General features: G+C 40.0%; 2 protein-coding genes and 1 long non-coding RNA gene across 9 annotated transcripts; 1 reads left to right on the forward strand and 2 right to left on the reverse strand.

Annotated features, from left to right (window-relative positions):
* Positions 1-7873: 7873 nt before the first annotated feature.
* TMEM64 (transmembrane protein 64) lies at positions 7874-19868 on the reverse strand. The gene is made up of 3 exons (XM_064391163.1): positions 18990-19868; positions 13303-13458; positions 7874-10532 (listed from the first exon to the last, which is right to left on the reverse strand). Exons 1-3 carry the CDS (start codon positions 19755-19757, stop codon positions 10338-10340), a joined length of 1119 nt encoding a protein of 372 aa, XP_064247233.1. The 5' UTR covers positions 19758-19868; the 3' UTR covers positions 7874-10337.
* Positions 19869-33846: 13978 nt separating this feature from the next.
* On the reverse strand, positions 33847-52343 carry LOC135281932 (uncharacterized). Of its 3 annotated transcripts, XR_010348345.1 has the most exons (5): positions 51309-52343; positions 51112-51159; positions 50599-50699; positions 37830-37942; positions 33847-36382 (listed from the first exon to the last, which is right to left on the reverse strand). It is a non-coding gene; the product is annotated as an uncharacterized LOC135281932 (long non-coding RNA). The 3 variants fall into 3 exon arrangements; XR_010348343.1 differs by having other exon boundaries at positions 33847-37942; XR_010348341.1 differs by lacking the exon at positions 50599-50699 and having other exon boundaries at positions 33847-37942.
* NECAB1 (N-terminal EF-hand calcium binding protein 1) lies at positions 52208-105342 on the forward strand. 5 transcript variants are annotated; one of them, XM_064391191.1, is made up of 13 exons: positions 52378-52562; positions 55912-55936; positions 65164-65272; positions 77493-77518; positions 79866-79963; positions 89262-89398; positions 90634-90746; positions 93183-93259; positions 97347-97400; positions 98824-98936; positions 100918-100995; positions 102039-102130; positions 104971-105342. In XM_064391191.1, the coding sequence occupies exons 1-13, from the start codon at positions 52521-52523 to the stop codon at positions 104997-104999; spliced, it is 993 nt and encodes a 330-aa protein (XP_064247261.1). In that variant the 5' UTR covers positions 52378-52520; the 3' UTR covers positions 105000-105342. The 5 variants fall into 5 exon arrangements, with proteins under 5 accessions (XP_064247253.1, XP_064247245.1, XP_064247261.1 ...); XM_064391175.1 differs by lacking the exon at positions 55912-55936 and having other exon boundaries at positions 52209-52562; XM_064391201.1 differs by lacking the exon at positions 77493-77518 and having other exon boundaries at positions 52448-52562.
* The last annotated feature ends 2566 nt before the right edge of the window (positions 105343-107908 follow it).

The following is a 107908-nucleotide window of genomic DNA, read 5'->3' on the forward strand; positions in this document are numbered from 1 at the left end:
TTTGAAATATTTAGCATAGTGATTTTTCAATCTAAGCATATTCTTAAGCCTTTAAGAAAGTTGGAGATTACTTAAGTAAGAGCTAGAGATTTAATGCATATGGTTATGCATATTTAATGCATACATATGAACATACGGATATAAAACCTTAAATTTATATTAAATTAAATTATACGGAAATTATAAAATACAACTCGTTTTGCTTTTATCTTCTCCAGTTCCAGTATCTTACAATGAGATAATCCATCTAGTTCCATAGTGGGTGCCATCTGTATTTTAACTTATTATTAAATCCTGAAACTGTTAAGCGTACGTCAGAGGACACATATCTAAATATAACACAGAGTTCTTGGAATCAATGTGAAGTTAATATTGTAATAATATTGACACAAGATAATAAATCTTTCTTATTTATACTAATTTTTATTGCAATATTTCAGCCTTTACAAATGACAGCTGAAGAATATTCATGCAAGCTGCATACTTCTGAATTAGCAGCATGGCTTCTTGGTGCTCCTCCCTACAATGAACTAGTGCAGCATCTCAGTCAGTTTCACAAAATGACTCTCAGAGACCAGACTTTCAGGCTGGTTTTGCAAGGACAAGATTTTGAGAAATGTTTTTTGACCTGCAAGCACACAGACACAGCGTCCCACAAAACCCCGTGTGCAAAATTGTTTTATAGATTGAAACTGCACTGTTGCTGAAGGTCTTTGTTCAGATTAAGAAAAAATGGACTCTGAAGTCCAGAATGTCTGTGTGCCTGAGATTGCAAAGCTGTGAGCCTATTTAATCTGCAGTCATACATATATATATATATATATATATATTCATGTATATATGTGTATATATATTAATGAATATAAGTATATATATATATATATAAGCAACCAGTTTCCTGACCTCTTTGTTCCACGCCTCCTCTCTCTTCCTGTACGTAGTACAAAGAGTTCAAGCAAAATGTGTCAGCACTACTTTCTTCAGGATCATCTCAGACATATGCTAAGGGATCTCTAGAGCAAAGTGAAACCATATATAGCAAGCAGTGCTCCTGCTTTGAACTGCATTGCAGCTCCAGCTAACAACCTCCACATGATTTAGGGAGTATTTAAGATGATGGTAGGGAGCAGGTCTGGTTCACTGTCCAATATTTCAATACAGTCACAGCCTTCATTTGTGATTTATTTTAGTGTACTTCTGAGCTTGTTCTGCAGTCTGCATTTAGATTACAACATCTAGGTAGATTAGGGTTCAGCAAGATTTCAAGAAAAGTACATAAAATTCTAATTCTTCTGTTCCAAAGTAGAGGGAAGCATGCCTGAGGCAACTTAACAAGAGATTGTACCTCTCCAAGAGGCATGACACATTAATCACAGTATCTTGATTTATCACAAGCAAAGATCCCCAAAAGCTGACGAGATCAAAGATCAGTGGGAATTGGGATCAGGGAATCTTGTCTTTGCAGAAGATACCACAGCACTCTCATTCTGATCCTCTTGTGCCTCTCAAAACACTGGACTGAGTAATACAGGTACAGCAGGTCACAAGTGGCCCCCTTAAAAACACTGGGAAACATCAGAAGTGTTCAGTGGAATTAGGTGCTGAAATGCTTTGGAGACCCTTAGCACATGGCTTCAGGCATCTTTTAGGCACAAAGCTCTTTAGAGAAACTGCTTTGTGGGTATCTAATATGTATACATAACAGGACTTCGAGAAGTTCAGACAAATTATTTCCTTCTCTTGTGCTGACAGCATTTACTGTTGCCCTGCTACTGTTAAATACCCACTATGGTTACAAAATAGGAAAAATAAAACAGTTGCCAAGGCAGCATAAATCTGAAAATGACTCACAGTAATTTCACTGTGCTTAAAACATTTATTTGCAAGTATTTAGATATTTGTCTTAATTGTCATTATTGTAGATATCTCTAGGAAGAAAAACACTCTGCTCTGAATAGCTGATATTCTGGTATCATTTTTACCAATATTACTTTAAGCTGACACTTTGAAAAGTACACTTTAATAGTTACCATGGCATTTAAGAGAAAATCTTGGAATCAAACCATATACGATATAGGTACTTAATTTAAGCATTTAAACAATCAAAAATACAATTTTTGGGGAGGTGTCTAAGAAGCTACTGCATGAAATGGCAAAAATGCATATTCAGCAGCATCATAAAAACAAAATTAGTCTGAGATGTCACTTGGGATTTAATATTCTCTTTGTTCTCCAGGTATAACTTAGCCAGGTCAGCGTTTGGAGATGCCTTTCTCCTCATATCCATGATCTTCATGCACAAATAACTCTTTTGCAACATAAATATTCAAGTGCATGCATATCATTACAATCACAGAGAAACAACAAATCCAAGGAATTGTGCATTTCTTCAGCCTGCAGGGCTGAATGTAAGAACATGACCTTTTGCACCTCTTCTCTCTTTCCTCGTTGCTGTACCCAAGCCCCCAGCACCAGCCTCCCACCAGCATCTCCTGCTCGTTCCTGCCGGGCTCCTACACAGCAGAAGTGCCTCCAAGGGAGTGGTGGCCTCCAACTTCCACTCAGCTGCTGTCTTTGACTACCTAATGGGCAGGAAGAGAAGACAGAGCCAGAATCTTCCCAGAGGTGTTCAGTAACAGAAGCAATGGACAAAACTGCAACACAAGAAATTCCAACCAAGTATGAGGAAAAATTATTTCACCGTAAGGTTGGTCAAAGATTGCACCAGGTCACCCAGGTCTCTGGATCCTCCACCCTTGGAGACATTTAAGCCTCAACCATATATTGCCCTCAGGAGAGCAGATCTAATTCAGCAAGAGCTAGACTAGATATCCTTTCCAATCTTCATTACTCTGTAATGCTAAAACCTGGAGGCAAACTGCTCTTCTGGAGCTTCAGCTGGTCAAACTGATCTCATGTATTCAAGGCAGAAGTTCCCAACTTGGTTATGTTAATTCTTAAATATAGGGGAAAATAAGAGGTAGATTTGTTTTGGTTTGGTTTTTGGTTTTGTTGGGGTTTTTTTTGGTTTTTTGGTTTTGTTTTTTTCTGTTTGGTTGGTTGTTTGTTTGGTTGGTTTTTTTAGGAGAAAACTCATCTCTTATTTAGGTAAATATAATCACACAGTACACCTGTAAAGGGCTTCGATCAGAGGTACCTCAAACATTGTAAATATCACTATGATAATGGCCAATGATATCCATTACCAGAAAGCGCAGGTGCATCTCCCAGCTTTCCTCTATCAAGTTCTGAGCTGGTTAGAGCTGCTGCTAAGCGGAGGGATTATTTGCTCAGTCTTATACCACGTTATCACAGCTACACATTTGGCCAATTCTGAGACACTGAAGTGGCTCATACACAACATGGAGCATAGGAAGAGAACACCAGATTCTTCTGCTCTACGCATAATTCCAAACACTGAATACTCAAGGACTTTTGCCCAAGAGAATATAACTCATGTGATACAAATCTACCCATGCTTCACTACGTGACTTTTTAACCTCTGTTTATCAGAGCAGATATAATGAAGAAAAGTAGATTTGTACTAACATACCTGCCACTTAAAAAAGCAAATTTCTGCCTTGTCTCAAGGTTAATATTCAGTAATCTGTACAAGTCTGCATTTTCTGCATTGCTAATACATTCTTCTGTGACTCCCTTTCCTTTCCTATTCGGGTTTTAACAAGTAAAAAGAATTTAAAAAATACATTTAATCCATTCTTTATGGAATGACTCACTGAAAAGGAGAGAATAAAGTCCTCTAATTATAGCTGCCAGGGTTTTTACCACTTGCTAAGTATACTAATATTATTTCACTAATTGCAACTTTCCCCTTCCTCCTCTAAATTTTAAATTCTCAAACTGATTCTTTATGGAAACATTTTTGAAACTCATTACTACAATACTTTTCTGCATTGCAAATGCCAGGGCTCTGAGGAGCCCAGCCAGAGTTATTTCTCCAGACTCTGCCATTTTCCCACCTCTAAGCTTGTTTGAAAGAACACTACTATACCCAACTCAATTAAAGGAAGCATCCTTTGCAAGAAGAATGTCTGTTATTAGACTGAGCGAAGTGGGTGGAAAAAAGACGGATAGATTCCTCAGCTGAAAGGAGACAACCACTGAAAAAGATCTGCTCAATGATGGACCAGCATGTACACATAGCAGAGTCCTCTATTTGCCTGCAAACCAAATGATAACCATACAACATCTGAGAAACTGCTGTGGCTGCTGCGGGGCAGGGGGAAAGAGGCATGCTGTAGTCAGAGAAATACATTTCAACTCACTGCACAAAAATCAACTGTGCTCTGGCTAAAACCTGGAAAGACACACATCATATTACAACCACTGCAGCATTCCCACAGAACACAACACAAAATGCTTGTAAAGCACCAGTCTATATGACCTTGGAGCTGCACATGTGCACATGGCTATGGTTTCTACAACTGTGAAACCCTAAAATTCAGTGCCACATGAAAATGGTTGGAAATCAGTCATTCTGTCCAATGTCAGCTGCAAGGAAATCTCTGCACAGCTACCACAGCACTGGTCCCTCACAAGCTCACTGACTGCAGAACCTCACAGGAGTTGCTGAAAGTGGAAGAGATTACTACAGCTGTCTGAACAGAAAAAAACCCATCATTTTGTACCTCAATTTACATCTATGGAAAAATATATAGAATATTAATTAACTGGTATGAATTTTACCAGTTCTGAAACTTTCTTGGGTGGCAGTGTTTGGGGGCTTTTTATTAATTATCATATATTTTGGGTTGGTTTTGTCATTTCTTTTTTTTTTTTTTTTTTAGATCACAGGGAAAGGAAGTTACTCGTAGTGATTTGGGGATGAAAGACAGAGCAACTTCTGGCTTCAGCTCAGCAATCTCTGCCTCCTCAGCTGGTGGAAAAGCAAATGACAAGTGCACAGCTCTTCTTCCCCCAGCCACCACCTGTGCCAGGCAAAGCAGAGCAAGGCAAAAAGGAAGCCTTTCAGGCAGGCAAACCATCTGCCATGTGCTGCTGCTGCATAAGACATCAAAAGGGCAGCAACAAACGTTCCACTTTTGATGAGATCTAGCCATTACTTCTGGTTTGCACCTCTCTAGCTCAAATTAAAAAAGCGGGTCCTGGAGGCAGAGGTGTGCATCCAGCAGCTCTACAGAATCCAAGAAACACTCTCTGAGTGTTTACTCCAGATTCTTCTGAGGCATTATCACCCATAGCTGTAAAAGACACCTGGAACAGTCATAAAAAGTCAAGGTTTAAAGCTTCATAGTGTTGCCATTTCAGTGTTATTTACTTCCAGTAGTACCACCCCCACCCCTCTCCACCCCCAAAAGTCCAACCAAAACCAACCCTCTATCATCTGGGTACTTCATAATCTATTCAAGCAAATTCTTACTCCCTCACAAAAATCAGAGAATTCATTAGTCTATTCCCCTCACCACCTACCATTTCTCACATTACATGGAGAATATTTGTGATCTTAAGCAATCAAGTTTCTAAAGCACAGTGAAAATTTGTTATTAGAACAGTTCATCACCGCAGGCCTTTCCGTCCTTCCTCCCACCCAGCCACCTACCTGCAAACTTTAAGGGAAACAGCTGCAGCTTACAGGGAACAGAGGGAAACACCCCACATTCAGCAAAGGGAGCTCACGCACACACAGGAACACCACTCGGCACACAGATTTGTATCCCAGGTGATCTTACCCTGTTATTAGGACAAACTAAACCTTTCTAATTTACAGAAAAGTCAGCAGAAGATTATTTCAGAAGTTAAGAGGTCTAAAAGTCAAAGCATGCTAGAATTCTCTAGAAGAGAAAATGCTGCCTTGCCTCTAGGCAAGGCTACCCAGCTGCCCTGCCCTGGTAAGATGCAGAAGGTGCCACAGGATGTGGCAATTACAGAACCAAGGCACTTAGGTGTATTCAAATGTCTGGCAACACGGTCAATTTAACTCTTCAAACTGTGTCCACTGTGCCCAGATGACTATTTCTTTCCCTTCAGCTTGAACAACTTGCAGCTCTCTAAATTCCTCCTCCTGCAGAGGAGGATGGGAAGCAATGCACTGCAGTCACCAATGACAAACTGCGCGGGCTGGAGATTGCATGACGTAAACAGACTTGTCACACTAACTGAATGATCCAAGTTTTGCACCCTCTGCACCAAAGCCAGTCCTTTATTACCTCGACTGACATAAGCTTATGTGAGCTACATCTTTGGAAACGCCGTCTTCCTAAAAGGATGGCACCTAATATTCAAGTCTCAGGATCAGGCAGAAGAAACCCTTCTGCTACCTTGCTAATGACTTCTGTTCTAAAACAAAGCAAAACCCCCAGTACATTAACCCTGTTCTGCTAATTTCTTTAGCAATGCATCTGAAGCTCTAAACAATTAGAAGGAAAGTTAGAGGACTTTTCATCTCACAACAGCAAATCTGGCCCAGCTAATTTCCCAAATGAATTGAGAATCCAGAGCCAACCAACTGCACATTAGTCACTTGGCTAGCAAGGTGGACTTAACTTACACTAATGAACTTAGGACTTCATTAAAATGTAATTTTAAGTTTAGCAATACACCAGGATAATATATTGTAGTAGGAAAGGGACAGGATTGACACCGCAGATTCAGCTTCTTGCTACTTATCACTAATAAATTAATATAGATTTAAAATCAATACAGCAGGGTAGTGCAGGACAAATGCTAATGTCCATGAAGAGAGAATTTGTTAGACTCATTACCCCTGTGCTGCTAGGCACATCACTAATTCTCCAGGACTGGAGAGGACAGAGACAAGCTGCTTTGCACAGCACAGCCAGAATTTGCATCAGCTTTCCTTCTGCAATCGATTCATATCCCCTCATGCCCAAACCATCATCTTACACAGACAGGACTAGTACCAGATTTGAATTATTGTGAGAAAGCCTGTCACAGAGCTACCCAAGTTCTTTACTTGGGCTATTAAAAACTGCCACAGTGTGAATGGGAACATTTCTATTTCATCTTACACATCGTATCCTAGATTATTCGCAAGACAACTGATGACTCCAGTTATCTCAATGAGTCAAAATCCAAATTTTATCAGTCTCAGGTGGAAAGCTGAAAATGAATGCAAAGGATCCGGTATGGGACAAAAGCCACACACAATCTAAGAGCAGCTTTCCATTCTTCAAACTTGGCCTCAGCAATGCTTGACCAAGTTATTGTGCAAAAATAAGTATGAAAAGAGTATATAAAGCTCTGGGATTAAAAAAAGGATTTTCTCAGAGATGTTTAGTCTAAAGTTAAATTTTGACAAATTTACTGCACAGTTGCACTTACCACACGGCAGAAGAAAAACCGGTGCCACGCAGCTGAGAGTCTTTCTTTATGACCTACCCTTTAGGTATCTTTCATATACAAAAAGCAGAACTGCCACTATCATGACAACCCAGAAAATATTCTTGCCACATTCTGTTTAAACTAGATTCATATCTTTGTGGGTTTTAACTAGACTAGGTAGGGAGCCTATCTTAACAAAATAGTAATTACATCAATTTTGCTACTGTTATGCTCAGAAATATCAATCCTCTTGCAGTTTTGTAGCATGTTTCTCATAAGCACATGTATGCTTATTCTTCTATCAAAAAGGCAGCTGCAAATACCAAACTTTTGAAGCACCTAATAGAATTAAGCATATATTTAGTTAAACAAAAGTAAAAATCAAGTCTATTTCCCTTGTCAGTAACTCCCCACCCAGGGAATTCATCCTTAAAGTCTAACTTGTTTCTCCTTTGATGCAGACAATTATCTTTGTATGGCTGCATAAAGATGAGAATCCACTGCACCTTCTTTCCAACTACATCATAGCAACTTAAACATTTAATACATATTCCTTTAAAGAAATTTGAGTGAATTTATTGTATAAAATTATGATTGGCATGGTACAGAAAAGTTCCTTTTAATGCACATTTCCCATTAACTTGTACACAAATATTACAAGTATCAAGCAAAATGCAAAAGTCTTAAGAACTAATTCCATACTACAAAAGTGTTCACATAGTGAAGTTACTCTGGTTACAAAATGTCATGGAAATAAAAGCACTTCAAAATACATATTTGGGAAATGTTTCAAATAATCAACACAACCTTAAGTTAGTTAAAAAATGCAAAGAAAGAGCTACCCTCTTCAAAACACTATTGTTCATTTGGCAAGATAGAGCAAAGTTCAGATCAGTTCACTGAAGGACTGTTCTTCACAAGAAACAAACAAAAAAAACCCTTTAGTTAAGAAAGGACTCAATTATTCAATTATACTATGATGACAAATAACGCCATCAAGAAGTTATCTGGCTCTCTTGTTTTCACACAGGAGCTGTCAGAGGCAGAGATGTGTAAATGAACACTTCCAGGTAGATACAGATTGCCTTTTCAAAAACCAACCAACCAATCAAAACTGAACCCAAAACCAAATGAAACCAAACCAGACAAAAACCAAAACAAAAACCCCAAAACACAACCCAACCAAAAAAAAAAAAAAAACCCACAACAAAACAAACCAAGCCCCTAAACAACAGAAAGGAGACAATCTGAACTTTGTTGCTTTCATTGACCTAGCTCAGTTCTTTAGGGCACAGGACCCAAGAACACCATTCTGCAAAGGATAGGCATTTGAGGAACAAAATGGAACTCCGCAGGAAGGAACGCGCAGATGTTTGGTTACGCGAGTGCTGCGCGTCCTCTCAGTAAGGCTGCCAGAGGCTGTCACATCTCTGCTTCCCAAAGGCCTTGAAGACCCACTAGTCTCACAAAAATGCATCGACTCTGCAACCTTACAAAAAGGAGGCACAATCATACTGTTAGAAAACAACATAAAATTTTGAAGACTGAAAGCATCCTTAAAAAGTCACATAAAATAACTACAAAAGAAGCTATACTTTACATTATTTTTTGTACCAGATGACTTGCGTGTGTTTGAGCCACTGAACATTGGTATGTATATCTACATGAAACTCACACATACAGAACATTGTGTTCAGGAATTATTGTTTTCTTTTAGACACACACATAAGTTACCGCCAGGTTATCCAGTCTATTTAATGCAGTGAAAAACAGTCCACAGCAGGCGTAAAAGGAGCAGTATCCAATATAGTTTGTCTTGCAAAAATGGAGTCAGAATTCCTGAGTCTCAGAGACATTGCTGTCCTCTCCATTACTGGATTATTTCTTTTTCCAAGGAGAACCTCTAGTTTTCGTTTCTTCACTCTAATGAAATTTGTAATAGATTGCATCTTTTAAAAAATGTAAAACTAGTACAAAAAATGTGCCAACCAAAGTGAATTTTTAAAGCTTTTTAAGGGGAGAGGGGATTCATTTACAAAATAAAGGCCACCTTCTTGTAAAATTAGTACTGCTAATGTCCCATCATTCTGTTTAGAGCAGAGACTTAGCTCCCTGTTCTAGAAGCCTTACCATATGCAGTCATGTGAGCTGAAAAACTTCATCCTTTTAACAATTAAAAATATCATATATAGGACTAATGTGGAACAGCCCTTTGTTACAATCACCAAGGTGGCAAAACCAATTAAGTGTCATTCAAATAGTCATTGTAATCTAACTTCTGCATTTTCCCTTGTACTTTGCATATTACACAGTGTAACTTAAAATGTAATTTAAGAGCACTTCAGTCCCACAATGTAGGATTTAAGCTTGTGTGAATACATTTGCATGGCTCTGCAACATTTGTAATGACTTAGAAAAATACATTCAACCAAAACTTTATATAGGGTTCTATTTTTTTTTTAAATCAAAAATGAAGAAAAAGCCAAATGGTCCCATCATTAGCTAAATAATACACTTCAAGTTCTGGAAGCAATTCCAAAGCAAAAGCACATTCAAGAATAACATACACTGAATTGTATACTTTCTCATTCACCTTTATCAGTAATAAAATTCTACTGTATATAATTATTTAGCTTTATAAATAATGCTAAGCAGAAAAATATTTACCTCTGTGCTACTTTTTTGTTTATAGAAGCATTTCTCAGTTTATAGGAGCAAAGGAAAAAAACCTACTTAAAGTGCAGATTACAGGCCATGACAGGCATAATAAATGACCAAAGGTGCAGCCAAATTTGCATTTACATCTTAAGTTACTTTGCCATCTTCCTTGTCTTGCAAGAAGTCACCCCATGTGCAATTAAAGAGCTGGTCGGTTGGTTTGTGCCACAGTACAACCTGTAATCACTTGTAATTTTTTTAAGTCCATTTCAATTGTCCATAGATACTTCTAGGCAAGGTTCAAGATATTTCTAGCTCAGGTTCACAAAACCTTACTTAGTCATTAATACTTGACATCAGACAATATTGACACCCCCTCCAGAGAATGCTACTGTCCTCTTGCTGCAGTATGTGGTTGAGCCATTGATGCTTGGCTGAGTGTCTTTAACAAGCGATGTCTTCATTTCCATCTCACACGCTACAATCGCTGCATTGAGTTCCACTTGAGCCCGGTGAACGACATAAAACGAGAGTCCTATGCTTATGACAATCTGCAAATAAAACAAGAGTGTTGTAGGCTCCACAGGCTCTGGGAATGAATACAAAGCAACTGATCTGAATGAAACAAAAAGTTGTCAATGTAAAGATTCATGAAGGCATCTGTAGACTCAAAGCTTCACAGGCAAGACACTGGAAGGGAGATGAACTTAGCCCCTGAGTAGCTCTCAATCTATATATGCTAACAATGTAACCAGCATATCAGATAATAAACATCACACAGAACTTAAAATATTTATATACATTGAAAAGATAAGTTTCTTTCTTTCTGTTGAACTCCATATACTTGTTATAAAACAATTGTTTCACCTTCTCTCTTCAATAAAACCCCAGTCAAGTTTTTAGCTGAGATCCTCCTTAGGAAAAAAAAAATAAACACAAAATCTTCAAATAAAAATCGAGGTGTCTCATAGTGAGAGTCCCTTTGAAAGAAGCAAGCTCCTCTGCCTTTTTAAAAGATCTAGCTGGAATCTGCAGCTTCCTTTCAAAAAGGCAAAGGAGTTATATTATTTAAAGCAGAACCTAGAGTTCTGAGTCTAAAACCTGAACTTCATTACTAACTGTACGGCTATTTTCTTTAACATTGAGGACTATTGCTTAAAACACCTGTCAGCATGGCAGACAGTGCTGGAAATATCACTAAGACAACTGACAAGTATGACAAGTATGAGCACAGGCCAACTGCAGCTGGAAGGCACCCTGGCAGTCTCTAGCCCAACCAGCTGCTCAGAGCAGGGCTGGCTGTAAGATCAGAACAGAACTTTTGTCCAGTCAGGTCCTGACAGCTGTAAAAGGATAGAGATTTCACCATTTGTGCACTCTGCTCCAGTGCTTGACTGTTGTTGTGGTGAAAATGATGCTCCTCACCAATTTACGTTACACATTTTAAAAGCTGGCTAATGTAAGATTCACAATGATATTATAGACACTTATTTTTGAATAGATAGGAAACTTTCTATTCTAGAAGCTTACCCAAATATTTAAATTTGTTTTGGTTTAGAAATATCACTACCAGTAACCCAGTTCCCTAGATAAATAACTTTTTAAACATACATATATATATACATACATACATAGACAACCATGAAATGTGAAGGATTTTCAAAGCTATTTACTAAATCAAAGTCCCATCAAAGCTCATCCAGGCAAAGCACTCAGCAAACGCTGGAGAGACAGTGGGAGAATGCAAATAATTTCTCCACTAAAGGCCTCCCCTTCAGTTATTCAGTCACGTCCCAAGGACTGCACTCAAGAAGGTTAGTACTCCTTTTAAAATATTCAGGCTATCCAGCTACCACTCACCTGAGCAACACTTATGTTACAACCTATATAATCTGCAAAGGAGAGTCAAGGTCAATTTAAAAAAACTAAATATATAAATGGGGGAAAAAAAAGGAAAAGGCCACTAAAAACTACTACCCTGGAAATAACATTTCATGACTAAAATAATAGTTGATCAAGAAACCATTTATTTTCTCTTTGATCTATCAAAACTATCTACGCCACACTTATGAAGCCATGTTTCATGAAAGCTACAAATTATATAGCTTCTATTTGCATTCAGTAGAAATAGTTCTATTAAAGAGCACACAAATTTCAGGGCAAGGGAGGAAGGTGTGTTTAAAATGGTCCTAGTCTTAGTTTTCTGTGTTAGCATTGTTAAACATCAGCTTTATGACTGTAAAAACTGAGGAACAGAAATTACTGCAGTACCGACTGAAAGTCTGCAAACCATGGTAATTGTTAGTCAAACACAGCTTGAAGTACTATCACTGTCAGAGAAGGTTTTAATATATAATATAATGCAGAAATACCCATAACCTCTCTGCTCATAATGGTCTCACACTTAAGGCTTACACCCAAAATTTACTGATGAATTATCTCAAGAGCTAAGGTCATGTAAAAGTACTTGATATACCTCTCTCATTAATTTACTCACTTGTAAAATTAGAATATTCTAATTTAGCCATTAGGGAAATAGTACTCTACAGCATTTTTAGTATCCTGAATACCTATGCAAAATGGGTATGCTGAGTGCTAACAGTGAACAGCACACATGTCCTGGGCCTACACACACACAAGCTTTTGTGTAGGCGTGGTTTAACAAGTCTAAAATTTAGCAGATTACCCTTGAAGGCAAGTGTTTTTCTGGATTTTTAGTCCAGAGCAGGGCCAATCAGTTCCAAGAAAAAGAAAAGCCATAATCTGGGGAACTTCTCTGCCTCAGCTAGCTAAAAAAAAACCTAAGTAAAAGCTCTAAGGAGAGCTCTTCCGCTGTCCATGCTGCAGACAACACAATCCATAAGAGAGAATTCTGGGGAGCAAGTGCAGTTTCTAAACACAAACTGCATGCTTCTTTCCCCTCCTTTGCTCTCAGAACCAGTCTTGAATGTGCCAAACTTAATATTCAGCATAAAACGAGCAGTCCAACAAATCTTCCAGATAATTCAGTTGATAGTAACAGAGATCTAATTAAGAACAGCTCTAACACTGAGAGCCTTAAAATTCAGCATAAAGTCATCCTAGGACAGCAAGAGAAGAAAACTTACTGAAAACTGTATCAGAAAAAGAGAACACTGAGTAAGTTCTGCTTCATGTTATGATGAGGTGTGAGAGAATTACACTTTTGTCAGAGCATAAAACAAAATCTAAAGAAATCAGTACACTCGGAGGCCATTTTTCTGGGTATCTAGCAGTCAGCAGAAATCACAGAGACAGACAGTGCCGTTACCAAGGTCTATGAAAGCAGTTATTTTAACTGACCTGTAAACCGAATACAAAATAGCCACTAACACTTTGTTCTGCAATCACGTCCTCCATGGTGCGCAAGGTGGTGCCCAAGTACGAGTTCAGGAGCTGAGTAGGAAGCAGCCCGAGTGAAGAAGCCATCAGGTAGTTGGGTAGTGATAAATCTGTAATCTGAGTAAAAAGAGTAAGAAATCAAAAGCAGGTCCAAACACAATCTATGTGTACAAACAACCAGACTACCACTTCCTACAACCATCCCTGCAAAATCATGAAAGAATATCCTACATTCCTTCAGTGAAACTTTGATTCATGCACAGGGGGACCACAGTAGAATGATACAGTATGTATATAGTTTTCATCTGACCTTTTTAAAGTTACTAGGTTTGATTTCTTTTCACCTCATATTACACAACATCTCTGTGCAACAGTCATTAACTAGGGATGCAATTACACCGTTCACTGAAGATATTTTTTTTTACCCGGTGAACAGAGTCCTTGGATTTATGAGAATTTAGTTGTGAGAAGAAATTATGTTATCAAATGTGAAAGTCTAACATAAAAATCTATCTGTTTTGCATTTTACGTATATGGCAAATAATACAAGGGGTATGTTCAAAATGTCACCGTTTTAAATAGGACCCAGGTAAACAGAATAGCAGATACAAATTGTCTGTGCTGGGCAAGTTATGAGCTTATTAAGAGACACATGTCTTTCAGTGATCCCTATGAGCAACATCCATCTATACCTATACTGATATATAAGAGTATCATTAAGATTGTCTACTAAAGGTATTTTGCATCTCACTTCAATTAGTGAATGAAATAGTACACACAGCTATAGGTTTTATTAATTTCTCTGGAGAAAACACTAAGTACACTTTGGTATTTTCTTCTCTTTGCTGGGAAGTTTCTGTTCTGCGTCAATAGGTGCACGTACAAGCTTACATGGGAAAAAAGTACACAGTACCAGCTAAATTAGTATCAGCAGCCACTGGGAAATATTAAAGGCAAGCATCATGAGATCAAATGATATTTACACAAGAAAAAAGAAAACAAGAGGAAACTGGATTAAAAATGAGTATAAAAACAATGATTTTGAAAACGAGCAGTCCAACAAATCTTCCAGATAATTCAGTTGATAGTAACAGAGATCTAATTAAGAACAGCTCTAACACTGAGAGCCTGCATGGAAATTATTGACCTTGCCAGTTTTGTACAATGTTGAAGACCAAAGAATAGCAGCAATGTTACTCATTTCATCATGCTATTCTTAAAATAAACTTTAGTTACTGTGAAAGTCACAGTGCTGAATTCTCAGAGCTCTAACCACCATCAGTGGAAAGTTTTTGGGAGGAAGGGCAATGGAGGAGCAGAATGCAATGAAGCATAAAGATTAAAAATAATTCACTGGAACAAGATCCAATAAGCCATTTCCAAACTTCACACTGCATATTATACTTCCCACAGACTGAAATATATACCAGCACCACAAATATTATATTTCCTTCTCTAGACAAGATTAATTTAGATTTATAATGAAAAAGGATTACATAATGATGTCAGAACTTCACATCTGACCAGTACTTTCAAAATACTTTTCTAAGCATTGTTGTAATCTGGGCCATGTAACAAGAATGCATAGTGCAAAGTTCCCATATTGCCAAGGGAATGAAGGAGCTGCTATTAAAAGTTTCTGAAATACTAACGCAGAGGCAAGATTTGCTAAGTAGGACACTATCATTACATCTAATGGAGCTGGGAAACTTCCCAAAGATTGCTTTAACACTCCTGGCACCTCTCTCATTTCTGTAGATCTATTAAGGACACTTCAGTTGCAGAGCAACATGTCTGCAGACCTGGATGAGTCCGGAAACAACTGGACCTCCTGGGTCAGGAGAGAGATTGTTTCCAAGGGAAGGGGAGACTGCCCCAGTGGATACACTTAATTGCAGCTTGTGCTTCCCACTGCAATGAAAGCTAAGGAGAGGGTCAAAAAAAAATTGTGATGTCCTTTTTAACTGAACTGTAGGTTTAGAGCTACAGTTGTATCCCTTTCCGCAGAATGCACAGGAAGTGGACAGCATCCCTGCCTAAGAAACTTCAGAAATCATCAATAAAACTTACAGCTTTCCATATTCTTCTTTCTAGGAACTTTACCTGTTCTATGAACCTGACAAACTTGTATGCCAGGCTGCCTAACAGAGCCTACCAGGGCTCTGTTTCTCATGAAAGCTCAAGCCAGCAAAAATTAACCCTGAAATCCCAAACCAAGCACAGATGCAATTGTGTTATGGGCCATAACAGAAATGCATTTAAATTGGATTCAAATACAATTAAGAACTACATAATTGCACTGATAAAAATAGCCAGAAACCCTCCTCTCCCATTAAGCCTTGGATGGGCTTTGTCCTGTGGAACTTTTGAGCATTCTTTGCAGCTGACACCTTTGGTTCAGCACTGTCAAGGAATAAAAGCTTCTGTGAAATCTTTGCTGGGGGCTCCCATGCCTTTAAGGACTGCAGCACAATTTCTCTTCCCTCTGTGTTTCATATTAGGTAGGCTTAGTGACCAAGGATAACTCTGGTGTTTTTTTCCTCAAAAAAAAGCCCAAAATTCAAATCCCCCAGAAGCACCTCTTCCCACCCCCCAAAAAAAGCCAACACTACTCCCTAAAAAAAATCCCAGTAATACAAAAAACCAAACCAGCTGCCAACTTTCCAACAAGCAGAGGAAGCAGTGTGCATGTTCTTGCAAAGCAGGTACCATTTCTTCAACTCTGACTTCATTCTATGCATTTCTGAACCCAGAAGTGCACACTTGAACACTCAGATTTTTAATCAGATTCTTTCATGTAATATTCCTGTTAAAGAGAGTATGAAATCCCATCTAACCTACATCTGGCACTACAAATAACCAGGCTGCACAAATCTCACTCCAAGAACAAACTCGTGGGAAGGAGATGATAACCTGCATACCAGGCCTCCTTACAGACCTGCCTTCAAAACACTCCAGAGCTGGCAAGGTGAGAGAGCTGTGAGTGGGCAAACACATCAGTAAGAGCTATCAACCCCAGCAGCCCAGGCCACTCTGGCATCGGGAGTGACAATTAAGCAAAACTTAAAAGGGAAATACAAACATACTTTCAGTTAGCAAGTGCTATATTCCAGAAAGGCAAGCAAATGCTTTACCTCGCCCCTCTACTACCAGCAGAACAACCGCTCAAGAAGCAAGATCTTCAAATCTCGCTAATGAGACACTAAGGAATTTGTGTTAATTTTCTTCTTGTGCTGTTTCAATTGATATGATTCCCTCACTAATCAAAACCTAAGAAGCTCTTCCATCTTTCTCTACACCCATTACAAGTCAACCTCCCGAAAGCCCTCAGCAGATGGTACATGCCACCGAACGAGTGCTTGTAGAGATCATTTAATCCCAGCCCTGCTCACATCAAGGTTATGCCTCTCCCTGAACCTCATATGTCACTTCCTTCCTTCTCTCTCATTTAAGTATTCTCAGTATCTCCAGTTTACTTTAAAATACCCACATAGAAAACATGCATAGACCAGACCACTGGAAAGATAAAGATGTGTACTTTTTCTTAAGTTCACTCTTGTTTAAAAATTAATCCTTTTAAAATTCATTGCTGAAGTTGCTAGCATGTGGAAGCTTAAGCTTAAAATGAGTGAGATTTCAAGGAAATGACAGCTCGGTCTGTGGAGGCAGAAAACTGTATTTTTTACGTAACTTAAATTTGACTCAAAATGAGAAAATGTCTTGAATTCCTAGATTTGTATGCATCCCTTTTTGGTGATCTAGTAGCTCATATTAAATGTTCGCAGTGAAAAACTGAGTATACACTGCTTTATTTGACTATGCTATACGATAGTAAACCAGGAGTAATAAACATAACCAAACTAAAATTAGCAAAAAAATCCAAGTTACTTGGCATAACTCAAGCATCTGGTTTCATCTCATTTCCTATCTATTATTTTAACACTGAAACCATCCACTTGGAAATAAAATTATTTAGCCTGCAGAATACGGAGAACACAAACCACAATGATTTACAGCATCATTTTAATATTGAACTGGCCCGAATACTCTGCTGAGTTGTGTTTCCAACAGAAGGGCTATGCCAAGAAGGAAATAATTTTAACTTGGTAATTCTCTGGTCTGTTGTTCAGATCCAATACTACTCTGTATCATCTGCTGACTACTTCAAGTGACTTCCCAAAACTGTGAACAACCAGAGCACAACAGCTCTCCCCACTTTAGGAGGGTCACAACACAGCAGAAGCTTCATCTGCAACACTGGACCTTGGGCACCAGGAGGGACTCAGCTCTCCCAGCTGGACAGGTCAAGCTTCTTCAGTAATATAAGTAATATAAGTCTGCAGTAATATGGGTTAACAAATAAAATAGCAAAGGTTCAGCTGTTCAGTTTCTCATTCTTAACAAGAAAATTGTTAAAGCATTTCTTCAAAAGAAATTACAAGTTACTACAGTTCTTATGGGTAGAAATTACTGCTCCGGAGATGAATGCTCCAGTACACACAGTTTATACACATAAATTTAAAATATTTGGTGTGGAAGTTACACCCCAAAATTGCATGGATTAAATTTTACTTAAAAAACAAATTTGGTATTTGGTAACCTACTAATTGCAGCCAGATGACTGTCAAAATTAAGAAAATGCTTTGGAAGGGTACAGGATCAGGACTGTAGACAGAGTGGGCTATAAGAAAGTGGCAGACTAAAACATGTGTTTAGATAGCCACTTATGTTAAAGAACATACAAGTTACTGATAACATTTATTTAAAGTATTTCACTATCCAGTTCGCTTTGTTTTGACTTCACCGAGCTAGTACATACAACTGAGGCATAACACAGCCAAAACTAGATCCTTCAGACAAAGTACTCAGGAAGAAACGAGGGTCTGAAATTGTCATCAGCAGCACAACAACACTCAAACAAACCATCCTCCGTGTTCTTCTTTACTTTTTTCCTTTAAGATGATCAGAGACCAAATGAATGTGCCAATCTTCACCTAAGAGTAAAAAGAAAAGCAAGACTAACCCTTTTCCAGACTCAAGTTTACACTAACTTTCAGTGCCACTCCAGAGTACAGTCCCTTTCCAGGTCTAAGGCTACACGCTGCTCTGCCCAAAACCTGCAACCTGTCTTGTGTGCATGGACTTAACATCCCGTACGGATTTGCCAGATGCATGGTACAAACACCAGCCACATCGAGAAAGAATTTTAATCTGTCCACTTCTTTCTTTCCAATATGATTACTTATATTAAGTAGTTTAGGAATATGTGGCAAGAGCTTTCCTCAGCTCTTGCCATATTTTAAAGTGGACCACTTTAAAAGCACAGACACATCATAACTGTTGAGTTCTCCAGATTTCGCTATGCAGCACTTGGTCATTCTAGCACCAGAATATAGTTTTGAAAGACAAGAGAGCAACTCTAACACAATGCCAGTGAGCAAGGCATCTCAAACATCTGCCTGCTGTCCCTCTGCATGCACAGAAGAGCGGGGAGAGAGGGTTGTTTTACTGTTGCAAAAAGAGAGAGAAACCATGGCTTGCTCCCAGGAAAGGAGGCAACCTCCACCTATAGTACCGGCAGCCACTGTGCCGAAAGACATCCTTCCAGCACTTGTCTTCCTGGCCGCACAGCCCAGGCAGGGACTCACCGCGAACACGGCGTTCTGCAGCCCGAAGGGGATCAGCGTCAGCCGCGACAGAAACACCACCTTGAGGCCGCTGCCGCCCTCCACGACACGGACGATGGCACTGAGCGTCCCGCTGCCCTGGATCCTGGCCCGTGCCCAGCGGGACAGCAGCCGCTTGCAGGCCACGTGGGCGACAAAGGTGCCGACGAGGACGCCGAACACCATCAGCCCCATGCCCAGCACGAAGCCGTAGAGGTAGCCGGCAGCCACGTTGAGCAGGATGTAGCCCCAGCCGCACGGGAAGGACACGACGATGAAGCCCACGGTGAAGAGCAGCACGCCTGCCAGGCTGTCCAGGCTCTCGGCCCAGAGCAGCAGGTCCCGCAGGTACTGCCGCACCAGGGCCAGCGAGGCGAAGCAGACGGCGGCCAGGACGCACAGGCTGAAGCAGCTCTTGCACCAGCAGGTGCTCAGGAGGCAGCAGGAGCAGCGCCAGCCCCGGGCCTCGGCCAGCCCATGCCCGCCGCCGCCCGGCTCGGGCAGCTGGCAGAGCAGCAGCTCCGCGGGCGGCAGCCCGTCCTGGTCCGCGCAGGGCCCCAGCAGCAGCCCGCCGGCCCCCGCCGCCTCCGCCGGGACGAAGCCGATGGTGTCTCCGCTGCCGCCGCCTCCCGCCGCCGTCCCGGCGGCTCGGGACAGCCAGCGGCCCAGGTCCTGCCGAGCGCCCTGCGCCGCCGCCTGCTTCACGGCCCGGGAGAGGAGCTGCAGCGCCGCGGCCCCCGCGCCCAGCATCCCCCCGCCCCGCCGCCCGGCTCCAGCGCCGCCGAGCCGCGCAGCCCCTTCGCTCCCCGCCTCCCCACGCAGCCTGCGGGCAGGGGCGGCCGTTCCCTCATCGCCCCGCCATGGCCCGGCTGCCGAGCCCGGCCAAGGGCCGGGCGGGGGCGGGGAAGCGGCGGCGGGGAGGGCGGGGAGGAGGGGGCCGCGCTTCGCCGCCGCCCGGCGGGCGGAGGGGCCGGGGCGGCCTCCGCGCCGCCTCCCGCCTCGGCCGCGCCGCCGGGGCTGCGGCGTTAGACGGCGGCGGAGCCGCTCTCTCCGTCCCGGCAGTGGCAGCAGCGGCCCTGGCGGAGCGCGAGTCCCGGGGGGCGGCGGCGGCGGCAGCACCGGGGCTCCATCTCCCCGCGCTGGGCTCCCGCTCCGCTCCGGCAAGCGCCTTCTCGGAACGGCGGTGCCGATGTGGCAAGCCCAGGAGGGAGGAGGCCAGGCGAGGCTCCGGCGGCAGCAGCGCCCGGCCCCGCTGCGGGGCTCGGCGGCGGCGCCAAGGCTCCGCCTCCCGCCCCGCCCCGGGAGCGCCGCGCCGGCCGGGTGTGCCCCAGCGCGGCCCCGCCGCCAGCCCCGCCCGGGCCGCACGCCCCGTGGGCCCCGGTGCCCGCAGCCCGCATTCCCGGCGGAGCCTGACCCGCAGGGTTTGGAGAGAGGGAGCCGTGCTGGAAAGCGGGTTGTTTTCCGTCAGGGGAGCGCGGGGTTCAGGCATCGCTGACTGTACTGTGGTACCCTTGCGCTCCCTTGACCCGTCTCCTTCTCTTACGTGGGGGCTTTGTACCGCAAACACCCCGGCTTGCCCGTCTCTACCAGTGAAACGAGTCTTCCCCGACCGGTGGCCGGGGTTTCAGCCGATGCGCCCGGGCTCCGCGGCTCCTCCTCGCCAGGTCAGCGTGGCTCACATGCCTGAGGGCTCAGACCCACTTTGGGACAGTTGAGGCTGAACTCTTGAGTCATTGCCAGAAAGAAAAACTTTATATGCAGTGAGGGCTCCATTTAGAAGGGTGTTTTTTCGGGAGCTTCGCCGAGGCTCGATGGCTTCGTAGGTCGCTTTTGCTCTGGTGTTATTAATGGCAAGGTGCAGAAAGGGTTTGTTTTCTTTACAACGCTTCTGCATACAACGTGCTCCAGTGGAGTTATATTCCCCTGCTGGGGAATTTTCAAGTGTATATTAAACGAGAATACGTGTAGGTTGTTAAGGTTAAAGGGTGATTGGAAACAAACAGATATCAAAATTAAGAACATATCTTTAAGTACTGCAATTATGCACTTGCAAAATACAGTGGTAGAAACAATATAATCTGGGCAATCCAGCAAATCAGCCTAAGAAAATGACCGATATCATTGACAACCAACAGCAGAATAAAAACTGTGTACAGCAGGGAAATTGCAGATAAATGTCTCCAGCATAACCTGCTTTCTTGCTGTTACCTGTATCTGAATAAGAGCATTTGATTTTGTATGCACTGTTTGCTTGCATGCAAACACAGGCAGGGCATACATCCGGAATTATAACAGTAATAATAATGTCAACAAAACCCTGCATTAGAACTTGTAAAGGACGATGGGCATGCTTGTACGTTCATTAAGGCATTTCAGCAAACGGGGCAGCTGGAAGTTCATTAGAACAACAAGACAAAATACTAATTTCTGGTTTTATACTAAAAGCACATATGTCTTTGATGTGGATTCAGCTTGTATGTATTCTTGTTCAATGCAGTTACTTTCGTAAAACAGGAAAAAGTCTGGGTGGAAATGTCTAACAGTTACATGCTTTACACTGCCCCTCTGTTGCTCTATTTAAAGTGCAGAACCTTGTACTGTGAGCTGGAATGAATTTCTGGCTGTCAGTCTAAAAGCTGCAGGCTTCTGTATTTATAATCACAGAAAATGTACTTGAAAAGTGACCACAAGAGAGTATGAAGAACATAATGGTCTATCTAAGAGACAGTTTTGATATTACACTCTAACCTATTAAAAAAAAAAAATTAGTTCGTGGACATGCTTTTCCAGCCCCTAGCAATATACAAGCTGAAACTCCTTGACCTTATCCATCACCTGGGCTCCCAAAAATAGCTAATCCTGGTATTCTTCTGTCCCCTGGAGCAACAGCTCAGGAAGGAAAGACAACAAATAGTCCAATTTTGAGTGACACAGACCATGGTCATGGAGCATCTTTGGATAAACATCCAAGTGAGGCCACAGGAATTCAGCAAGACTTGGGTGGAGCTGGTAGCTGCTCCCTCGTGCACAGCGGATACAGCTACAGAGATGAGAGGCAGTGTCAGCTGGCTCCTTCGAGCCTTCCCAGCACGCTCTTGCCATCTGAAGGGAAAAGAAACAGCCGCACACACCCTTGAAAATGTGCCAAATTGGCACATTGCTAGACAAAATGCCGGACTAAATGGTCTGCCTTGCAGACTTACTAGTGAATCAGGATGTTCCTGTACCATGGATGATGCAGTTGCAATGATACAAGCAAGACAAGATCTGTAGGGAAAAGCAGTTATCTTTCCAATCACTACACTTAGAAAAAACTAGGCAAGCTCTTGAGCCCACAGCTCCTGGACAAACACTTTGTTCTCCAAAAAAGATAGCGCTTTTTGTTTGTTTTTCCTTTTTCCCCAGGGAGATAGTTTATTTAGTGAATAATTTGCAGCAAATACTGTCTAACCTGTTCTTTTAAAAAGCACGACTGTTACTGTTTGTTACTTTTGGAACTTATTTGAAGTAATAGGTATAAGAATTACAGGTTTAGTTCATATGGGTTTAAATTATTGCATTATGTCAACTAATACTCCTATACTTCCTATACTTCCTTTGATAGATCAAATTACTCAGATTTTCATTATCTCATCTATCATTTGAGCTGATTTCTTACCTATCTTAATATTTAATTTTGGTCTTTCCCAGTGAATACATGTAAAACCTGAGAGGCACAGCTGGAGTAGTGTTCTGCTTCAAGAAAAGGTGTTTCTGTAGAAAGATGCTCTCACAATTATATAGATGGTAGTGGATATTAAAGAGTTTTTGCCAGAGAGGTGTTTTTTCCAGGCCTGCAATGTAGGCTGAGGATATTTCCTTGTCCTGGCACAAGAAACTGAGAAATGCTATTTTGTATTTTGAAGCTATGATTCTTCTGTCTCATTTTTTATTTGGAGGGCTATTGTCATGCAAACACACCCAACTAAACACGTGAGTCATCTTATTGAAATGAAAGGCATGACTCATTTAGGTCTGTGCAACATGTCCACAGTGCATAGGGACCCTGAAGATGGGGAGTAGGATACATTAAGCCACAAATCAGGACCTAAAATAATTCTGAATCTCCTGAAAACTTGCCATAGTTATTTCTGAATTGCCCTTTGGGAGGGAGAAGCAGGACTTTTTTGAGAAAATTATATTAATATCCGTAATGCCAGTGTACTTCTAAATATCTGTTAGCTCTGCCAGCATTACTGTGAAGATCCTTTGGTGGGAAGTGCAGCATTGATCAATCTATGTCAGGAATAATGATTCTTAGGCCACAGCAGGCTCACTGAAAGTGCCTCCATCTGGCCTGCAGTCCTCTCTGCTATAGATTCCTTTATATCCACTTGAAGGAAGAGGGATGTAAACTCATGCAGGGAATATACTTTTTGCTGTTAAACAGAGTATGAGTTGCAAAGATGTGGGGGATGCAATTAGCAAGGAGCAAGTCATGAGCAGAGAAAATATTCTGGTAGACCAAATTAGGTCTGTAAGCCATAGCTTGGGCCCTACTGATTTGGATTGTTGTATTTCAAATACATGTGCATTCACAGTTTTGTCAAAGTGAATGACAGTTGTGCTGAAGGAAAACAAGTTATCATGTAGCATTTTATGACATTGCTTGAATTCCCCATGAAAAGTGATAGCTCTGAAGTTACTGCATCAGGAACAGGAGGTGTAAGAGGAGAAAGGGCACTATTTGCAACTTGGGATCATCTAATATTTTAATTTTTTGGACCAATATCTATCAAGACATAACAAATTTTGTGTTACTTTCACCAGGAACTACCTAGTTCAGAAAAAGTCTTTATATAAAATATACAAACGTAAAAAATTAAATATGCATAAACCTTATTTAATATATCCCTGAAAGAGATTTTAAGTCCTGGGGTGAGAATCCAGATTGTGTTATTTTGCAGCTTGATTTATTAGGCGTCTACAGAAACTTTATTACTTGATATATAATCCAAATTTCCCAGATAGGTGTCATATAATCATGTTAAAAACACCGAAGGATTTGTTATACTATCATAAACTCATACAATTCGGAAAATGAATCTGTTTATTTTCATACATGCTTCTAGTGAAGAAATATTGTTTATACAATGATTTTACAAGAAACCTTTTAAGCCAATGTGAATACAACTCTATGGAAGGCATGAATAAAAATTCAATACAGTAAGCAATATGCTGAAATATTTACATTGAAAATTCTGAGACATCACTCTAGTATGACTTATTATGTAAATAGTGACACATCAAAAATAAGTCCATTTCAGTAGAAGTGAGGATTTTTGATATTCGTTAGAGTGTCCTAGATCAGAAAGAGGAAATGAGAAACCTTTCCATATATGTAAGGCAAAAATAGAGCTGCATACTTGGTATATCTATAGCTGCCTTCACCTGTTGCAGCAATGGAAAACTTAAGCTAATTAATCTGAAAGACTCACAAGGAATTCTTCCTTGGAAAAGGATATCCTTTGGTTGGCAGAAAAACCTTCTGCCAATTTTTCATTCCCTGAAATGACTGCTTTGTTGCCCAAAAAATGCCTTAGTCAGGGGCTATTGGTGTAATGCAGAATAGCCTGATGTTTGGAAGTTGCAAAATTCCTCTTGAGGACTAGACTAACATTGGTTGCCCTAGGAAATTGCAAGCTATGGAAAAAGTCCAAGTATTAAATTAATTGTGTCCTCCTTAATTGCATAGTGCAATCATTAGATGCACCTCAAAATGTTAGCCAAGTAATTACTTGTTCTACCAGGACCACAAATTAAGAATCTACATTTTCATGCAAGAGAATGCTTGAGGCAATTCTTGGGGGCAGTAAGATCTAGAAAGTGTGTTTTCAAAAGGAATTTTGGGTATCATGAAACAAAATACAGTGAGAAAAACATTTCTGAGGAACAGGAAATTCTCTTGGTGAAGTCGTTTATTGAGGCTGTTTACACCCAGATTCTCCTCCACTTTGAAGTGACTAAAAGAGGAACTGTAGCTAAATATAAACCATGCTCAGGGCACTTTTAAAGGGAGGGGTGTAGGTAAATGGAAATGCCAGCATATCCTTAGTGTCATGTTTTCATCAGTTCCCACACATCTGTGTCTTTTAGCAATGTAGTTTGATATTCTTCAACAAGTTATCACATTCCCTTTGATACATCTGCAATCCCATGTGTAAAAGCTATATTGGTCTCTTTCATATATTTGCTTTTAAAGTATATTTCAGTAAGTTGCAAAGCAGAGAAAAGCAGCCTGCATTTTCACTTTTTCCACAGCAAGGGTACAGTCCTAGCAGGTTAGGGATTGCAGGTCAGTTTCATGTAATATTTTAGGTTCAGTGATTTTGTAAAAATATTTAGCATGAAAGGATAACCCAAAATCCAGAGATTGTTTTAACAGCACAGTAGCATTTGACTGAGTTTTACTATTAAGCTTTATTAAGCAGCTTTAAGGTTAGCTTCAAGTTAGCTCTGAAGCAGACAATCAAGTTTGTGGCTTGGATAAACAAACGTATTTAAGTTTGAGGGTATAAATCAGGCCATCAGTTACAGCAGTCTTAGATCAGGAAAAAAAAAAAAGGACAGCTTTTGGATTAATTTCTTTGTGTTTTCTAGGTTTATAATTGGTTTTTACTTAACAAAGTGTCAGCAGTTCTTCTTCATCTTTGTTGTTATTTCTTTATTTAAGAAACCACAATATGGTAACTGCTGGCAGGCATTGAACATAGCAATACGGGTTTATGCCTCTGTAGAAGCATGAGGATTAAAAAAAATCTCAGCTTCCAAAATCAAAGGCAGACCTCATCTGAGTGTTTCCCTATAAGTGTTTATATCAGTTTGCATGTTTATAATCCTTGTTGTAGCATACCTACTAAATTATTTATTATTTATAGTTTCAAGCTAGACTAACTGGTGAGTTACAAACATCCTCTGAGAGAACATTCACATTTTTTATTAAACACTGGTGAAAACATGATTTTAAGCCTAATTTGCCTCCCATTCTGACTCTTATGACCCTAGCCCCAGGCAAAAGAGCATCTTAACTAGAAGCCCCAAAAATCAGAGTTTAGTAGATAGCCTGGCTCTTCTCTACTATGTAGTTTAAAGGAGATGTAGATTATGACTGGACTTGGAAAAGTCTCTTCTTAATGGTCTCACCTCCCATGTGCCAAGACTGTGAACTGGAAACTCCACTTCTTGTCTGTTTTTCTAGGCTCTGGTGTCTGCACCCCTACTCCAGCAGCTGAGATTGGGGACACAATGTAGTTGCAATAATAGTCATTGATTAAATTTGCAGCAAAGATTTTGCCAAAGGCTTGGAGTGTCCTGTCTTTCTTTTGAAGCATTTCAGTAGTCCTCAGCAGGCTTAGTGGACACACAGGAACTTGTAAGAGGTGCTCAGTGTCAAGCATCTTGGGAGAGAGATGTAGAATACAAATAGGTGAATGATCAGATGAGATGGAGAGGGCTGAAAGGACTTAAAGGATGTTAGTCTTGATAGGGAATCAGATGAAAAAGGTCTGTGTGTTCTGTTGGTCCTGTTCCTCCTCTCCTCCAGTCACAAGAGATGCTGTAAACATAAAAATTCCTTTTGGTCCTAGTTGAGTGGAGTTATACAGAAGAAGGAATGAGAAACAAGGTAGAGGGACTAGGTCTGTGCATGAAGGAGCCTGCTCCCTCTGACCCCAAACCCATTCCATCCATGGCAACCTCCGTGCACCCTTTCCTGCACTTGAGGGCAGCTTTTCCATATCAGGAAGAAGGAACCTGTGATGCTGGAAGAGACAACCTTGCACACAGTAATTAAGATTAGGGTGTTTGCTAAATATAAAGCCTGTGTAGAGAGCAGATCTCTGTTATAGGGCACACAGCTTAAGCAAGTAGGAGTCCAGGTGTGTGGTGTTTTGGACTTTTGAAAACAAATATTTCCAAATGGTACCTCTTACCTCTGTTTAACAGAGACAAAATAGCTGTGTTGAAAAATATTTAGACATGTTGAAACTATTTATTGACTTTTAGACTGATTTAAAATACTCATACATTGATACCCAAAAGCATGTGTTTAAACTGAAGTTATTTAGTAAACCTGGTTCAAATTATAACATTAGATAACATCAGAAAGTGGTTTCCAAACTTGATCTTTCAAAGACTTAGCAGCACACAGCTGTTAGTCATGCAAGTAGATATATTGGTCTGCCCTCTTTGACTGTACTGTGGTCAAAACTGTTCTCTCTACAGCCAATAAAACCCAAAGGAATGATATAAATAGTTGCATATGACATTATTAAACACACGGAAAAGGTAGACATGTCACTGGTAATCATTTTCAGGCAAAGACATTCACAAAACCTGAAGGCATACAGAGATTTCCATGGTTATGCTCTACAGCTCATCGCTTCTTCAGTTCTTTACCTGGATTTAGCATTTGTTTCTGAAGGTGTTTGTTTGGAGGTTTGAGCTACCTATACCATTGCTTCTTAATCTTTATTATAACAATTTCAATTTTGCCAGTTTTCACTGGGCACAATATTTTTTTGCAACTGTCTGGCTCTTGTGCACTTTGCATTCTCAAAACACTGTATAAGCATTTTGTGTTGGATATATTGCTTCCATCTGTCCCTTGAAGCACTTAAAATTGCCTTTATAAAATATGTGTACTGTAAATCAAGCATATAGTTCCTTTGAATGAATATGCTCTCGAGTGCTTTCCAAGTCATCAGGCAAAACAGGCAGTCTGCATACCCAGGTGTTGCCTTAGAAAATAAACACATCGGCAGCATATCAAAGCCCAGGAAGATGTTCTCAGCCTCAAAATGGAGTCCTTCCCCATTATTGCTCCCACAATAACAGAAATGATCATGTGAACCATTGTGTTGTGCTGCTCATTCCCTGATGTGCAGCACCAATTCACACACCAAGTTGAGGTATTTCAATTTTTTATTCTAGTTTGCACACAGTAGGGAGATAACCCACAAAAGGCTGGCTCCCTGATCATCGAGACTATGCATTTTAACAAACAAAGGCATCAGTGCTCACTGGTTGCAGATTACAAATTAATTTTACTAATTAGTACTCAAACTCCTGTTAGTTGTATCTCATGCTCCTCATGCTAATTAGTCTGCATGTGCAGTTCTTCCCTCCAGTTGAGTCTGGGGTCTGCTTTAAGTAGGTGGTCAATGAGTCAATGGTCACAATCTGTCACTACCAGAATTGCCTTTCCCCCAGTTACTGCTGAGTTCTGCTGACTTCACTCCTGGTGGCTCTCATCCAGACAGCCCATTCATCTTGGGATTGTCTTCCTTTTTTCTTAAAACAAGAGATTAGCCAAGCATACAACATTCGCAATGCAATTGCTTAATCATAACTGTCCAGCTAGAGCTACTGGGAAACAACCAAAAAACAAATTGCAAAGTTTGATTCAGATCTTGAGCCACTCAAATCTTGGGGGGCTTGATATCATTTGTCAAAGTCCTGACTTGATCAGAGAACTTCTTCTTCATTGAAAGAGCACCTCTACAACATTGAACGAGCTATCTTTGTAAAACCTCTGAACAATGTTTGCTTTCTTCACACTTCTTGTGGTCACAAATAAAACAAAAAGGTTAAATACAGGGAACTAGTACCAAAACTGGGATAAAAACCAGATTTTTTTTCTTATTATACACATTTCTATTTTTGTGGGTCCTTTTTTTTTCTTTTTAATCTTAAAAGATGTAAAGAGGATTATATAAAGTAAGTTTGTATAATAGGAAGAGTTCCCAAAATTTTCTTCCTGTTTTTCACAATTTTATTAGCATATTCTGAAATCACTTTCAGTGTTGCTTGTGTTCCTTCATGAAACATTTTTGAATATATAAACACCTTATACTGCTCCATGTTTAGCAAACTGTTAGCTTTGTCATTCTGTACAGTCCCAGTGCTAACGTTTATCATCCTTTATTCTGTTTCCAGTCAATAACAGTGGGAGGTTCACCCCTGTTTCCTTTCCTCCTCTGCCTCCTTCCTGGCATTCTGCCTACAGCTATGGACTAGCAGGCGTGTATTATCAAGCAGTTACACCAGTTGCTTCAGGCATGCAGACCTCTTCAAATTACCTTCCTTATGCCCCTCATCAGCTGTTGCTGCTTTATCACTTTACTGTCAGATGGGCACCAGTCCTAATCCATGACCAGATGAGATGCCATTCTGTCCTTACAGCAGCACCACCATAATATTCCTTACTGGAAACTGGATAACCTAATCAGATATTTGTTTTCCAAAAAAATTAGTTTCATTCTTCTTTATATGTGTTATTAATATTTGTTAAATAATGCAGGAATCATTTAAGAGCAAAGGAAATATTGAAGAGCTATTATGCACATTTTTAATGAGTTTTGAATGAAACTCCACATCACTCCAGCAAAAATTTTCCTTAATATGAAGTACTCCTAATTTTCTTCTTGAGCAAGTAGTTGCAGTGTGTGATGCTAATGTTATCCTTCAGTAGAAAGAGCAACCAAGTGCACCCAATGTATGTACTTTGATGATAGTCTCTGACACACTATAGGCTCTGTAGGAAGTAATATGGCTGGAGTAAGATTGTGGCATGACCATGGCACCTCTGTATGAGTCCTTCCATTCCATAATGACTTATTGCAATCATGAGAAAAAGTATATGGTGCCTTTTTCCTTGACCTGTGAAGCTACAGATTTTTCTGTATCACATACCTTGACCTAAGGTGCCAAAAGAGAACTGCTGGATTCCTGGAGAAGCCTTTATGTCCCCACAAAATCAGATGTTAGGAATTTCCTTCTAGATCTCCTTGAAGGATAGACATGCACACCAGTAATGACAGACATAAGTTACCTCTAATCTGAATCCATGGACAAACTGCACCTGCTGTCCCTAAGGACCTGTACTGCCCTGAGGAGCACTGACATCAAATGTGCAGAGCTCCCAAACTGTGAAGACTCGGTTCAGTATAGGTAACTGTCTTGGTTTGAACTGGGATAGAGTTAATTTCTTTTCAGAAGCTGTTACAGTGCTGTGTTTTGTATTTGGAATGAGAATGGTGTTGATAACACACTAATGTTTTGGTTCTTGCTAAATTGTGTTTATCCAAGTCAAGGACTTTGATTTTTTAAATGGGTTTTTGGTTTGAGGTTTGGTGGTTTTTTGTTTGTTTGTTTGGTGGGTTTTTTTGGGGGGGAGGCAGTTAGGGTTGGTTTGTGGTGGGTTTTTTTGGTTGGTTGGGTTGGGATTTTCTGATTTTTGGGTTTTTTTTGTCTCACGCTCTGCCAGAGAGGAGGTATGCAAAAGCAAACGGGAAGGAGCATAGCCAGGTGATCTGAACTGGCCAAAGGGATATTCCACAGAGCATCATGCCCAGTATATAAACTGAGGGAGTTACACAGAATGGGGGGCCAGTTCAGGAAGGGGGATCTGGCATCAGTCAGTGGGTGGTGAGCATTTTATTGCTCATATTGTATTGTGCATAATTTGTTCTTCCCTTTATATTGTCATTATGACTGCAATTTACCATTATTACTGTGTCTTACTTTGGTTTTGATTATTAAACTGTTCTTATTTCAACCTGCAAGTTTTACTTTGATTCTCCTCCCCATTTCACTGGACTGGGGGGTGAGAAGGGGCTTTGAGTGAGCGGCTGCATGGTGCCTAATTTCCAGATGGGCTTAAACTATGAGCAATGTAATTTAATTGGCTAATTCCAGGGAAAATTGTGTTACAAATACAAACTATTTTTCTCACTTATGCATGTTTAATATGCTAACAGAGGCTGGCAAATGTAAAAAAGGATCAGATCTTTCTTCTTTGAATCTATAACATTAAAGTTATTTGCGGTTTTCATGTTTTTGTGGTTGATATGTTTTGCAGTAGCTATTGTTCTTTCTTTCTTTCTTTCTTTCTTTCTTTCTTTCTTTCTTTCTTTCTTTCTTTCTTTCTTTCTTTCTTTCTTTCTTTCTTCTCTAATGAAGCAGTTCCTTAAAGAAATCAGAAAACTGGCAAGGAAACTGCATGCGAGGTGTTGAGTTTCTGTTGAGAGCAAAGATTGTGTATCTTGGGTCTCTGTAACACCTTTAGTCTTTATGGTTTCACCCTATTGTTTCCTAGTTGCCTCTTTCTTTAAAAGTTGTCATGCACTTTAAACTTTCAGCCCTTCAGATGCCTCATGTTACTTCATTGATAACTACTCCTCCACTTGTCCATTTGACCAAAATTTGCTGGGCAGAAGGCAGATTACATTTCTTAGGCAATACCTTTGAAGATTGCTTCAGAATTAAGACAAGTGATGATAAAGTTAGTTTGTAGTGATAAAGTCAATCACAGTAGGGATTGACCTTAACCAGGACACTTCCCAAGAGATATGAGGAAGCTTTTTGCAAACTTACACTTCAAAGACACATCAAATTGAGGAACAATTCATTGCACTGACATTTGGAATCCACAAAGCATTTATTTTTTATTGTCTTGATTTTTAATTACCATTTTACTTATTTAAGTTTAAGCAGCCCTTTCCCATCTTTGTTGTTATTCCTTTATCTCAGAAATTACAAATTGAGTCTATTCAAGATAATTGAGTTGCTCAGGCAGGATTTTCCTTTGGGAAGCCCATGATGTTCTCTCCCATATATATTCTTCATGTTCCCAGAAGACTTTATTTGCAACATGTATCTTTCAGACAACATACAGAAAAATTTATTCAGAATATATTTTTACTTTGAATACATTTCTTACTCATTTCCCTGCTACACATTCCTCACAGTATATTTTCTGGTTCAGTACATATATCATGATCACAGAATGTCATTAGTGGACAGCAAACACAGAACCGGATCCAACCCTTACCTAGATCTGGGGACTGTGTTGTGTGTGGGGCTTCACACACTGTGTCTGAATCCATGTGCATGCTGGAAGTGGCTAAAAAAGGATGGACCAGGAGAAGGTTAAGGGCCATGTTACCTGTCTCCCCTCCCTGCCTCTTCCTTCAGGGTATTGTCCCATCATTAGGAATTATTTCTCTAAACAGGTAACAAACTGGAGGAGCGAGATTAATAGAATTCTATACAACAAGTAGTTACATAGCTGAAAACTTGATCTGATTCAATAGGGCATTACAGTAGCTATAGAAGAGATTATCCTACTTGGCACCAGAGATTTTGCCTGTGCAGAATAGGAGACACAGAAGCAGTCAGGCTTACTTAGCCTTCAGCGTAACAGAAGGCTGCTTCAACAACAGAGGTGACAAAGTAGTTGTAACTCTGCTGCATCCAATTACAATGTTTCTAATAATGAAGAATTATTTAGGATTTCCCCAAGGAGTTAATTTTAGAGAGTACCAGAGATTGTCTCTAAAGACCTCTTCTAACCTGTCACACTTAAAAGCATTCCAGCCTCTCAGATGTGCTGCTCAAGGGAGCTCTTTCTATTTTATTGGTATCCACTAGAGAAAAACAAGCAATAGCCAAGCCATAAAAAGGTTGGGGTTTATTACTTAACATTACAGCAATTTGCTGTTTCTAGCCTCGTTGGGAAATTGCAGGGAGGTGAAGATGAGTGGATGAGCTGATTCACTGGGGAGTATGATTGATTGATGGTGGGAAATAATGACAAGTCCCAAGGAAGCACACAGGAGAGAGAAGCTTCAGCAAAAGGAGAGCTTTAAGGAGGAGTGCTCTATTTTTCCTTTTTTTTTTCTTTTTTTTTTAACAAAAGCACCCAAAATCTTTATGATATGCTTTGATGTGCACAATTTTGATGAGGTTATTTTCAGAGCACAGGAAGCTCTCCTTTCTTTGGGAATGTGAAAAGGCTGTGCTTGCCACCCCTGGAAACAGCTGTGGGATTCACAGTTCACACAGAACTCCTAAAAAAGTAGATTCACATATGTAGCCTGTATTTCCTTTTTTTAACATAAAACCAGGTGGTTTGAAGTAGTTTGCTGAGTCTACACTAGGTCACCTGTGGCTGGTGGTGGATGTATAGCACACCTGAGTGGATGATGAACTCTCTTCATGCCAGCGCTTAGTTCACAGCAAAGTGCACGTAAAAAGCCCCAGAATATTTCCCCATGTTTCCTGCCCTCCCACAGACTGTAACAGTCTCTGTGGTTTGGAAGCAGAGTTGAAGAGGGAAGCTGTGATTTCAAAGCAACACAACAGGGGGAAATGATCAGTGTGGTGACAGGCGACAAGGTCTGCTGTGCCTGCTGTCCTGGGGGAGAGCGATGGAATTGCTCTGCCGGTGTGAATACTCGCGGATGCAGCACACAGATCTGCAAGAGATCTCCACTCTCTAGTCTGCAAAAGTGTCTCTGCTTTACCATGAGGGCAAAAGAAGGAAAAATTGGTCAACTGGGGGGGCAAACTACCCAGCAAGGGAATGGAGAGGAGAGGAGAGGAGAGGAGAGGAGAGGAGAGGAGAGGAGAGGAGAGGAGAGGAGAGGAGAGGAGAGGAGAGGAGAGGAGAGGAGAGGAGAGGAGAGGAGAGGAGAGGAGAGGAGAGGAGAGGAGAGGAGAGGAGAGGAGAGGAGAGGAGAGGAGAGGAGAGGAGAGGAGAGGAGAGGAGAGGAGAGGAGAGGGTGAGCATAAGAAGAAAGCCACACTGAGGGAAGCCAAGCAGCCTGTCTCTAACAGACCTTTGGTTTTAGGGGAACTCAGGATATGGGTAAATTTTCTGGCTCTTCCTCATTGTTGACATATATGGGCAGTACAGCATTAAGTCCTCTCCTTTAAGATACAGATTATCACCTAAACATGATCCTCCGTTTTCATCTTTTATAGAATTAAATTTAAACATACATTGTACTAGCATGGCTAGAGTTGCTACCACAGTGGTTATCTTTTATTTCATACATTTCTACAGCAACACAATTCTAAATTAAAGGAATGAATGTGACTTTAAGACAGAAGAACTCCCTATAAAGGAAATAATCTCATCAGGCTTCTGAACTGAACTCAACAATCCTGTTTAAGTGCAGAGGAGACCAAAATTACTATGTGCAAGAGAGCCTGTACTGCTTATGCAGCTTCAGGACAGGGGAGCTGCCACAAAGGGATTATTCCTGCTTCTTACTTCAGACATCACTTTTCAGCCTAGATAACCAAAAAAATAATAATTAAAAAAAAAAAAAAAAGGAATGTATCATCATTAAGATTTTAATTAAGGAATGAGAAGGGTTAAAAATAAAACAGAAATTTCTTCTTCTTTTTTTACTTCCTGAGAATTTATTAGGCAGCCAACATGGGCCAGCTTCTGGAAAAACATTTGTTTAGCAACTGGACAAAAATCAAAAGATATATTTGAAGGCCATCTCTTTGGCAGCTCTCCTCAGCATGCAGTAAGGCTCCTTTAAAAATGGTACAAGCCAGACAATCTAAAGATGCCATGTATTTTTAGGAGAAATTCAGAGTGAAACTAATCTGCTTAGGGCCATCATGACCCCACAATAATGTATATTGTCTGTCGTTATCTCATGTTCAGAATACCAGCATGACAATCAGATTTTCCTAGAGAGCATGTTATTAATCTTTGCCCTTTGTAATAAACTGTTGGTTTTATCTGTATTGTATACAATATGAGCCCAAGATCCTGTCAAATACTAATCCTTTATGGAACTCCCACAGCCCAGCAACGTGCAAGTGGGAGTCTCTTCTGAGACTGAAAAGATATCCATTGTGATTTCCCTTAGCACAGGAGAAGGAAAATGCAAGTAACTCCAGAGAAAGAAGTGCAAATTGCACAGGTTACAGTACCCTGCATGTGACCAGCTCTGTGCCGGTTTCAGGCAGGGAGTTGGATGGGTGCACACACTGCAGCAGGTGAGACTCCCTCCCACTTGGCTCTGCAGGTGGAGCTCCATCAGTTCCTGAATTAGGCCAGGTTCCCTCTTGGGAAGCCCTCAGGAATTAGCAACTCTAATTGCATTACCCAGAGAGATTTTGGCCATGGTGTGCAGACATAGCCACGAGTGAGACCTTGATGAAAACTTTTTGCCCTTTTCCAGATACTTCTTAGCAAGTTTAGCCACTCTAAGTAGACATAATTTAGCAAATTTATAGCTTTGTATAGCCTGTATAGCTTTATACAGCCAGCTTGAGGACCAGGGACTGAAGGAAAAGGCAATAGGAATCCTTAGAGCTGGAAAGCCTAAGAGAAAGAGCAGTGCAAATACAGCTGTCCAATAAAAGAAGTGCTTGTGTTTTATCTAGATTCTCTTGCTATTTATATTTAAAATAATCTGATTAGTTCAGGTTATTCAGCACCTGGAATGTTCCTTTTGCTGCTTGCCAAAAATAAATTATTAAGCTTTATTCTTTCTGCTGGAGGGCATTGGAAAGGGAAGCCATGGAGAAAAAGAGAAAAGAGTAGGCTTTTCTCTATTGAGAAATACTCTGAATACTCAGAATGTATTTATAATGTGGTTATAATTTCTAAGTACACCTGAAGCCTACAAGAGATCAGAATTTTGGGCCCACAAACATGAGAGAATTCAGGAGCTGCTCAGTCAGAAATGATGGGAAGAACATGTCTCACATGAGTGCCACAAGGTGAGGATTGCTGCACCCTGGTCATATCCTTAGCAAGGGAGAAAATGAATACTTCTGTAATTTTGCCCCCGAGTAAGTATGAAGTCCTAAGGGAAACAGAGTGTCTTAATGCTGTTTCCCTGCTCACAGAAGATATTTCTATGCGTAGTTCTGCTCATATTCACTGCTATGCCAACAAATGTGCATCAAATTCCTTTCCACTGATGTTTTTTTCAGAACCTCTGCTAAGCCATCCAATCCATGGGGGTTTTTTTCAGTTTTGATGGACAGTTTGAGAGACTATAAACTGTAGTTCCTGCAAGATACACATAAAAGCAAAGGGAAGAGAGGAATAAAAATCTCTTGCCTGCTTTGATGGCAAAATTGTCTGTACAACAAGAAAGTATAAATTCTTTTGTTCTTTTCTTTTGAGTTTCTACAGCTGCCAAACTCATCCTCTGCTGATTTTCAGTATTTCAAAAATGCAGTGATTTAACTCCAAGGGGTTTTGCTGATGAATTGAAATCCCATCCCTCTAGTTTGGAAGCTAACTTTTCCAAACCAGCATATGCAGCCATTTCTGTACCTGGGTGTAGAGGTCCTCCCAGTTCCAACCTCAGACCCTGTCTTCTGTATGCAATGATCTTTCTTCATATTCACTTCCTTACCCAATCAAGAACCACTTTCATCCTTCAAGGTAAAGATGGAGCTGTTAATGAGTACTAGTTAGATTAATCTTCTAGTATCTTCTAGTTAGAAAAATCAAATGGTTCTTGAAAAATGGAATGGTTCTTGACAAGAACAATGGTTCTTGTCAGTGGAACCTGGGAAAAGGAAAAGGGAATGAAAAAGAGGAAAGGAGAAGAAAGAGTTTATTTGCAGAACCCACTTCATAAGCACCAAAGATATCTATGATTGCTATTTCTGAAATACAAAACCAAAGCAAATACTTGCATTTAGACCTATAAGTCTGACTGAAACCAGTACAGCTGCCAAATAATTTGGCTGGCTCGGGAAAATTTCATAGGCAATACTCTCCATTATACTGTTGTTTCCTCATGTGACTTACATTCTTAGCAAAATGAGCAGAAGGAAAGGATCACTGAGTTAAAGAGAGAGAAAATCTCCAATAAGAAGGAGAACTCAGTTCCCACTAATACTGTTATTTGATATATAGTGATAATAAATAAAGTTACCATCTTGATAATTAAAAGGTAATTGTCTAAACCTGTGGCTGTAGTGTAAATGGAGATGTGCTAACACAACTGAAATTTGTGCAAGTATCATCAGCAACTAATCATACCCTTCTTCTCTATAGGTTTTCTTGAATTTGCTTATTTTGGAAACAAAGCAAAGCTTTAACCTCATTTGTTAAAACTGTATAGGCAGCAGAACTAGCCAGTGTTTTACTCTGTCCCATGACCTATGACTAAAGTTTCCAGAATCAGCAGATTTCCAGGTGCAGAAGTTTTGACTGGTGGCAATATACATGACAGAAGTGACTAGTAGGGTTGTAAGATTAATAATGAACTACCTAGCTCTGATGTGTGTCCTAGTAATGTATTCCAGTGGTATACATATTTAGCATTTTACACCAGCACATTTCTGTGAGGTGGCCTGAAGGTCACCAGCATTAAACATATGGCAACACAGTCAGGTTCGGTCAGCATTTACAATAATATAGATGTAGACTGACATCAGTATTATGACATCAGCAAGAGAGAGAGATCAAGAACACTTGGCTTTTCTTCTAGAAAGACAAAACATAGCACTACCTTTCCCACAAAATTTTACATGTGCAGAAGTGATGGGAGCATGTAGGTACTAATTCATAATCCTTGGAATTAATTTCTAAATTTTCCTATCATATCCACTGAGACTCAAATTACTTTTGTTGTAACATTATTTCAATTAGAATTTGTAGGGAAGTTCTGACTCCTTGAAAGTTGTGCTCATTCTGAATGATAACAAAATCAACTTTTTATAGTTTCTTAGAAGATAGTTTCTAGAGGAGATGCTGTTTCAGGAAATTTGAAATGCATTCCCTTAAGATAATTAACTAGTAAAGAGGTTTGAGTTTCAATCATGAAACAATTTATTCTGAAAAGAGTCCAAATTAATCACACCGACATTGTTAAAATGCTTTTCAATTCTTATCATCATAGAATTACATGACAAGCAGTGCATTTTTCAGATAGTTCAGTTTTTAATGAAGCTTCATTTCCCAAAGGAGAAATTAAAGTAAATTTCTTACCTTTTAAAATCTCTTACCTTTTAAATTTTATCCTTTGTTTTCTATACTCTGTTCATCTGACACAATTGTACAAATGCTGGACACACTTGCACCACTACCACAGTTTCTAGGCATGAGTCTTTTACTCCATCTGTCAGTACAAAAGTGTATTACAAGACAGACATTACAGCTCAGTGTATTTAAAGATGGGAGGTTGTCTAAGGGTTAAATATTGATACCAAAATATACTGGTAAATGCTATAAACCTACAGCCCAAATGCTGTAAAGCACACCCCAGATTTAATCTAGTTTTTCATATTGGAAGTGAGTGCTGACTAAATGAGGCCCTTCTGCTTTTAAAGAGGTGATCAGAGTGAAATGGGTAGATTAGGAAAAGAAGCTTATCTAAAAAAATTAGGAGGGAGCAGTAAGGCCTGAAGTTGAAAAATACATAGACAGTATCTCAATTAACAAGAGAAAGCTTTCCAAAGAATGGATGTACTTGAAGCATGGTAAAAAAATTAATTGGTTCTCTTGAGGTTAATAGGGAATTAGAGGGAGGATGGAGTCGCATTGCAGACCTGTTGTGTAATTTCCCTGCCTGCTTTTACAATTGAAGTGGATGGAGATTTGCTTTAGCTGGAAGCACATTTTCACGAACACAAAGAAAAGAACTAAGAAATAATGCTCAGCTTGCAAGACAGGCAGGACACAGCAGGGCCAAAGTGAGTTGAAGCAAAAGATTTCTGGGTGGGAAACTGTCAGAGGTAACTATTGACAAATATTTGTCAGGCTGGTTTTGGTAGATTCTAAAAGCAACAAACGTTCTGAAGGACGGGGGTAAAAATGTAAAACAAATACCAATACGAGAATCAAAGCTTCTTTGCCAGAGATTAGCAGACTTTTATTACTGAGCACACATATGAAAATCTGACCTTTGGCAAGGAGATGTAATTAGACAGTGTGCACACGGCAGGCAGTGTGGCTTTCCCCTGAATGACAGCACAAGAAGCAGCAGGGTCTGAGGTGCCCTGGGGTTATAATGAGGAGACCAGCACGTTCTGGGCAGATGTCACCTGTGTAGCAGATATTGCCCATTTGGGAGAAGAAGAGGATGCACACAGTCTGTGCAGCTAGGAATCTCACCAGATCAGTGAGACAAGCCAGATCTGGCTACAGCCTCTCTAGGTCCTTGGTCTTCTGCAGATGTACCTTTGCCCCTACTCCAGATAGTCCAGAGTTGGCTGAGGAGTTATTCCCAGCCTGCAGGGGGCTGTGGTAATATTCCTAAGGGCTGCTTTAGTGTCTTTGACATGTCTTACACATAACTTGCTTCCTTTTCAAGGGAGATCCATCTGATAAATACTTCTGTTTACTGTTTAACTGCCTTGCTTCTCATTGCTGGTAACACAAAGCAAGTAAGGCTGGTAAATCTTAGCTGTTAATTAAGGCTATGTTGAGAGTCAAGGACTGTCATAAATACCCACTCTATTGCCATGTGCAGGAAGCTAGGAGTAGACTGCACACTGTTTGTGTGTGAGCTACAAAACAGAAAGGGAGAATTTATATAATTCATCCACCAGCTATCCTTAAACTCAGCACTGATTTTCCTCTAGTGCATGCCACCTCCCAGGCAGACTCCTGTTCCCCTTTTATGCCTGCTGAGCAGGCAGTCAGGATGGCCAGGACCAGGAGGGACCACCCAGTGCTTTGCAAAGTGCAAAGCAAGAAGGTCTGTGGCAAGGAAGCTGGCATGGGAATAACATGACTGCAGAGGCAACTGAAGGGAGAGACTCCTCTGGACCAAGACCCTGGGGCTATGACAATCTTGTCTCTTAGAGATAAAAGAGACCTCAGCTGGGTTTCTGTGAATATTTACAAAAATAATAATAGAAGGGGAAAAAAACATCTGCTACGCATCTCCACAAACGTTCTTCTCTCTACAAAGGTTTCAGACGTTATATCCTTGCTCAGTCAAGAAACTGGAATTGCCTAAGAATAATCATATTGACAAATCAAAGACAAATGGGGAAATTATTGAATCTGCCATATTTTTAATTTTTTTAATGCATTGTATCCACCACAAGATTTCACCTTATATTCATCTTGTATTCATCAAAATTAAAGCTCCTCCTTGTAACTTCTTCTGAAAATAAATCACTTTCTACCTTAAGAAACAGAATTGGGAGCTAACAGCTTTGAGTTATTAAAGATGCTGCAGTTAAACACAGAGTGCTATTCAGCAGACAGGAGTGTTCAACAGACCGTGCCAGCTTCTGCAAACACTGACCGTGTCTCTCTCTCTCTCTCTCTGTAAGCACTTTCCCTGCTTTAATTTGTGGCTTGCAGAAATTGATAGCCCATTAGGAGGTATCTTTGGTCATCATCCTGTTAATAGCTTCCATGGTTTAATCAAATACACAACAAATACTACTAACCCTTGTTAATTCCCAAATTCTTATCCATGAGAAAGGCTTAGTGTGGGCAATGCTCTTTGTGCAGATGGAGTTTGTACATGTATGCATTTTATTTCTGCTGCTCTCATTTAACCTGTTCACACCCTTTGAATTTTAGGAATTGAAATACAAAATGGAGGGAAAGAAGATAAGATGGGGACCAGATGTGACTGGTAAACCTCTTTCAATGCACTGCAGTTTTCTAAAGACTAAACAAAATTGCTGAATGTCAGGAAATAGGAGACTAGCTTTGCACAGCTTTAAATCTCTTGTCTTAATGACTTGTTAGAAAAGATTCAGAATTTCTGAAGTGTTCCATGTCAGAAAGTCACTGGCAACAACAATGCAAATAAAACAAAGAGGAATGTTATTGAAGAATGTTATTCAAACCACCTTCATGCTGTTTCATCATATTACAATTTTGATTTTTCTCTAAATGTGATAAGTTCAAAATGAGTTAAAATTAATATAGGCAGCATGTTTATTCTCCAAAATATAAATAATACAAACTCTGTTTTCTAAAAAAAGTAACATATATTTTCTGTCCCTTTTACATGTTAAGGTAGAATATTTGTCAATGTAATTTTTATGTTTTAAAACTTCTGTCAAATCATTATTCACAAACACCTCTGGTTTATTTTTTTAGTTCTGAGCAAATACTTTAATGTGGAAAGTTGGAAAGATTATTCAAATATTATTATTCTATTCAACTAATTCTGGTTTATAGCCATCAGAAGGAATGTTTGCTGAAAATACACTGATTTAGCACTTCAGACAGACTGAAGAAAATGACCTAAAGCTTTTGGATATATAGTATTAGGCTGTAGTGTAAAAACTAAAATTTAAAATGAAGGGGGAGTGTTTGTCTCCTGGCAGATTTGTGTTCAAAGGGGAAACCTGCACATTCAAAGAGCATGCCTGCAGCCTGGGTCATTTTGCTAAAAAGTTAAAACCTTTAGGATTTTCTATGCTTTTTACAGCAAAATTGCACCAGATGAGAAGAGAAAAATAGCAGATCCGTGAAAGTTAAGACAAGAGTCAGGTACTGAAAATAAAAACCTTAGAGCCATGTGCTGTTCTGACTCCTTAGCAAGGCCCACAGTGTGCAGGGCATTTGCCCCCGTGGCCAGAGGACAGCCCATGGCTGTGCCCAAGCCATCCAGCTGGGGAGCCCTAGTTCTGGACCCTTTGCATGAGCTATTCCTGTCCTGACTTCTCCAGAGAAGCAGCACTTCTGAAGGCTCTAGCTTGTGCTGCACCTGATCTGTAGATTAATGGAGTTCAGCAATCTCAGCTGTTAATCGCCCGCTTTTCAGGAACATGATATGTATACTTATTTACACTTGCATTGCTACTCATGAATGTATAAATAACTGCAAAGGGAACAAAAATAAAAATAAAAATGAGACTTGTGGGAACTCTGATTTCTGATTAGAAACACTGCACATCTCTTATAATTTTGGCTCACAGAAGTTAATAGAAAGTGACATCAAAGGCAGCTTGTGTTTACCAATGGTAGATCACGCCAGAGCAAGCTTCTTTGATGTGCTGAGAGATCTGAATAGGAAATGCAGATCTCATCTATCTGAACTCCAGGAAAACATTTAATGTGCTGTCACTTGGGACCATATCTGCTAGATAAATGGCAAAGGAGCTCACAAGAGAAATGGAAAAATGCATGAAGTTTGGAACAAGACGGAAGACAAACTGATTTTGTTGAAAAGAAAATTACTATGCCGGAAGGGGGTTAGTAGTAGAGATTCTTGTGGGTTTGGGGTGGGTTACTCATTTTCTGTAACAGCACTTACACTGTTACTCCTCCCTCAACCCAATATGTTCCCGAGGGATTTCCCTACCAGGTGCTCCAGGGCTGCACAGCAAAGGAATGCAGTGCTGCTCTGGACCCCGAGCTGCATTACTCAGCCAGTGTTACAAGGCAGTTCCCTTCCTTCCTCCAGGGCAAATCCTCTCCTGGGCTGCAAGTTTATGCTCCAGGGAGGGCTTCAGTACCCAGCAAGTGCAGGGAAGGGGATGCCTCCCACTTCCCTTCAGCATGGACACTTTCAGAAGAGTTTTCAGGGCTTCACAAACACCACAAAATCTTGTTAGGCAAGATTAAGAATTCAAGTCCAATTGACAGCACTGCCAGGTCATCTGTGATCTCAATAAGAAAACAGGTTCCTGTGCTAAGCAGAAACAAACAACAAACAAAGAAAGAGAGCTTTCATCCCTACTTTTTTACATTTAATTGATATTGGCATGATGTGACAAAGAAGAAAGCTGCAATATCATTCAGGAGGATCTAGGGAACTTTAGGGCATGGAGTCAAAATAGTGTGATGATCTTTCATCAAATATGTTGTAAGATCCTGCCCCTTGGACCTGCAATGAGATTTGTGTTGCAGACTGCAAGTGGATCATTTGAGGAGACAATGAACCAGGGATTTATTTTCAAAGAAACAAAGGTATCTAGAAAGTATTGTCTGAGCTCCTGGAGCAGGCCCAGCAGAGGATGAAGATGATGAGGGGATGGGAGCACCTCACTTATGAGGAAAGACTGAGAGAATTGGGCTTGTTCAGACTTGAGAAGAGACAATGGAGAGGGGACCTCATCAATGTCTATCAGTATCTAAAGGGAGAGTGTCAAGAGGATGGAGCCAGGCTCTTCTCAGTGGTGCCAAGCAAGGGCACAAGAAGCAACAGGCAGAAAATAATACACAGGAAGTTCCACCTGAGTATGAAGAAGAAATTCTATACTGTGCAGGTGACCTTTCTGGAACAGATTGCCCAGAGAGGTGGTGGAGTCTCCCTCACTGGAGATATCCAAGAACCACGTGGACACAATCCTGTGCCATGTGCTCTGGAATGACCCTGCTTGAACAGAGAGGTTGGACCAGGTGACCAACTGTGGTCCCTTCCAAACTGACCCATTCTGTGATTGTGCACTAATTTTAGCAAAGATGCCAGGACATATAATGACATTTTTCTGGTGAGCATAAAGGAAGGTGGCATAAAACCCTTGTCCCTTGCTTTGAAAAAGAGAAGCAAATGAGTACCAGTGCACAGAAGCAGACATGATGTGGGAGCTGACAGCTTCTTTTAATGAGAGAAACATAAAAAAGCTTAACTTAATTAGCTCAGCAGAATCAAAGCTGAAAGAATAAACAATTATCCTCTGTAAAGCTATCAAGACCAAACCTCAGGGAAGGAGAAGGACTTTTAGCTGACAGAGCAAGACATGGAAATAACCTGGCCGTGAATATGTTTAGTCTGGAAAATAGTGGGGAGAATAACTAGCAGGAAGCAGAGTTGTCTCTCAGTAAAGGGAAAAAGAAGCATATGCAATTTTAGGACAGCAGCTATTAAAAATATGGAAGGGCCACCTGGAGCACCACCATCCTGCAGCAGGAAAAAGAAAATATGAATAGTCAAAAGGCAGTTCTTGTTTGCAGCTGGACATATAGAAGCCAAAGGGATACCAAATTACATGGCAGTTCAGTAAAACCACTTCATCTCAATGGGAGAGACTGCTCTCAAAGCAGTAATGATGGGATTAATGCTGGGATTAAAAGGTCAGTCCTACATCAGAGCAAGCAATTCCTCGGCTCTGGGGTCATAAGTGAAACTGGAATCATACCTATCTGGCCCTTTTTGCACTCACCTGCTCCTGTTCCTAAAAGCAAAGAACGAAAAAACTGGCAAGAAGAGCAGCAAGCCCACAATAAAGAACTTCAGCCAACATTCAGATCCACAGCTGAAGCTGACTTGCAATGGCAGAGAGTTGGTTATAAATCCTCTGTGTTGGAAAATGAAGGATCTTATAAAAAATCTTACGTATACATTTACTATGAGTTATTGAAACTCTGTGTAGGAAATTAGCACAATTTGAAGATGAAAAGACCTCTGGACATTACCACAATGACATCCTGACATGCCTTGCCCTTTGTTCCTGCCAACCAGTAGCCTGCAGACCTGAAACACTGTTTTGGGCATGTGTCTGTCTGTGTAACATCCTCTCCTTAGCACAGCAGTTGGACCACTGCTTAGGGGCGTGCCATTTGAGCCATCCTCCCTTGGCTCTGGCTGAGGACAAGCTGCTGCACTTTTGATTAATTCCCAAAGTAAAAATCATTACAAGCTTTGTGCAGACCACAAGATGGCACAGATGTAGTAGCTATATAGAACTGCATGAGGCAGCCCAGCATGAACAGACTAGAAATAAAAATTAAGATAGAGTATAATATCAATTTGGAGTTGGAGTGGAGCAAAAAAATGTCCTATTTTGATTTAAAAAACTCTAATTTATAGATGAAGGACAGTGTTCTCTGAGCCTATAAACAACAACACTGCTGAAATCTTTTATTTACAGTAAATAACTGTCTAGATATTTAGAAGTAAATAACTGAAAGCAGAAATTACTTTTTAGCAAGGTAATCAGTTTTGTTTGAGATCCAACAGAATCTTGTGATTTTAAATTCTTTTCAGTAAAATGGTACAATCATGATAGAATGGCTTTTGATTATCTATTTTCTTAAGCTTAATTTTCTTAAAATTCTTTAATACCAACAAAGCCTGTCTATCCTACAGACAATTCAATTTACAACCATTTTCAATTTTTGAATAGCAAAGGAGTTTGAGAACAATTCCTAATTAGATGTCACATACAGATGACCTTTTGAAAATAGCCTTTTTATGACACAATCACAAGGCAATAAATGCACTCTGTGATACAATAAAGTTAGTGATATGGATTTATAGGTTTCAGATTCACCGCTCTGAAGACATGTCACAAGAGACTGTACAGTACAGGAGTACTGTCTCCAGGATATTTGCTTTCATTATCCCTTAATTACTGAGGACATTATTTGAGGTAAAGAGAAGCAGACGTATATCAAAAACTACGCAGGGAGGAGGAATTTCATTACATGTCTGTCTTTTAAACAAAAATTATGTGATTTATGTTATTCACCAGTCAGTTTTGCTATTTGTCTTGAAGCTGTTAAGCATCAAGCATAACAGACTGATATTCCATGGTTAAGATTTCTAGGAACATCTGCCATAAATATATTTACTTTCAATCTATGTGCTGCCATGTTTGTCAATAGTTTTCACAAATTTCAGGGATTTTGGGAGGTCCCTTTATGGCAGAATAATGGAACTGTAAGCATAAAGTCCTCTAAATCCTGAGATAGATATATATACACACACACACACACACACACACATATATATATATATATATATACATATGTATGTGTGTGTGTGTGCTCCAGAAATATCTAGATCTAGTCATCTAATCTATATCAAAAAAGAAGGAAAATTTATTATTCAGTTCTGTAGTAAATCAGAATTCCTGATTAGCCTTCAAATAAAAAAACTGGCTTTTCTAAATTTGCTACATTGAACTGTTCTCTGACTTGTACAATGAGGAGACTCACAGAAGCCTGTGGTTTTTTTAAGATCTGAAACTTTAATTAACGATTTTTATTTGGTTTGATAGCCTTCCTTATGTAAGTAACTGGGAAATGCCTATGACTGTTCTTGCTATGCCTGGGATAATATTTATAAGGAATATCCTAGAAGTAAGTGATTTGTACAATCAGTTTCTGAAAGTTAAAAAAACGTCTCACAGTGAAACACCTACAATGTCCCTGTGGTTTATCGCATCCTTTGATGATTGTGTTTTGGCTTTTGTAGAGAATACCCACCCTAAAATGTTGTTTATAGTTCCCTGTTTGTGTTGCAGGGAGTGACCATATTCTGAAATCATATGCGTATCTGTAGAGTTTTGTTTTCATGCCCCTGTCTTTATTGGTAAATGCACTTTATAGGTAAATGTCTTCTCCAGGCTGAAGAGTCACAGCCCTTTAGTCTCTCCAGTCCAGTTGGAGGCCAGTCACTGAGGTGGAACAGCACAGGGACTGATACTGGGACCAGTACTGCATAACATCTTCATTAATGACAAGATGATGGGACAGGGTGCACTCTCTGTTTGCAGATAATTTGTGGATCCAGGGACTCCTAGGTGTACCAGTGCTACTAAATTCTTTGTCTAGGACCCTACAGAATATGGCCAGGAATTAACCTAGTTGTCTTTGGGTTGGGCTAGCACTGGGGCATTGAACAAGGACAAGTCTGGCACCAGAATAATGGGATTAGTGGGATATGTCTGTCCAAATCACTTACTGTTACACTCAATCTCAAATCCCATCTGTAAGTAGAAATTCTCTGGGAGTATTTTAGGTAGAATATCTCCAAATAAGCACAATGTTCAGAAGCAAGCCAAAATTTCAACATCCATACCCAGAAATTATTTCTTATACAGTTGTTTCTTATACAGAGTTGCATTTGGATAGAAATTTTTCCAAATATATGCTCTGTTTGGATTAAGGCTTTTGGTTCTGTAAAATAGCAGAAGTGATTCTTTATTTCAAGTAGACATCTATTAATTCTTATATTAAATATTTAACTATTAATTGTATTAATTATTGTTTAAATCAAGGACAGATAAAATCACTTCTCTCCCTTCTTTTTTTTTTACATTTATTTGCATTATTCTCCTTAGCTTAGGACTGATCATGATAACAGCTGGAGAGCAGACAGTACTTGGCACTGAATTCTCTGGCAATATAAATTGCTATAGACTTTTTTTTTAAAATAGATGGTGACGTGTTTGCTCATTCTGCAAGAATTCAGTTCCCCCCAAAGATCCACTGGAAGCAAAACAGAGTCTCATCTACAGTTGTAGCGATATGATTGAAATATCAGTCAAAAAGGCCTTGAAGATCCCTTTGCTTTCCTTGAGGTAAAAAGTAGCAGGAGATGTTCCACTAGGCTTTGAGCACTGCCCAGCTGGGGAGGGGGTTCTGCCTACATATTCTGAGCTGTCAGCATGGCTGCAAGAGATGAAATCACTGAATTGGTGTAAGCCAGAAGGGCATTTCAGACAGCAGAATTTCAATAACTGACAGGGATTTTCAAACTGAAAAGCAAAGGAAAGAGCTGGAATCATCACATGAGGTACTGTTTCATGGGAGATATATATCTGAGGATTAACCTGGGAAAGGTAGGGAGAAAATTCTTCAGTTCAAAAAACCATTGGAGTAATACAGTTTTTCTTTAAAAAAAAATCTCAAATCCAACTACAGAAATGAGTTTGAGACAATCTTATCAGATCCATGATCTTTTTACTGGATTCATTTAATTAAATCCCGCTTGAACAGGAAGGACAGTGGCCTACATGTAGTAAAATATCTGGGCACGTAAAGCAGAGCTCAGGCACGGAGGTTTTGCTGAAGTTAAAACTATGACTCCATGTCACAGGTCCCAGACACTCTCCCAGATTGCTGTACTGTCTATTGTAAGTGTATATGTGCTCATTTCTGGCCCAGGAGTGAGGCACAAGGCTTTTGGCATTTTTCTCAGTGACAGCCACAGTAACAAAATATGTTATATATAGGTTGCCATTTGGCAGGAGGGCACATCCACATGGAAGAAACTGTAGTTATTTACACACTCCAACTAGCCTCAAAACTTTGAATAAATTAAACAGATTCCTAAAATACTCTGTAGTCAGGAGCTCCTTCTGAGCTCTTAAAGACCAGAATCCTTAAGACTGGAATTAACTCTTTGTGGGAACTTCATTCCCGTCTTGAACTATGTGGGAAAGTATTCTTCCAGGCTTGATAAACAATGAGTGACTAAAGCTTTGCAATACAAATAACCTTATGATTCCCCCTCTTAGGAGGAACAGGGATGTATGGACTGCTTATACCTGAGCCTGACAGGCACAGGTACTGTGAACTGAACTTCTTTGGGTTTGGATTAATATCTGTCATGGTTCAGAAACAGTACTTCCAATTCACTGTCCCCTCCAAGACTCTCCAAAGCCACACACCCACTCCCCTTTGCCCTTCCTCCCTTCCCGATTCACTGGGATGGCATTGAGAATTGGAGGCACAAAAGGCAAAGATCATGGGTTACGGTAAGAACAATTTACTGGAAAAAGAAATAAGAAAATGAGCAGTAACAGCAACAATACTAATGACAGAGGTTATAAGAAAAGAAATTACTCACATTGGGGAAAAAAAAATCCAATAATAGAAAACACTGTGTTTTCTGGATTGGAAGGAATCCCTTCTCCCTGAGCAAGTGTCATTTTCCCCTGCCCCCAGCAATGACATGAGATGGTTCAGAATAACCTCAGTGCCCTAGCCATGTCCCCTCCCAGCTGCTGCAAAAAAATTAACCCTGTTCTGGCCAGAAAACGGACATTATGAAATAATTTTAGCTGCAGACTAACAATAGTAGTTTTCTTCTACCTTTTTTTTTTTTTTTGTGGGAATGCTGCAAATTCAAAGAATAAAAGTACAAATTTTTCACTTTACTTCTGACCCTTATGCTTTGAAGCTCTACTTAATTCTTTTTCTTAGATCTGATGAGTGAATATCTGCCTTATCCATCCAGCCTCACAGCAGACTTTTTCTCAATATGAGCCATAGCTGCTGCTGGGTGCCCCTTTACCCACCCTCCTCCCCCTTGGCCAGGGGGTGCAAATCCTGCCTCAGTAAAGCACCCTGCTGTCTCCACAAATGGCCAATGTTTTGAGTCATTAACCTCTAACATATCAGGTTCTCACAACGGATTTACATTATTTATTCTTCTGGTGGTTTAGGAAGGAGCTCCAATCCATGCAGACTGCATTCAGGCTCACCTGCAGCTGTTCATCCCTGTTGTCTGCAGTGGCTTGCCATGGCTCTGCCCTGTGGCTCCAGTACTGCCTTTGTCTGGTTTTCCTTTCCACCACCAAGTGGACATGGCACCAGAGTGTTGCTTAGTTTTTTTGAGTTCTTTTAAGCCTTCTGATGTTTATATTTTTGTTATGAACTTTCTTATGGATTTTATGTAAATTATTAATTGTTTTGCATTCTTTTCTGAAGGAGGAGAAATTTGACCAGTGTCATTGGAGAGGTGGCACTTTCACCCTCCAATCCACTATCACTTTTAGAAATCTATAAATGTTAGAATCAGAATTAAACTTCCCTCTTTTTTACCTTGGAGAATCCAGTGTCTGTGTCTTTCTATTTTGTGTCCTAAAATCACACCAGAGGGGAAGGAGGAAGGGCAGGAAAGCCATGGGAGCAGACTCAGGCCTTGGGAAGGATCACAATGAGGGTAAAGTGAACTCCCAGAGCTGGGAACCTTGAGGTGATTTTCATCTGATGAACTATACCTAGCCACACACTCCTGTATAGGTGGCTGACCTAATGGTTTTCCAGGCACACTAACACTCCTGGGATTTTGTACATCCACCCTTGCTGTCACTGGCACAGTTACCATGTGTTATAGAGGAGGACTTTTTTCATCATTGGAGTCCAATTCCTAGGGACATCGAGCTGTAAAGATACTGGGTTCTCCCTTGGGTCAGATTAGTCCTTGTGGGAGACACAAAAGGAAGGAAAAGAAGGTGGCCTCTTGCTTCCTCTGTTTCTGCCCACAAGCCATGGCAACAAACATACTGAATCTGAATTTTCTCTGTTTTTACTTTATGACCAAGAAAAGTTATGAGGGAGAAACTACAGGGGCAGCATTTGAGTGCCCAAACCAGAGGCTGGTTTGGGGTTGGCCTGCAGAGCACCAGACCAGATGGTCAAACCACAAGAAAACAAGAGGTGTTGAAAGCTGAAGGGAGACTGTGTAAAATACTGACTCAGCCCTTTGCATACGTACCAGTCAGCTCCTGTAATGAGGAAAAAAATCATACAGCAGATCCATTCCCTTAGCCAAGTGCAAATAGTACTGTTCTTCTGCTGGAAAGGTTATATTTTGACATAAGCATTACACAGTGTTTTTCCTGTCAGTTTGAGGCCACACACATAGAGTGTGGAAGATGGAGTGGTTTAGTAACTCAATTAGACACTTGGACAGCTTGCATTTCCTCAGTAAAAAGGAAGTTTGCTGTTTACCTCTCTCAGCACCGATGACTGTTGCACATCACAGTCCACTGCAGAGTAAGTGGAAGGTAGCTCTTGCTGCCAGCTTTGTTTGTTTTTCCCAGATTAAAGGGCAAAATCATTAGACACTGGCTGACCAATTAATTTCACATGAGCAAGGATGCTGGTTAGGTACCTGGTTTCTAAATAAGAGTTTAATGATTTGACACACAGCAAGAAAAAAAACAGGCTCTTTTAGGTTTTATCCTCAGACACACATGGAAGACGTTTTCTTTCTTGCAAAAGATGGTGAGCAGCACAGGTCTGTGGCTGCAGAGGGGAGCACGGCACTGAGTGCTGACCTTTGCTAACCTCACCTGGGCAGGTCACAAAGCCATCATCCTCCCAGTGAGGCAGTACCTGTACTCCCACATCACAGGGCACCACACAGCTCCTCATGTCTTCTTGCTCAGAGACATAGGGACATCATTGGATGAATATGAAACTTCAGATCTCTGGTTCTGCTTGTGGAGTTAAAATTGGGATATTGCTTCAGGTAATTTCAAAGCAGTATAAAAACTATCATCAGTAAGTTCCACATATACTCTACTCACAACTTTCTCATATAATAGAAGTCCTGTGAGACATTTTTAATTCTTATGCTTTAATTTTTTTACCCTAAAAATATCAAGATGGCACAATATTTTTTCTTACAATTTTGAAAGAAGATTTCTCTAGACAAAGAAAATATTCTTGGTGAAGGTTAAGGCTAATCAAAAAGGAAAGATACTGGGTCTTCATCAAAGGTCTTTTTATACCAAGATAGAAATTAGTCAAAAAAGTTAAATATGTAAATTATTAATGTTGTTGCTATAAAAGTTAACAAAACCAAGCCTCTATAGTCTAAAGAAATTTGTTTTTATTTCTACTCACCCTCCTGGCTCTTGAGACTACCTTTGGAATTTTTTCTTTTTCCTCTCTCTGGAAAAAAATATATTCCCATATTTCCATCATAAAACTCAGATTAAATAAAAGCCTTTCAGTATTATTAAAAAGCAAAAATAGCCTGAGATGATCTTTCCGTCTCTTTTTTAAAGCCATCTTTATGAATTGAGATAAAAATTGCTTACCCTGTGAAATGCCTTGTCTTTCCAGTTGGACAGTTCTCTCTTCCATCTCTCAGGTTTTCTTCTGAAATGTGCAAAGGGACGTCAGAGAAGCAGAAACTTTCAAGTCACACCACAGATGAGGCTCTTCATCCACGAAAGTGTTTTAAAACAAAAACTTCGCTCTAGTATTTGTCAAGAAGCACAGTATCATACACAGTAATCACTAACTGTAGTATGTAATCTATCACACTGTTATAACACAGGATGTCAAATTGCAGTGCCGTCTGCTCCTGGCGTGTGGTGGGAGCGGGGGGAGCTTCCCTCGGAGCTGCTTTCCTCCCCCTGACCCGGCTCCCTCTTCCTCTCCTTCCTCACCCCGGAGGGAGCTCCCCTCGGAGCTGCTGTCCTCTCCCTAGCCCGGCTCCCTCTTCCTCTCCTTCCTCACCCCGGGGGGAGCTCTCCTCGGAGCTGCTGTCCTCTCCCTGACCCGGCTCCCTCTTCCTCTCCTTCCTCATCCCGGAGGGAGCTCCCCTCGGAGCTGCTTTCCTCCCCCTGACCCGGCTCCCTCTTCCTCTCCTTCCTCATCCCGGGGGGAGCTTCCCTCGGAGCTGCTTTCCTCCCCCTGACCCGGCTCCCTCTTCCTCTCCGGCCCTCACCCCGCCGAGCCCGCTCCTGCCCCATCCCGCTGCTCCCCGCTTGTTTCCTTGCAGGAGCACCAGCGCTCCACGTCCCTGCAGCCCCCGATTTTTGGCCGGGCCCCTTTGAGGGACGTATTGTATTCAAGCATCATCTTGTTATCAAGCCCTTTTGCAGAGTACAGCTGCTGGCGGGCCCGCAGCGCAGTGTGGAAGCCCAGAGCCGCCCCGCCACCCCCCTGCACTGCCGGGACTTCATCTTCGGAACGGGCTCTCGTGGCTTTCCCGAGAAATAGCTCCTAAAAGTGACTGTGCTGAAGCGGGAGGCAGCCAAAACGACGGTGCAAACGCGGCCTGACAGACCGCCAGACCCAAGTTTCCTTCATGGAGACACAGCGAGTGTCGCCAGAGCACGCCCCAAGGATGCCACAGGCTGTGTGCCCCCGCCGGGCACCGGGAGCAGCAGCCGCGGCCGACTCTGCCCCTGCCCTTGCTGGGCGGGTTCCCGGGGCCAGGCGGGGCGGGCTCGGCCCCCGCGGGGACCCCGGGCCCGGCCCCGGGCCGGCTCTGCGGGCGCGGCGGCGGCTGAGGCGGGCGGATGGCGGCGGAGCGGGGAGCGGGGCTGCGCATCTTCCGCGATGTGAGTACGGGGCACGGAGCCCATCCTCCGCACAGGGCACCTGCGAGTCTCTGGGGAGAGGGCACCTGGTTTGTTACGTGGGGGTTTTTTGTTTGTTTGTTTGTTTTGGTTTTTTTTTTTTCCTTCCTTTTTCTTTTTCTTGAGCTGTTATCTTCTCCCTCGGTGGAGAGGGGTGAAGCCCAGTGGGACTGTGTATCTTCCCCCTTTCTATTCCCCTTTCCCTTATCTTTTCCCCTTCCCCTTCTCCTTTCCCCTTCCCCTTTCCCCTTCCCCTTCTCCTTTTCCCTTCCCCTTTCCCCTTCCCCTTTTGCTTCCAATGGCTGCATGTGTGAGGACAGCAGGTTTTTTTGGGGGTGGCTAGGAGAGGTTCTGTCACCTTTCTAAGTAAGTGGAAACAGTCCAGACAGTCACCTTTCTAAATAAGTTGCTTCAAATTTTATTGTTTTTATTGGGATGGGGGGAGGGGGGCGCTTTTCACTAGAGTTTCTCACCCGATAAAAGTTGGGTTTTTTCATTAACCATGCAGGTGCCCAAGGTCGACGTGCAGAGAATCCTGAGCCCCTCAGCCCTTTGAGGGTGAGCCCAGGGTGGTGCCCTGATCAGCATCTGGCCGCACAACCCCTGAGAGGTGCTGTGCCAGACTGTCACCAAAGGCTCAGCACCTTGCAAGGTGCAGCTGTAAAGTTTTTTTGTCAAAATTTGCGCAGCACAGAGAATTTCTTTGTTTCAAGGCAAACCCTGGTAAAAGGCAAACTCCCACCCAAAGATCTTAAAAGTATCCCCTGACCTTGGTGAGACCTAAAAATCTTGAGACCAACTGTACCACCAACCCTGATCCACTTCAGACCAGCTCTTGTATTTGTGTTATTCCACAATATCAGCTGAAAATGGCATAGCCTGTATTTTAAAGGATTCTTTATCTAGATGTTTTCTCTAATATGCCCACTTCAACTTCCCCAACCTTTCCCCAAATTATTTCAAACAAAACTCATCTGCTCATCTCCTGATTTCTCTAGCATCCACAGAAAATTGTTTAAATAAGACTTCTTATTGACTTTTCAATTCAACTTTCATTTTAATTCAAGTGTATATTGAAAATGCAGGGGGTTTTGATCTGGTTTGGTGGTTTTTGTTGTTTGTTTGTTTTTTTGGGGTTTTTTTGTCTCAGAGACACCACTGGTAAAAGAAATGAGAGAATTACAGTCATACATCACAAAAACAGAAGAGAAATCTAAGTTGCCAGGAAAGAGTTAAAAAGCATTAAACGCAGCCAACTCCCCAATTAATTTAACTCAGCACATTGGGTTAGGAAATTGCCCATCATCAGATTATCTGGTAAACTGAAAACTTTTGATTTCACTAAAGTAAAAAAGATAATTCAAAATAAAATTATTTGTTTAATATTCACCATTTTCTTAAACCAATGTCAGGTTCATATTTATAGGAAAACAGATACCTTTCACATACTCACAAATAGGAGGAGGCTGCTTCTGTGATTTTCTTCTTATATTTGGAGGAAAACGTCAAATCCAAACCAAGTCTGCTTCAAAGCAGGGACTGGACCCTGGGGCCCCTTCCTGCTGTGAGAGTACATTCATGTCACAGATATTTTAGATATTCAGGAGTGTGTAGGTGTGTGATCACTCCTCAGTGAAGTACTCCCATCTATATGAACACATTTAAATTAGACCAGGCAGCAAGAGGTTTGTTGTGAGGCTGCACAGAAAGGGCAGGCACTGAGGTCCTGATCTCACTGGGGAATTGAATTATAGAATCATAAAATGGCATGGTTGGAAAGGACCTTAAAAATCATCCACTTCTAAACCCCTGCCATTGGCAGGGACACCTTCCACTAGACCAGGTTGCTCAGAGCTTCATCCAGCCTGGCCTTGAACTCTGCCATTCACAACCTCCCTGGGCCACCTGTACCAGTGCCTCAGCACCCACACAGTAAAGACTTTTTTCCTAACATCTAATCTACACCTATTCTATTTCAGTTTGAAATCATTCCCCATTGTCCTGTCACTAAATGTTCCTATAAATAATCTCTCTCCAGAGAGAAAGATCTAATGAGAGTGATATATGATTGCTAAAACAACCTCTTCCATGGTCTTCTGTCAAACTCCCTCTCAGATGTCTAAAGGATTTTAATACTTCCTTAGATTGGGGGCAGGGGGTTAATTAATTAAAACAAATTAATATAAATTTTAAATAATAATTATAAAAATAATAAATACATAAAATAATTTATTTTAAATCAATTTTTAAAATTACTTAAGCAGAAACTTTTGCCACTCTTGACCCATGGTTATGGGACATTTCTATTTGATTGAAACTCCACTACTACATCCCTTCAAAAGTCCAATCCCTATACTGAAAATTGAATGTATCATTTATTTGGATAAATAGGGGGGGAAAACAGCATCTTGCTAAGTGTATTTCATATTTTATGTGCTGTGAATTTGGTCCAATGCAAAGTTCACTGTCTGTGAAGTCCTGGATGTGGGTCACAACTCTGTTGGTTTCCCTGCCAACCTCACCATACACAAAACAATTCTGAAGGTGCTCCAAGAGAGCTTGGCACTTGGATCCATCCTGTCTGGTTTCACTTCTAGGAGCAGAGCAGTCATGGCATGTGCTGGAGAAACTGTTGAAATGCTACTAACATTTTAAAAAAACAGAGAATGTTTCCACTGCTGTCAGCTCTCAAAAATATATGTGCCCATTTTGAAACACTTCACTGATATTTGCTGCAGCAATAGAAACTACCTTTGGAAGGTTTGCTTTCTTGCCTTGCCTACACTTGTGGCAGCATTTCCTGGATGACTCCCTATTGCAGTGACACTGAGTCGGATCCCTTTGTGCCACCCAGCTCCTCTCCTGACTTACCCCTTTGCCTCCTCCACTCACACAACCATGAGTCTTTCTCACTGTCTCAGATGCTCAGCACATCCTCCCAGCCACCATTCTTCCTCTGCTTCTTTAAGCCTCTTCTCTCAAACCTGAATCCAGTATCATGGTAACCATACAGTACCAGGTTTTGTGCCTGAACATCATCCTTGTAATCCATAAACAAACTATAAAAGAAAGCTGGTTCTTGTTACGGTCTTGGTTTTCAGTGCACACAGCAAGGGGGGAGTTAAAAAAAGCAGTACTCTGAGGGAAGGATGAAGACACATTAATAATTTTAAAATTTTATGCAGCTTTGTGAAAATATGTAACTATAAATATGAAAGAAGATACATTGTTATTCACCTAAGAACCTAACAATGTTCTAAGAAGAACGTTGTTATTAACCCATACAAAAGAAAAAATTGACTCTGTTCTTTCTGTCTCTCTTTTTGTTTAGATATTAAGAAGAGCAGACAAGAATGGTAAGACTTCTTGCATGTCTTGCCCCCTTCCTTTGGAAAAAATAATTCATTGTTAATTCAGGATTTTAAGTCATGTTTTAAACATCCTAACAGAAAAGCCAGACATCGCTCATGTCATTTTATGTTTCCTGCAGATTCAATGCCATGTGTTATGTTGTGATCTGATCTTCCCTTCCTTAAGGACAGATTTTATGCTTTCACAATTTGACATTTGTGTTTGATTTGCACTTTGGGTACATGCGGGTGTTTTCTAGTGACACTGACTCAAGAAGGTTTGAAAGACTTGTTAGTAGCTCCATCTTATTTTTTTTAAAAACACCATAGGCTACATCCAGAAATCAACTTGGTTTTGCATTTGTTCAGTGTGTCAGTAGGAAAAATAAACCCTTGAATCCAACTCAGATATTTATAGTACAGAAGTCATAAGGTTTTTATTAACAAGAGAAGCATTGAACAGTGTCGAGCCCATGGATCAGACAGGTTTAACCCTGACAAGTAATTCCCAGTCCAGTCAATCCTCAGAAAACAGATACTGTGTGCATTTAATAAAGAGAAGGCAAATGGATACCATTTAGAAAATCAGTGATAACTTACAAGGAAGAACTCTTGGACAGCAAGTAGCTACTGTATGGTTTGGTGGTATATCTGAGCATGTTGAATAACTGTTTACTCTTGCTGAGGGAGAAATCTCACTTCCACAGCCCACTTCTTTTTCCTATTCCTGCCCCAGCTCACGTGCACCAACTGGTACTTCCCACCACAAGACCATGGTAGCCTCCTTCAGAGAGCTCAGGAGCCACAGAATCCATCACTGTGAGAGTTTTTTGGTAGTATTTTCTTTGTTATCTCCCTCAGTCAGCTTGCCAGTGGTTTGCATGGGCAGTGGTGGTGCAAGTTGAATTCCAAGGTGAGGGCTGACATGGGGAGGAAGAGGACTCCCTGCACTTGCAGGGGTGCATCTCTAGCTTAGTTACCTGCCAACCATAGGAAAGCTCTGCTGGCATCTCCCTCAGACCTGCTCGTGGTGTTCGGAATAATGTGTGTGCATCTGCCCTGAAGATTGATGAGGGTCAGAGCACATGGTACAGAGCAGAACTCATCACCCCACCTGGGGTCTAAAAGAGACCCTCGAGCTTTGTGTCCCTGCCCTGGACTTTGGGCTCGTGCTGTCCCAGCCCTGGTGGATCCACAGCTCTTTGGTGGTTGGGAGCACTTCAGTCCTCATCTGGGTTTCCCCACAGCTCATTGCTAATACATTGCTCTAAAAACAGGGGAACAGCTCCCAGTACTGGGGACAAACCTGCTTGTTCCAGAACAATACAGAACCATATCCAAGTCTTTGGTCACTGGTATTCCTACCTGTATAGGTTTCTTTACTACATATTATTGGCAGAAAAGTGGCTAAGTTCAGTCACTTCAGTTCTATTAATTTAAGTCCATGAACTTGAAATTATTTCAGCTTTTAGGTCTTAATTGTGTTTGCTCAACCATCAATTGCTCGTGGGACTTCCACTTTGCTAATCTAGCAATGCACAGGCTTGTGCTGCATTGATAGGGAGATTTGTTTCAAGGCTGTGAAGTTAAGTACATTTTCAGAAAGGTTATTGGATATGTCACCACTCACTGAAAATGTTTACATTGTTGTCACCATAAATTATTAGTTTTGGTTAATTACCGGTCTACTTACACTTTCAGTGTCACCTTTGTGTGCTACAGGAAGTCAACTATTGGCTTTCAGTAACAAATACTACTTTACTGTCAATGACACAGCCCTGTTAAATTCTCCCATATACTTTAAATAGAACCTCCTCTGCTGTATTCATTCACTTTGTGAGATTAAAATACCTTCAGAGAAAACATCATCAAAAGATTTACTAGATTCTTCTTAGACAGCAAGGAAAAAAATATATCAAAAGGATGGAGCTGATAAATAAGAGTATTGTGTAAGTATTTTTACTATGAATTTGTGGACTGTGGGACTTCAGGTAAGCCTTCCACAGCAAGGAAAGACAGATATTCTTGCAAAGGCAGTATAAAATGAAAGATCAAAAGAGCTGAGACATTCCACTGAACTGCTGGTACTCAAAAATACTACAATAATTTATGGCATCTGTGTTCATTTAAGAAAGTCCTTTAGCAAACAGCCACGTGAATAAAGTCATACAAATGGCTTCTTTCTTTGCCAGCCCAGGTACATATATCATTCTGTTATTGTCCTGTTTCTGGGAATATCAGCTATGCAGAGATTCCATGAGAGGATCAGCTTCATAAACTCTATCTGTAGTTCTTATTTCATGGCTGTGCAGCTCTTCTTTTTGTGGAGCAGATCCATACATCTCCCATAAATGAAAAGGTCATATGATTTTTTTAAAGAGAGAACAAGGCACAGGGAAGGATTTTAAAGAACTATATGGTTCATAATATTGACAGAAGCAAAAGAAAATCCTGAAGGGGAAAAACCAATTTCATAAAGGTGAGATGCTGCATATTGACCTTTTTGGAAAGGAAAAGTTTCAGGTCTGTATGTCAAAATGAAATTTTGATCAGGTTTACTTTAGAAAACTCTATGTGCTCAAAGGAAAGCATGTGGATTTCACACATAGTGAAATAGTTTCACAGAACTAATTTGGAAAAAAAATCCAGCTAAAAGGAAAAATCTTTGTTTGTTTAATTTATTTTGCTATTTAAAACAAAATCAAATTCATTAAATTCCTCATGAAAAGTAAAATCTTGTCCCTAGCCTGCAAGGGAGACAGTAATGAAAAAATGGGAAACTGGAACTGCCAAATGCAATAATTTCTGATGCAAAAAAAATTTCACTTCCCTCATCTCACAGGAAACAGTGGTTGCCTCACACATGTGTGAATGCAGCACCTGCATGTGCTTGTCTGCATGAGGTGTCTGCCTTATCCCTGGATATGCCAGGAGGGACATGGGGCACCCCATTAGCCTTGCAGGGACCTGCAGTCAAGTGAAATTATATCAGTTGTTGGTGAATGTCACCCAGGGGCCTCTTCTGACCAGGCAGCTGTGACATGTGCCCAATTAGAATTGCCTCCTGCCAGAATTCTCTCCTCTTAGCACAGGAATGGAATTCCAAATACAGACTACATTCCAAAAGTCCAACCACAAATAGTCTGACTGTCAAAGAGATTGGGGGGGGGGCTGGAAAGAAGGAAATAATCTACTGAGAATGCAGCCCTTGATCTTGCAAGAGTAACAAAGGGAAGGTGCCTTGACACTGATGGTTCAACACAGACCAAAGGCAAGGAGCACTACAAAATAACTGGAGAAAAGTGCCCTGCCTTTGCTGGCATCGTGGTGGGGGTCATTTCTCTTCCCATTTCTCTTCTCTGGGGAAGAAGACCACTGCCTTTCCCTTTTACCAGAGTCTGTCTATCATCTGCTGCTCTGGAAGCATGGCATGCTCTGTTGTTTGAGACTCCCCTTGGCACTTTTCAGTGTCCATCCAGTCAAACCTGGAGGGAGTGACTCCTAGCCCTGTCCCCCAGGAGGAGTAGCTCACAGCTGTCTCTCTTCTCCACAAAATTCAAATTGGTATTTGATTATGGCCTTGTTCCAAACTTCACAGCTCCTGCCCCAAGCTCTTGCATGCCTCTAAGCCCTAAGGAGGGCAACTCTAATATGACAGGTTTGGAAAAGATGGTTTGTATACAGATGCTTTCATTGATTTGCAGATACAAGTCAGCTGTTAAGAAAAAGCACAGAGTAAAACTATACCTCAAACATTCTTAAAGCTCCTAAGAGGAAGATATTTGAAAACATCATTTGCAATATCTGCTATAGAAGCAGACATTTTAGTAAAAACGCAAAAAGCAAGAACTGTAAGGAACACTGTAAACAGTATGCTTCAGGCAGTCAGGAATGACTGCTAACAAATGAGGGAAAATTTTAAAACTGACTAAACAAAAGAAGACTAAAGCTCCATAGATTGACAAACCTGAATATCAAACAACCAGCAGACTTGCAACAGAATCTTAGTAATGTCAGAATCACTGCATTTATGTCTGGTTTAATTTTTTTTTTCTCTGACATTTCAAACAAGCACTCACTGAAAGCTTTTTTCCCCCACTAAAAATATATCTCTTTTTTAGTGTATTTGAACTAGGATCTATAAAATGAAAAATATCCAGATGAGATAATATTTGAATTCTGTCATATTCAGTAGCCCTGATGTTCATGATACAGAGCAGACATACCAGGCTTTTAAATGTAGAATTCTGAAACTGTATAAAATACTGTGATTATATATGCAGCATATTGATTACAATAATCTGAGGGTTTCAGCCCAGCTCTAAAACATGCTAACATTGGCCTAACAAAAACTGTGGGTCATAAATAAAGGACTCCTTAAAATAAGGCAAGTGCAGCAGTAACACCATGTCCCTTTCCCAGTCCCAGTGACCAAAGGGATTGATTCACAGATCATAGGCTTTTGAGTGACCAACAAGATTTCCAGAAAATAACCAAAACACCTCCGAATTGCACCTGCATGATCATCAGGAGGAAATCTTGCAATGCCTACTTGAGAGTCAATTTTGCAGAAATCAGAACAGGTGTTTTCCTATTCATTATTTATTGACAGTGTCTTTTCAGGATAAATACTGACTTTGCAGGTGAGTCTTCTACCATCTGTGTCAGCTCATGTGTCTGTAGGTGAGCTCTGGCAGGTTGAAAGCTGCCTCACTGCAGCAGTTCTCAGACTGGGACTCCTCAGTGGCTCTAGCTTGTTTAGCAGGCTGATAGTTTATACCATGCCAGAGGATTAAGGGAATATGCCTCTGAGAGGCAGAGAAAGCACCTTGCAAAAGAGATCTCTGGAATCTTCCTTAAAGTGAACTGTCAGAATCGGCCTTCAGGCTCTCAAGATTACCACTTAGTGGGTTAAACTTGTTTCCAAGAAAAATGTTGGAGTTTACCAAAGCAAAGAATGCCAAGTCCTTGATTTCAGCATTTTTTAGTATCTCCTAACCTGTGGCTATAACATCCTGACACCTCATGAGGTCTTCAGCTAGCCCAGAGACTGCCCCAGAAGCTCTGCATCACCTCCATCTGGTCTGGCCAGAGAGGTCACAGCATGACAGGGTAACCCATCTCTTGTGTGACCTCCCTGGAGAAAAACAGCAATGTGCAGGAATTCCTTGGGAAAGCTCGATGCACCATGATACCCAGAAGAGCCCGGTCTAAGTGGCCCAAAGTGGCCTGGCCATGTTTTAGCTACAGATTTACTGAATGACTTTGCACAGCACATTTTCTAAATAGAAGCCAGGGGACAGAAATTCACTGAACTGTAGCATCCCTGATTTAAGCTCCCAAGTTACTCAGTGAATGGATTAGTAAGGCAAAACCCTTGCAGTACATCCCATGAATTCTCACCACACTGCTGTTTGCTTCCTGACCAGCTGGATCCACTGCATCATCCATCTACATCATCCTGCATCCATTCCAGAGCCCAGGCTCAGCCTGGGGTGGGATTCCCCATCCACCCCGCTGGGTCCTTCAAGTGCTGCATGGCTGGACTCTGTGCTATAGATCCCCAAAAACATTTCTGTAGAAATAACCTAAACCCTCATCCTGTTAGCTTTGGAATCACTTGGTTACATTTGTGAAGCTTTTCCAGCATAACAGATGGAATAATGGCTCAAAATCCTTATTTCTGATTTTATCAACATACAATACAAATCAGAGTCAATAAAAGCTTAGTGCATTTGCCCAGACTCTTTAAATCTTCATCTATGTCTGTGCTTTTTCTGATGCAGCTCCCTTATGACTGGGACCTATTGGATAGTATTAGCATGCTCGCCTTGGCACACTGAAATTTGTTATTTTGGCAGATCTTTCTTGGTCTGATTCCAGCCTGTGTGCCATATGTCAATAAATCACGTGGGTTTCATTTTTTTGCATCCGGTCCAGTCCATCTATGTCTGTTGTGATGTGCCCCCCTACACTACCTTGTTTTCTTTGTGCATGGGATAATATAGCACTCAAGTAATCTGATCCAACCTTTTACAGCAAGTGTGGACTGTCAGTGCCTTCCAAAGGACAGGTCCCAGGAGCAGGTGAGCTGGGAGGAGGACCCACGCTCACACTGCCTTCCCAATGTGTCTGCTTCAGCCATGCAGGCAGCTGTGGCTCACATGAAACACTTGAAGGCTTTAGGTTCTAAAAAGACAGGTGGATTAAAAAAATGCATAAAGGGCTGTCACAACACCCACAAGAGAAATTGAGCTCCCATTGAGAATTGTGAGGGCCTGAATGGGTCTGTGTTTTGGCCTTGGCTTTCCCAAGGCAGAAGTGACTTTGAGCACTTTAGAGTCAGTTCCTAGTCCCTGTTGTACCTTCCTGGTGAATAAATACTTTCTCCCACAGGGAGTTTTTTCATTTATTAATCACTTGTTATCTCTTCTTCCGTTGCTCATTGTTACCCTACAGGGGCAGAGATCTATTCTTATAGATCTGTGCTTATAAACAACCTCACTGCCCTCGTAGTGTGCATGCTGCCAGCCAGCAGGCAGGTTTGGCACTGTCTGATTGGGCCAAGACAACTCTGAGGGCTCAACAACCCAAATCACATCCTTCTAAGGTGAACCCCAGGATGAGCTTTAACCAAGAGTGGTTTTCTCCTCTGATTGCCAATGTGGCTCCTCCAAGTGCCATAAGCCCTAGGGCTGTCATTCAGCCATATGAGCTCTATGTGATGTGGCTCCTGCTATGAAAAGACTGATTTTTAAACTGCTTAGAAAAGCTCACAATCCTAACAGGGTGCCCAAAATAGGAGACAGTGGAAGTGGTTTTGTTGTCCTCCAGCATTTGCTGGCATCTCTGTGAGACATCCTCCTTCTCTACATCACTGTAACTTCCTTCACTGGCTGTAGTCTCACCATTTGCCATTATTTTGTGCACACAGCCTCCAAATACATCTGTGCCCTTATCCATTATTTGCTCGATACCTTTTAGCTGGCTGAAATCACCTTTCAACTCAGAGACTGTGTGTGATTTTCCTTTGTCATATATGCTGTTCTCTACTGAAGGCATCAGCTATCCAAAGAATATCCTGGAGATTATATTAGCTTTTCTGCAGCAGACTGGCTGGGGGATATCCCTTGGGCATATTTTACACAGAAAAACATCTATTCCACAGACAGGTGAATTTCACTGAAATAAATGTGAGAATGCAATCGTAACCTGGAGGAAGGCTCTTATGATTTACTGCGTGAATCTATTTCTAAATTTGCAGGTGCAACGTGGGGAAATTCATTTTATTGTTTATATTTTCATTTTATTTACTTGTCTGCCAGTTGGGAGACAAAGGAGAACAGATGACTGTGCCCATTTTTGAATAAGCCTTTCTCTTGAAAGATGTCAGAGAAGACAGACAAAAGCAAGCAGGTCTTGCAAAACAGCTTCTTAAATAACATTGCCTAGGCAAATACAGCTGAAAGTTGATTTCCCTGATGGATGCATAGCTTCAGAGAAATTTATTTCATTACTCATCCTTCCCTTATCACTTCGCCAGTGGCAAGGATTGAAGAATCTCTAATAGAGGTTTCTGCTCAGCACTTAAACCAGATAGAGTTTATCTGGGCACTCCAAGGGCAGTGAGGTGTGCCCAGGGAAGTGGTGCTGAGGACACCTGACACAGCCTTTAAAATAAAAGCTATTCTTGACACTTGTGGGGGAAAAAAAAACAAACCAAACTGTCTAGGCAAATGCATCTTCAGTTTAAGAGCACAGGGAGCACTTGTTCAGCGTTGGGTCTGAGTTTCATCTGAGCACTGAGGGAGCACAAGGATGGCCACTGGCAGTGAAGCCCTCCCCAGCTGCTCTGGCAAAACAGTTACACAAAATCGGAGACATGCCCTGGATAATCAGAGCTTTTTTTTAGTAAAAGTAACTGTATGAAGTCTGTAAGTACCAAACAGGTTCAAACGTCCTTGTGTTTTGCCAGAAACAATCTCAGTGATTTGTCACTCAATGTCAATAACATTCAGAATGTTATTAAGAATAAACAGCAATGAACCAAAAGGCAATGTCTGCTCTTGGATGACAAAAATTTAAAGAAAATAGCTGAAGTACCCAGTCTGTTGGTGGATCAGTGATTTGCTGGATTGAGATAAAGCCAATGATCCTGAAGGACTCAAACAGACTTGTTTAGTATTTTGTGTCATACCCCAGGCTGTTCTATGGGTGAACTCATATGTTTATCTCAGGAGAGTTGCCAAAGTCACTGGTTTCTTGGGTATGTGTATAACTTGCATGCAAATCAGCCTTCCCAGAAAAGGATAAAGCTGCAGAGGTAGTTTGATTAAGTAATTGATTATATCTGTAACAGCCAAAGAAAGCATATCTGTGAGAACACTCAGCTCAACACACTCAATATTTGATATTTCTTCTCTGTAACCAGAGCCAAATGGCAAATGTATTTAGATTCTCAGCTAGGTAATCATTGCAGTTTTGTGCCATCTTGGTTTCTGGCTCTTGAAGATCTTGACATTTTATTTTGATTGTAAAGATGATCATCTCCATCTACAATCTGTCTTTTCATATTAAACATTTTTAAAGGTTTGGTTGAATTTGTACAATTTTGAAACTTCTTCAAGATATCTGAAGCTATATTTTCCAGTCAAATTATGAAATAATAGGAAGTAAAAGAAGAAGGAAACTTCTCAGCTCTACTCTTCAAATCTGCCTGCTGTCGTACAGCATGTAGAAACAGGAATCAGATACTGCCTTTATAATATATTCTTCACCACTCTAACATTAAGTCACAATACACTGTAGATTAGTCTGATGCTTAGAACATTTTAGTCTTATCTTCTACAGTTTTTTTTTAGTGCCCTATGAGGGATTCAGTATGTTACTGAGGGAAAGAAAGAAACATGTTAACCTACATTCAGTGCTACCCAAAAAAGAGTTATGAAATGTTAGGCTATAAAAACATGCTTTATCCTTCATGCAAAGGCTCAATCAATTTAGATAAATTATTATTTAAGTGCAATTTAATCTTTCAGATTTCTTCTAAATAACAGGAAAAAGTTAATCTTTATTTGACTTTTGTTTGCCAATTATCACCCTTGCATTTAAAATGTAAAGTTTCTACATTTAAGGTAAAGACCTAGAGGCTTTTAATACTTTCCACTTCTACTGCATGAAGTAAACAAGAAAAAGCATGAATGAACTTAATTTCCATTTCTTCATTGTTTCAGATGATGGAAAATTGTCCTTTGATGAATTCAAAGCTTACTTTGCTGATGGAGTTCTGAGTGGAGAAGAACTGCATGTGCTTTTTCGCACCATTGATATACACAATACTGAGTAAGTGCCCCCTTCTTACAATTCCAGTGCCACTTTCTGGAAAGTGGCACTGGAAAACCGACCTCAGGCTGATTTTAGGAAAAAAGTTTACGTAGAAAGCTACTTGAAGGAAGCCAGGCGGTGTTATATGGCTATAAACTGTATAAGTGAAGAGTTTTGAAAACTTGCTGAAATATTTGCATATTTCAATAGCTGTGATTTGGGTACTGAGAACACAGTGTGGAAATTGGAGGCTTTCTGCATTCCCCCACCATGGAAAGAAAAGGAGCTGGGGCGTCCTTCAGGCTTAAATGTGAATTCCTCAATTCTCAATTCCACTGAGTCATACTGAGATGAATACTTGGAGCAGATGTTGAGAAGGAAATAAAATAAATGAAGCAATTATATATAGTAAAGAGTTTTAAAAACCATTTTATCTGGTGGCATGGTACTTGTGCTGGTGTAGTCCCTTGGGATATTCCCATTATGGTTGGGTTTAACAAAGCCACAGCGAAATAAGCTGACAGGAACTTCATGAAGTTCATCAAGGAGAATTGTAAAGTCTTGCTTCTGGGGAGAAACTAGCCCCAGGTTTTGTGGGAAATGGAATCAAATTAAATGTAGTAGAATTCACAAGATTTTAGAGTTTGTGCCAAAATAATGTCCTGAAGTAAGCAGAAGAAATGGTACAGGATCTGTTGGACTTTTGGGGAATAAAAATACCACAGGACTTATAAGGTGATTAAGGAATGGGGTGATGGAGACAGGGAGGGGGAGTCATCATCCCTGGAAGGATTTGGGGGATTTTTGCTGGGTTAACAGTTGGACTCAGTGGTTTCAGAGGTCTGTAATAACCCAAACAATTCTGTTATTCTGTGGTTCTATGCACCAATATATGCTGGGGCCCACTCAGCTGCAAAACAGCTTGGCAGAAAAGGATATTGTGTGGACACCAAGTTGAACATGAGCTAACAATGTGCCCTTATGGCCAAGAAGGTCAATGAATGGTATGAGTGACCCAGAGTCAAAAACTCATTTCAGAGCCAGACTCATTCACACAGCTTTGGATTTCCTCATATGTACCACATATCTGTGTAAGTGGTTTTATTTTGCCATAATTCCATTTGTCTGTAAGCATCCTGATAAGGGCAAAAATTCTTGATACTAAGCAAGATTTCTAAGAAAATATACAGATGTTCTACATCTATTATTCCTTCCTTTTTATTTTTAATGCTTTTTAAATTAATGAAATATTATTATTTTTATTGCTGTTGTTATTATTATTATTATTATTATTATTATTATTATTATTACACCATTTTCTCTTTAACAGAGAATTTATAAATCTGAAAAATATAATTTATAAAATCTGAAAATAGAAAAGTGAGGATAACATTATGTTTTTCCTCCTGGTAGATAGGCACACCTGAAGAATTGGTGCAATTGTTGAATGCTGCTGCTATTAACTGAAAATAGGTAATTAAACTGTCATAGCAGCCATCTGAGAGAGAGATCATTCTCATTATCCAGAAAAAGCCTGGCAAAAATCTGGGCACAAAAGTCTCAGAGTGCATGCTGTAAAGAGTTCAGTTTTCATGTATTTCAGGGAATGGAGCAGGTGGAAGATTAAGACAAGTTACTAAATTACCTTTCTGAACCAGAAAAAGGGTGCTCTGTATTGATGGATTAACATTTGTTACTGGAGGAGGAGAACCTAGATATGGGTAAGAAAACCTACTTGAAACTAGGATTTAAAACAGCAACAAGAAGCTTTTTGAGTGTTTTTTGTTTTTATTTTTTTTCCCCATGGAGTCTTCAACTGATAAAAGGCTTTAGGGTGACTTTGCAGCTGAAAAGTATTATACCAGGCGTGATATATAACAGAGGAATGCACATTTTAAAAGATTTCCCCTACCCCTTTGTAAGCTTTTGAGAAACCTGTCAGCAAGGTGTCACAGGCCAAATATCAGATGGATATAGCAAAGAGAGACAGCTTGGCCCGTATAATACAATTTCCTTGTTAACATAGCTTTTAGAAAAAAAAAAAAATCACATTGAGTAGTTATAATGAAGCAACAACTTTACTCACTGGCATTTCCTGAAAAGAGCAAGTTATGGTAAAATGTCTCAAATTAATGAGATAGCTAAGAAAAGTAGCAAAATGTTCCTTGAACCTTGGGAAATGTTTTAATGTAAGCATCAGGAGAATCATGTGCATACCAAACAATCCCCAAACCATCTATTTTAAGATATTTTCACTTCCAAATTATCCAAGGGAATGAAATGAAAATTATGCAACTCAGAAGTATTTTATGGCTGGTTTTCGGGAGGGGAGGGCAAAGAATTCTGCTCAGTTTCGTAGCTACTGGGAGGAGATTTGCGCAGATTATTTTGTCTCTCTTATCCAGTTAAAATGCAGACACTGTCAAATTCTGGGCAAATCTTTTATCTTCTCTCTGCTTCACTTCGCTATTTACAAATTGCAGACTGTACTCCCTATCCCAGGAATATTTCATAAGTGTTGTGATTATGCAGTGATTTACACTACATGTAAATGCCTGGGACAGATGTCTAGGGAGGCATTACATGACTCCTTGGTTCATTTATTGGAGTATCTCGAGATTTCATAACCATCTTGTCACAAGAGCAGACTTTGGGTTGTTTCCACCTGCATTAAATCCTCTAGCTCTGCCAGAATTCAAAACCTCACTGTGTGCACAGGTCTTTGTACTTTAAAGCCTGAAGATGAAAAAGGAGATGTGGCCTTGGGGTGATAGCCATGGATCACAAACTCAGGCAATTTGAATTCCCTTCTCAGCTATGCTGCAGCAATTTTCCCATAAAAGATTCAAAGCATGAAAGACTTACACTGGCTTAACACTTCTAAGGGAACTAAATTAAGCAAGTATTAAACCCCACTATTACACAGACCCTAATGTCAGTCTGGTTGAAGTGAGATTTAGATTATTAACTTTTAAAAAGTCCAATCCAAGCTAATGCAACATGCTTGTCACAAAGCAGATAGGCCGTGGAAGACTGCTGAAATGAGTAATTACCATTTCCAATGTGATAGCAGGGAAAATAACACAGGGTTTAACTTCCCAGTAATTCAGGTTGTGTCTGCCTGACTGACTAGGATCTCTGCACCTTGGTATTTGAAGCAGTCAGGTGTTCTCTTTTTACAGAGTAAAAGAAGAGTCAGTTAGTGCCTAATCAGCAGGAAAAACACAGATGAGTAAGAATTAGTTACTGCTGCCTCAAGTTTCCAAGACATAGGTTGAATAGTTTATTATGACAGGATGAATTTAAATTTTTGTCTAGACCCTAAAGTACAGGTTATTCATTCAAGGCAGATCATTGCTTTTACTGAAAATTTGCATTAGCTGAGGGTATTTCCTCAGTACATAATTTGGATATATATTTTGCAGTTTATGAAAGCACTTCCATGTATGCTAATTTTCTTTCTATTTAAAAATATCTACCTTACCTTTTTATAACATTTAAAATATTAAATAAATATCATTAAAGACACAGTATACAAATTGATTGCCTAAATTTTTTAGCTTCTCTTTTCCTTTGGACACAGCCAGAAACAAATGCATAAGAAAACCAAATTAGGTGAAGTAGCATATCCATTGAAAAAGGAATTTATTTTCCATCTTTTAGTACTGCTATGATATTTTACCTTTCTTGAAGGTAAGCTTTGATTAGGCCATACAATGGGCATTGCTGACAAGGTGACTGTTTTAGGGGGGTAGCAGTTAACCATTCTTCTGTAAGTGCTGTTTCCAGTACTCTCTATAGCTCAGAGTGAAGCTGAGAGCCAATTAGGCATTTGACTGCCCCTGAGAGTCACTTGTATTTGTGCTTTCCAGGATCTCATGAAACCTTTGGGCAATCAGGTACCATTAAATGGTATAAACAAGCCGAGGGAGAGTCCACACTCAGATGCCCTCACACTGCCAGTGGAAGGAAAGGCTTTGCATTGATGCAGAAGTGATCAGGTCTAGGCTGTTACAGCCACATCTCCAGGTTCTTGTTTCCTAGCATGCATTTTCTTCTACTGCAAAGTAGTGTCTTGTATTTAAAGACCCTTAAAAAAGCCCCAACCAAACAAATATAGACAGCAAATCAAGAGCAGTGCCTTAAGCTTCAGCCTGGAGTTTGTACAGTGATTCTCCTCATAATTGTTGAAGTGTTTTGCAGGTAGCCCCAGTATAAATACACTCTAAGCATCTGGCCAGCATCTTAGGCTCTTTTTAAGTTATCAGGAGGCCAAGATAGATCCCCTCAGTTTCTTCAGTAGGAGCCCAGCCTCCAAAGTAGGAGTCAGACCAACATGAGTGCCTATCTGTGGGCACGGGCAAGAGGAAGAGTTTATCTTTCTGTCCTGATTTGACATATATTTGACTTGACATTCATGTTATACATCTGTAATATCAGTTTGGACCTTGGTCAGTGCTTGTCCTAACACTTCAGAAAATCTCAGTGCACTCTATTTGAAATCTGAGTTAAGCTTTTTGGAGGTTTGTGAGGGTGAAGGAATCCCAGTGTGGTTCCTCACCCCTCTCTCCTTCCCCAGTCTGAGCTCCAAGCTCCACAGTGCTCAATGAGGCTCTGCAGGGCTGATGGGGGCAATGGAAAGGCTGTTGGAGCAAATATGAGTTCTGCAAAGACCCCGGAAGACTTTCTTTGTGCTGACAAGGAGGATCATAGTCTGCAAGTTGTGGTAATTTTAGAGCAGAAGTCATTTCGGAGCTGAAGACCCACATACTGTCTCACAGCATTCTGGTTATTAACTGATTGCAAAATATCCTTCATGAAAAACAGTGTTGAAGCACAACTGAGGAAGCTCTGCAGAAATACAGCTGTTTTGTTTATATGTGTTATTGCATGAATAATTGTACTGAAAGTAGAGAAAGATATCAAAAGCAGAGGTATTTTTATTAATGGAGAGAGATATAGGAAAATTTTGAAATTAGTGGTTAAAAGGTGAAGGCTGTTACAACTCATTTCTTTGGTAAATCATCTCCTACTTAATTTTAATGTCAACTCTGACAAGCTTATGTTTCACCAGAGCAAGAAGCCTTGACATGGTTAATGGTTTAGAGAACAAGTCTTCACAAAAGTCATTGCAAATGTAACCTCCCTTTTACCCTAATCCTTTACCCTCCCCCCACTCATGACTTCCATGAAAATTGTTTTAGCATAATGGCATCCTCTGGGAAAAGGTGTCAGAAGATAATGAGAATATTTGGCAAAGTTACAAACTAGGAGATATACAGAAGGTCTCAAGGGGGTTTAGTCTGCAGCACTGCCAGAGAGATAGTGCAATAAATGCTTCACTGATTACTGACTCGCAGGAGTCTGTGGGGAATCAGACTTGTTTTCTCCCTTTACACACTGGTAAAATGAAGTCCTTAGCCAGGATCCTAGTTACAAGGTAGGAGGGATGCTAGGGATGCTATTGAGGGCCTGGGGCACAGGCAGCCTCCCCAAAGTAGGGAGGCCATATTAAACCTTCGTGTGTGGTGTAAATTAAACTGTGCACAAGCCACAGATGAGTTTGGTGAGGATCTGAGAGCCTTGGCCACCTGCAGCACTGGGCTTATGCTGGGAATCTGGGGAGTGTGTCATGCTGCATGCACAGCAGATAGAGGGATGGGACATGGCACTATGGAGACATCTACACTTGCATGCCTGTGTGTCAGCAAGGTGTCTAAAGCTCCCTTATGCTCAGGGAAGTCACTGGCACCTAAGATGTGGCACTGTTCACATGGGCTTCAGCTCAGTTGCCCAGGCATTAGGCATTTGAGACGTTCACACTTGAAAATCAGCCCAAGGTGGAAAGTGTAACACAGTAGAAGTGTGGGACATGGGTGGTGGGAGAAATGCTAGAGCATTTGAAGCAGCACTAGGTGCCTGTGTTATATCAAATTACTTCTGAGTCTCCTCCTGAGTCTGTTAAACTCTCTCACTCCACTGAATTCACTGAGGCTCCTTTGCATGGCAGGGAAGCTGGCACCCATATGGATATCTACATTTGGGGCTCGTCCCCAGAATGAATAACCTTTCTCCCACCTGCCCAGGTATCCATTAGCAGAATCCTAGCTCCTCCCTTGGGTCAAAAGAGAAATGCTGAGATCATCTGCCCTAGCAGCCATCTCCAAAAGGTGACAACTGGATGTTGAGAGGCTGGTAAGCAATCCTTGCAGCCATGGCAACCCATGAGCCTGGAGCCCAGCAGTGTGCACTGGAACTAAAATGAAAGACATGTTTATGTGGACCAGAATGCTTTCTTCAAGGTTCTGCTTGTAAAGTCAATAATGACAAGTCCTCGGCAGTTTAAGGATACTCTAAGTGTACTAATTATCTCTGCCTTGGATGGTTTCCTTTTGTTTTAGTTGGAAGGCATATTTCAGTCTCATGCTATTGATGAGCTTTCACAGTTCAATATAAGAAAATAATAATTAACTTCTAAATAAAACAAGGAAAACAAAAAAATTTATTAATAACACTTTGACATACAGACAGGATCTTTAATTAGGTGAGCTGCAAGTGAGTAATTTTTTAAAGGAATTTTTGAATGCAAACTTGCAAGAGGAAGATAATATATTGGAGTCTGACCATTTTTAAAAAACTGGTTCTTTTAGATTAAATTAGAATTTCAGGCACATGGTGCAGCATTGGCACCAGAAAGATGTGTTTACTAATATTTAAGAGATGTAATTGCAGCTATTGGCTTTAACAGAAATTTCTCATGACCATAGCTTTAGAAATCAGTTTGGAAGTGAAGCACATAGACAAAGTCAAGATACTGGTCAGAGTGAGCTGATTATATGTTTCAGTATTTCACAACTGATCAAACAAATTCACCAAGAGTTATATACAAAATCCTGATGCTAACAGATCCTCTAGTCAGACAGACAAGCTGCAAATAGAATTTTGCTTGGAGATTTTCCATTTGAGTGGTTATTTTTAATGGGAAATTCAGCTTTCTGCAGAAACAACTGGCAATCCCTCTCAGTAAAAAAATCAAACAGTAATGACTATTTTCAGTTGCCTTTAACTAAATGGAGCTGACTTAAAGTGCTTCATTTCAGTTCTGCAGTAGATAACATTGGCTTCCCTGCAGTAAGCTGGTTGCTTAATAATAGGTGTAGTTTGGATACCTGGTCCTTCCAAAATCTGAGTTTCCCAGAGAACCACAAGAGTTTTAATACCACTCAAAAATCACCAAGAGAGGTTTTGCAATGACATCAGATGGTTCTGAGGATTCTTATATGAGTTCCACCAGCCCCATAGATTTGTAGAGATCCAGCTGAAGCAGCAGATCCCATGCAATTTCAGGGTGTACTGGGAGTCAAACATTCTCACAGCCATGGTCCTCCAGCTCAGAGCACTGAGACCCCCTTGGTCCATCATCTCTGTTACAGACAGAGGCAAAGAATGCATTAAACACCTCTGCCTTGTCCATGTCCCTGTTTGTGAGGTGCCCATCCTCATCCTGCAACAGCCTTTTGCCATTAATGTATTTAAAATAGCTTTTTGTTTTCTCCCACATTTCTGGGCAATTTCAACTCAGGTTGGTCTTTAGCTGTATGAATTTTCTCCCTGCACCAGCAAGCTGTTTCTCTGTATTCTTCCCATGTCACCTATCCTTGCTTACACTGGGCACACACCTTCCTTTTCCAAAAGAAGATGCCTGTTCAGCAAAGCTGACCTTCTGCCTTGTTTGCTTGATTTCTGACAGTTTGGAATTGTCTGCTCCTGTGCATTTCCAAGGAGTGTAAGAAACAAAAGTAAACATTTCATTTTGTCTAAGAATAAATAATTTAGTTTCAGTGGTTTTGGGGGGGCTTTTTGGGTTGTTTTTTTTTTTTTAAATAATTTTGTGACAAAACCAGAAATTGAAACATCATCCTCTCCTATAGGGTGAAAACTGATATTTGCTCTCTGTGGCAAAAGAGCCACCATGATGCTGCATCTAATTTCCTCATTTAGGTTTGTGTCATTCAGACTCTGCAAAAAAATCATAGCTCTGCAGCCCTTGTACAGTGTTCTACAAATTTTAGCACACACCACAAGTTTTAATAGCATTATTAAGCCTCTTTTAGCAACACAAAGGCTGTTATAGCTGGGATGATTAAGGTGACTTGTCAGCTGTGTAGTCATAGCATCCCTGTGAGTCACTGCTGAATGTAAAGGACTAGAGGGTTGTTTTTTCAGATGAGTTCTTAGTCAGGAAAAAAACCCCTTTATTCTCTTCTTCAGTCCTGTCACAGGCAGAGCAGTAAGTGATGTTTCTGAAGTTATCACTTAGCCTGGAGCTAAGCAAACTAGGCAATTATTTAGTGAAGCAAAATGTGGGATAGTAAAAGAGCTGACCCTGCTGCCCATGTCAGAGCCCAGAGAGCCAAACTGGCTTTGGGAGCCCAGAGGGTGCACAGTCCAGATGGATCTGGGACTGAAGAGCAGCAGTGTCCTGGGGCAGCAGGAAGTTTGTCTCCCCAGGGACTAAAGCTTTGCCCCCTCTTCCTCCTCTCCCCTTTTCTGTGACCAGAGGCCAACATCTCAGCTTCTTACAGCACTGCATCTTACTGGAAGCAATTTTACCTCTACTGTAAGAAACCTTGAACAAACCTGAACAAAAGGTGTTGTTTGCTGTTGCAGAGGAGCTGTGAGGCAGAAAATCTTTAAAATGGAAGCCCACACATAAGACTCCTTTGCAAAACCCTCATTAGTGTTGGAGCAGTTGCCTCATTTTGCTGACTTAAAGTGAGATAGTGCACAGGCTTTCTTGTTGCAAAGACCTTACAGCTTTTTGGATGAGGTTGTTCATGGATGCCTGTTCAGTTACCCTTGCATAGTTTAAGTAGTGCTGAATTCCTTTTACTTACCATTTATATGCTTCTACTTAACAATAGGCTATACTAGCTTCAAACTTTCATCCCTAAAACCAAATTTAGCAAAAGACATGCAAATGGGACTGAAAAGATAGTTAGTTCAAGATTTGCAGAGAAATCCTTCTCTTATCTGAGAATAAAGAGAGATCTGAAGAAGAAAGTGTTATCCTTCTCCAGCTGTAATTCATGGCAATGTTTTCCTAAATTAAGTTAGTTCATAAAGTCCTTATTAATATAGTATTGGATTCTTCAGTAAAATAACTGCTTTATATATCAGACTCCATGCTCTGTAAGAGATTGCCTTTTCTTGTGGTCCAGGGAAAATTCATGGATCTTCTGCTGGTTCCCCTTCCTAGAGGTGTCTTTTGTACCATAGAACAGTGTCTCAGATGAGTGGATGGATCCATGGACCCACAGCAGTGGATGAGTGGAATAGTTTTAACCTTCTCTCCTCCCTGGCTGCCCCCAGTCCATGGCTAACTGTGGTGGGCAGAACAAAAGCACAGCTGCTTTGCAATTCTGCATTTTGGACCACTTCCAGAGGTACCACAAATAAGCCCTTTTGCCATGGTTCATTCAAGTGAATTTGCTTATTTTTTTGTCACTGGCCAATAGATATGATCAACTTCTCAGTGATCAGGACTGCTCAGTGTATTAGTCCTTTAAAAATAGCTCGTGTTTTTTAGGTAGAGAACATTTTAGGCACAGACAGGTAGAAGAACTGCATCTAGTTGTCAGAAAGAAAATTGAGAATTATCATTCTGATTTGATGTGAATGCATTTGCCTCACCCTATGCTTTGGTTGCTTATCAGGAGTGGAGGGCTGGTGCCTGGATGTGAGTCATCCAGCAAATATTGTTAATAACATGTTCAGCATTACCAGATTATGAGTCTAAGCAGAAGCATCCTTGGCATATGTACCCACTGAAATGAGTTACATTTGCTGCTGTAAACCTGAGTACTGAGTTACAGAAACAGCCCTCTGGTGTGCACCTCACTCCTGTACTATTAAATACTTGCCAAACTTCTTTAATTATTTCTGTATTAGAATTGTTTGTATGCAGCAAAAGAATTCTGCTGTTTATTCACAACAGGTTTTGAAGCATCATGCCATTATTTCAGAATGAATGAAATTATCACTGACAAAATTATAGCTTCTCTGCCTAGAACAGCATCCCCTTCAAACAGGATGCCAAGAACAATGAAGTCTCCAAGGGTATTTATAACAGAAGGAAATACTGAATATCTAGACAGAAATCCATGTTCTTTATGCCTTTTCTGTGCTTTTTCACAGGCTTGATGCTCAAAATGCTTCGGATAATATTTTCTGGTTATTCATGTGTCCAGTTCTAACTGAAGATTAATTCAGCACCTGAATACTTTTCCATTTTCACTGGTAGTCCATTTGCAGTTGTGCCACTGCTGTCAATAGGAAAAACAGCATGTTGAAAAACAGATGCTGAAAGCCTCTGAGCCACTCCCTATGTCATTAACGGGGTACTGAGGATGTTGCAAAACAACATGGACTAGAAGGGATTTAAATATAAAATTTGAAAAGAGAGCATGAATTTGACTGGTTAACAATGTGAAATGCTGTTTTAAACACAGTTATCAAGCTGTTCATTAAGAAATGCAGACGTGTCTTTTACATTTAGTCATTAGGGCAGATGATGTGAAGGAGCAGAAAATGCAAGGACAATGAAAAAAGAGTAGGCACTATAACAGCAAACTCCTGTCCTTTGACCTCATCATATCCCGTCAAGGCTCTTTGATTCAGGAAATTTTCCAGCTTTCAGGGTTTCAGTTTGTATTTAAGGGGTGAACATCTGGACTGTTCCAGAATGGACTGCTGAACTGCAGAAGAGTTGGCCAGGCACATTTGAGCATAGATAGCACAGTGATCTGTGGTAAACAGCCTTAAGGAGTTGCAGACCCTTTTCCCCATCACACAGTTTGTTTACCTAAGAGTTGAGTTTCACAGCTTCAGCACCAGTTCTTACAAACTGTGAATTCCTTTATACCTGCCACGAAGGTCATTGGAGAAATCAGGTGCAAGTCTCATTTGCAGCCATCTCACTTGGCCTGTTTGAATGCAGATAAGAAACACCTTCAATTAATACATGTTGTGTGAAAATCTCATTTACATTATCAATTAAAAGTGTTCAGAAGTTTTTATAGCCCTGAGTATGCAAGTTTGTGATAATCCAGGATCCTGCAATTTCTATCAGTTTCTCTCCCTTGTGAAATAAAAGCCAGATGTATGGAAGTTAGCAGTGGAGAAAGTGATTTTAAGATAGTACTGTGTCATCATTTTATTAAAAGGTCAATTAAAAAATTCCATTAAAAAGATAAGTGAAAAAATACTAAGTGCAGTCAGCCGTTCAATAGTCACCCCTCAGCAAGATTCAAAGAGGACATTCATGCTTTTAAGTTTCTTTAATAATTTGTTTCTTTTCCTCCTTGGAAGAAAAGCAACGTGCTAACTTTCAGTAATGAGGTGTAGGTCAAATGTGTTTTTCTTTTAACGATTAAGGCCTTGCTTATGAGAGAAAATATCACTTCAAAGTTGATCAAGATGAAATCTGCTTCAAGCAAACAGGTTTGAATTGAATAGACTTCCCTGCCTTTATGTATTTATATAATGATGGCATGGGAATATGGCAATACATCTATATTTTTCACATTATTAATTTTACCAAAGTTAGTAGTGGTGAAATGGTCTGGCATGGCCAGAAAATCTTAGGAATTATGTGTGCTCATGGGCTATGTCTGGTTTTATCCTCCTTCTGCAAGGCTCTCCCATAGAACAGTATTACACAGCAAGGATTGCAAACAGGAGAAAGTTATTGGGATTTTTCTTCTTTAGCATGGAAGGCCAAGATCTCTGAGCCTTGCTGTCCAGTATGACAGCACAGAAGAGGAGTACAAGCAGAAAGGTTGAGGAAAAAAATCTCAACCCAAAAACTTCTGATGTTTAGATGGATTTCTGCTGGAATGGGAGCCAAATGTGTAAGGCCTGAGGAGCAGCCACTGCATTGTGATGCACAAAGGCTGAACTCCTGAGTGAGTTTGCAGTGAGTAGAAAGGTGCCAGTGGGAATGGGCTCAGGAATGGAGGCTGAACATGCAGCCAGCTTCAGAAAGGCTGCAGCCTTCTGCCCTAAGGCAGCACAGCAAGGCCAGAAGAGCCAGGCTCTTGCATCTTCTGCTGCAGCCCAAGCAGGGGGTTCATATCCCAGTCAGGCTAATACTTGAGTCACACTATTTACCAATACAATGAAAAAAAAAAAAAACCATTACTAACCTCACTAACCTTCTATACTCTTATCTTTCCAGCAATCTTGACACAGAAGAGCTCTGTGGTAAGTTCTTTTTTGGGAAAGAACATAATCTATGCCTGCAGCAGCCCTGTGCAAATAAACATGCCATGTGATTATTTTTTTCTGTTTAATCTTTGTAGCTCAAACAGAAAATAATTTCCACTCAGAGAACTCCTGGGAAAATGCAGATGGCTTATAATCTTTTCAGACTCTGTCATCCCATATGCGCAGAATTGCTTTGAAAATGTTTTTCCTAATCAGTATTTCACACTCTCTGAGACTCAAGATCTGTTCTGACATAAAGATAGATAGATAGATAGATAGACAGATGATAGATAGATAGATAGATAGATAGACAGACAGATAGATCTTGTCTTTTATTTCCTCTTAGTGTGAGATATCTTTTCTAGTTAGTTTCTAGCTTTAACACTTGTCATATACCCCCACTAAAAGAAAATTCATTACTTTCCTCCTACTTGAGCCAGGGAGAACAGCAAGTTTGACAAGTTCTATGATCCTTTGTCACAATAAAACTCCTGCAAGGCCTAGATTTTGGCCCAATTACCCATTTCTGTACCTCATTCTGAGCTGTGAGTCATTTCCCCAACACCCTGTTTGCTCTCCAGCTTATCTAACAGCACCTGATTTAGCAGTACTTATTGTGACAGAAAACAATTTACAAATGTTTTTGCAGGTTCTGCCGCAAAGTGTAAAAAAAAAAACCTCATGCTTGTCAACACCAGCCAATTTCTGAGGGAAACATGGCAGCCTGATAAGCTTTCCAGTGGTCAGCAATGTTGAAGACCTTTAAAAGATGAGCATTTTGTCAAGTTGAATACCAGCTCATTTACTCACCCACAGGCTGACATGGCCAAGAACCCCCTAAAAACCACCTCACCCTGTGGCTCATAAATATGTGACAAGAGGCTTATCTGAAGTGAACTGGGCTGTGACAACTTGTGCTGTTTGAGCATCTGGCCAAAATTGTATAAACCTGGCTGAGGAAGAGAGGTGGTTTTGTTCCACATGGGATTTAATGCAGCTGTTGTTGCACAGGCTTGCTGGACTGTGGGGGTGACAGCCCAGCACTGACTCTGTTTATTGTGTATTTGATTAAAGACAGGCTGCTTCAAATGCCTTTTAAATCCTTCAAATGTTGCCGCTAGGGTGTTTCTCATCTGTGAATCTGGTACTGAATTTACTCAATCCATATTTAAGCTTGTGATTATACAGCTCTTTCTGAGTTATATCAGTTCATCTCAGAAATTAAGCTAAAAAAACATCCAGGGTACTAACTCATAATACGTTTTCATTCTAAATAATTTAATTGAAGGTCTCAGCAATACCAGGTCACATCACAGTGTTCCTGGTAATTTATGTTTTCATGATTCCCCTGAGAAGGTCATGCTGACCTCTTAAAAACCCTGAAGGGTTGCTATTTATTATTTCAAAAATCTCCTATCTAATCTTGTTCTTCCTGTCTGCCACTTAGATGTTGATTTTTGTGCTCTTCCAGCTGATCTGATGTCTGAATGCCTTGTCTAACACAGTCTCTAAGCTTCAACATAATTTTATTTATTTATTTTTTGCACTGTTTCCTTCCTGTGCTTCCCTCTATTGTATTTCACCACATCAACCAAATGGGAAATTGGGTCATGATTTCCCAGGTTTGCTTCCTCTTCTTGCTGTGATCCCTCTGATTTTACATCAGCTTTTTCTGTTAAGAAGTTCTTTGCTTTGAGAAGCTACACAGGGACATCCTGCAACTTGCTATTTCCACGATTTTCATTAAAATTAATTTTGCATGCATCATATTTGTTGAAAGTATCACAGCACCTGGGACTAGAAGCTTATCTGGCTAACTCATGGTCTCTTCACTTCTCAGAGAAACAGCTGCTCTCAACCAGCCCCGCCTCACAACAGTCCCTACTTGATATTATCTCCTCTAAGGGCTCTACCAGAATTACTCACTTCTTATCAACATAATCAAATTCACCACATACATATGAAAACTTCATTTGCTGCTAGTAATTTTAGACTATTAGAATGAAATTTCAATTTAGAAAGAAGATGTAGATATTTTGAAAATAAGTTTGTTTCATCTTTCAAAATGATATTTACATTTTTTTGTGAATTTACAGCTCATTTATTGAAAGAAAATGTTTTGAAATACTGATTTTGGTATTTTAAGTATGCCAGGAATGATTTTACAGAGAAAGAATACAAAATTTAAAAAGAAAATTATCCTTTTCATTGTAACTCCTTTTTATTTTGCACTGAGATATTCAGTAATGCTGTAACTTAATTCAGACTTGATAAAGCTGGTATTTAATGAGACACTGATTTTTGAGGACATTTGTAGGTGATGTGGGGTTTTTTCTTCTTTTAGATTATTTTTCAAAGCACTTAGGAGAGTATGAAAATGTTCTGTCTGTCTTGGAAGACTTAAATATAACCATACTGAAGGCAATGGATAAAACAAAGAAAGTAAGTAAAAATTTTGAAATTTTCTTTACATTGTATATTTTGTTTGTTTGGAGTACTTCTGGTAGTTTTCTTATCAGAATTTACTAATTTGTATTTAAGTTCTGCCAAATATACAGGTTTGCAGCAAAATCCAGTAGGATGCTTGTCAAAATGGTTATAGACGAAATCTTTAAAGTCCTATCTGCAAACTATTACAGTTTGGATACAGCCAAAATCTTTGTGAATGCTCTAAAGAATGTTCTTTGCATTTTTGTATGAAGAGGGTTCTATGTCCCCTGCCAAATGTGGGTGAGTGTCAACACCACCATTTGGAAACAGACCAAATTTGAAAAAATAACCTGGTGGGTTGAGGGAAAGCTCCTGGCCAAGAACAAGATTTCATTTCTATTTGAGGCCTTTTAAACAAAAGCAGTGGTCACAGAGCCTGCCAAGAGGAGGTGTTAGGGCTGTTGCTCACCAGCAGAGCAAGGGGACCTTTACCCTGGAGGGAGGAGATGTTTCTCAGGGGAAAAAGGTTGGTTTATCCACCTGCACACCTGATCAGGATGTGGCACTGCTACAGGATATGCCAGACAGCCAATCCACCTGGCACCCAATTCATTGTGGCTGTACCTGCTCCTGTGTTCAGACCACATCCCAGCTGTGTGGCTGACCAAAAGTGCATCAGTACCTCAGGTGATTTACTCCTCTTCCCTGGCTGAACAGTTAAATGTCCTGTGCAAGGTGGAACAGCTTCAAAAGGTGAGGGAAGTGAACCCAGATCCTCGAAACCCAGCCACAGATCCATACCAGGCTAGTCATCAAAACCAGAGATTTCAGCCAAAATTATTCAGTGAGATCCCCTGGGGTCAAAAAACCTTGGTTTGGTTTTTTTTTTTTCAGTCAATCAGTGGAAGATCAATGTGGAGAAAGCTGTGCTTCTTTAGTGAAGCTGTTATCTTTGGTATTCAGGTGTTTGCAGGAGTAAAGTACTCATACATTTTACATAACCTGCCAAAATAAAAACCCAAAAGTGTAGTTTATTTATTTAGAGTTTGAGCCAGGAAGTTGAATGTCTGTTCATTTTTGCTGTGCATCTTCCATTTGTAATGAACTGGCAGTGACTCACTGTTGAGCTGGATATTAAAAAGCAACAGATTGGTTCATTTTAGCTATGCATAATTTTTAAAAAATAGCCATGTGTATAAAATACTCCTGCTGAAGGGCAGGATGTCATCTCATAACAACTGGAAGTAAATAAAAGACAGCATTTAAGAATTACTTCAGAAGTTATTTGCAAGGATAAGTCCCAGAAGAGTAATGAGATTATAAAAGATATGTACTGGCCTGACTAGAAATATGGATAAGAAAATCTGGAATATTAATAAGTGTTTCATATGTCTACTTGAAGAACCCATCTAAAGTATAACCCAACTACAATTTCTTTGAATTTTATTTTCTTAACTGAGGATTTAAGCTTAATGGGTTTTCTGTCTTCCAGGAATACTTCAGCTGACTAGTTGTTGGAGGTGGCAGAAATAGAGCAAGGGTAAAACTGGAAAAGCATTTTTAATTCCATTTAGTAGAAACTCTGTGTGAACATAGTCAAACAAAAAAGGTGTTCTCAAATATTCTAAAATAGAACTTTCTGCCAAGGATATACTCAGGCACTACATCTTTGTATGGAAATTAAATTTTCAATTCAAAGTTTGGATTGTTTTCAGCAGGAACTCAGTTCTCAGGAAACTGGTTACATGACCTCATTATCCGATAAATCATTGGAGTGCAAATATTAAAATTTCTATCTTAAATAGTTCAAGTTTTACTTAAGTTCATGGTCTAAAATCTGGACTTCAGACATCTAAAATCAGAGCTGGATGTGCAGCAAAATTTAATTAGCACACTGAGATAGCATAATAAATGATGTTCATCACCAGTGACACACAAGATGTGAGGCAGCTCATAGCTCAGGCTGACTCCCTGCACATGCAAACAGGTGCTCAGAATTGGTTGGTGTGGTTTTAAATGGCCATTGACCTGCATCTCAGGCAAGACTTAGATCTCCTCTCCTAGTGCAGCATAAAACTTTGTCACCATTCTGCCACTGCAGCCACTGAGTCCCTTGAGCAGTCACTGAGTTGTAGCAGCATTTATTACTGTCTTCAAAGTAGGAAAATTCATACATAGAAAAGAATTCTGGAACTGAAGACCGCACTGTGGGACCAGCACACAGTGTATCTACAGTGGCTGAGTCAGTTTCCAATGATCCAGACCAGCATGATTTCTGTGTACTTTATTGCCCTCTGTTGTTTGAAAGAGCTGTCAGCACAGCTTTTTTGAACTGCTTTCTCCAGCCTTCCAGTCCTCTGCTGTCTGAAAGTGAAACCATCATCATCTCTGGCAGAAAACATTTCAGTGTGTTAGCACGTTCAAGAAGCTTTGACTTCCTTTCACTGTTCTGGGGCCAGATCCCTCCTGTCAAACCAAACTAAACTGCACCTAGGAAGCCCTTGGGAGTGTAGGAACCATTCATGCTCCATTGCTTGATGGGAGGTGTTAAGCTAAAAACACAGAGTTAGATTTCTGTAGGAACACCTTTCAGCAGGGAAAAGACTGAGTTGCATTTGGAAGCAATATACTTCAATACAAATCTCATCTAACCAGAAGATGAGCTACAGTCTTTCTGTTTCAGTACTGTTTCCTTGTGCTATATCCTTACAGCAGGAAGGAAAGTGATGGCATCTGAGTGCACACAATTCCTGTAAATACTGAGGTACAGCTCTTCTTTTGGAGACAGAAGCACAGCAGGCTTGCATGGAAAGGAATGGCAGACAGCACAGGAAAAGAGGGATGGAACACTGCAAATTTTCTCCTTTTCAGACTCTGTAAAATCTGCTTCTTTGCTGTGGAGGGACTTTCTTTCCTCCTTTGCAGCTCTTTTATGAAAGATACCTAATGATCTATCTGTGATAGCAAGGGACCAGACTAGGTAAACTAGCAAAATGCATTTGAGCAGTAGTGATCAAAACTGATTTATTTAAGACTGATTTTCATGAAGTATTTACATACACAAAACATAAATATTAATTTTAGGATGAAAACACGACAATTATTCAGTGGAGCTACAAAGTTCTTGAATAGCCTTCCAAGTCTTCTGGGAGAAAAAAAACCCTAACTGCTTTTCACACGTTGCTTATAAAAACATAGAAAGGGGGGTGTGTGGTGTGCAACAGCAGGATGCTGGATTTAATGACAAACACAGCATGTCTAATTATCTGCTTCTATGAAATCATTAATTTTTCTGCTTTGCTCAAAAAACCCCAAAGCTAAACAAAGTCAGTGCAGCCTTATCATTACTTGAAAATATCTTGATTAGTCTAAAAATAGGAGCCTGTAAAGTAAAAGAGAAGATTATAAGAACTGAGAGAGTAACACAGGGCTTGAAATTTAGTTACTGATAGTGCATTTATGGTAATTATGTTACTCACTGCAATCTTGAGGGTTGATACCCATTATAAACTGGAATGCCTAGATTTTTTTACTTGCGTATTTAACTAGTAGTAACAGTAGTATTTACGTAAATTTTATCACAAAACAAATTATCTGGGAAGAAAGTTAGATAGGCATTTGTTTACAATGGTGTTCCACAACTGAAATTGTATTTGAGCACAAATGAAGTTTTAAATTGCTTTTTTGTTTTCACAAAAATGGTGTTAAATTGGCTAGCACCCATTTTTCCATGAGGTTAGAATTTACTAACATTTTTCACAGAATATAGTCTTGCTCTCTTTGAAATGACACTTTTTACAAATGCACCTTTCACAGAATTGATGCAGTGAATAGCTGCTGCCTAAGAAAAACAGGTATTGCTCTGTTTATCCTGACTATTAATTTTCATGCACTGATTTGGAAAACAGTTCGTTTGTTCCTTTAGATTTATTGCTATTTTTTATGTCAATCAAAAATCATGGCATTATTAAGGTTTAAAATCATTCAATTTGAAAAAAATTCTTAAATTCATCAAGCCCAACAATTAACCTCCTGATACTGCCAAATCCACCACCCAACCATGTCCCCAAGTGCCACATCTACATACCTTTTAAATAAGTCCAAGGATGATGACTCCACCACTTCCTGAGAAGCCTGTTCTGGTCAGTAAGTGAACTGACTGTCTCTCAACTGAAGAGAGAAATGCTGGTGATAATGTTAAATATATCAACAGTTCCACCCTGCTACAAGGCAGAGAGGACCCTACAAATAAAAGTTATTTTTGTCTGGCAATTTTATTAAATTTTGGTTTGGACTTTTAATTTTGTTTATTTTTAAGATTGTGACTGTTAGTGAAAGTCAAATCAAACTAAGATAAATTCAAAAAGCTGCAAGCAATTAATTCTGAGGAGTCATGCAAGGATATTCCAGACATTCATGCCTTTCCTCTTCTAGCTTCTTATCAGAGTAATGAAAACTCTTGGGAACTTCTTTGATCTTTTTTTGTGGAAGTTTTATACCTACTGGGTCAGAAAGATACAATGCTCAAATTTTTCCCAGCAGCAGAGAAGATGTGTTTAGTCAAAAATAAAGATAAAACAAAACAAAAACCCCATTAATTTAATATTCATACCTCTAAACAGAAATTACTTCGCAGCAGAAAAATAAACATTTAACTAGCCATTCTCCTCTTGATACCTATCAAAACTACCAGAGGCTTTGATGTTTTGTGTGTAGCGGTGCAGCCTTCTCCCTGGAGCAAGGGTGTTGCACATTTCCCTGCTACCTGCTAATGTCAAACACAGCCAAAACTGTTTCTTGTCTCTAAGCTATCTGATGCACCTGATAGCACTCAAATAGGAGTTACTTTTTATCCATACATGAATTTCGTACACCCTATTATTGCAACAACAGTGCATTACTCCTTCAGTAATCACAGTCCAGGGAATGATAGACTGTTCTGAGAGATGCTATTACAAATATGTGACAATCTTCTTTCTAATCAGCCATGGCTGCCTATTTTATTTCATTGCTGCTAAGTCAGCACTGCAGATAGTTAGCAGAAATTGTCACTGTTCCAAAGAATTTAAACACATAATTTATGCTAAATATAATATTTTGATAAACTTGTAAAACTTGTACCATATTCCAAGTTGAATCTAATAATTGGGCACATCCTGTCTTAGATCACTTTTACAGTGAGGATGCTGTAAAAGTTACATTTGTGTGATGTCAGTACATTGAGCATCTCTCAATATTTCTAGTGAAATTATGATTTTATTCTGCTGCTGTTTTGATTTCATCCTACAGTCTGAAGAATTAATTCGTAGGGATTTCATTTTAGTGAAGTTATTCTGACTAATTTTATATCTTCAATTTAAAGTTGTAACCCAGGGCCTTGTCCCTCTAATTTGGGATCTAAACATACAGGGCAGGAGACATTCCATGATAAAAGGAAATATAAATAGATTATTTCTTACTGAGTTCTACTCAGTGATAACTGCTTTTCAGTTGACTTGAGGGTATTTTCTGTCTATCTATTTCATAAATATTTTGTGAATTTTTGTTTAATATGACATATAAGTAGGAAACAGTAAATTTCTAAGTAATATATCAGTTAGAAGTGTCCCACTTCTTTTCCATCTCAAGGAGCTGCTCTTGTGGTAAATGGAGCAGCAGGATGAAGGGGAGAGGGCTGAGGCTGGCACAGAGACTGAGAGGATCAAGAGTTGCTGAACCTTGGTAACCCTGAGCCAGGGGCTGCACTAGGAGATTGCTAAATCCTGCCTCTTCTGCCTTTGTAAAAGGAGAACCTCTTCTGCACTTTTCTAGATAGCCTTTAGACACTTTTAAAGACCACAGTCACCTTTTCTACAGTGAAATCACTAATTATGTGCATTTTCAGTTTCATTAAACAAATCTTTGCTGCTTGCAAAGGTCACAGTTGCCTCTTGATGAGGGAAATGTGGAAAATTACCCTCATTCATTCACACTCAGTAAAACTAACAAGCAGAACAATATGTTAACACAGACTTATTTCATCTGGACTGCCCAAACTGTGGTGCAGTGTAATGTGTATGCTAATGAACAGTAACTTACAGCTGATGAAATTCAAGGAATGGGCCATTTTTCTGGTTTATGTACAGGCACCATTCATGGGTCCCATTACTGATTGGTGGCACGATGCACTGGCAGTACTGGGCATGCCAGTTAAGCTGATTCTACCATAATATAAACCTAATAAATTAATACAAAACTGTTGTACCAGTGTGCCTCTCATAAAATACAAAATAAGGTACTTTTCAAAGGAAATAGAGTGGTGAAACAATACTAAAGCATGCCTGCTAATTCCTTAGTGCTGAGAGCTGGGCTTGAGGTTTAAATTGAATGTAATGGATATTTTTTCCCTCCATGACTTAAATTACAATTATTCAGATCATTTATATATGCTGAATACCTTCTTCTATGATCTTTGAAGAACTTCAGAAAGACAAGTAGTAGCTGTTTTTCACTGGGCAGGAGTTGAAGCTGCCCAACATTGCTGTGAGCTCAGAATTTCTTGAATTATAAATTCTTTAAAAAAAACCCCAGTAAATAATTTGTAAATTATTTGCTCAACTACATGCATTAAGAGAGTTAAGTAACTCCACATAGAACAGTTGTAAGCACAAGTATTTCGGTAAAATATACATAAGGAGAGTGTCTTTGATAATTCTAGACCACCAAAGATGATATTAGCATCCTGCTTACCTTTCCCATCTTCAAAAATAGCTCTGTAAATCTGATAAGGTAACTCTAAGACATATCTAAAGATCACAAGGAACTTTTTCATAGGGAAGCCTTTAAATATAGAAGTTATGGGACAGGAATATAAAGAAAAAAAAAGACTAAATCCCAGTGCAATGCACAAACTTGGAGTAGTTATAATGAAAAAATAATCTTACTAACTTTTAGATGCCGGAAAGCTTTTCTAGGTAATTTTTTTTCTGAAGGAGTTAGAAAGCAGAAGCCTCAGACAGCAACAAGTATTACACAGCTGTTTATATGATCCCCATATCTGTGAGAGCCCACCTGAACAGTTTTCAAAATTAAACAATGCTGATGTACATTTAGGTTGTAATTCAGCATGCCTGTATCAGACTTACTATGAGTATCATCAGGAAGCAATATGGAGATATTTGCAATATTTACTTTCTGGATGACCAGAATTTTAAAATACAATTCAAAATCTTACAAGAAATGGTCAGTTCTGGGTTGATTTCTTCACTTATTTTCAAGAGCAATGGCAAAAGCTGAAAAACAAATGAAAGTATACCTTGGATTTCCACTGAAAGGTTTCAGTTATATGTCCATGCTGCACAGATTCACACATGTTGTTCTAACATGCCATAAAATCACAATTTTTGAAAATTAAATGATCTGTCAGGGTTCACTGAAATTTTAAATCAATTACAATGGAGACAGTTTAGAAGAATAAAATAACAGCTTTCCTATTGCACAAAAAGATTAAGTAATCATAGGAAGGTTGCCATAAACATTATTGTAGACTGGTGAGTCCCTCAGGTAAACAGACAATCTCTCATGAGCATCTATTTTAAAATTTTATCAATGAAAAATTATTTGTTGGAAAGTGGCTCCCAGCTGATTAGTCTGAAGGCAGAATAAGTAAATGTAGAAGACCACAAAGCTACTGGCTACATAAGTAACTTCTGATGATTCATGGGTGGTTTAACACCTGAGATTTCTGTACAGAAGTCTTCCAACAAGAACTAACTGAATAACAGATATTGTGAAAAGACTGCTCTCATTTGAGACCAAAATGCTTTTAAAGCTATTATCTGACAATCTTTCATTTTACATTCAAATTTATAAACATCTATTTCTGTTCTGATTGCAAACACATACATGAAAAAAAAAATCTAAGAGAAGTCTAAAAATCAGAAAGGCATTTTAGCTGTAATTAACATTGGAAAGAACATGGAATACCTTAAGAATACCAAAAATTCTCAAATGGGTTCTCAGATAGTGTAGGAGGCAACACCATGGAAGTGACAGGTCTTTAAAGCTTGGAGGTGGGGGACCATCATCTCCCTTCAGATGTGGTGACTAAAGAAATCTCTCATTGCAAGCACCTCATATTTTATGAAACTGTTTTAGATGGAATTGTGCCCAAATGTTTTCAAGATCAGCTGAGTGAGGAGCCAACAAATTCATTCAGAGCTTAAGAGATGCAAATCTATTTTCTATCTCTGTTCCTGATGTGACCTCAGCACAGTAAGCAGAGGCTCTAGGAGTCTGTTCTGTCCTCTCTGTTACACTTATTAATGAGAAAAAAAGAAAGAGGGTGTTTATATTATTGTAAAGGTGGCCGCCCTCACAAAGTATTACCTATGTATTACTGCAGAACTGCCAAATCACAGGATCACATAATGAGCATGGTTGGAAGGGAACACACTGGGTTTTTGCAGATTTGGGCTTTCCAGAAACATCAAATTTGATCCCAGCCATGGAAATACGATTTATTGGGCCAGGGAGAAAACAGGAATAAAAATTGATTTCTGAAATTATCTGCACCAAAAAAACATAAATATTTTTTGATACACATAATAAATTGGAAATGTCATTATTCAAAGAACCACTACAAATTGCTAAATACAGGTGCAAACTGTTATAATAACCAAACTCTAGTTTAAATTACATTTAGATGCATTTAATGAAATTGTGAAATATATAGATATATGGTTTAAAAAATAATTAAACAAATTAAAGGAACAAAAATCAGTCAAAGAGTGTTAAATACAGAAGGCAACCTCTCTCACACAGCCCTTCAGCCAGCTGCTGGTGGGATTTTTCAGGGGAGTATCTTAAGCATGTGCCCTGCTCAAAGACTGTTCCCATAATCAATGTCTGAGACAGGCCAGTGGGCTTGAGAAACATCTTTTTACAAAAGTGAATCTGAATTAAAATTTTAAATTCAGTTCTGCAGCTGTCAATCTTACTTTGGCTTTTCCACATTTCAGAAGTAATGTCGTGCTGCCATCAACTGGAGTTAAGGATGTAAAGAAAAGGGTCTTTTGAGTAGAAACTGTGTTGTGTCACTGTGTATTTGAGTCTCAGTTTGAGCTGGTGTTGTGCCTACACCTGGAAATTCAGAGGGCTTTTTGTCCATCAGCAAAGTTTGCTTGCATGGTTTACATTTATGAACATGGAAACATCCTACCTGCTTCTTCCTGAATGAAGTCTGAACCTTCCCTCGTGTATTTCTAACTTAGTAAGCAAAGCCTGACCTTTTGGTTTTTTTGTGGTTTTTTTTTTTTTATGTAATCCTTAGGACTATCAGGAAGCTTCCAAATTGGAGCAGTTTGTGACTCGCTTCCTTTTGAAGGAGACACTGAACCAGCTGCAATCTCTCCAGAACTCCCTGGAGTGTGCCGTGGAAACCACGGAGGAGCAGAGCCGGCAGGAGAGGTGAGCAAAGCCCTCTTCAGCTGCAGGGAAGGGGGTGAGGAGTGAGGTCACGGCAAACCTCCACCACTGCTTTACATTTCACCTGGAAATCTGATACAGGGAATAACAGCAGAAATAAGGATACGCTTTATATTCCCTATAGGAACCCACTAATAGGAGTTTTCCTGAAATGGAATGCATCTGATCCTGTGGTGGGCTGCCTGTAGGACAATCATTTCAGTATCTGCTAGGTTCTGCTGACTTATTTTTAAATCCCTGGACAGTTTAATATGAAATGTAAAAACCAAACCACTGCAATATAAAGAGCTCTGAAATTACTAAGATGACTGACTGTTTTGTTTTTTCCAGCTTTATTTTTTTTTCCATGCACAATGAAAAATGTTAAAAGAAGAAATAGCCAGGCTTTTGCTTGTCACGCTTCTTCCTAGAATATATGGCCGTATTCTTGTTTAACATCTAGCTCTATAAACTCTCAATCACCTGGGTAGCCTTCATCCATCCAAGGGTTTTAGCTTGATCTCTGTGATGAGGGTTTGTAGAATCAAGGATCAAAATATTTTTGAAAAGTTACTTGGTTATATGGAATTTTTTCTTCAGTATGTTATTGTTAAAGACAATAGGGAAAGCAAAATGCAAGCTGTTGTATTTTATGGACAAAGATCTTAAGACCTTTCTGTTGGAAATGTTTTGGGTTTTTTGTTTTTTTTTTGTTTGTTAGAAATGCAATTTTCTTGTTTGTTTTGCTGTTGGGTTTGAGATCCCTGAAGTACAGGAGTAATACCTGGTTTTATGCCAGCATCTTGACTGTAGGAATCAATCAGGTTTTGAAAGTCTGAGGGTGCACCAAACATGCACAGTGTCTGTGCACCTCTATTCATGCCATTTCCTCTGCAGTGATGCTACAAAACTCCTGTGAATGAAGAAACTGTGAATGATTACTTAGGTCAGGTCAGAACCACAGCATGCACAGGTGCTGACCTTGAGATTTGTCTCCCTCAAAGACTTAGGTTTATGCCAGTTTAACCCTCTTCTTTTTTTTTTTCTTTTAACTTGTTTAATGACCTAATCAAAACTAATGAGTAATAGTGAAAATCCAGAAAATAATTCAGTGCTCCCAACAGGTATTTCTTTTTATTTAATTCAAAAGGGAACATAGAAGCCCAGTTTTTGAGAACAGAGAGAGAAGAACTCTCCCACATATTTTTCCTTAAGAAGTCTCCTGTGTTTCTTTGCAGAAAAGATCCAACAAAACCAGAAGTGCTCTCAGTTCAATGGCCAGGAAAACGCTTAGCTCGAAGGCTTCAGAGGAACAACAGCCTGTCATCAAATAACCCTTATTCTAGCACAGGTATGGTATTTCACATTTTAAACATATAGACATATATACAGAAAAATATACACAAATCTTCCTCTCAAAAATTTAATTTAGACATGTAAGTAACTCAAATACTTTACTGACAGAAGACAATTTCAATTTAATATAGAAGATATTAACTGAAAACTGAGGAAAATTAATGCATATCCATAGATTTGAAATTATAAAAGATAAAATCTTCATTGTGGGCCAAACTGTGTGTTTGGGGTTGATTCAACATTTTTTTAGGTAATCTGTATTGCCTGCAGATACGAATGAAAAGGTGAAGGCTGTAACTTTGTGCAACCGAGTTGCCTGCCATGACTCACATCTCAGCTGAGGGGAATAAATAATAAACAGAAAGGAAAAATACAAAACCTTAAAGAAAATAATATTTAAGATAATACAAAATAAAGTCTGCAGCAGCATTTCTGGTTTGGAAAATGATAGAGTACTTTGGTAAATGGGATTTGTTGGAAGCAGTGACATTAAGCATGGGGCTGCAGTGAAGACATCTCCGTGCTTAGTTACATGTCCCAGAGTCATGGCATGAAGGTGACTGAAACAACAAAATATGCAGTGGGTCTAGCTCACTTCTTGACCAGTCACTGCTTGCAGCCATGTGCTGACTTCTTCCTTTAAAACCCTCTGCTGAGAACCTTTCTGTCCCTCACATTCATGACTCACTCCCTGCCTCTCACCAAATGATGCTGTTCTTTGAGAGCAGTGATGCAGGATGATGTTCGGTCTCTTGTGAATTGGTGTTTCTAACAAGGAAGATCACAGAGCCTTATAGCTGCACTCCTAATTCAGAAGGAGCCCAAACAAATGCAAGCTCTACCAAATCCACTTACTGTATTGGTGTAATCTTAAAGAGCTAACATTTTCCTCCACAGCTCTACTAATAGCTGACAGCTGCCTACTTTCCTACACAAGGTTTTTGTTTGTCTTGGCACTTGGTCTTCCTGCTTACTGCCCGCTGCCCACATGCAGAGCAACACTGTCGTGTGTATATGCACCCAAGGCTCAGGCCAACATTCCTTCAGCCTGTGTACCTGTTCAGGCAAAGCCACCCCCTGCCTCCTCTACCAACCACAGCTGTGGTATGTTCTCAGCATTAGGACTTCTTTCTTTGGTCAAAATATATGCAAATGCAAAAAAGTGCAAAATATATGCAAGTGCAAGTCAAAATATATGCAAGTGCACAAAAGCTCTCAGCTGGGAAATGAGAAGGTTGATGAATGTGGATAACAAGAGCATTTATTGAAAAATCTTCAATTTCTGATAAATAACCTTCCTCTCTCCTTAAAGCAATCACTTATGTACGTATTTACATGGTGGGTGATGTCAGGAACTTCTTTAATAATGCACATATTTATTTCCTTAAGTATTGTCCTTTTCATTTGGCAGACACTTTTCAGGAGACCTTAGTAAAGCAAAACTTTCCAGAGACATTAGAGGGACTCACAGAATCACAGAATATCCTGAGTTGGAAGAGACTCATAAGGATCATCAACAACACATGGCCCTGTAGTGCCATCCCCAAGAATCACATCATGTGCCTGAGAGCATTGTCCAAATGCTTCTTGAACTCCTGGTGCTGTGACCGCTTCCCTGGGGAGCCTGTTCCAGTGCCCAGCCACCCTCTAGGTGAAGAACCTTTACCTGATACCCAATTTAATTTTCCCCTGGCAGAGCTTGATGCCATTCCCTTGTGTCCTGTCACTTGTCACTCCTACCAGAGAGAAGAGATGGGTACCCATCTCTCCTCTTCCCCTCACAAGGAATTTGCAGACTGCAATGAGGTCTCCCCTCAGTCTCCTCTTCTCCAAACTGAACCAGCTAAGTGACCTCAGCTGCTCCTTGTATGAATTCCCCTCCAGACCCTTCACCACCTTAATAGCCCTGATGCTTGTGCCTGTCTAGAGCAGTGCTATCTAGATCCACCCTTGCTATATGACATCAGATTGGGTTGGATGGGGCACTGAGCAGTCTGATCTAGTGGAAGGTTCCCTGCCCGTGGCAGGGGAGTTGAAATTCAATGATCTTTGTAGTCCCTTCCAACACAAACCTTTCTATGATTGTATGATCAGGTCACTACACAGAGAGGAATATACCTGCAGTGGAGATGGAGAACTCTCTTCCATTACCAGCATGATTTCAAAAGCACTGGCATTAATCTAGAATGTCGTTTTCATTCTGTATTGAATTTCTATTTTATCTTAAGCAGAAATAAATAATTCATAGAGTCAAATCATGCTTTCCTTTAGTTTCACCCAAATGAACATTGAACTAGTTGCAGCACAATCTTTCACAAAGCCAAAAAATTTGCAGGGTAATTTTTTTTTTTATATATAAAATACAGGAATACACTGTCTACCAACAACTTAGCAACATTTTATAAATGTTTATCTTTTATCTTTTTCAAAGGTTGGATTGAGGAAGACAGCCAATGGGTGATCCAGATAAACAGACTGCAGAAGCTAATTGATAGACTGGAAAAGAAGGTGTGCAGGCTTTTTCACCTGTTTCTTCTTTCACTTTCAGAAAAGCAGTCCTTAAATCACAAATGTTTTCAGTGCCCCAGTTGCAACATTACCTAAGAGAGCTAACACTCATTAAATGCCTACTTTTTTTTTTCCACTTTCCTCTTTCCTATTCATGACATTGTTTGTCCATGCTTCCCTTTCCCTCTCCCATCACCACAGATTGAACTTTTCATAAAGATGGGAAAAATTGAATTATTCTATGACTGGAAGATGTTAATGTATTCAGCAGTGTTTGTTTGGGGGAGCATGCTACAACCTTCCCCTTTTAGGATCTGATATTTCTCTCTATACTTTCCCATGAAAGCTTGACAGAAACTTTTGTTTCCTCCTTTCGATCAGAGAATATTCATTTATAAAGATTAAACTGCTTTCCTTGTCAGTACAGTTCAACCAAAATCTGATGCAAATCTTTTTGGGAGCTGGTTGCAGCAGCCCCTAGAGCCCAGAAACTACCTGTGGTTCCCACACCAAAGCAGATTCCTCCAGGAGTCTGACAAATCAAACATTTGATGCACAATGCCAGGGCTTCCCAGCGCTTGTAAAATCCTAAGCCACATCTGTCAGTACAGAAAATTCTTCTTCATTATTCCTCAGACTTGATTGCTACTCTGGTGTTCAAAAGTTGCCTAAGTTGTCTTATCATCTCTGTGATGTTTTTTGGGTTTTTTTTGAGAACAGCAGAGGAAAAAGTAAGGTTATAAATTCCTGAGTTGTTCTCTGCATTAAATGTCCCTACTTAAGGACAGACAATATCAGACACACACTAGGGGAGTGGCTGAATTGAGTGGATTTTGAGACCCAGGGTGTTTCTTCCTCCTTGTCCACTAGAGGTGAGGTTTTGGGTTGAAGTTCTCTCAGAACCAGGACTGGCTCCAGTCCCAGTGCAGCTGATGCTGTTCTTCCCCACAGGTCAGTGCTCACTAGCAGTGAGACTGTGCCTGTACTTCAAAGACATTAGCATGGGTCTCTTCACCAGCATCCACAGGGACACAAAACAGTCTGATCCTGTTCTTTGCTTCTAGCTGATTGGGATATTCCCCTGTGAATATTGTCATCTAGCATTTGTGGCTGGACCCATACCCGTTACTCAGGCACTGGCTCAGACCTTGGGAAAGCAGAAAAATGTCTTCTGTTACTCAACCACTAGTCCAACTTGACTTCATCAAGTTACACATAAAGAAAATAGTTAAGCAAAGGTTTTAACAAAAAAAAAAAAACTCAATAAATGGTGGTGACTTGGGACAGGCCTCAGCAAGAAAAGCATACTGACCTTTCTCTGCTGTTCCTCCCTCCCAAATAAAAAAACTGCCCCTAATTATCTTTCCCCTTTGGTCCCAGTTTGGTATTTCTGTTATCTCAGCCTAATTACTGATTAGCTGCATGTGGCCACCCCCAGCACTGCTGGCCTTGCTCCAAAAGGAGCCCAGTATTCCCTTTGGTTATCCCTGCAGTCTGACAGTCTCTTGCATCACTTGTCCTTAACCAGCTGTGAAATTTGGCCATTCCTTGTGGCACTGTCCATGACTTGTGTCAGCTTCTCCCTGTGCTCCTTGCCATGCTCCGCAGCTCCCCGTGGTCTGCTCAGTGGAGTGAGCCCTGGCCAGGGAATACCCGTGAGCCTCTGTCCAACCACTTCCTGCCAGAGGTCATTTCTGCATCTTAGAAAGGCAATTACACACCAGTTGACACATTAATGACATTTTAGTAGCAACTTGATCTTTTTGTGAATAGATATAAATTGGATTTTGAAATGTCAAAGTCCACCATGAAAGGTAAGTCTGGCTTTACTCCCCACTCGGCTTTGGAAACAGCAGCCCTGCCAGAATTGCCACCTGACATGGACTGATGCCAAAAGAAAACATTTTAAAGAATGTTGCTTAAAAAGAAATAAACCTGGCATTCACCAATAATGCAGTGCAGATATTGAAGAAAGCAGCCAAGCATTTTGTGGTAAATAAACTTACAACAAGGATGTTATAAAATAATCAAATTTCCTACAGACAAATGTCAGAGAACCTGAGTCTGAAAAGGAGCTCGGTGCCAAAGGGAAACAGTAGCAGGGCAGAGACCTTCCATAATTACCTCCTTGTAATATAAAGCTTGATTAATAAAAGATAGCAATTACATAAGTCTAATTTCTCCAGCAGACAACCTATCTACATTCACCTTTGCCTAGCTTCGCATCTGCTTGAATTTGTATCTCACAGCCATGTCTGACTGTGAGAGGCATTAAATACCAGCTGCCTGTCAGACTAAAACCCCTCTTTTTGACTTTGCCCTGAAAAAGATAAGAAAGGATTGCACAACCATGCTAAAAGGCAATTTCAGAAGCCACCACTTCTCAGCTGAGGTGAGATAGGATTGCAAAGGCATTTTAAAGCCTCTGAGCTGAATCTATTTTTATTTTCAGGCTGCATGGTACTGGGCTGGCAGAACTTCTGTTCTGCACTGGGCTACTTCCATTAGGCTCAAGAGCCAAGCCCCCAGGGCATGAGCCCTCTGTCCCCAGAGATGGGGACAGGGTGCCAGTGCTCACACGCCCAGAGGTCACCCAGGCTGGCCGTGCAGACCCACCCTGTCTGTGCAGCCACGCTCTCCTGCTGGCACAACCTTACTGAAGAACCACCAGTTCTGATTTCTGATCCTAGAGGGGGCTAGCACGTTATGAGTCAGTGTTCCTACTGGAAAGCTTCCTGGTGAAGGGTAATTTGGTGTTGTCTAAGTCTTCTGCTGTGTTGTGTCAAAGGGGAATTTGATGACAAATCAGTCCTGTAATTTGTCTATTTTCACTCAAGTTCTAAATTTACATATACTGGCAAGGAACACAATTATTTTCTTGTTACGTTTAGAGAAACTTTGCAGTACTTCCTTGAGTCATTCCTTTCCTCTCTTTTCCCATCTTTCCTGACAAAAAAAATGGCAGTGAAAGTGAACTTTCACTTTAGGAATACACATTTTTCCCTCAGTTTTTTTATCCAAAGTGTCTGCACTGACAATAAAGCTGCCTTTCTCTTCCCACACACATTTCATGACTTTAATGACACAGCAGCTTCTGAATTCTTCACTCCTGCCTCACTCTGCCACCTGCTGCTGATGGAGGTTTCTGTTCATTTAAATTCTACCTGCACATCTCTTGTTGGCTTTTCAGCGAGTACAGCATCTGTGCTGGCAGAACAGCTGCTACCTGAGGTTAATCAATCCTCACCCACGCTGGGAGTGGAAGAAGATTTTTCTCTTTGTTGCACAAGAACTGTGTTCAGTGAGATGCGAAGCACCACAAACAGAGCATGTTTTGGTCCAGCTGCTTATTGCAAATCAATCTGCTTTTTTTCCTCAGGCACGTGGATATTTTTCAGAATATCATAATGGCACTGGGTTAGGAGGTACTGCATGTGCCTAGCAAGTAAAGAATGATTCTGTGTGTGCTGCTGGTTGGTGTTTGTGTGAATCACTGAGTCCTGAAGTGCACATCCAGTTTGGGTACCAGGTGTACTCACAGACACATCTCTTTGCTGCTGCCCAGCCCATTCTCACAGCAAGGCCTGAACACAGCTTCAGAGACCTGACTTGGACCATCATGCACATCTCGTTCAATGCTAGAAAACAGCCCCTTGCAATCACAGATTCCCTGCAGGGAAGTTTCTTCTGTGCAAAGTTTTGTGCTTGCACAATAGTAGCAGATAGTTCATTTTAAATTACCATTTTTGCTCATCTCCACAGTCCATGTGACAATTTGAGAGGTTGTCTGTCTTTTCTCAGTTAAGTCCAACATACATTTGGGGAAAAGCAGATTTGTTAAAATGAAAAATCACCTGCCAAGCACCATAAATAAAACTTTACAAGACAACCTAGGCTGGAATTAACCACTGAGGCATGCAAGATCTCGTAAAATTTGTGTTTGACTTAGAACTAGTAAAGGGATTTAACTTCTTGAGATAGAACAGGATCTAGTTATTGGAATAGTTTGTAAAAAATGTAAGAGCAGAATACATCTGTATTATTGACTCTTCTTACAATTTCTATTTTCTTTTCAATTGCCTCAAAGGACCTAAAGCTTGAGCCACTTGAAGAGGAAATTTTGGAAGAAAATGCAAGATCTGTAAGTACTATTCAAGATAATGATTATGACATTTTATTTTAAATACCAGGTACTGAGAGCACACGTGGTCTCTTTCATTAAAAAATCATTTAAAAAACTTTATCCTCACCTTTTCCAGTGATAAGAATCCATTTTAGTTAGCAGAATACACTGTGCAAAAGACAACAGAACAAAATTTAGAATATGTGGGCAAAACTTTTATATTAACTTTTTGTAATGTTTTTAAATTATAGAGTGAGCCAAAACCTTGACACACATAAGGAGAAAAATTAATAAGATTTATCAAATTTAGCGGCATTGTTTATGGGGTGGTAGCTTCTCTGCTCCAAATGCTGTATGCATGCTTTAGCCATTGTTGTACAGCCTGCCTCCCTCCTAAACTGGTATAGGAAATCCTCTGAGGTAAAATGGAAGAGTATCTCATGCTCATTACAATCTATGAAACCAAAATTGTGACCAGAAATAAACTTACTGTTAAACAAGTTTAGGTCCCAAGATTGATACTCTAGCATTCCTAAATTCATGAACCTAACATTCATTCATTTGAACCTAAGAAAATGCAAATCAAATATACATGAAAAAATAATTTAATCACAGGAGTTGCATTAGACTTTTTTTTAAATGAGATTAGGCAGTATTGCTACACAGACTGCTTATAATCCATGATATAACAGTAATCATAATCAAGGCAGAAACAAGTCAAAAACCTGCACCCGAAATTATGTTGTACATAAAGCAACATAATGTTGCTTTAAATGTTCCATTAGTAAAGTGACAAGCTTCAATAGATTAATCAATAAATAAACTACTTGAAAGAGCTAAATTATGATTATTTTTATTCAGGATAGATAGGTCTTATGCATTGCTGACTGTTTCTATAGTCCTGTTTATAAAGACTGTTCATTTTCCTGCAGAATTATGGAGGGAAGACCCCCTCTCTATTCATCACTTAGTGTGGGCTATCTTATACATCTCAGTCAGGTGAGGGTCAGGGCTCTAAAAGGCAAAAGCTATGAAAGCATCTTAACAAAAGCAACAATGCATCCAGTGCAGAATGTGGGGATATTCTCTTATCCCAAACTCACCCCTGCTGGCATACAGATTCATCCAAGGAAACACACTGACTTTATTACTGAGCATCTCAAAGATCAACCTTTGCTTTGCCCTCTTCTGAAAAGACTCTCTCCTCCAGAGTTAGGACAATGTCTGAAGTGGACACTCATGCCCAAACATAAAAGCCATGCTTGAGCATTTCTACTTCTCCACTCCAGATCACTAAAACAGGGTGCAAACTTCAAGGGAACTTTTGTGGGTTTTCTTCTATGATTGTGGTTTTGTTGTTTCGTGATAGACTTTTCTGAGTTTAAAGTACAAGGAATTCAGAGGAAGCTGTGGCAGTAATATTGTCATGGTTTTGTACCAGCACATAATGATCGTTCAGCACCAAATGTCTGTGAAAGAAGAAAAAGTGGAGGAATTCCGTCTTGCTCTGAAGCAGTACCTGGAATCTGCTTCTGCTCAAGGTGGCTGCTTGCAGTAAGTACAGGGTTGTTGTCCTTGGGCTGAAGGAAGAAATGTAGTCTTTTTTCTTTAATAACTTGGATTATTTATGAAGACAGAACCTATGACACCTTTCTTGGTGGGTTATGTGTGTGTGTAAGACAGAGCTTTTTAAAGACACCTGGAACTAGAAAGAGATATCAGAGTATGCAGATTTTAGGTACTATCACAAAATGACTGTACATACCAAAGATGCTAAACAATCTTTTCAGGCTTGTTAGCTCTGCAGGTCTTCATGACTTCTGGAAGCTCCTAGGCTGACATTCTTTATTGGAAAAGTCATTTGCCATCCTTCATTTATGCTTACCTGGAAAAGGAGCAACTTACCAACTTGTTTGCCAGTTCTCTGCTTGGAAGCTTCCAGAACCTTCTCTTTAGGCTGTCATTGTAAAATTTTAATTCATAATAAAGAATTGGAAAAATTAAAAAGCAAAATTTTCAATGAAACTGTTTCTGCTTTGCTCCTTTTAGAACTAATAAAACATTAGAGCTGGGTTAAGAATAAATTTTAGTGATTTACCACTGTACTTAATTTCTGAATTTAACATACTGGAGAGATCTACTATCATACATACTACAGACCATTATGAAAAAGGTATTTTTGTAATGTATACATGACACAGAATCTTCCCATCTAGTCAAGGGCTTCAAAGACTGCCTATCACATCCCTAATTTATGATTCTTGTTGCTATGAGATTATCACAATTAGGATTTTATCAGCAGTGTTCACATAGACCAGAAAAATTAAGCTGGAAGAAGAGTGATCTTTCTGCATTTGTTCACTTGTAAAGGCAGACTGATGAGGACAATAAAATTCTCTTGTTGGCCAAGAGAAGGGAAAAAACCCCAATAAGAAATCCTCTCAGCCTCCTCCCAGAAATGAACATCCAGCAAAACACTGTAGTGACTGCAGATTTGTTGGGGAAGGGAGATGACATGACTTCAGAATGCAAGTTAACAAATGGTGGCAGAAAGTTCCTTTCTTTCCCAAGTTTGCAGGCATTTGTTAAGTCTGTAATGCCACCTAACGGATGGGTTTTGCTGGAGCTATAATTGACAGTGACTTGTTTTTTCTGACAGCTTTTGATATTTTTGCCATTTTACCTTGCACTTTCACACAGAGCAGGAGAAAACCAATAAATCACAAAACATTGCTGATTACATTATGAAGCATAAGCTGAGACCAGTTTTCAAGCACATCATTAGTGAGGTCAGCAATCTCACACTTGGGCACATGGAAAAATCTGCATATATACTTTCTGTGCTCTTTATCTAAACATCAAATTGAGTACCCAAGTGAATAAGTACCCTACACAGTATAAAGCTTTTATGCTCTGGATAATAAGTAGGATGGTTCTGTGTAGAGGATCAACAGATATCCTGTGGTCATTTTTCACTCCTGAGAAACTATTACTTGAATAACTTAAGAACAAGTAACTAGTACTCTAAATATTATTTTTAAAGTGTATCTGCAGCAAATGTCAGCCTATATGGGTTTTTACAATATGTATATTTCATTTACTCCATTTGCTTTCAAAACACCTGAATTCTATGACACTTGGATGCATCTCTCATACAAAAGGATAACTTCTACTTATTAGATGATCTTCCCTGAACTCCTGTTTGATTAATTTTCTGTTTAGCATTTATTTAGACAAATTACACTATTGGAGCAATATAAAAAATGAGTTTAATAAAAATATTACACAAAAATAAATATACAAGTGTTTTTATTTTTAAAAGCTCGGATAATTTGAAGTATATGATCATTATGATCACTCATTTGTTAAGTTTATTAATTGGGTTGGTATTGGGTTTGATTTTCTTGTTTTGTTCTGTGGGTTTTTTTTCAAAAATCACTGCATTTATTCCTACTGATAACAGTTAGGAATAAAATGTATATGTCCAATAATTTTGTTTTGTTTCATTAAATTAGTTCTATTGTGAAATTTTTAGTGTTTCCATACAGAAGTTTCCGAGTAATTTCCACTTCATTGTTTATGAGTTCTGGGAAAACAGCAATGCCTGGAATAGGTAAGTGTCAGGACTTTGTTACTTTGTTGGTGGCTTTCCTTTTTTTTTTTTTTTGTTGGTAATACATAAAGTTTTGAGGGTTAGAAATCAGTTGTGTAGAAAGATTGAGTACAAATTGCTTTAAATACTGCTAATTGATCTTTTGCTAAATACGTCACAATTAATACTTCAGAAAAATACTTTAGTTGCTAACAACTTGAATATACTGAAACAAAAATAAAAATGCCAGAAAGACAACAGTGTTTATTCAAAGCAGAAACACTACTAAAGCGAGGACATAAAGATATAGCATTAGTTGGATGTTAGTTCATCAGAGACAGAAAACCAGAAAGACAGCAATAGCACCAGTTTCATGATAAGGAAGAAAAAACAAAAAGACACAATTATTGAAAGATGTGCCAGCCCGCAGCAGCCATCAGTAGTTATGGGGAGCTCTCCCAAAACTTCCCAATCCACATCACAGGAACCCATCCAACAGACACCCAGAGTGTCTCTTTTGGGCCCAAAATAGAAATTATTAAACATCCTACCAGCTTCTAGCCTCCAGCAGGCAGATGACTAAGGAATTGAGTAGAGACAAAAGGATTGCCCTTATCTACATTTAGTTACAACACTCAAATACACCAACCCTGTGATTCTGAATCTGTAGAGAGAACCTGTTCTCAGGGAGATGGAGAAGTCTCTTGCAGCTTTGTTGCTTCCCTTTCAAACAAACCCCCAGTTTTACTGGGTTTCCTATCACAAAGACTCAGAAATAATGGTGGCACATGTCAGCACTGTACTGGGTCACAACCAAGAGATGAGCATCAGACTGACAGCGAGCTGCACAGAAGAAAACCTGGGTTTAATATATCGTGAAGGCACTTCATAGCTTATCTGGTCTCCTCTCCCACTATCACTGTAAGTTTTTAAGCACAGAATCTCTGTACAGCATTAATTGTGAAATTTCTTATGCTCATTTAAAAAATTGTTATGCTCATTAAAAAAAAAAATGAGCCCCTTTAAAAAAACCTGTTATATTTTTATTTTTCACAATTATTTAGCCACCTTCAAATGAATTACAGCAAGGCATTCCAGAGAAGTAATGTGGATTTCTTGGAAACTCCAGAGGTCATCACAACAATGCTAGTCCCTGGTAAATATCAACTTTTCACATTATTTTTTTGTGTTATATGTGAGTGATTCTATTAGTGTGCTCCATATGCAAGACCACTGCATAATATCATCCTTATTCAGATCTTCTTTGGTAAAGTATAGAGGAGAAAAGGACTCCAAATATTTCTATTTTAACCACATAAATAGAAAATGCATCAGCAAGGAGATGACCCACGGTGCTTTATTTTATACAGTGTGAAGGTGCACCAACATACACTATTTAAGAAAATATCTAGAATAAACAATACTATTTGTGAATGGTAAAATAGACCCCATTTAAGATTTTCAAGGAAAAAAATGCTTTCTGATTAAGACTCCAATTTATTCCTCCTTACATTGACTGAAGGGAGCCTTAATTACCTATAATCGATATTTACTAACCAATTTGTACACACTTCCTGCTGTGTTTAAAAAAAAGGTGGTAAAGATTCCAAATTATTGTTCTTAATACAAACCAATGGGCATGTAACATCTTTCTCCTAGAAACAGGAGTTAAAAGACACAGTGCAGGTGCAGGATGAAGCAAAGAAAGCATCAGTCCCATATTTACAGAGAGAGGACAGTAGCTTTTTTTATTTTAGGGAACACAAATCTATTACAATGAAGCCCTAATTTCCTCTGTGTCTGAGGACAGACTAAATTTAAAATAATAAAACCTCACTTAGTAGAAAAATAAATGTAGTCCTGTACCCAGAGTTTGTCCTTAAAAGAAACCAGCCAAGACATCTTCAGATCTCATGAGCCTGATGTGGACACAAAATTATATGCCAGGGACTCCTGCAGAATTAGGAGATTGAAGTTAATGAACCTAGTATCTCTGCAAATCTTGTATTTTGCTGGGATATTGCTGGATTTAAGACAAATTTGATTGTAGGAAACAATGAAGCCTTTTCCCAAAATTCCTTCTGTCCAAGAGACTGCACATGATCCAGCAGTGTTCCAGGGTAGTTTATTCATGGGTAAAGTACAATTAACATAAAATAAAATGTAAACATAATTTTTAAGTGCCTGAATATGGAAGTGTCTGAAATTGGATTCCAAGTACTCATTAAAGCATTTGCTCTGCCTGCTAAGAAGGATTTCAGTCTGCAGCACTCTGTCCTGGCAGACAGTTACCATAGAAACAGCATTTCTCACTGTGCACTCCTTGCTGGGGTTGGGGGGTGACTGGGGGCAATGGGAATTAATGCATTCACAGTTCACAATTTTATACATTTCCTGTAATTTAGAAATCTGTGCAATGATTTGAACTCTGTTTCATGGAAAGATCTTCCCACAACTGATCTATACAAATCATATTTGCGTTTGAAAGACAGAAAATGATCTTGAAGTAAAAAATGATGGCTGCAATCCCACCAGTACACTTCACAAAAGAATTTTAGACACCATAAAGTGGTATCACTGTAAAATCAGAAGGAAAAAAAACCTAAACCTGTCTGCAGTTAGAACACAGATAGGCTCTATTCTAAAAACAAATTTACCCTAGCTGAGAAACTTCCAAACTTCATTTGCACATCTGGGTAGGTAAGAACTGAATCTATTGCAAATTGTAACCTGAATCTGATTCATTCAAAGTTTACAACCTGTAAGTCTTTAACAATTAACTAAAATTAATAAGGATCCACTTATGTGGCCAAGAATGATTCAGGAAGACAAGTTTTCAAGACTGTTTGATCCAGCATTATCCCAAAGAAAATTAATTTACCATCAGTTAAGAGGAACCACAAGCTATTATAACCACTCATACAGCTGTTAACTCACCCGGTTTCTTCAGCCAATCTGCCAGGGTGGCATGAATCATTCAGTTCACATTCAGCAAATATCTCATTTTTATACAAGATCTGGACTTGGCTCTAGAGAACCTTTGGGCAAAGAAAACAAGACAAGGGGAAACCACTTATAACACTATAACCCATGAAATAAATAGTTGAATTGGCATTTTTGGGGACTGATGTGCATTAATCCATTGATGTTTCAATGACGACTAGGTTCATAGCCTGAATTTGAGTATTTTCTCATCATGTTTCTTCATTAATAATAATTTTCATTAAAATAGTATTAATGGAAGCATTTATGGATACATGAATAAGTTCTGCTACTGAATTTGTGTAGTATGACATCTACGTAGCCTAGAACACCCCTTTACTAAGGGCACTTGGCATCTCAGATACAGTCACAATTCCTTTCCCTCCCTCCCATCTCTCTCCATAAATCTTGTGGTTCCTCTCTGCATAAGGTTCATTTCAAAAGGCCAAAGGCTAGAGACTGTGGGGAAGAAACACAAATTGGTTTCACCACAACACTACCTATAATCTGGTGATTACAGAACTTTTTATGGGAATGACATTTTACAAGTCTATCAATCTCTTACTTTTGAGGACAAAAAGTTATTAATTCCTAGAGTTGTGTAAAAAACCCATCAGATTTGAATAATGTCACCAGGAAAGTGAGTCATTAAAGCTAACAAAACCACTCAGGGAACACAGTGCTTGGCTTAAAAACTGACACAGCAGCACAGGACTGAGGATTTATTTGGTTTGGTGTCAGGGTGCTTAATTCTCTGCAGCTGCACCTATGACACATTAATGCTTCTTTGGATGTTATCAAAAAGAGATATAATTCTTGTGATAAAGCCACCTTCCCACCACTTACACTCAGCTCTCCCATTATTCTGAGTATTTTTTCTCACCAGTATTAGCTGCATATATAAACAAACATTTAATTATATACGTTATAGGTATTTTATTTAGAATTTTTACCAAAGGTCAAAAAAGAAATGCAATTTATGCTAAGAAATAAATAAACTCTGCTCTCTTTCAGCATCGTGGTGGGCCCTCAATAACAACTAGAAGCTGTGGTTCCAAGTAATGTTAATGTTGTATTGTCTTTCATAACACTAACATTCATATTGCAGTGTACAGGTGAAATTATGATGTGATAACATTTATTATGGATGGGATCTTTTCCACTTTATCCATTCTAAAATCCGGAAAACTGTGCATTTATTACCTTTTCTTCTTGTGACTAGTTCAGTGAAATGATGCATTCTAAAAACTGAAATAAGACAACTATGATAAACTATTTATTTGTGACAGTCCAAACTGTCACAGAAAAGTATGTCTTGAATGTATGACTAAATATTTGTGAAAAGTTTTATTACTGCATTAATAAACAAACACTACTTACTGCTGCTATAGTCTCCTTTTACAAGAGGAAGAAGTGTGAACCTGAACACACATTTTCATACATGTCAGCAGAGAAGCTGTAAGTCATTCATGAAAAGAATAAACAAAGGGAAAACTCTTTGTGCTAATACAGAACTTCCCCCAAGATATTTTCTCCTTACAAGTAAGACAAGGCTGTCTTCTCTTAACAGACTCTTGGCCCTTACCCTCCCAAGAGGAAACATCTGCCTATCTCTTGTCACTACAGATCCCCAGAGTGAACACTGCACAACCTCTATGTCCTGACCACTCAGAATATATTTTCTTTAGATCTCTGGCAGATCACCACAAAATCATTAGAAAAATTGCAGTTACAGCATAAATACCCATAAACCTTGAGCTTGTTTGGAGGTTGGTTCTAGCAGGGGCCAGGGCTACTGTATCCCCTTGACCAATGAACAGCACCATCTCCGTGGGGAAGATCACCCTCTTCAGCCAGGGTGCACCTTTGGTAGGGATGCACTTGGAGCATGGAGAAGGAAGTGGACACCCACCGGGCCAGCTGGGTCAGCTCAAACAGCCTGGTCATCAGTGGGGTGACAGGGGCTGCAGCCAGACTGCCCTCACATCCAGAGGTCTGGGGGTCCTGGTTGATTGAATATGAGCCAGCAGTGCCCTGGCAGCCAGGAGGACCAACCGTGTCCTGGGGTGCATCAGGGACAGCATGGCCAGCAGGGCAAGGGAGGGGATTGTCCTGCTCTGCTCTGCACTGGGGCAGCATCACCTTGAGTGCTGGGGCAGTTTTGGGCACAACAATATAAAAGAGACATAAAGCTATTTAAGAGTGTCCAAAGGAGGGCCATGAGGATCATGAAGGGCCTGCAGAGGAAGCCATACAAGGAGTGGCTGATGTCACTTGGTTGGTTCAGCCTGGAGGAGACTGAGGGGAGACCTCATTGCAGTCTGCAACTTCCTCATGAGGAGAAGAGAAGCAGGCACTGATCCCTTCTCTCTGGTGACAGGAACCAAGGAAACAGCATCATGTTGTATGAGGGGAGACTGAGGTTAGGCATTAAGAAAAGGTCCGTTACCCAGAGGGTGGAGGAACACTGGCAGTGGTCGCAGCACCAAGCCTGACAGAGTTCAAGCAGCATTTGGACAATTCTTGCAGGCACATGGTATGAGTGTAAGTGTATCCTGTCCAGGGCCAGGAGCTGGACCTCAATGATCCTTGTGGGTCCCTTCTAGCTGAAGATATTCTGTGATGCTGTAAGACCTGGAAGTCACAATACTTGATTCCCTAGCAAGTCATGGTGCTGTCGCCTGCATCTGAGGTGTGCCCTCCAGCCCAAGAATGGGCAAGCAACCACTGTAACCTCACACCTCCACAGCAGGATGACAAGCTCTACATGCCACATGGCCACTCTCCATCCAGTCAGCAGTCTAAGCTTACAAAGAGTACCCAAAAAGAAACTTAAATGACATGTTCAATAAAATACCGTCTTGTTTAGTTTTATTTCATCTCAACAAATAAAAGTTACCATATGAAATTGAAAAGGGGGAATTCCAAGTACAAACAAGCAGTCTTCATTGCAGTAAGGTCCTGTATTCCAGAAATAACAGCAAGGTCTGAGCTCAAGACTAAGAAAGGCATCACAATTAGGTTCCTGCAAGCAACCAAGGCAATTTGGTTCTTATTTTATCTGTAGAGTTCTGAGGCAAGTTATTTTCTAAACAAAGGCATCTAGTGCATGTGAGTTACTGTAGAGGAGACCAGCTGGTCTCCAGCTCCCAGCTGAGGATGACAGGTGTTACCTGCAGTTTGTCTGTCATTTACACCAGGCCCATGCAGCATGTGGGCTGGAATTCCAGGTGAGTCTCAGGTGACACCAGATGCCTACCTTTAAGCAACTGAATCGAGCCCTTTGCCAATAAAGTTCATGAGGCCTTGGTTCTCCACACAAATGTGGATGCCACAGAGGGATACCTGCACATCTGAATTTATGTGCCCACATTACAGAAAAATTTCACCTTTATCTCTCTCACAGTAACTCAGCGAAAGTGAATGCTTTTAACACCAAAATCCAAGGCTTTCCTGTATTGACATGATCCAGCTACCACTGTGCCCATTTGTAAAAGGGCACTGAAATTGCCCCCACAAATGACATCAGTATAAGTCTAAAGGTTTCTTGTCTTAATCAAAGTAAATCTACTCATACTCCTGAACAACTGGCTGCTGTTTTTCCTATGCCAAGATGTTAGGCTGGTATATAGCATGGGGTTTATTGTCACTACTGACCCAGCAACAAAGGAAATAGTGACATGTGACACAGAATCAGGGAAAATCCTTAAGTGAAAAATTACATACTACACTAAGGTTTGTAAAATTTTTCATTTTCACTGGAAAAAAATGTATTAAAATCATTCTTACAATAACCTGCTTTAGAACTTCATGTCAACTAGGTGCTGGAAGGGTGTAAAAAGTTGTAGGAGGTCATATGTCCTTATAACAGTTACTCATCTTTGTATATATACTAGTAAACAAACACTTTGATGAATCATACACAAGAAGAAGTTTGAGAAGAGTCACTTGG

The sequence above is a fragment of the Passer domesticus genome, chromosome 1 (assembly GCF_036417665.1).
Source record: "Passer domesticus isolate bPasDom1 chromosome 1, bPasDom1.hap1, whole genome shotgun sequence".
Classification (NCBI taxonomy): Eukaryota; Metazoa; Chordata; class Aves; order Passeriformes; family Passeridae; genus Passer; species Passer domesticus.

Bases quoted from the DNA above. Each gene is read 5' to 3' on its own strand.
- TMEM64 (XM_064391163.1), bottom strand. From the start codon at position 19,757: ATGCTGGGCGCGGGGGCCGCGGCGCTGCAGCTCCTCTCCCGGGCCGTG. The intron at 13,459-18,989 runs GTGAGTCCCTGC...CTTTTTACTCAG, and splicing joins TGCAGAACGCCGTGTTCGCG to ATTACAGATTTATCACTACC. The intron at 10,533-13,302 runs GTCAGTTAAAAT...TTTTATTTGCAG, and splicing joins ATTTTGTATTCGGTTTACAG to ATTGTCATAAGCATAGGACT.
- NECAB1 (XM_064391175.1), top strand. From the start codon at position 52,307: ATGGAGACACAGCGAGTGTCGCCAGAGCACGCCCCAAGGATGCCACAG. The intron at 89,399-90,633 runs GTGAGCAAAGCC...GTTTCTTTGCAG, and splicing joins GAGCAGAGCCGGCAGGAGAG to AAAAGATCCAACAAAACCAG. The intron at 97,401-98,823 runs GTAAGTACTATT...GTTTTGTACCAG, and splicing joins TGGAAGAAAATGCAAGATCT to CACATAATGATCGTTCAGCA.